A 144,179-nucleotide genomic window follows, 5' to 3' on the forward strand; every position below is an offset into this window, starting at 1 on the left:
ATCCCCTGCACAGAACCCTGTCACCTGAACCCCAACATTTCCTCATTGTGTCTGTCACTGATTGGTTGGGCATGTGGGGTCTCCAAAGTCACTGAAGCTCACTAGGTCTTCCAACTTACCTGACCTGCCTTTCAGAACCAGCTTTGGAACCTGTCCCTAACTGTAGCCCTTTCTTAGAGAGCCACAAAGCAAGTGAGAGCCCTTAGCTCAGAAGAGAATAGGAAAAGCCTCCGAGGAATAAGGAGACTCCAGAGATGAGGGCAACAAATTCCAAAGGGAACTGATCAAACCCCCCAGGACTAGGGGCAACAGGACCTCCCTGGACAAGGATGATAAAGAAAAAAGAGACTCAGAGACTTAGTTCTGGCCCCAGAGACATTAGGGCAGCGAGTGAGACCACGGAGAACTAACCTATCACTGAGAGACTGGTGGTGCTTTAGAATAATTAGGGAACAAGGTCTATATCCCCTGAGGAATATACTCCACTTGGGCTCCCTGGCCTGGCTCCACCAGCCTGGGAGTCCCACTTTATTTCTGTACCCTTTCTCCTTAATAATTTTTTTTTTCTTTCTCTAAGTAATTTTGCCTCTTCTTGCTTACTTGCCTGAGCACCAGTGAAGTTCCTGCTGTGGCTTAATGAAACACATCTAGTGTCTAGTGACAGGGACTCAGCGCTGCCACTGCAGCCTGGGATCCATTCCTGGCTGGGAGACTAGGCCTGAAAACCTGACTTTACAGTACCGCTCACTTCCTCCCTTACTAGTTTCTAGTGGACCTCAGTTCTGGAAGTCAGGGGTGAAGTCAGAAGATGTACCTATGTTGCCCATCACTGTTAACCACTGACTCTGAGATTGTTCCTCTTAAAAATGTTTGTTTACTGGCCAGTCTAGAATCCAGAGAGGTCTGGGACACTTTCCTTTGCATCCCAGTATCTACAAAGTATCCACACCTTCAACCTTCCCCATCTGCGTCTTTCCTGGCTCAGTAGAAGGATTCTCCACTCCAGCTCAATGGTTGTGTTTCCTTCTTAAACTCCTGTGTGATCTCCCATCGATACTGCTTCTTTCAATCATATCTTACATCACTTCCATTTAAGTCCTTCATTCAATAGATAAATATGAACCCTGAGCTTGTCCCAGATATCTGCTGGGTGCTAAGGACTCAGTTGAACACATACAGATGTGGCCTTTGCCCTCCTGGAGTTTCTGCATTACTTTGTTCTCTGAGGCACTTTCCTTTCATCCTATAAAAATGCTCAAGAGTTTCCATTTCTCTCTCCTTCTCCTTATAACCAAGTTTCTCAAACTACATCTGCATCCACTATTTTTGCTTGCTGTCCTTAACCTACTGCCCTTTGACTTACAAAATCTCTCTTGCCAAAGGCATGCGTGGGTTTCTCATTTAGGACAATAGACATTTTTAAATTTCTTTTCTTGACTTCTCTGGAAAGATTGAGACCCCAGACTTTCTTATGTCAATGGTCATATAATTTCCTGCACTGTCCATGCTGACTTCGTTTGCCCTATTAACTGCCAAAATATGTCACTTGGGAAGATTACCTCCTCAGGTGTTTTGTATATTCCACAATTTCCGTGGGAGATTCAGTAGTAATCATGATCTCTAGGAACCTCTATATCATATTATCTATGGCTAGATTGAACATTAAGCCATGTATTGCTAACAAGATAAAACGCAGATGAATTGGAGAGGTAAAATTAATAATCTAAAATTCAAAAGAAGAGGAAAGGGGAAAGGAATGGACTATGCATAAAAATGGAAAACTTTAACTTGTACTAGTAGTTACTTTTCTCCTTCCCAGCTTCCCTCATTCAGGAAATCAGGATCAAGACATGCTGGGAATTGCTACCCAAGGTGGCTGCACACAAGTATGAATGGGGAATCCATTCCCAGGACCCCTGAACTGTGACACTCCCCACTTTGTTTCAATGCATTCTATAACAATATTACACCACACCCATTGGACTCGCTTAAATAGTCTGAAATTCCAACATGGGTGAGAAAATGGACCACCTGCACCCCTTACTCAGTGTTATAAGAGGTATAAACTCATGCAGTTTGGAAAACTATTTTATATATGTAGTTATGCTGAATATATTTACAAGTCATAACTTATCATTTCAAGTAGAAATGTTTATAGATGTGCATCAAAAAGCATACAAGCATATTTATGCACCATTAACTAAAATAACACAAAATTAAAATTAAAATTAAAATTATCTATCATATATAATAGATAGATAATTTATTATATAGTCACATAAGAGAAAGTAATTATAGCTGTAAATATAGGAAAAATACTACTACGTGCTAATATAAATGCTGAGTAAAAGAAGCAAAACCAAAAAAAAAAAGTAGTGATTTTAAATAAAATTCTAAACAACCAAAACTACTGTATAGTAACAGAAATCAGAATAGTTGTTACCTTTGGGAGGTAGCTAAGTCATCATTTAGTGGTTTCCTAAGCAGCTTTAACCCCATGGGGATTACAACTGAGATGAAAAAATGTACAAAATGAAGAATAATGTAAAAAGTGTATTTATAAAATTAAAACAATAAAAATAAAACCTATCCTCTCTTCTCTGTCTCCATTTCCATGGCTTTAATTCAAGTTCTAAGTACATCTCACCAGGATTAATACAATCATGTGCAGCATGATTGTATCTAACTGCAGTCTTGCCCCACTCCATTAAAACCTTCATTATCTGGCTGGGGCAATCTTCCTGAGACACAGATCTAATTATATTTCTCCCCTGCTTAAAATCTTTAAATGTTTCTCCATGACCTTCAAGATAGAATCAGAGGTTCTCAGTATAGAAGGCTAGTTATTTTACAGGCTCTGACTATTTCTCCAGGTTCAGTTCTGACACACTGTACCACTTGCTCTAGCCATTCTGCAGTGGCCGTATGGCAGCTCTGTCTTCCTATGTCATGTTCGTCTGTCAGCCAGCCCTCCACCTTCGCTAGCTGGAAAACTTTTAGAAATCCTTCAGTAAGCATCTCAGGGATCATCTCCTCCCTAGAGACTTCTTGGGAGCCTTCTCTCCCTACTCTCTCTCAGGTTAAGGGAAAGAGTTGGTCATTTTCTGTGAATGTAAATTTGCTTCTGTCCAGGTCTTGTTCATCATTTATCTAACATTCTATCTACTCTGATTTCCCAGCCAAACCATGAGAAATTGAAAGCAAAAGGAGCTCCCTTTACTTCTAGATACCAGTAAATCACACAAAACCAGGAATAAGTAAACAAGTGTTTCATCTTCATTTTCACCCGTGTCCTCGTTTTATATTGCACTGTTCTAAGAAGTTACACCATTTTTTTTTCTGTAAGTATGAAAACTACCTATAGATAAGAGAAAAAAACTAAAATTATTTTCAGAGTTTTAAATTTCTTATTCATAAAAATTTTGTTCATAAAATTTTGGTATTATAAAAACCAATTATGAAACAGAAATTCCAGCTCTCAAATAGGTTTGACCACCCATATCTATGGAAGATAAGACAGGCACTATGGTATCAGATTGTCTCAGTGCCAAATCTCAGCACTACCATTAGCTAATTTGAAACAATGGCCAAGTTATTAACCTCTCTGTGTCTCTGTAAAATGAGATAAGTGTCTCTGTCTCATGCAGTTGTTGGGAGGATTAAATGGGATAATATGTATAATGCGCTAAGTGGGATAATTCAATGATGCCTGGAAAAATTGTGCTTGATATTATCTCAGGTAGTAATAACAGCAACGTCAGTTGTAACAATCTAGACAAATGTTCATTTACAAAATGGAAATGTTCAAAAAATTGCATGACAGAAATTTAAGGCAAGAGAGGAGGAAGGAAAAAGTAACTACATTTGTTTACGCATTACTTCCCGAAATATCTACCCCTAAGCAAACTGTCAGTGTGTTTAAAGAATAACCTAGAAATATATTTGTGAATTATTGTCATAGTAATTGTGCCACACATAAGACACATGTTACAAAAATACTAATTTATGTTTTAAAACAAAGATGAGGCTATATTAACACCATAGGATTTTGGTTGTCGTGTTTTCAAATATTTAAGGCAGTATACTTGCTTTCTCAATTGTATAATATCAAGGTCTTAGAAAATACATAACCCATTATTGATTTAAAATTAAGACAATACTGAAAATACTGCCTTGAGAGTGTAGCCCTTTTTAAAAAATAAAAATCATTATTTTTCTTTAAAAATAAATTTACATGGGACTTGATTAAAAATATCTGCAAATAAAGTAACTTGCTAAATGCGCAATGAAAACATTTTTGCCTTTTCCACTTGTTTTGTGTCTCGATCTCAAATAAAATGTTCAAAGACCAATAACCTTACTACCATTTCTAGAGAAGAGCTGATTTCACTTAAGATTAGTAATGTGTAACAGAAATTGAAAAAAAAAATCTTTGTGATACAATACCTTTTTAATAGTAAATGATCTTCAATTTTCACTCTTGGTCATACAATTTCTGATTGTCACAATATTACCTAGTATGAAGAACACAGTGACCAATGGTTCTGAAGGAATTGTAAAGAGACTATATAATATTCAACAAAAATGACAGTAAAATAAATATGAAGTTAAATTTGAGTTGTTTTTTTTTCCCATTGGGCCTTTGATGACAATACAAAAAATAAAATACAATATATATGTTTAATCGTGAGGTTCTTATGATATCCATGAACTTAAAAACAAATCTTCTGCCTTAAAATCCAAATAACTTTATCACATAAAGCTATCTATAAAATGAGTAATTATTTTGCCAACTATTTTTTGCCTTTTGAGACAGAAATAAGCTTAAATAATAATTTATTTTTAATTATCTTGTAGTATTGAGATAAATAATGTAGAACTATGTCTTATTATTTATTTGCCTTGTTATTGCTTCAATGTAATACCAGAAAAACTCCTTAAAAACCAAACTATTCAATTGACCATTTGTTTTAGCTAAAAATTTTCTGACAGCTATTTCAAATGATTTTGTTACTAAAGTTACTGTTTTGGCATCTATTAAACAAAGTTAAGCTTCATAACAATTCTACCCTCTATTGCCAGAAGCAGAATATATCTTGGAAGTAAATAATTATTAGCCTATGTGTATGCAGTTCTAGTTATAAGAGTCAATAAGGATTCCTTTGAAGTTGCATCTTAAATTTTAAAAATCTCATTTCAATGCATACAAAATTAAACAATAATTTCAGATATTGAAAGGGTAACCATGAAATGAAGGACGCAAGAAGTAATAGTAAATATTATTTAATTTCACCCAAATGGATGTTTAGAATACCAAGACACTTTATTGTTCATGACAGAGCTATCAGATTGCATGCAAAGACAAAACAGAAATATATGTCAAAGAAATATAAAATTCCAAATGATAGATGTTGATAAACAAAATCCTACTTCTTTACATAATACAATCAATCTTTTTAGGTTTATATATGACAGTCTCCTTCTGCAGGGCAGTGAGTTCCAAAGCCGATAGGGCCACTTGGTAAAGTCAAAGAAAAATCTCGATGCTGATTTTTTTTTTGATAGAAAGTCAGCAGAAAAGTCACCATGTCAGGTAAAATTATCAAAATACTCAGATATAAAACTTTATAAGAAGTGGCACAAAGGCAAACAACAAAATTAGAAGTTATTTTTGAAAATTCCCAGAAAAATATCTAAAATAAATAAGTAAATAGATACTTTAAAATGTCAAACTTTTAAATGTCAATTGCTCTCATGTAGATGCTAAAATTAATCATTTGTCCAATTAATCAAAGAAAAAAACTATAAACTCCTTCCTCCTTTCACCACTATCTCCCTCAGTATCTAAATTGTGAAAAAATTTTAACATAAGCATCCAGAAATACATATTTATATTTCTACTCGCTGTTACATATATTTATCTACCAAAGGTTTTTATAATGGTTTTCTATTTTTGAAATACAAATGCAGAAACTGTTCTACTCTGATGGCTAGAATGCTAGCATGGAAAAATATATGCATTATCTTTATGGTTACTTCATTACTTTTGGTGAAATGCATAAATTTGAAATAACCTCATAAATTGCTTATGGCCTGTTTTATGTTGTTTCTAGTTCCTTGTAACTAATTCCAATGACTCATAATATGTGACATGTTCAAGTCACCACTAATGGCCCAAAGAAAATAAAACAAACAAAAACTTCAACAGTTATATTTTTAAAACCAAAACCTTAAAAAAGTATGAAAAAAACCTAACTTAACTGTAAGATTTAAAATTTCTTCTTTCAACTACTACTTAAAGCAATTAAAAAATCTATCAATCTACCAATGTTTAGATTAAAAAATGCTTAACAGAGAAATTAAGAGATGTAAATATTTTTTAATTGACCTTATAACACTCACATTTATTTTCTATCATAATTTATATGAAAATAAGTAAAATTTTCTCTCCAAAATATTTTATTTAGATTTTTTAAAAAGCAATCGAAATTAGAAAAATGCTTAATTTTATAATTTGTTGCTAAAATCCATGAAGTTGAAATTTTAATATCTGACTACCATATCTGATTATTTTGAATATTTTAATTAAAATGATTGACAATTTTATTATTTAGTTTTAAGTTCAAGGAATCCCAATTTTGTTTATTTACATAAATAAGAAACTATTCTTTCTTCCAACATATTGTGATCTGAAATAGAATTTTAATCTATCAAAAACTTCATTTTAATTAGATATAAATCATATAACTCCCAATATTATCCTTCTGCAACATAATTCTGTCCAAGTAAATCTGTAATTTTTTAAATTTATTCAGAATTATTGATCTAGGTAACTCATAACCCTGTGGCAAATCTTGTTGCTATCAGTAGCACATTTCAGGATGGCATGAATCCCAAACTGCATTTAGTGCTCATATTTAGAAACTTGGTGAGCAAGTTACAAGTCATGTCTAATGTGTGAGGAAACTTCTGTCAGAGAAGGATACAGCACTTCAGCTGGGTGAACTGATATTTGGAATAAAGAGATCATTTCAAAACAAAACACTCCATTGCAGAGTATTTTTAGGAAATGGACTGTATGCATTTGGTCTGCATGGTTCAGAAAGAGATTTTGAAATAAAAATCTCTTAATTTTGCTAATTCATTGTTAATTCAGGATTACCAATGTTTTGGCTTCTATGAAAATGCCATTGTCATTTAAATATAAGTGCCTTTGAAAGTCAGAACACTTGCTTTTAAGGGTGCTAACTTCTCTCCCCTGCCTTATCTCTGGGGGAAGGCAGAAACAGAGGTGTCTCTCATCCCTCCAGCTACTGCCATCAGTCGACCACTGGAGGAAGGAAACTACAATAGGCCAAATTATTCTACCAGGTCTACCCATTGTCCACCATAATGAGTCCTGACAACCTCTTGGGACTAATAGTGTCACTTGTCAATGAAATAGATTCTCTCACTACCTTTAGAGCACTACAAAAAAGAAGACCAAGGGATGTGCACACAGTGGGAGATGATTTGTCTTCTTTGATTTACAGACCCAATAAAGAAATTTAGCAGAAGAAAGGAATTATTTAACAGTGAGCTGAGGGGCTTCTTTCACTGGGCAAACTGAATCACGGTGTGTTTACAAGTCTCACCCGACTTTTGCCTAATTATATAACCAAATATTTGCAATTTTGACCCAATCTCATACAGATTCCCTGACACACCTTAACTGGTCACATTCCTGAGCAACTTGGAGATTATTTGCTCAGTATTTGAAACAAACCATATGTTGCAGGGAATTTCTCATACTTTAAAACATCATACTCTTGGCTTCTCTCTCTCAATTGTGAGTTGAGAGAAAATTTCCAACATCACAAACCAACACACTTCACTGTCATTCGAAAGCCTTACTTGATTAAAATAATTGTAAATAATGCAAATAATAATAAAGCACAGTGAATTCCCCTCTCACCTGTTTCTTCTTTGGAGACATAAAACTCTTCTCTCAGATTTGGAGTTGTTCTAAAAAATCAGCCCTTTATCTTCATTCCTTTGCCCTTTCTCCTGTTCAGACCTGAGCAAAAAATTCCTCTGGAAAGCATTTCCTTCTTGAATTGATAGCCCACGCTTTTAATTCTAACATTTCAATACATGGATGAATGGAGATTATGTATGTGTGTTGTGTTTCATGGACTTGGTTGTGATAATTTAGGTCTAGTTTACTGATAATACTGGAGCATTATACAATATATAGTCTGACAGTGGCCGTAAAATGGACATTTGTTATTATATTGTGCTTCGTGTTGTTTAATGGTGTCCACAAATATTTGCAAAACATAAAAAATACTGATATTTTAATGATGCAGTAGGATTACATCAAATAAAACCACTTTAGCTATAGCTGTGTGACAACAAAATTTACTGCGCAAAAATGGCAACAGAATTTAAATGAAAAGTTCTATGAAAAAAAATAGCCTGACTTTTTGAGGTTTATACGTGTGTGTGTTTTTATTGGTGTGCTAAATTGATTCTATACAGTAAATGGCATCATTGCCTTTACATAGCATTTTGATAATTTCCAGATGGTCTGTGTTTTCATTTTACATAGGAAATTATGAACATAGAATTATTTTCCAAAGTTTTAAAATGTAACATGGCTGCAAATCTCAAATCTAGGTAAACACCACAATGATATAAAAACACTTCTGTAGAAGTGTAGCATCTATGGACATATATTAATATTAACTGTACAAAATCACTTTAGCCTTCAGCTAATATTACTTTTGGTGCTAACTATCCTGAAGACTGCCATTAGTAGGTAGATTATTTTATACCCCTCCTGTCCACTTAAAGTTCAAAATTTGTTTCTTCATTCATTGTTCTCTTCCCCTTACCCACAATGGGACTCTTTCTTGGCCTGTAAGGAATTTTTCCATTGCATCGGATTTCCTAGAAGTTCACCTCCACAGTCTATCATTTGATAATAAATCGCAGTGTTTCTTCTGCCCACCCTGCTTGTAGCGATCCCGTTTCAGCTCGGTGCACAGCCTGCAATGCCATCCATTCTCCACACATGTCCTCACCAAAGATCTTGTGTTGCACACAGCTTTGCCACAGGGTAGGCAGCCTGGCTCAGATCCAGGAGCACTTTGTGGGTGATCCTGACTTGCTTTTCAAGTTAAGTACGGCTGGTGGATGATGCTGAAGGAAAAGCTCAAAAAGCCAGATGTCACATCTAGCAAAGGATGTACACTGCATTCATGCCAGAGAATTGGATTTGGTGTGGAGACAGACGCCATCTTAGTTTCTTGAAATCTTCCATTTCACAAAGCTCCCATAGTTATTGTTGTTGATGTCATTATCTCTGCTGAGGAAACTGAATTACTGTATTTCTAATAGCTAACTAATGTCATTTGTTCTATATTTGCATGCTAAGTCCTATAAAATATATATGCTTTCAATGAACTCCAAACATTCATTCAACAAATATTTGTTAAACCCATGCTTTTAACTGGGTCAAAAGAGAGAAAGTAGAAAAGAAAAAGTCTATCGAGTTTACCTCTTATTACTGGATTATATCTGTGATTATTTCCATTTTCAATGAACTGGTTTTGGCAGACAGAATTGGTTCCAGAACAATCGTCAATTATGCCCAATGGAAATGGTAGAGGTTTGGACTAGAGATCCGTTTAATTAAGCCATTTCTTGTCATATACCTAAATATAGTCTTATAAGAGTCAAAAAGAATCACTGAACAAAATATCTTCATTTCTGATGCTGTTTCTACACTATACCCACTTACACGCACATGCACATGTCCACACCTACTCACCTTCTCCTCTCCCAGAAGCAACCTCTGTTGATAACTTGGTATGTTATGCACCTACATGTATGTGTGTTCATATCACAATAATACTTTGTGTTTTTTATAAATGGGATTATAAAATATAACTGTCCCATATATTTTTCACTTAAAAATGTTTTAGAGATCCAAGTCAATATGTGTAAGTCTACCTCTCTTTTCAACAGCTGAATAGTATTCTTTGCTTAAAGAATGGACCAGGTCCCTATTGATACATCATGGCACCATTTCTCAGCTTGAAGGAATAGTGCTCATTGCCAACTTTTTTCTATTTTAAGGAATTTCTGCAGAAAAGCTACACCATACATATGATCTCCATTTTCAACATGCTATTTCTTTTCATTTGTAGTGTTTGAAATGTATCAAAGCTCCAAAAGAGAATTCTGTGTCTAATTCTCTCTGGAGTCTTCTCTGAAGTACTGATGGCTTAAAGGCATAAGTTTCAAGTTATTTATTTGATGGCAACAGTAACCTCAAAATTACTTCACACTTCGCATGTTTTTAAAAACAATTAGTTTATATTACAAGCCTAGCAGTGAAATTTAAAAAACATACTTTGAGCAAAAAGATAAAGTGGTCTTGCAAGGTTTTATTTAGATAGAAGAATACATATCCCTCCAAAAATATGAAACTAGCACAATGCGTTATTCATTTGATTTAATTTTAAAAATCTGTTCCCAATAGAAATGGAAGATAGAGTTGGAATTAATCTGTGTGCTTTGATTATAACCTTTACATAGGCCAAGACATAATTTATCCTTTCAAATTCCTTTTTAGTGATGACAAATAGATAGAGAGAAAGATAGATAAATAGATATGACAATGTGGGCCCAAATAATTCCAAGCAGCAATTTCATCTGCACTGGTTATTGGTTGGCACTTATTATCCCCTACCATACATGATAAGTTGCTCAAAATCAGGTTTTTTGAAAATTTCTTTCAGGTTGTAAGTTTTCTGATATTAAATCAAGACAAAATATGTGCATACACACATCAACAAGAGTGGTAGTTCAGGAAAGGGGAGTATTTCTGTTTTTGTTAGAATTTCTAAATAGAATGCTGTCATTTTTATCATCTTGTGTTTACCTTTAAAAGATCGCCTGGTTAAAATCATGTCTCTCTTACACATTAAAAAATACTGCATAAAGCTATGTTTATATTACATGGTAGAGGGGGTTGGCTTCATAAAGTTTTAGGCTGGGGAATAAACCCCTTATGATCCATGAAGCACACAGCACACATTGGGCATAGTCACTGTTGACTCAGGAGAGTCATCATTTCCCTTAGTCCCTGCTCAGGTCAGTTAGTAGACTGGTTTTGTCCTTTCTACTTTTAAGGACCTAATCCAAATATTATCCCTGCATTCTAAGTAGAAATTGAAGGGGAGATCATGATTTGACAGTGGTAAATATTTTTTCCATTCCCTTTGTTCCTGAGGTGAAAGAGTGAGTCAACCTAGAAAGTGACAATTTATATTTATTAATATAACCTCTAGCAGCACAATGTGAAAAGCAATCATTCAAGTTGTATACACTTTTTCAAGAATATTTGACTGTTGTTCTCAAACTTTCTCAAGTGTTCACAATGTTGATACTAACTCCCTGGTCCCATCTGGTGATGTCTGGGGATCTATTCCTCTTAACAAAATAAAAATATCAATACTTTGGGAAATAATCTTTTATGATAAGATTTAATGTCTTTTCTTCTACAAAGAGTCATTATTTCTTTTCAGCAGTTTTAATTTTATCTTATTTTCATTATCATATTAGAAATTGAATTTCTGTTATTTCTTTATTTCATCTTCCCTTATTTTTGACATAAAATAGAATTTAAAATTTATAGCTTGTTTTTTAATTCAAAAACTGTATGTGAAGTTAATATAAAAATTAAATGACTGAACACAATGAGATACTTATTCACACACACTAGAATAGATAACATAAAAAAGACTAACTATACCAAGTGTTGGCAAAGCTGTGGAGTGATTAGAACTTGTTATCATGTCTGGTGGGAATGAAAATTGGGGGAACCACTTTGGAAAATAGCTTGGCTGTTTTCTACAAAGTTAAATACATGCTTTTCAAATGCACCAACAATCCTCTTATGAGGTAGTTTAGCCAAGACAAATAAAAACATGCCCACATAAAAGTTGCAGGCAAATGTTTAGGTTAGTTTTATTCTTAACACTTCTAAATTAGAATCAATCAATATTCTCAACAATAACCAATTCAGTTCATAAAAAACCGGGGTATATTCATGTACATATGATTTTAATACTCAATAATACTAAACAACAAAGCATTGACACAACAGCATGAGTAAATCTCAAAAATATTATGCAGAAAAAATAAGTCAACCACAAAAAGTACAGTGTATGTGATTTAATTTACATGAAATTCTACAAAAAATATTTTTTTCTTCAAGTATATCAGAGAATTGCATGATACCAGAGTGAGATTGTTAAGGGTACAGGAAACTTTTATGGGAAGATTTAATCGCTTGATTATGGTGGTGGTTATATGGGTATAGAAAATTGCCAAGTTCTTTTGAATTGTGCATGGGTGCAGTTTCTTACATGTAGTTACACCTCAGTAAAACTTATTCTTACAGAAAATTAAATGCCTTATGTTTAAAAGGGAATTTCTGGAGTTGGCAAGAAGATCTAAAAACAAACAAACAGCAATTTACACTGATGGAGAGGGTTATACTGGTAAAATGTAGGGACTTAATCTCCAAAGAAATTTTTATACCTTTGAGCTAGTAATCCTCTACTCAGACTTTAAAAGCAATCAGATGTTGCTGGATCTTCTTTCACAGCTAAAAACATGTTCCTGATGAAGTCTCTGATTATTCAAGGTTGATGTTGACCACACTAATCCTCCTATCAACAAGAACTGGGGTGCAGGAGAGAGGTGCAAGGAAGTGAGAGGATTCACAAGAGACAGAGTGGAGAACAAGAATAGGCAGATCTACTGAAATACACTGCTGAAAGGAGCAGTGGGTGAGACAGGAGAGGTCTGGCCATGTAGGTCACCTCCCTGGCCAGGGATTGGACTCTTGCTACAGTGGCTGGCAATAGATTGATAGTGCTGAGACTTTAATCCCTGCTCCACCAGGGAGGTCCCAGAGTTTCGGGTTTTGTTTTGTTTTGTTTTGTTTTGTTTTTGAGATTGTAGTTTTGGGGTTCTCATTTTCTTGCTGGTTGTCATTTAGGGTCCAGAGTTTCCTTCAGTTACATTGTCATGTGACCCTATCACTAGCCTTCCCACACCACAGTGACTTCAAGTCTGGGGGGAGAATCTGTCTTTTCAGAAATGGTCTGGTACTTCTTTTGAGTTAGTGGGATCCATTGAGGGTAATCTTCCTGGATTAACTCAATCAACTGACATGAATCCAAAGTACATTTGCAAAACCATTTCACCCTAGCCACAATTTTAAAAAATCAGCAGTGATATTCCATCAAATTCACATGTCCTCCCATACTCTAGAAGAGATTAGTATGCGCTCCAGGTGCAGGAATCTTGGGGCTCATTTTAGAATTCTGCTTATCACTGTATTATTTTATTATTTTATTTGTATCACTATAGTATAGTCACACATTACATATATTTACTACAGGAAAAAGGAAGTTCCCACAGAGATTAAATCTAACACTATATGTGTTCTCTGTATTTCCTGGGATTACTAACTAGAAAAAATACCAATAAATAGCAGGAAATGTCCTTGAAAGATTGACTCATCCATAATCAGAGAAGGTGCTCTTCCATATATATAACATAAACAGCCTCCATGGAACTTCTAATTCCCTTCTTCCTAATGCTATGTTCTTGGGATAAGAGGAAGCTAATTCATGCCAACAGAAATTTCTCCAGCCTGCTCTTGCAAAACCACTTCACCCTTCTGCTTCTGGAGATCAGAAGTCTAAAATGGTGTTCTTTCTAAAGATTTCAAGAGAAAATCCACTCCCTGGACTTTTTTTTGACACTTCCTGCATTCGTTGGCTCATGGCCCCTTCCTCATCTTCTCAGAACATCACTCCAAACCTGGCCGTGACAAACACTGCTGGTTATCACTGCATCTTTACAACATGTCAATGTGGCTTCAGAACTCTTCTGAGCAAAGATTTTCAAGATCACAAAACAATAAGTAGGAGTTGACACACAAGGTTAAGCCTACTTGCTATCCCTGGGATAAACTAATATCAGAAGTGCCAATTAAAATCAGACAACAAAATTGAGTACCAGGTATGACAGGACAATTCTAAGTGCTAATAATAATCTACTTCAGTGGAGAAAAAAATCTTATGTAAATTTTGTTTTCATTCAAACTAACATTTATTGAGTTTCTTTAAAAAGTAAATACATACAAATATATTTCCTACCACTTAATGAACTTAACAAAAGAAAATTGACTGGAAAAGAGATGTTATTTTTTTAGCTACTAAAAACATATTTGAGAAGCAGCAACAGGAAGATAGCTTTCTTTTTTTCTTGCAGCTTTACCTGCTTACCACTTCAGAGTTTCCTAAGTGAGTTCATGAGAATGGACTCATTAAATTCTTGAAATATGTCTGCAATATAAGTATCATCATAATCTTCCCTTTAAGTTCATAAAATTAAAGTCATAAAGGTGACCACATCTTTTGCCCAAGATGAGAGTTTTATCAGCAAATGTAAATCCTTTTCTTCATATTAAAGTCATCTTTACGACCTACCAAGAAAGGTGTGAGACAAGACTCAGACATCAGAAAATGCTTTAAAAGAGCCACTGTGTCTGCAAGTAACAGTCAATTCAAACTGGCTTTACATAATAAAGTACTCATGTAGAAGTCCAAGCTATTATTATCAGCTATTACATCAATAATGTCATCAAAGCCTCAGCTTCTTTCTGTCCATCTGTTTTACTCTCCGCTGCCAAGACTGTCCTCCTAAAACTGTTACCCTTTGTGGTCAGAAGATGGCTATCAACTGGAAACAGGGCTGTGTGCCTCCTTGTTTACAAGCAAGAATAAAGTTCTTTTCTCTGAGTACCTTGGCACTAATCTGCAGTTCCACTGGGTCCTTAGAATCATTGTTCATATCTAGGCCAGGAACTGTCATCAGGAATGGCCTAGCAATCAGTAACTACTGGAATTAGTAGACAGGGCCAGTTTCCCCAGGATAATCCCATTAAGAAGAGAATAGAACTAAAATTAATTTTTTGCTCAGGGGGAAGAAGGAAAGAGGGGCAACTGAAGCTGTCTATTTCAGATACAGTTTAAATAGTACCCAAAATTGACTGACCTCCCCACTCCCAAGCTTATGGGACCACCTCTTTACTTGGACCTCCCTAGATATTTTTAGTCCACCAAACACAAGTATGGTGAATAATCATCCTGGAACAGTAGTGGTAGGTAGATTGGGTGAAAGATCAGTATACATGTTACTCTGCCTAGCCTTTCAATAGCAGCAACTCTTGTGAGCTCAGTCTATTGCTGGGACCCTTCTGTGGCTAAGTATTAATTTTCAATTGCTTCTGGAACAAATTACCACTAACCATGTGACTTAAACAACACAAATTTATTAACTTATTGTTCTGGAGATCAGAAGTCTAAAATGGATGTTCCTTCTAGAGGCTTCAGGAGAAAATCCACTCCATTGACTTTTTTGACACGCCCTGCATTCCTTGGATCATGGTCCCTTCTCCATCTTCACACAGCATCACTCCAATCTCTGGTTTAATCTACACATCACCTTACTTGTTTTTCACCCTTCTGCCTCCCTCTTAAAAGAAATTTTGTGGCTATGTTGGGCCCATCTAGCTATTCCAGGGTAATTATCCCATCTCCATACCCTTAATCATATCAGCAAAAAATGGCTCTCAGGCCATGGAAGGCAATAATAGCCACAGGTTTCAGAAATGGAGGTTCCACATAGATAGACACCCTAGTGCATCTCTATTATTCAGCTGCTTCACACTGGCTCCACCAAAACCTAAGTCTGTCCTTGGGCCTGGCAAGGAGTTTCTTTTCTGCTCACAAGGTCTGCACCCCCTTAATTCTTCTGTTGAAAGCTCATATTACAAATTGAAGCAGACTAAATTGCAAAATGAGTCTTCTGAGGATGGATCTCACTCCACCCTTCAGTAACAAAGGGCCCCTCTGATCTCTCAGTGGATTGCAAGCCTAGAATGGGACAGGTTCAAGACTGGTGATGCCACAGATACCCTCATTACCAATATGAGGTCTAGGGTTGTAGACAGGAGATGGTAAATTTACCACCAGTTTTGCCAGGAACTAAGCACAGCTGGTGGGAAACAATTCATCAGATACATTACACCCCATATGTCCAGATAGTTTATTCAAAATTCAAAATACCACACATCACACATAATGTCTTTCATACTAATATGAAACTTACTGTTTTAAAACTTGAAAACTTCATATATTTTCCAAGAAAATATTTATGGATTTAAAGAAAACTCTATGAAGCATTTTGTAATAACAGGAAGGCACAGAGCAGGTTCTCTACGGATACAAGCAGAGAGTAAAGGAGAGCCCTGGAGCCATGAGTGGCTTTTCCAGGTTTCCAGCGATCTTCTTAAAGCATTTGTAGTGAGGCAACGAGGTGCAGGGCAGGCAGGGCTGCTGGGGGGCCAGGAAGCTGCCAGGCTTCCCAGCGCCAGGTGAGTCTTTGCTCTCTGGACTCTGGTGTTCTCTCATGGTCTCTCCACCACACTCTGCCATACGGTCCTCTGTCTCTCAGCTCAGGCATGTCCACTTCGGCATGGCCACACTACCCCCCAGATGGCCACAATCAGGCATGTGTACCCCGAGCCCACACTCAATGGGTGCATTTAAATCCACAGAGGCCAACAGCACAAACACCTGAGCAATCTTCATTGACCCTTACATATTTCAAACATGAAAAATCAGTACTAGAAACCTGAAAATAACTACAAAAGTTAATATAATTAAAAACATTCAATGTCACTCAAGTCTAACTAGATACCATGACCTGAGCATAAGGCCCAAACTTCCTTTTGCAAATTAGGATTAGTAGTGGGTTATGGGCACTGTGAATGCATCTAGCAGCAGGCTGAAATTTTCCCTTTAATATAATCAGAAAAGTGGAAACACTTTCTCAATATGATCTAGTTTTACTTAATACCATGTTGGGGCACAAACAAAGGCCATCTCTCTTGTCACCATGATAAGATCCCGCACTTTGGGAAAAGCTGGACAGAAAGCTGCCGGACCTCTCTAAAGAAACTCAGCGAGGGAAAGGGGTGCTGTATGTTGGAATTTTATGAAGCGGATCACATTCCTGCCACGTAAACAACATAACAGCACTAATAAAAGAACTTGCCTTGGGTTACACAGCTACAAAGCTGCCTAAGGAGGATTTAACCCCAAGAAGTCTGACTCCAGAAACCTGTGTTTGTTTTGTATCTAGAACACTGGAGAAGTTCCAAATGAGGAAATAACTGTTTCAGGGTGGGCCAGAGAGGATGTATTCAAGTAAGTGTGCATACAGTCACTCTCTCTTTCTCTCTCTCTCTCTCTCTCTCTCTCTCTCTCTCTCTCTCTCTCTCTCTCACACACACACACACACTGGGACAGTGTATTCTACACTTTCTGACCTAATAGTGTCAACCATCACTACCCTGAGGTCACCTGGAGTCACCAACATTGATGAGGCCATGGGATGTGTGGAGGGAGCTGCATCTTCTCCATGTTTGGGTAGGTTTTTGCTGGCATTCCATGTTCCTCCATTTTGTACTGAACTGCTAGGCTACGCTGACACCAGAGACCTGAACTAGAGTAGGCGCATTGGACAATGAATGAATGAATGAATGTAAATGATAGTTTGATATTAGAAGTGTTTGTGTTTAGAAATTTGGTGATGGAATATTTAGAAGTATGCCATGGGAACATAAATCTTAGTTACATCAACTAGTCTATGGTAAAATTTATTTCATTATCCTTCATTTTTCGTGAAGTAGCAGTTTCCAAGAATTTCCATGATGTTAGAGGAGGACGTACTGTAACTGTGACATGCACATCTTGGGACTTCTAAGGATTGTCAAAAGCAGCTGATGTAAAAAATCACTGCCTTAGCCTCTAGCTTTGGGGATCAATGGCAAAGAAATAGGTTTGGTGATCAAACACACCTTATTTAAATCCTGGTTGTTGTGCTTAAAGGGAAAATGACCTGAAGCCAGTCCAGGGTCCCCAGGGAACAAATTAGAAGTGTACATTCTCAGGATCCACCTCAGACACACTGAATCAGAAACTTCTGGGGTTAGGAACCAGCAACCTCAGTTTTAAAAGGTCCTCCAGGTGATCTTAATGGACTGATGCTCGAAACACCTAACTTAGGCAATTGTTCTTTCTAAGCCTCAATTTGTTCCTTATAAAATGGAGAACATGCCCACTCTGTCTGTATCACTGTGTCTTAATTCTGCAGAAACAATGTGAAAACACAAAACATAGCTCCTGGAACCCAATAGGTGCTCGATAAATGCTGTTTTCTCTTTTCAGACAGTAAGTTTTGAGGGTACAAACCAAATAAAATGAGTGGCCATGGAACCAACCCCCAGAGGTGATTTTTTAAAAGTATAATTTTCACTTAATAGCTTCAGAAAACGCAAGGGGCAGGTGGAGGAGGGGCAGGAGACAAGATGCCATCAAACACCTTAACAATCCCCTCTCCTCATCTCTGCCTCTTTCCATGGCCTGCCCAGGAACTCCCAGGGTCTGCCCAAACCTCTGGTTGCTTCCCAACTGCTTTGCACACACCTCCAGAAAACTTCCGGTCTCCTTTTGCTACTCTCCACCTTGCACACCTTTTATCCTTATAGAGTTCTCACTCTTTCCACAGAGAACAGGATTTAGTGTTTTCTGCTTCCGCTTAGATGAAGTATTTCAGTGTAAAGAACCTAATACACTGTTTGCTCTGGGCTACTGAGATGAAGGACCTGCTAATACATTTGAATCCTTTGAGCTGATAGAGCCATTACACTGTTCAGGCACCTTCAGAATATAACTTTACCAACACTTAAATACAAGTTTCTAAAAACATGGGCATACATTTTCCTAAGTCTGAATTTTCCTCTTTTATGATTTCCTCAGTCAGACATTGAACATATAATGTACAGTAGTCCTTTACAGGTGGATAGCACAGTCTTCATATGGTATTTTCACATGGAATCACTGAAGTGAGCCTGACTGACATTCTACAGAGCTAAAAAGTGTATATGAGGACCCCAGTTACATACGAGGCATTCTTTTTGGTTACCTGAAATAAATTAACATCCTATTCTAACATTGTATGTTATATAACATTATATGTGTCAAGTGTTCATCAGTGAGAATCAACAATTGTACATGCTACATTAAGTTCACTGATCTGGAGGGCCTCTTATCCTGAATAAAGTTCCAGAATCAAGGAGGGTTCAACTCTTCAGTCCCACCACAGCTTCCCTGCCTCCTGCCTTTCCTATGGATCGTGAGGTCTCAGAACATGTGATCTTACTTGAACTTCAAAGTGCCAACATGATGATTTTACGAAGTAAAATGTTAAGTCTTCTCTGAATGATCAGGAAGATTGAATCTTTTCTAACAGATAAAATAATAAATATCAATTATATAATAGAGACATTTTATGGGGATAGAGTGGGGAATGAAATAAAAAACAGTGGGGGGGGGGAAATGCACTGGACCTTGGTGATGGCACATGGGTGCTTTGGTGATGAGAAGCCCAAGGGGATTACAACTGAGATGGAAAAATGCACAAAATGATGGAAAAATAAACTACTGGGAAAAAATAATAAATATCAAATTTTCCGTATTGGGAGGAATTGGTTTTATTTTTTGAACAGAATTCTGTTTTCAACTATTGAAGGAGAGAAAAACCTTCAAACTAAGGCCAGACGATGCACTTCCGGCTTCCCCTCTGCTTCCCTCCCTGCCTCCTTCCCAGGTCTGCGCAGACCAGCACCTGCACCCTGCTTACCGTGAAGGAAAGGGGCCACATGGTGCCATTTAACAGACGTTCAGTTCCAGCCAGGTCACTTGAGATTTTAATTCAAAACATTGCCTTTTACTTAATACTGATAATCATAGCATGATGCTGCTCTATTTACTGAACTCACGGTGCCCATAGCACGCAAAGACACAGGCTGGACACCTGGCTGAAGCACACCTGAAGGTGTGGTGCAGCACTCAGTGGCTCCCAGCCTGGGTGTTTCATTCCAGTGTGACCCACTCTTTGAAACTGCATCAGCTCTGTTTTGTGGAACCATGTTTCCTGTTAGTACCCCTCCATACTTTGCTGTGGGGAACACGTAAGTAAATAAGGACTAGACTCCTGTGACTGAAAATAAGTGGCCCTTGCATGTGTCTGTCTTTTGTTCCAGCCATTGCATGTGTATTTTGGAGCGCAAATAACAAATCGGGTAACAAAGTTTCTGGCTTTCAAGAAAGAAAGAAAAAAAAAACTCACTCTTCTTGGTACCCGTTTCACCAGGTTATTAATCTATAAATGTTGTTGCCACTTCATGCTCTGTGGGACCCCAAGAAAGCAAGCAGTGTCTGTCCCTCTCCCCCACCCACTCTCACACCTGCAAACAGTGAGTTCCCAAGTGTCATCAGTAGCAAACACAGCCTCTGTTTAAAAGATGATAACTCAGTTATTCCAAGATAGGAGACTCTCCCATACTCTCCACACCTGCATAAAAGTGCCAGGGTTATTTAGAACAAGCGGCTGGTATTTATTTCCAAATACCAACAGTATTACTGCTGCAGCTAGATAAATATCACATGACATGAGCGATAACAAACATTCTGCCTTGGCCTTCCATAGATCCAAGTTTACAGAGATTAAGGCAGACAACACTGAGAAAAGCAGGCAAGCGAAGAATTCAAAATGCAACTTTCTCCCAGTGGTGTAAAATGCAGTGGGATATTTAAAACACACACCCGCAGTCACACAAGCAAATGTGGAAAGCTTTGGAAAGCTTTGTAGAAAACACTAGTATGGCTATTAGTGTTTATATGAAATATTTCTGGGAGTGAGTCTGACCCAGACAATGAAAAGAGGATTTTGAAACTGGGCCACTTCAAACAAATTTAGAAGTACATAAAAATGACAGTAGCAGGTATGAGGCTAGAAAGATTTCAAGGACATCTCTGGCTACAAGGTTCTCCCTTATTAGCTGACAAGTGGAATTCCTCCATCATAGCTATATTTCTGTGACTTACAGTTTGTCTCTCATCAAAAGGCCCATATCCTCAAGGGGAGATTATTTACACTTCAGTGAAAATTGTAAGTTTCCACAGGTTAAGTTTCAATTGGAATATGGAAAGGACCAGGGGAACTTGAAAGTTATTAGTTAAGCAAAAAATATGCCTATTTTTTAATGTTGAGCCCCCCAAATATCCATCAAAGTGTAACTATACGAACCCTTTTCAGCAAAATTTACATTCTTTCTAGATCTAGATTCACCATTTCTGTTGCCGTCAGGAAGATACACCATAATATTGAAATGAATGTAAATACATAATGAAATGAAAATGGTTGAGAACACATTTGCTAGAGTTCTGAGATTGTCAGAGGGTGGTGCCATAAAAAGGATAAATGCAAGATGGGGAGTCAGCCCCCAAGTGCATTTCCAGTTTTGTCTCAAAATGCTCCTAAATGTGATCACAAGTAAGGTTTTTAATATCTTCAGCAGAACCCTTTTTTTTGTTAGAGAAAAAAAGAATCAGCTATCATATCTCCCTCATAGGACTGTGATGAGAGTAAAAATCAATACAAAATCACTAATTTTTAAAGGTTGAGGAACCACACGCAAAATCATTTTTATCAAAGTTCAAGCAGCAGGACTGGACGTAGTCTGCAGTCTGTAACCAGGGGGCGCCCTCCAGCTCCACTTTCCCTGCTGCCCACAGGCCAAGAGGAAGAGCTATTTCCTATGACTTTCTTTTTTTTTTTTTAAAGATTTACTTATGTACACAGAACTGGGTACAGGTCAGATGAGCAGGTGTGGTGAAAGGATTCACAAGAGACAGAGTGGGGAGCAGAACAGGCCGACTGACAAAGTACACTGCTGAGGGGAGTAGAAGGCAGGTCAGGAGCGGTCTGCTGGCCCTGTGGGTGACCTCCAGGGCAGGGATCGAACTCATGCTGAAGTGGCTTTAGCTTCTTAGTGCTGTGCCTTAACCCGCTGTGCCACCAGGGAGGGCCCATCCTGTGACTTTTTAATCTACCTCCATAAAAAATTTGAGACAGATTAACCTTTCCGAGAACATTTAAAGAAGGTTGTCTTTGACTCAAATTCTTGCCATGCTTACTTCACATTTAAAATCTACACAATACATGTGTTTCGTTCTCTGTATGCCAACCATGTGCCTGGCTCCACGCTGGGAATGGGGGATTCAAAGATGGTGTCGGAGGCATTCGAAAAGCATTTGCTACCAATTATTTGAACCAAAATTGGACTGAAATGAAGGTAAGAGAGAATGTGAGTTAGTGAAAATCTTCTTTGGAGACTACTACCAAAAAGGTTCTACTTTTTTCAAAAGATAGTAAATAACCAGGAATGAGCAAACAAATGTTAACAATATTAAGCAGATGTTGCATATAATTAGGGAGTCTACTTTTACATGTACATAATGCTTCTAAAATACTCAAAAAGCATTTTTTCTCAATTGCTTTATACTTCACCACTTTGTTCACATCATTAAACGTTCCTCTCCTGTAATTGACTGAGTAAAAATAATTTTCAACTGTTTCTAGCTAAATAACCAAAATTTCTGTTTACAGAGAGACCAAATTCATTACATTTTATTGGGTTCTATGATTCCTCTAAATTCTACTTTTGATCACACTCACATTTAGAACTTTCTTCTTAGGCATGTTCATAATTAATTTGGAAGCTCAATGGACATAGGAGAAATGAGTAGGAAATCAGTGCATTGATTGGAAGTTTTCCTCACTGTCCAAAATAGAAAATCAAAAGTTTCTCTTAGAAAAATAGGAGTCAGAAAAGATTGAAATAAGCTAATACCATTGGCACTGTTTAAATGCTTTAATCATTATCTTAAGATTTTTTAATTGTATTTTTTAACACCAAAGAAAAACCTGCCCGATAGCATCCTTGTCTGGTTATTAATAAACTCTCATTAATTGGAGCTGTTTTGTATAAAAATAATTGAGACACAACAGGCCACTTGTGATTTTAACAGAGAGTGTTTTGCTGGTGGAAACTTCTATCAGGATAGTACCACAAGGAAACCACAAATGCACTTTTCATTACCAGAGGAAGTAAGACAGATACCATGTTAAGATTTATTTTTGTGGCGAGTCCAAAGAAAAAGATTTCTGTTTTAGCAGTTTGAAAGCAAGGGAAACAGCTTTTCACTTCCCAAAGCATTCTTCTTGCTTAGAACACTATGCAATTCAAATTCACTTTCCAGAATATAAAATCAGATCATTTGGGGGTTGGAGGGAGAGAACAATTCAAGGAAAAAAGACTGAAGGAAGCCATGTGTCATTAATTCAGTTATAAATTATTAGCCGAAAGCAGCCTCTCAGCATTTGTATTTGATGAACAAAAATTGATTGCTTCAAGGGCATTTCAGTCCTTTTGATGTTCCCATCTTTTAGCCCACCACAAATCTGAATCCTTAACAGAATGATTATAGCATTATAGTAATCCTGAGAGCCAATACTAAAGGATTTGCAAGAGCAACGGAGATCAATAGTTTGAAAAAAGAATGTCTTTTTGAATTGACAGCGCTGTCTCGCCTGATCGTGAACCTGAACAAAATAGTGGAGCCTAAGTACACAGGCAATCACACAGGCCCAGCAGAGCTGCTGCGAAGAGCTGGGCTTGGTGCGCTTGAATAGGCCTGAGCGCTGAATATTTCTAAAGGATTAAACCCCAACTAATGGCAACCCAAAGATATTTTGCAAACAATCAGTCTCTCCCCAAAATAGTTAGGATAATACATTGCGGGTCCTGGTTTGGTATTCAAAAGACTGGGTTCAGCTACAGGTTCAACATTTGCTTTTGCATAGAGTTTGAGATTATGGGAAATTGGATTAGAGGTAACGTTGTCTTAATGGCTATCTCCTCTGGGCCACTTTGAAATTGAGAATCCCCTGCAGTATTTCAGGAGGACTGGCGAGAACCATATCCTTAACACAGAACATATTAGAAGACGCAATGGGCCGGAATTGTTTAAAGACACAATTGCCCACATCTATGGGATTTCCAAGTTGTAACATCATTTGATACCTCAAAAGACAGAGAAAGGCAGCTGACTGTTAAAGGCTGCTCGAACAATTCGAGGATTAGCATAAAATTAGACATAAAGGAGGGTAAGTACAGCGGTGGCACTTGCTCACCACAGTAGGCCATTGTTAGGAGATGCAATGGACTCAGCGAAAGTGTGAAGGCATTTTAACATGGTCTGAGGACCTGCATGTTTTAACATTGATGTATATATTTTCCAGTTCTTTGTTTCCTCAACAAGAGGCCAGCTTAGTCCACTGGAGAGAGGCGTCAGGAGACTTCAGATGGCACACATCTGGAGAACATCCCATGGAAATTGTGAATGGCTAAGTAATCTCTTTCAGTACCCAGACAAGGAGTGGTAATTTATGGTTTAACAGACTACAAAACCTGCCATTCATTCTAACATACAAACTTTAAACCAAATGATTTGGAAGTGTGAAATATGCAGCAGCAATTAGCAGAGGGAAAGTGACTATTTTGAATGACACAAGTTTCATACTACCTTCCAAAGATGGAAGTGCCTTCTCGGGCAGAGCAAATGTTTTCTGTCTCTCTGTAGGATTGCCTTGCTTGCAATCCACTGCTCTCATGGCGCTGATCCTCACATTTCTGGCATCTAAAAGAAGGACTCAAATCAAAAGCATGTTAAAGTCACAATCCCTGAGAGTTGTGCTGCAGCAGATTAAACATTTTATTTGGAGACTGTGCATGATAACATGTGATCCTTAAAGTTAATCTTTTTCTCAAGCTGTTTAAAATGTTTTGTAGCTGTTCTTGTCTAAGCGAATCAAAAGAAGGATAAGCAGGAGCTGGCATAAATAATAGCTGCCTTAAAAGGGGCAGCAAAATTGATAGCTCTACAAATGGCAGCCACCTGTACCAGGAAAACTCAAAGAAAGAAAGCATTTGAAGAGAAAGAATAATTGGAGGTGTGACAGCAAAGAATAGAAATCACTCCCCAGAAGGTGTTTAAAAAGCTCTTCTCTCTCCTACTTAATCACTGTTCTTTTAAGCCCATAAATTAAAATGCAATGTGTATGTTATATGCATTATAAATATGAATACTCGTGGAATCAAAAGCATCTTAAATTTGCCCTGCATGCTTTCTACTGCCAGTCAATTCCATCAATGGTATAAGAATAACAAAATCTTGCAGTGAATCATTCTGCAGCACATCTCTTACAATTTTATTAAATTAACGTATTAATGGCCTGTCACTTAAGGTCTGCTTTTAGTGCCTAAACAAAATATTGATTTTCTAAGAGATTTAGCATTCTTTCCTTTTAGCATAGGAATAACAGATACTTCACTAAATTTGAAAGAAATTTGTAAGAGTCAAAGCACTTGCTGGTAATTTTTTCTCAAGAATTATGATGGTGCCTCTGGATGTTTCCAGTTCACTTACAGCTTTGTCACATTAAAATAAATAGTGTAAAAAACAAAGGAGCAGATAAAACTAAACAAAAAAAAATCCCTAGAAATCTGACTGGAATTGAAGTTACCAGAGGGGAAAGGTGGAGGGTGGAGAGCAAAAGGGGGAGGAACCCAATGGACTGTGGTGGAGGACCACAGGCACTTCAGTGGGTGTGTGTGGTGGGGTGACAGGCATCTGAGAAGGAGTGAGACCATTCCCCCTAAATTATCTACAGCATGGTAAATCAATGTTACCTCAATAAAAAGTAGTATCTTTTTTTTTTATGATTTATTTGTTCAAACAGAACTGGAGTACAGGACAGAGGCTCAGGGGTGGCGAGAGGCTTCACCAGAGACAGAGTGAGGAGCAGAAGAGGCAGATCTACGAAGTACACTGCTGAGGGGAGCAGCGGGCGGGTCAGGAGCGGTCTGCCACGCCATGTGGTCACCTCCGGGGCAGGCAGGAATCGAACTCATGCGGAAGTGGCTTTAGCTTCTCAGTGCTGTGCTTTAAGCGGCTGCGCCACCAGGGAGGGCCAGTAGTATCTTTTTTTATATAAAAAAAGGAATAGAAAAATGAAATGACATAACTTCGTATCTTAACACTCAAAAAGATAGAGCCAGGATTCAATTAAACTTAGGTCTGTCTGAGGGGGGAGAAAAGAAATGTTTGGAGTTTTTTGTTTTGTTTTTGTTTTGTTTATATTTTATAACAGTTTATTTTTACATCATTTTGTTTTTTTTTTTTTTTTTTGCCATCTCAATTGTAATCCCCGCGGGTTTCCCATCACCAAGTCACCAGTGTGCCATCACCATAATCCCGTGTACTTCCCTCCCCACCCCCACGCCCCCACCCCCGTTTTTGATGCCATTCCCCACTCCACCCCTGCAAAATGTCTCTGGTATATAGTTGTTCATTATTTTTGTTATTTTCTCGCCTGGTCCAGTATACTCCTGCTATGAGTGAAACCATCCGGTATTTTTCTTTCTCTTACTGGCTTATCTCACTAAGCATGATCTTTTCCAGCTCCATCCAAGTTGCTGCAAAAGACATATGTTTCTCTTTTTTGGTGAGTAATATTCCATTGTATATATGTACCACATCTTTTTTATCCAGTCATCTACTTTTGGGTATTTGGGCTGCTTCCATGTTTTTCCAATTGTAAATAAGCAGCAATAAACATGAGGGTGCAGGTATCTTTTTGAATCAGTGTTGTTGTGTCTTTTGGGTAGATACCTAGGAGTGGGATTGCTGGGTCATAGGGAAGCTCCATGTTTAGCAGTCTGAGGAGCTTCCAAACAGTTTTCCATAGTGGTTGTACTAGTTTGCATTCCCACCAGCAGTGCAGGAGAGTTCCTTTTTCTCCACATCCTCACCAACATTTGTTGTTGCTAGTTGTTTGAAGATGTACTATTCTCACTGGGGTGAGGTGGTATCTCATTGTGGTTTTAATTTGCATCTCCCTTATTACGAGTGATGTTGAATATTTTTTCATATGCTTGTTGGCCATCTGCATTTCCTCTTTGGAGAAGTATCTAGAAAAAAGAAATGTTTTAAAGAAGTTTATTTGGGGGAAAAGAAATGTTTCTTAACTGCTTGAAGACTAAAAGCACATTTAGTTCTAATACTTCAGTAGGTTAATTCTATTCAGCCAATAGGACTGGTACCAACGGCCCTATCATAGAGACCCAAAGATGAATGAGAAACTTCCAGGATTATAATCCAGCTGGAGTGATTTATATGCTCCTAAATGTGCCTCCAGCAGTATATAGAATTTCATTATTGCCAATGTCACCCAAATGCTAGTAATGGTTTTTTAAAATACCTATAATTCCAAAGGGATTTTGGCATCATTCCTAGGTAATTTATACACAAAATTTGCATGTAAGAAATAAGAGAGGCCCTCCCTGGTGGCGCAGCCAGTTAGGATGCAGCCCTGCAAACTAGCAGAGCCGCTCCAGTTGAGTTTGCTCCCCAGTGCTAGAGGAGATCCAAGTGGTGCCGCACACCTCTCCTGACCCACCTGCTGCTCCCCTCAGCAGTGTACTTCATTGATTTACCTGTTCTGCTCCCCACTCTGTCTCTGGTGAATCCTCTCACCGCTGTGCACCTTCAGCAACTCAGTTCTATATGCATAAATAAATAAATCTTTAAAAGAAAATAAGAGAGAAGGGCAACCCAAGTGATATCAGACGACACCAACCTTTCTCAAGCACTTGCTTTAGGACAATAGACCCAGATATTCCAAAGAACTTCTATCCAAATGTAGTCTGATACATGATATTTTCTATAGAAACAAACAACAAAAAAAGATTCCATGATCAATTAGTATACAAGCTACTAGAGTTATATACCAGAGAATCGCATTGTCTATCATTATATGAAGTCTCTGATAAACATTTCAATAAAGACAAAAGGCTTATCTCTTTTTTAAGTATTTCACAGCACAGTTGAATACAGAACCACTGTATCCATGACACTCATTAACATCCGTGAAAACAAGAGTCCTAAGGAACACACTTTGGGAAATTCCTCTTTTCAGGGGCCAGACTTGGTCTGGACTCAAGTCAGGGGTCCTCTGCTCTGAGATTTAACTGCTATCAATCCCAGAAACATTAAAGTTTCTTTCTTAAATATGAGTGAGTGCTACTACAAATATTCTGTACATAATTTGAGTCACCTCTCCAAAACTGGATTAGAAATTAATGAATTTAATGGATCATTATCTCTTTTTAATTTTCAATACAATTACAAAATCGGACTAATTCCAAATTTACATAAATCAAAAGAAATAATTCTGTGTCCCAAGAGTAAAAAGTAAACTGTTTGAAACTTAAGTGAGGATCAAGTGACCAGGCACAAAAAACAAAAGCAATACATGAAATAGGGCCTGTATGACTGGGGTCCGGGAGGTGCATGGAAATGGATTTGTGAACTTGATTTGAAATCATCACCCATCAGCGTTTGCAAGGTACTTAAGTGAAAATGGAGAATTAATTATATAGACAGAGAAAGCTTTCAAATAGTCATAAGACGGAAAGGAAATAATAGAGCTGGAACTGCAAGCCTCCAGAAAGCTGCAAGTCTGTTCTTCTCAAATCTCTCTAGATCGCATTGTGGTGCCTCTCCGCTGCTGCTCCATTATTGTTACTCTCTACAGACAGGACTTTTCTACTTCTCTGAACCCGTGGCCCCCATATGGCAGCCCCAGAGCTCCTGGTTTTAAACCTATAGGACCAGCCACAAGTAGTAACTAGAGACCTTACTCCCAGATCTCAAATTACTGAAAGACAGGATATGATTAGTCCATTTTAGGTCAGATGTCCTAACATTCTTGGCTAAAGACAGAGTGAACAACATCCAAATGTGAATACCAAGGTCCTATTCTGTGCAGTTGAGAGGTCATTCCCACAGAACCACAGAAAACAGGGTTTGAGGAGATTCTTCATAAGGGTTTGCTGCTGGCATTGTGACTGGCATTGTGACTCATTCTCAATATGAGTCTTGAGAAAATAGGTTTTACAACTGCACAGTAGGAGGACACTTGGCAAATGTCATAACTAATGTTAATAATGAACAGTCCTGAGGAGTAAATTAATAGTCTAAGTAGAATTACAGTGGTTTGGAAAATATTATAACCTCACTTCAGATAAGGAGACTCAATGAGAGAGTCCCCCTTCTTGTCTGGCTACATAAATTAATTTTTTTTAATAAGGAAAATGCTTTTAAGATTATCTCTCAGATATAGTCCCACTTAATCATTGCTAACATGTTCTGAGATACTGCTCTAAGTTTTTTTCAATGTAATAACTAGGACTTGCTAAGTTGAGTACTGGTTTCATCCCAACTCTACCAGTTATGAAACTGAGATTCAGAAAATGTTCTACATTCACACAGTAAGTAAATGGCAGAAGTGAGTTTTTAACTAAAGGAGTCACAGTTAGAACACTCAGAATAATCCAGAAGAAAAGTAAAATGATGTTGCATAAAGCTATAGTCATATAGATTTGAGTCAGATACATTCCTCATGACCTAAATTAAATATATTCTAAATTAATAATGAAATTTTAATCAGTGCATTGACAAAAGCTAGGAAAAATACAAAAGAAAATCACTAGCAACACAAGACCTTTAAAAACTACTGCTCCCAAAGACACTCAGGCACACATCCTGTGTACCATATGTAGGAGAGACTCAGTCCACACGCCCTGGGAATTAAATTGTTTCCTTGGTTCATAAGAACTGAGGCAGAATTAAAAGAGTTTGTGTTGGGGGAAAAAGCTTTCCAACCAGGTTTGTTCGCTGGAGTTAAAGGATAGTTAATTTTTAAATATGTGCACTTAAGAACAGCGTTTGATCTGCCAACAAGTAAACCAAGAATTTTCAATAAAATGGAAAAGTTATAAAGTCTGGAAGTGATATAACATTGTCATGAAAAATAAAATGTTTCACTTGTGTGATAGAAGCTTGGTGCCAGGTTTGATCGACACTGTAGGATCCAGAGAGTTCCCAAACCAGGGGCATATGGTGGAGTATACTGTTATGTGTACCAGCCAGGTCTAGTACTACAACAGCCTTTAGGCAGTTAATAGATACTTGAGTATCTGCTTCCATCCAGCTCTATTTGGAGGGAAGTTCAAGCAGTTCCAAAGTGGTACCGGTGACATTCTCAGTGCTGTTCGTAGTCATCGCTACAAATGCTGGACACTGCCAAGTGACTTGGATGACCTCTGATTGCTTTTACATGACACATACACTGTCAATTAATACACTGAATTTCAAAGAGGAGAGTGTGCTCTTAACTTATCACTGCAATCACAAAAGTAACAAAAGTTTCCATAGCTGGGATGGGAAAACAAAGTTAAAAAATTAGGAGAAATTAGAACTGGAAATAAACTTGAGTAGAGTTGCCTACAGCTGAATAAAAATCAGGTGCAAGCAGAAACCTGAATACAATTATCCTGGGCTTTCCTAGTGAAGGGCTTGCCAGGAAGGTGAGGGAGAAGAATGCAGAGTGGGGAGCCCTCAGCAAATGAGCCTGAGCATCATCCCCAGATAACACAACTAAGTACCCTGAAAATCTCCACTTGAAGAGGAAAATGAATAGGAATGAGAGAGCTCAGAGTCCATTGTGTAAAAACTACTCATAGCCTTATTATAAGTGAGGTCCTGGTTAGTGCAATACTCTGGTTACCATATATGCTATACATGAATTACCAGTTCTCAAAGATATGAATGCAAAACATTCTACTGAGTGCATTTCAATGGAATAAACTTATTTTTCCCTTAGTCATGTGGGAGGCCCTTGAGGATCTTGTTCTGCTTCAGGCACGACATCATTTGACACCATTTATCATTCAGCTGAAGAAGTGTGAAATTGCTAGTTAACACAATTCCCTTTGACGCCTGCCAGATTAAAAACTAGCTTCCACTGTTTGCAATATGTGTTCTCTATATAAATTAATATATTATAACTGGCGTCAAAACCACAGCTAATATTGACATTGCCATATCATTAGCAAAGGTCCATTACATGTTCAAGAACTCCGTGCTGCAGCCTCACAGAGACAACATTCACATTGCCTAGCTTCACATTTCTCCCCCCTCCCCACGAGTATGTTCCCAATTCACCCCTTTATAACTTGGTCTGTTTTCCTTATTATGCCTTTCTTATGTCCCCACAGATCATGGTGACTAGCCTCCAAATTTAAATATAACAATCAGTTCACAAAGATTCATTTGATAGAGCTACTACTGGAAAGATCTGGGACTGTAGGGGTGGGGGTGGGGGCTGAGAAGGGAAATAATTCAATGCTTTGCAGAAAGAAAAAAAATTCTCTTCCAGCAGAAAGCATAAACCATTAGCATTCCAAACAGGCTGTTCAAAGATTTCAAATGGCAAGGCTTAGCTGGTCTCGCCCTCTCCCCACGCACACACATCCCAGGGGTGCCTCCGACCCAGAGCCTGCACACACACGGCTGGCACAGCATCTGGGATTTTATCACCATTACAGCGAATGAGTCTGGATGGACCCACTGCTGGTAACTCCAAATTTTTTTCATGACTAAATGGCTTGATATGCATTAACTCACATAGTATTCTTTGTAGTTGATTTTTGCAGATATTGGCTCTTTCGACACATTTGTATTACAAAGAGGACCATATGGCCCCCCAAAAAACTATTTCTATATGTGTAGTTTCCAGAGTTCTTTTTGTTTCTAATTTAGCTTTAAAAATACTTCTTTTTCTTTCTTTCTTTTTTTTTTATATACATTAAAGGTGGTGTCTCTATAAGGACCACATACAGTGCATTTTGTGACATTTGCACATATTCTGTGAAGTAAAATCATCAATTTTACTTTCAAAAAGTCTTAAAAATCATTCAATTTCCATTGAAATAAAGGACATGTCACATTGCCACTTGCCTTTGGGAAAAAAATAAATACAATTCCTTAAGCTCAATGGCATTTGAGTGTGTACATTTTACTTAGAAAACAATTATCTTCAGGATGTTTAACAAGCACTAACGGAAAAGATTGGATGTCTGTGGAACAAAGACATGGCGTCCTATCCTACCTCTTCTCTAACATCTCTCCTTGCTTTCAGCCAACTTGCAGACCTCCTCCCCATCATGAACCCAACCTTGGTCTTTGGGGTCCAGACACTGTTCTCTCTTGTCAGCTGGAGGGCAGAGAGTGACATGGAAGATGGTGAACTAAGGGATATCAAAAGTAATCCTGCCATCCTGCCAAATCAAAAACAGAAAAGCAGGTAGACGTGTGAGGTTTTGTCTCTGCTGATATATATTAGCTTGGCTGTACAAGTGCTTAAATAAGCTCTTATTGTCGGACTAAGTGCTGAGGACTGAGATTTGCAACTATGAAAATTATAGTCACATGTCAGTGATGTCATTGTTTTGTAAATGATTAGAGTAAAATTAAATTGAAGCTCATTTTACCAATGATTTACTCTTAGAATACAAAGATAGTGATTATAACTGCTATGTTTCATAGAACAGTATGGTGAAATGGTTAAATGTATGAGTTATCAGGACAATGTTCCCAGCTTTCAGACCTCATTCTATCACGCATTAGCTTATGGCATTGGCTAGTAAGTGATCTTCTCTCACTTTCAGATTTTGGCATTTAATTCATATTCTACAGATGTTAGCTACCTATATTACTTTGAGTCATTTCTATATTAAGAGAGAGGAATTTACACTGTTTTAGTCCAAGTTTGAGTGGATTTACCACTTAGATATGGGAACTACAGAAAGCTAGCTCTCCTCTCTGAGTACTTTTGTATGTATAAAATAGAGATGATGGACTATGTTGAGTATGCCTCATGAGGGGGAGGGGATCTTAAGATCTAGAGCTGCATGAAAGACTTTGCAAACTACAAATTATTATGTGTATATGAGATGGTCTTGGCTTCATTTTTATTATTAACACTCCTTGTTCCAAAACTGACTTATGATTTTCCTCAACCCAGAAATTAATACTTTACATATATTTTTCCATCACTCAGAAAAATTTTTAAAATCTATTTTTCCTTTCCATTATGGATGATTCTTATGGATAAATTCTAGGTTCATGAAGTATACTAAATGAATGTTTTCTGCATCAAATAAATGAGATGACATTATGGACAATTATTTCTCTACTGGTACAAAAATAACTCAAAGACTAAGTGGTATGAATCTGTTGGGAGGTCTAATTTCACAGGCCCAGCACTTTCACAAAAGTATGAGTTTGCACTTAGATCCTGCCTGAATCGACATGAATATCTATCTTTCTGAACATTTCTCCTCATCCATTTTCCCACATGCTATAATTTTAGTTTTTCTATTTCTATAACACATAAAATTATTCATGGAAAGGGAAACATGAATTAGTTTTCACTAAAGGACAACTGAGTGAGAAGGCAATGTGCCCCCATGGTAACAGACTAACAGGAGTCAACTGCTAATTGGAGTTTCAGTCTCTGCAAGCAGAGGGCAGGCCAGGGCCCTTTCCAGGTCTTTAAATCTTACTGTGTAGGCCTGATGTGTCCTTGCTACTTCACAAACCTCCGCAAAGTGTTAATGTTGCAAAATTATCCCCTATTTCTTTTCTTTACTCACCCTCAACCTCCATCTCACACATACAACATCAGTACTGATTCTCTTGGCCTTAGATTTCCAAACAAATGTTAATGTTAATGTAACTAGTATGCTAGATACATTTTAAAACATGAGTTTTTCAAATTCAAATTAATTTTTCTTTGGTAGAATGTGTTACTGACATTATTTGGCATCATGAATAAACTCTCTCAGTTGATACACTGCTGTAATTCTCCACAGGTTAGAATGTGTCTTTGCAGGTCTAGGGCCTGGGTTCCTCTAACGTGTACTAGGCCATCTGTTCTGGAGTACAGTGCTGTGTTTAAACCTCAGTTCCCTCACTAACTAGCACTTGACACTTTGGACAAACGTTTTTGTGAGTATGTGTGATGGCAAGAATTTATTGGCTTATTTTTTGTCCTTTTTTTTTTTTTTTTTAAGTTGAGGAGATATGCAATACAGTGCTGTATAGGTCTCAGGTACACGACTCACCTCAGTACCTGTGTGTATCACACCATGCACCAATACCTACCACCCCTCTGTTCCTTTCCTCCACCCTTCCCCTGAAGTTATTCATTTAAAATTTTTTTCTTTCTTTTTCCTGTTGGGTAACATTCGTTTACAGCACAGTGTAGGGTCCAGAAACATAGGGTCACATCTCTGCAGATGCCTGTCACCACCCCACACTCATAGCCAGGTAGCCATAGTCTTCCCTCATAGTCCATTGAGCCCTCTCCCCACTTGGCTCCCCATCCTTTAATGTCCAAGTCCTGTGTTCACTCAGTCTGTATGATGGGGAGACAAAGGGGTACCAGTCACAGGGGAACAATAAGGATCGGATGTGATCTCTTCATACAGAAGGTGTAAGAGCTCTGTGTGCACAGTTCTCAGCACAGTAAGTATTCAATACAAGTTAATCATTATTATTCTACAGGTAGAGGGTTAGGCTAGGAAAAACAAACAAACAAAAATCCAAGATTCCTTTCTGCACTAGGATTTTTGGTAAAACTAGGGTGATGCACCAATATCGTTTCCCAATAAATCAGTAATTGATTTCAAACATTTGCACCTAGAACATGTGATGTGAATACCTTTCTCCCACTCTCCTGAGGACCTGCAGTTTCTTTCTAAGCACAACAATTCACTGACTCTGCTGGGTGCTAAACAAGACAAGGTGACTTGTCCCTGATTCTCTAGCATCATGTAAAATTAGAAAAGGGTAACAAAGTTAAGGGGACTGCCTGTGTTTCCATAACATATAAAATTGATCAATGGGAAGGAAAACATGAAATACTACTCACTAAGGGGCAAATGAGTGACACAGCAGTGATTCCGCATAGTGACATGTAATCTCCTGCCTCCTTTCATCCCTCCAAAACAGCTCTCTGTGCCCGCCCCTCCGCAAGTAACTGCATGCTTCTACCTCAGACTTACCCCACATTCAGCTTCTTGGCCAGTGCAGGGAGCTGCTGCCCCCTCAAGCAGAAGCAAATTTGAAGCTACAGACAAGCCCCCAAGAGGATGTACTTTCCCATTCACAGGAGGGGGATAGATAGATCACAGATGGACAGCAAGAGAGGAGATTCAACTGTCCTTGGTCCCTTTTGCTTTTCTTAGTGGCGTTTGCCAGCCAAAGGGTAAAAGCTTATTCCTTTTTCTGTACATTGAAGAGTATTAATGTTTATGGAGAAGAAATGGATTGGTCTTTTTGAAGTGCTTTCTTTGTAATTATCACTCAAAGAAAAAAATCAGTTCCACATTTAGCGGAGACTCTCATGGTAGACTGGGAAGGCAGAGGCATGTCATGTTCCCGCATGCTGAACTTAAGACACACAGCTAAGGCAAAGTCATGGGATAGCTAAGGTCTGCTTAGAGACACTTGCAAATTAGTAGCTGTAATTGGATCAGAGCTACCCAGCTGTTGTTCATTGCTAAAAGGATGCAGCGAGGAGAAGTTCCTCTTGTCCCCGGTGGGATAAATGTCTCACTCCGACTGCAGATTAGACAAAAGTGAGACGATCTCTCGGGCTTCAGAGAGTCTGAAGCTCTTACAAAAACTTTCCAAATGGTTGTGTAATGAGAAAACTTGGAAGCCACTTCAAAGCTGTACCAGATCATTCAGAGTGAATGAGAAGAGTGCAGCCTCTCATTGGTCTTCTCGCTGTGCCTGAACATCGTACACTCTCCTTGCTGTGCAGAGTAAGTCCCATGATGTGACACTACCTTTCCCAGTCCTCTCTAACACCCCCAGTCTCTCCCTCAAAAACCCACCACACACCCCGGGTGCAAATGCCTCCTAATAACTTGTAGTTAACACTTGCTCCTGGGCTCCCAGTTGCTGTGGCCTCTAGGCTTTCCCAGTGCACTCAAGGGGCTGAGGCCCACCACCCTGAGCAGCCACCCTTAGCCAAATTACGGTATCTCATCATTATTGCAAAATGCAAAGTCTGGCATGTAACCTAAATGACCACGGGTAAGTCATTTAAACATCTCTGAGCCTCAGGGTTTGCATTTGCCAAACAAGGATACGTTTTGGGGGAAGCACAAACATGAAAATCTACCTTGTGTCCAGGGTTGATGTGGACCCTCTTTCTTCCCTTTGTCTGTGGTCAGGAAAGGATTCTCTTAATGCTCTGAGCACAGTGGAATTCTTTGGGCGTGCCAGGAGGTGCTTAGAACCAATTCAGTACACCCCACCAAACTGCATCTGCTCAGATGCATTTCTTATGCATTTCTTATTTTATTGTTCATAATTTGAGCAATAAAGGAATAAATAACAAGAAGATGGAAAAATGGGTGGAAGACATTACCTCAAGCTTCACATCCTCAAAAAGATTTTATTCATGGATGATATCTCAAGCAAAGAACAATAGGGTCTGTGGAGCACTCAAGGGAAAGAGGAAGAAACAATGGTCTGAGCCCACCCCATTCCCCACTTTCCTTCAGGCTGGGGTGAGGTAGGAGGTTGCCTCTGGGAGCCCACGCCAAATCCTATCAGTTGAGTTAAAAAACAGTGAATCTCTGTTTCTACTCTAGGCTTTAGGACAGCATATTTTATAGGGGGCTACAGATGCTAAATTATTTGAATCTTAGTTCAGATGTTCCTAATTTACATTGTCTGTGGCAAATAAAAAGATAAGTACAATCCATATTGCAAATGCATTCACACTATGATAAATCTGTAGCCTTCTTTCTCTGAGTCTGCTCCACCTCGTGGAATTTATATTGCAGTCATAATAATGTCAGACCTACACTATGAATATCTTCCTGCTAATTATGCCTAGTTTTTAAAACAGTGCCCATTTATGAAGACAGTATTATGGTATTCTTGATTATCCCCTAAATAATTCTGTAAACATAAAACATGCTGAGTAATATTGGGATTCCACTAAAGAACTGCAATAAAAATAAAACTATCACATCCTTTTCAACATTTTTTGCTTTTTACAAAGAATTCTTTTGATGAGACGCAACATCCTTTAACAATCTCCTGAACTAAAAATATCTATAAATATTAATTCTGTCTTTAGCTTAATTCTAGAAACAGAAAGGACAGAATTTAGCTCGAAGAACAGTGTTGAAATAATAGTGATTGCAATAATCGCAGTACTAATTAAAACAAATATTTATTGCATACTGAGCCAATGGTATCCTAGATCCTACGCTTCCATGCTTTGAAGCATTATGTTTTTCAGTAGGGACTCTTCTTTTTCCCATTTTATGGCTGAGGATACTGAGACTTAGAGATGAAATACTTTGCTCAAGGTCACATTGCTGGTGTGATACAATGTGGAACAGCAAGCCACTTTGGCTTTGGCGTCACATTTAAGCTACTTGGTTTTATGAGTTCTGAGATTCCAAAAAAGTCAAAAACATAAAATTTCTCCAGCAAAGGGTCTGACCTATCCCATCAGTTCTTTTATTTCTGCGTGCTGTTGCAAGCATGTAGAAAAGCTATAACGTCCTCGTGAGCAAACTTACACTGATGAGTCTTGTAGCCTAGCCTGAGTAGATTTAGTAATCACAGCATGGAAATGTCAAGCGTGAGACTCTCTCTAATTCAAGGTGAAATGTTTTGCTAGACAGGATGTGTTGGATGATACAACTCTTCATTGGTTGTTTTCTTTCGAATGCCCTTGACCACCCAAACTTGCCTTACTTTACTCCTTGTCACTACTGGAAGTTTCTTAAAATGTTGATAGCAACAATAAGGTCCCCCTTTTAAAGTATGGTCTTACAAGCTGAGACAAGTGACAAGGCAGTGTGGCATTGCAAACTGTTCTGAATTAAGCAGTTTCCAAAGCTTAATTCATATCCACTCTAGCCAAGTCTATGGTTCTGAAAAGCATCTGATAGATTCTGGGTGTGGGGTGGGTGCTGTTACTCCTGGGTCCATGACAGTCACCTGCACCTGTGGCGGCATGTGACTCTGGGAGAGTCCTGTGTGTTCATGGAGAAATGGAGGGTAGGGTTCAGAGTACATGAAATAAAAGTATTCAATTTCATTCAATCAAATGAACAGTCTTAAACTTAGTGAAGAAAATTAGTAATTAAAATATACCATATGTGCTAGGGAATACTGCAATGGGGTTTACTTGCTTTGATGTACAAAATACAAATCAAATTTCCCTATCATTTAAAATTTAAAATCTAATACCATGAACAACTTACAGACTAATAACTTCATTAAAAATTGTTTTTCCCCTACAAAATTGTTCTTGAATCTTAGTGTAATTAAGTGATCAGGCAACTTCTATATAAAGCAGTTTGAAATTGTATGAATAGCCTCTGTTTCCCCACACCCCAGGATATCACTACAAAAAATATCTCACACTTAACAAAAAGAAAATGACTCCATATGCCTTGGAGAAAATTGAAAGTGTTAGCAGAGATCTGTGCAAATGAATTTTTCTGATCAATTATAATTTATTAAGTAGACATAGTCTGAAATGAATATTGCAAGGTTTTTTTTTTAAGGTTTATATTTTTCACATCCTTCATAGATTCTTTTTTTCCAGGAATAAATGAAAAAGAAAATCCAGTTCAATTCATTTCCCCCAACATAGCACACTAGGACTTACTCATTTAAACCACAGACAATGTCCCCTCTAGTCTCCTCCTCCCCTGAGCCTGAATGGAGAGAGACTCTCTCAATGTATGCTCAGCCACCAGCTACCACAAGTCACTTAAGTAAACACAGAGGCACCTTGGTGAAAGCAATTGCATGGTCTGAATACCATCAACTGACACTTCTATTCAGTGACCCTCTCAGGTCTCAGAAATGGTCTTTTCAAATTCCGGGTCTTGAGGTATTGATTTCAATCAGCAGCTTTTCCTAAGAGCATCATTTCAAAAATAGCCCTGTCACAATTTCTACTTTCTCATCTTAGTTTCATCTGGGCTTTGTATTCCTATTTGAAACCATTCAGCGAGATGACACCAGAGGGTTTTACAGAGGCATCGATTCAACTTCATGCATAGGCAATAGAATTTATTCTCCCATATATGAGAAAACATTAATATTTAAGTTTGGTAGAGGGAGGTTTTAGGTTTAAACAGCCCAGTTACATTTATTTTCACTTCACTTCCTGTAGAAATAAAAATTCCAGTTTAGGCTATTCTATAATACAATTTCCAAACTTACTGCTAAACTAGTGACTTAACAAGTCAGCATCAATTCTGTCCTTTCAGAACATATTAGAGGAAAGTTTTAAAATTTTTGTTAAATGTGTAGCACAAGTGTACACATGTAGTTAAAGTGGAAAACATGAAATAGTGAATTATCATTTCAGTGTAAATGTCTTACTGATTAGCTCCTGACTTTTAGCAGATAGGTTCTTAAGTTATAGTTATAAGCTGCCTAACAAATATTTATTTGATGACAGTGATCAAAAGACTCTGATATCTATCACTTCACTTTACAGTGAGCCTATAGAGGTTCAGAATCAAACATAATCTTACCTGTTAAAATAAAGTCTTGGTTTACCTTGATCACTCTATACCATGACAGATAAATTCAGTTATTTTTTTATTTCAAAAGGAAAAGGAAGAGATTAATTTCATTAGTTTTTATGTTGTGAACACTAAAGCAGCTATTTACACACATTCTTTCATTTAATCTTCACATATCCCCTTTGAGGAGATATGATCACATTTTACAAATGAAGAAACAAACTGATATTAATTGATTTGCTATTATTTGTAAAAAGCACAACTGGGATTTGAATCCAAGTCTTTAGCACACAAATGCAGGTGTGGTTTTAGCATCTGTGTCCCGGGTGTCACATGGGGTGAGGGGTATTCACAGTATTTGATGCCTGCCCTCAGAGTACATATTCCAACAGGATAATACATAAGGGAAGATTGACAACAGAAAATATAGAAAAAAAGATCGAATGTTAAACATTAGCACACTAAATACAGAAGCATATTCAAAGAGTAATTTGACCAAGCAGGGTAGGACCAAGAATGCAGTAATAGTTCAACAGTAAGAAAGAATGTTTCAAATTATGAAATTTGAAAGTGTACTATCATCTCAATGCTATAGTGGCCTTTGATCAAGTTAAAGACCTATTACTGATTTTTAAAAGTAATAACAAAATAAAAAAAAGAAATCCCTATAACTATTACTGCCTATTTAGAAAATCCAAAGGAATTAACTAAAAAGTATTAGAAACAATAGGTGCAATATAGAAGATAACCACTAGTAAGTAAACATACAAAATTAAGCACTTAAGCACTTTCCCAAAATCTATCAGTTCTAAATTAGGAAGGAGGGGGAGGGGAGAGAGAAAGCTTATAGAAAAGGATCCATGTGTAAATAGTTCACAAAATTATTGAACCTAAGAATAAAGTTAATAAAAACACAAAACATGCATGAAACAAGATGTGAAATTTTGTTAGAGAGCAAGAATACAGTTTCCTATGCTACAGGGTGGAGAGTCTTTGGAGAGCAATTTGGTAGTATTTCTCAAAATTGAAGATATCCTTAGGTCTAATAACTTACCTCAAGAAATATACTCTACTGAAATTCAGATATAGATGCAAAAATACCTATTTTCAAAGATGATATTATCTATATATGTGTATACATATATGTAAATATATATGTGACACAAATAATAAAAATTGAAAAGTAGCTGTTAATCAAAAGGAATGGGTAAAATCATTCTATAAAATGTCAGATATCCACTACAGAAAGTAAAATAAATGTATAGAAACTGGCATAGGATATCCATGATACATTGTTGAATGAAAAAAGTTTGCAAAATTGTAAAAATTCTCTACTACTGTACAGATTTCTCTGATACCAATTTCTTAACTAGCCTATTGTTTTTTATAAGTTAAAAAATAGTACAACCAGGCCCTCCCTGGTAGTACAATGGGTTAAAGCACAGCACAATGAAGCAATCCACAGCCACTGCAGCACAAGTTTGGTCACTGGCACTAGAGCTGACCCACATGGCACAACGGGCCTCTCCTGTCTCGCCCGCTGCTCCCCTCAACAGTGTACTTCAGTACACTTGCCTGTTCTGTTCCCCACTCTGTTTCTGGTGAATCCTCTCACCTTGCACCTCTGGCCTATATCCCAGTTCTAATATGCATAAATAAATAAATCTTAAAAAAAAACACATTACAACCAAATAATATGATAACAAAAAAAATTACAACCAAAAAATATGATAATGAATATTGAAAGCAAGAATTGTGAAATCCCAGAAGGAAGTCTAAAACTTTCCCAGAGGGAGACAGTCTTCAAGCATCATGCTAGAACTCTGCCTTGAAGAGTGAAGAGGGATTCTCTCAATTTCAAAATGGCACATTCCAAAGAGAACACAGTCTGTGCCGAGGTCTGGGCTAGTAAGATGTATGGCATGTTGAGGAAGAGTTTAAAACACAGAGCCTCAGAAACTGAGTCTGTCTTTGTGGACAGATGGAGAAAAGACCAAGGACATAATTCAGGGCTAAGTTGTGAAACACCTAATGTGACAAGCTAAGGGATTTATATTGCAGCCACAATAGGGATAGGAAAGGGCTTTGTGCATGGCATACATTCTTAGAAGAAACTATCAGCAATGTGGGAGGAGGAAACCTGAGAGGAAGAGAAGCATTTTGGAAAAAAAATTAAGGAAATCAAATTTGTGGTGGAACCTCACAATGATAGGGTAAGATTTTAGAAAAGCATTTTAAAAATTGGATCTATGTCATGTAATACAAGTTAGACATTTGAAATATGCATCAGAAATGTAAGACAGTTGGGGGAAAATTCGGGAGAAGGTAGATATAAGAAGGGAAGACAGGTTGAACACAAAACCACTCATTCAGGACAAGCAGGAGACTACTGCAAGGCATCACATATGTATTGTCTCCTTTACTGTACAAATAATAATGCAAATCATTAACATGGATGAAACTATTCAGATTTCAGAATGTTAACTTGCAAACGCAAGCCCTCAAACCCAAAATACAGAAAACATGAAACAACTATAATGTTTCTGGGATCCAGAATGTTGGTTGGGACAGCACAAACCACCATTTTATAATAATGCCTGTAAACCAAAATGACTCACCTGAAGGGCATTCTCATTTGTTAATTCACTCAATCAACACATATTTTCGTGTCCTTTGTCACCAAGCACAGTTCTGGGGACTGTGACTGGAGGTCACAGAGGACAGGGGCCAAACAGTCGGACAGGAGCCCTACGAGCACACTGGAAAACGTGAGGGAGCAACTGCCAAGTTGGCCAAGAATATTAACATCCAGACTGCAGAAAAAAAGTGAGTCCCCTGGCAGAGAAGGGCCCGTGCAGAAGCAACCAGAGAGGCAGGATTCAGAGGAGGGACAGCATGGGGGAAGTGAAAGGGAGGTGGAAGGGCATCTGGGGATTCCGCCTCACCACATACCCAACTGTGTCCCCCCTGGGGGCTGGGGAGCTCACGTGGCTTTGTCTGTATGGACAGCGGCTACTGAACGTTGGCACCTCTGTTAGTGCTAGTTGAACACTGACTGGTGATAAATGTGGGGCAAGTAGAAAGCTGCCTGGTCCTATTGTCAGAAGCTAATAACATTAAATGCCAACAACTACTGAGCGATTGCTTATGCAGAGAGCCCCTCCGCGTTGATTCGCTGACTGCTCACAACAGCTTTTTGTAATATGAGTCATTAGCATCCGTATTTGCCAGAGGAGAGTCACCTGCTTTGTGAGGTAAGCAGACAGAAAAGGGCAAAGACATATATTTTGGGATATCATAATGTTTCAGGAAAACAAAAGACTATAACTTGGTCAAGGGCTCAGTCTGCTCTCAGGATTTAAAATAGCAGCTGTGGGTCCTCCCTGGTGGTGCAAGTGGTTAAAGCACAGCACTACGAAGCTAGCCACAGCCACTGCAGCACAAGCTCAATCCCTGGACAGGGGGCTGACCCACAAGGAGCAGCAGACCTCTCCTGTCTTGCCCACTGCTCCCCTCCACAGTGTATTTCAATCTGCATGTTTTGCTCCCCATTGTCTCTGATGAATAATCCTCTCACATTCATGAAGCTCTGGATGGTACCCCAGTTCTTGTATGCATAAATAAATAATTTTTTTTTAAATAGCAGCTATGAGGATTGTGTCCTCAGCAATTAAATCATAATGAGGCCTGATGAAGTGAATCTGGGCTCACCTGAGAACATGTGTGCACGTGTGTGTGTGCGCGCACGTGAGTACAGAAGTATGTGTCAGAGGAACACAAGTATGCTTAAAATCCTAGGGAGAAGCTGAGGGGAGTCAAAAAAGTAGGAAAGGAATAACAAGGTTAAGTAGATGAAGAGAATCGTGGAATGGTTGAACTCTGGGAATGTCCAAAGTGAGGCGTTAGAAGACAAAATTCATGCCTGAACTCAATCTTCTCTTTTAAAAAGTGCCGCCTATGGTCCTCCCTGGTGGCGCAGCAGGTTAAAGCACAGCACTGAGAAGTTAAAGCCACTTCCGCATGAGTTCGATCCCCGCCTGCCTCAGAGGTGACCCACATGGCACAGCAGACCTCTCCTGACCCGCCCGCTGCTCCCCTCAGCAGTGTACTTCGTAGATCTGCCTCTTCTGCTCCCCACTCTGTCTCTGGTTATCCTCTCACCGCCCCTGCTCCTCTGGCCTGTACCCCAGCTCTGTATGCAAATAAATAAATCTTTAAAAAAAAATTAGCAAAAAAAAAAAGTGCCGCATATATATGGGTAAGCCTTATCATTTAGGGTGGTCACTAAATTAAAATGACATGAAGTCTACAGGTGGAGGGAGCCTGAGAAAAAAGTAAAATGGAGCAATATAGGACATAAAATCTCTACAGAAAGAGACCTGGCCATAATCCAATCAACAGCAGGTCATGAAAAGAAAAATGAATTCCAAACATAGGACTTTCTATGCCTATATTAAAAGACATTGATTTGTTTTCATTTCATGCAGAAAAAACCAACGTTAGTGATAGAGCAGATCTGGGGAGTTAAGCTGGGTGCAAGGAGCCAGAAAGATGTTATGAAGTAGTACAAAACCTACCTTTCCCACTTCTGCTCTCCACCCTGTGAAGTCTTTATTGATAATGTTTAATTATACAAGAGTTGCAAATGTTTATTAAACATGTGTTTCAAATAAAAAAATTGATTTAGCATGGCAAAGCCTGTCTAGCCTAACTAATGGGTCATGTGACTATGCAAGCACTGAAACTCGACATTAAAAATGTTGAAATGCACTGAATAGTGAACCTTAGCTATTATTTGAATTCTTCTCACATTAGATCCCTATTCCTTTCCCATCGAACTCTGGAGACCTCACCATTGAAAGACTCTTCAGGTTCAATTGGTATATATATATATATATATATATATATATATATATATATAAACCAACAAAGCTATCAGAAAATCCTCACCAGAAACTGAGAATGATTTCCTTATGGCTTGGGAGATACTGCCAAGGTTCCCTTGAAGGTTTACTTAGATGGCACTCAGTAAGATTCCCATATGGAATTACTCCCCACACAGGAGCCTGACCTGGGGGAAGCTGAACAAAGCAGAGATTATTTACAAACTCCCAAAGCAGGAGCTGTTTTACATTTCTCCCACCCTGGATCTAATTCCATCGGCAACTACAGCACATATTAAGTTATAAAACATAATTATGAAAAGGCCACAAAGTGCTGCAGAGAATTGACCCTCCTGACACCGTGAGGCAGAGGTTAGGAGCCATACCTGGCAAGATGGGCTGCTTGGCACCTGGGAGTTGCCACCTTCACCTGGCCGCCAGGGATGGAATGACCCCAGCTGTTCAGGCCTGGCTTCAAGACATTTTGTAGGAATCACCCTTACATCAGACAACATTCATTAAGTTTCCTTTCAACAGGAAAAACACATTCATGTGGCAGTGGCAACATCCCTGACCTACCTGCACAGTCTGTTAGAAACCAGATCCTGAAACGAGGTGAGCAGCACTGACCATTGTGGCTCTTGGTTGAGTGGGCTTTGATTTATCCTTATCCAAAAAGGAAGGAAGTTTATCATGGCAACAGCTATAGTACTTAATGCCTACCAAGAAGTAGTAATACTTTTCTTGAGCTCATATCTGGAAAATGTTGGGTGAAAAAGGAATATCATTTTTAATGATAATTTATTAAGCCCTTATCATGTATCAATTGAGAAATCCTCAAAAATTATTCAAATATGTGCCCTCCCTGGTGGCACAACTGGTTAAAGAGCAGCACTTTGAAACTAGCCACAGCAGCACAAGTTTGATCTCCAGCCAAGGAGGGGACCCACAGGGCACGGCAGACCTCTCCTGTCCCGCTCGCTGCTCCCCTCAGCAGTGTATTTCAGTCATTCTGCCTGTCTGTTCCCTGCTCTGTCTCTGGTAAATCCTCTCATTCCCCACACCTCTAGCCTGCATCCCAGTTATTGTATGCATAAATAAGTCAATCTTCCAAAAAATGATTCAAATATTATGTAGATCCCATAGGATAATGTGTCAGCTCCAAGACCAGAAACAGGATCGTGGGACCTGTTTTACGCATACATCACTTGGAAAATTTCTTAATACTTAATTCTCTTGTAACATAAAGGATGCAGAGTGCAGTAAGGTAAAGTCTGGGGTCAAGTTTGGGATCAAATTTCATCTTCACCAACTTGTCTCAGTGAATTACTGCGCCCCTGTAAGTTTCCCTTCCTCCTAGTGAGATAAAGCATGTTGCCATTTATCTATGTGATACACTCTTCTCAGATCTCACTGATCGGCTGAGCTTTCTTCAATGCCTGGCACATAATGGTTCAATAAAGGCTTGTCATTTTTATGATTAGCTAAAGAATTTACACTTTCAAAGCACAAAGGGAAAATCAAAGACTCTCTGTATGTGCTTTCTTATAACATCCTGCAATGACAGAGACCCATTTTGGGCACACAACAGGTATTCCATTAATTTTGTGGTTAAATTGGGGGTGAAGCTATTTTGAAAATATAACGTAGGTGACAATAATTTTATTATCAGAAACAAACACATTATAACAAGTATTTTAAAGAATTAAGTTGGAGAATATCTGTTAAATGCTTTAATATGAATCACAATACTATTTAATGCAGTTTTGTTAAAACACTCTTTATGAAGTTACAAGCATTTCCAATTAATTAAAAATATATTTGCTGAATTGGCTAATATTTGACAATTTCTAGGCTATATCAAGATTTCTCCAGAAAGCCCAGGTGAAAAAAAAAAAAAACATGTTGGGCACTACAAAAATATTTGATAGAACTTCCTGGAAATCTTTTGTTTGACCTTAGTTTCAATTTCTGAATTTTAAAAAGTACTTTACATTCCAAAATAAAAATTACTCAAGATGTGTATTCAACATGCCTTTGAATGGCAGAAAACTAAGTAATCTCAATATTATTAGTTTTCTTTTCTCTTGGCCATTTAAAATGTAACCTGTGCTTTCAAATTTCTCACATTATTTTAGCAAAACAGAGATGAAATATATCCTGCTTAAGATGTTCTACTGAAACAATGAGAAATGGAGAATGAGAAACCATTCTCCATTATCTAAAGGACCATTATGTAATAGTTACTACATACTGTAAGCTTCCATCCATTCTGTCTATCTCTCCAACAAAATCCAGAGCTAAAACAGTCCCTTTTTCCTTATAGTTCTAGCCCATAGTTGACACTCTGTTTTATACTATAAAGATTTTTCTTTCAATGAATAACTCAGACTCAAACTGCATATTGGTAACTATATTTTAAAACAAAAAAATTCTCACATAATAAATACATTTTATGCACATTAACTTCGAATTTACTTCAGAAAGCTATTTACAATATAAATAATTATAAATGGGAACACTTTGCAAGATAGCATTGACATAGCTAGTATTTTCTACTTTACATTCCAAAGAAAAAGTCCAAATTACAGATTTATACTACGGTGTCACTAGAAACTATACATTGTAAGATGGTATTTGAAATATTGGCTGCTTCTTTCACAAATATAATCCTTTTTATAGCATATCAGTCAAAAAAACAAAAAATATTTCTTTTTTTTTTGAAGTGCCTACTCATATGTTTTATTTTCTGAAATATTTTCCTTTGAAAAAAAAAAACAGAAAAACATTACAGTACTTTTAAAAATTTTCCACACTGATTTCCTTTCCTTTGTAATGTAAACACACCAGGGTTGTTGGGTGTAAATTCAAATGTGATTAAATGTGTTCCAGATCAGCAAATTAGAACAAACTCTCTACTATATAGGTTGATGAAAGCAAAGTCCCATGCAGCAATATTGCAATAAATAAAACTATAAGTGTTTAGCTTAAAATTATTAATTAGGATTTCTTATGTGAATCATCATTTTTAAAAGAGCACAGCAAAATAGAATCTTGCTACCTTCTTTACAATTGCATCTGTGTGTGTACATATATGCATATATATAATTTATACACACACATTCAGCCTTGCTGTATACAGTCCTAGAGAAGGAACGCTGACCAAACCCCAATTTGGATATGAGCACAATATCACGTTTTGAGTTAAGCACTACCCGTACAAATCTTGTGCACAAGAAATGAGCACCATACAGAAATTTCCCCCAAGAATATTTTATATGAAGATACCCTTTGCACATGTCCAGTTATTCAGTCATTCATTTAAAATTTAGAATAATTGATATTATCCACAATGCATTTCCCAGAAAGAACTAGCCAGTAGATCTTGCTGTCAAATTTCTATTCACAAAAACTGACATTTACATGAAAGTTGAACTGTAATTTGGAGAACCACAGAATTTACATTCATAATTAATTCATTTAGAAAATTGGATGTATATATGTGATTTGCATGAACTGGAAATCAAATCTGTGTATTCAAACTTTTTAAATCAAAGGAAGTATAAAGTATAAGTTATTTCACCGGGCAAAGGTTAGGGACCCCCAAATGACAAAATCCTCGGTTTTCCAAATATCAGCATTTACTATATTACAGTCAAGTACTACTAGTAGAATAGAATTGCACTGAGTATTATTAACACCCTCCTAAAGAAAGAGAACCATAAAATACTATGCCCATATTCAGAATGTCTCTTTATAGTGTATTTGATCTAACTTATTTGGTCTTGGTCTTGAAGAGGGAAAGCCTATTATTTTATTAAATATCTGTTCAGATTTTCCAAATGATCTTTTATTGAGTCAATCCCCATTGCCCATTAAGAAAGAAAAAGAGCACCACATTATGAAGCTCTCCGAAGCCACTGCAGCATAAGTTCAATCCCCGGCCAGGGAGCTGACCCACCTGGTGTGGCAGACCTATCCTGACCCGCCCACTGCTCCCCTCAGCAGTGTACCTTATCAATCTGCCTGTTGTGCTCCCCACTCTGTCTCTGGTGAACCCTCTCATCCACCACACCTCTGGCCTGTACCCCAGTTCTGTATGTATGAATAAATCTTCTTTAAAATGCAAAAAGAAAGAAAAAGAAGCGTGTTATCCTGGTCCAGAGGATATCATTAAAGCCTATGTCAAGTGGAATTATCTGGCCAGGGGCAGCCTGTGGCAACAGAGTACAGGGAGAATTAAGACTAGTAGAAATACGCTAGACCTATATAGTCCAGAAATGACAAATATTTTTTCTATATAAACATAGAAGGGAAATCATTTATTGCATCCTGTGTCATTTTGAATTTCACAATCAGCACTGTGTCATAGATTCCTATATCAGGCAACTGCAGTTTAGAAAAAGATAGCTCATATAGTCAGGCAGGAGAGTACGTCAAAAGACTTCTGGAGCTGAATGAAGTATGCCTAAATATCAGAACTGCCATTATCATAACAACAATCTTCATTTTCTCAATAATTTTAACAAAATTTCCCAAGGAAGATTGGGGAAATATTCACTAACTTCTTTGGTCATCCAAAATTTTAGGTTAGGGATGGCAGGCAGGTAAGATGAGCAATAATATTATGTTTGCTATTACTAGAAAGTATGAAATTTGTGTTATCTAACAAACTGCTACATAGTGTACTGATAATTAGATATAGCACATTTTGGTGACTCTCCAAGCTGATTTAAAAAAAAAAATCTTTCTTTCTCTATTTCATGATTCTCCATATTTGTCCAAGTTATGGAAATCAAAGATTAAAACTAAAACCAAATTAAGTTTAATTTTAACTTATTAAATTTGGGGGAACATATATATCTTACATCCCATATTTTAAAGACACAGATGACATCATTATGAGGAAATATGACCTTGTACAGAGCAAAATAATATAGATTATAAATACCTTTTAACACATTGATGTATTTAAACCACGTTGTCATAAAACTGTCTCAGGGCCCTCCCTGGTGGCGCAGCGGGTTAAAAGCACAGCACAAAGAAGCTTAAGCCACTTCCGCATGAGTTCGATCATCGCCTGCCCCGGAGGAGATCCCCAAGGCGAGGCAGACCTTTCCTGATCAGCCCGCTGCTCCCCTCAGCAGTGTACTTCGTCAGTCTGCCTGTTCTGCCCCCCACTCTGTCTCTGGTGAATCCTCTCACCCTCTGCATCTCTGGCCTGTACCCCAGTTCTATATAAATAAATAAATCTTAAAAAAAAAAAACTGTCTCAACTTGTTTTGGGTCATTTTGTAATAAACATGTGATGTTGTAAGAAAGAAAGATATATATATATATATATGTATATATTATATATATATATATACACATATATATATATATATATATATATATACTGTGTACTGTGGGCCTATAAGGCATTACAAGTAATGTAATAAATCTGTTACTATAAAATTATTGATATACAGTAAATTAAATGGCTGTGTATTTAAAGCTCAGTCAATTCACTGAAATTTTTAATTAAGATGTAATTTGGTTAATTCTATCTTCACTTGAAAATATTGGCTATACCATCTGAAAGCTCATGTTTCCTTTTGATTATCCCCTAGTAAAGCTCATAATTACTTTCTTTCATTTGTTAACTATCTTCCATATGAACATTCCACTGACAGTCTTTTCTTTCATATCCCGTTTGTTTTTTGTGATCCTTAAGATTCTATTTCTTTTAAGCATCTCTCCCTGACATTTTAGAAGGTATACCATTATATAGAAGGTATATTTTTAGAAGGTATATCCATATGTATAGATTTTCTTTCTAATTACACCATATTTTTCAGTTATTTTGTTTTTGAACCATTTATGCATCTATAGAATTCTGCAAAAACTTTAGCATTCTTAAAACTTCATATTGCAAATTGATTAAGGTCCATTTTAAATATTCTAGGAGGTTCTCATAAATGTCTTTCTCAAAATTACTAAATACTTTTTATATAGCTCAAATTTTAGCCTTATTGTACTTTGAACTTTTTGAAAGTATATATAACCACTAACTTTCTCACTTGCATTTTTTCCCATTTACAGAACAAACGTTGTTCTGCCACACCCATGAAATGTTTATTTAATTTTACATAGCCTCTTTTCTCATGTACAAACATCTAGTACTTATCTCTTGGATTATCATCATTCAGATTGTCACCTACCTATGGACTGCCAAATAACTGTATTACATAGTGGAAACAGTACTAATCCCTGAGTGTTCAATGTCTCACAATGTCTTCAAAATTATAAATCAAGTTCTTCAATATATTCCCCTCCTTGAATACGGCAAAAGTCTAGGCATGGGCCTCCTAGTAAATGTTACCTATGAAAATTCACTCATTATCTATGTCACTGTGTATGTCACTGTGCATACAGTGTGCATAGAAAATAACGCACTAGGTATATCTTACTTTCTTCTCCCTCCTTCTCTACCATTTACATTTTGACTGAACCTAGACAGATGACTGTAACTACACAGGCCTAAGGGAACCCATTCACCTGCTCAAACAAAGTACCCAGGCCACTGTATGAATGCAGAAAGAGTGATCCATCTTGACAACTCACACAGAGAGTTAACTGGTTAACAAGTTTAGTTTTGCCACAACAGTGAACCCCAGGGCCATGGGGTATTAGCACTGTCACTGAGATGAAGACAGTGGGGCCCAGGCATGGCAACTGATACATCTCTGTTCCCAAAATAAGTTAAAAGCAGGGTCTGGAACTCACATATCTAACCTGCTGGTCTTTCTACTTTTTCACATGAACTTAAGACCAAGTTTGTTGTTTACAAGCAATAAAGAAAACAAACATATTACCTGTCCCTTCAGTCAGAGCACTGTTCTTGCTTTCCTAAGCACTTGCTTAGACTCTCTCCCAAGGTTTTCCACATGCTGTCACATTTGCACATCTGTGCTTTGAAATATCTTGAGCATATTGCTGTCATGTAGCACATCACCAGTTTTCCTTAGCTATTTTTTGCACTATCAGCATTTTTTTCCTGGTGAGTTGGTCTGAATTTTTTATTTGGTTAGCCTAGATATGTTGAGTACATATTCTGAGCCATAAATTGTTTGAGATTACTTCATTTGTACTCTGCTTTTGGCCTTCCCATTGCCATGAAACTATTTCCAACTGAGTACACCAGGTTTTCTGATGTGTATCCTGACATCTATCTCAGTGCTTTTACTTAGGAAAACCCTCACTGCTATGCCAATGTGATTCTGTTCCTTGTCTGACTCAAAAATAAGGTAAAAAATCACCACTTCCTGATTGCTGATAATGGATGCCAGGTGAAAAACTCATTCTTGCACTAAATCCAGGACTGTTTCCCTAACTTATACCTGAACTAAATGAACTTATTACTTGAAACCACAAAGAAACCAGTTTACTATTTCTCTTTCTTAATTATTTTGGAAATGGAAATTTCTTTCAGAAGCTCAGTGTGCTAGGGTTACAGAAAGTTATTCATTTGGGGTACATTTATGGTGTGTGTAGTCTCTATTTCTGCATTAAAGTATATACAGAAGTTTGTGGCTAGCAATCTATGTGTATGAGGTTCACTGAATCATAATTTGACATCATCCATAAGTCCTTTTGTGTGGTATGTATGCTCACCTAATCTACATGGGTAATTTTTCAATTCAAATTTTATCTATTCTTGTTCTCATACATATTGAGGGGCATATTGTGCTCACTTTAGCTCCATTATCTGTGTATAACCCTGAATGTTAGTGTGATTTTCTCTGATTTCACAGGAAAACATGTCGAATACCCAGCAACTTAAATTATCCTCTCTAACAATCTGTGGCATAGTAAACACTGGTAATTGGGCATTAAACTATAAATATGCTTCAGAGATTCTTAAAGAACAAAATATTTTAGAAAAACATCAGCTTCCATTGGTTATTATGACAGATGTCCCCTTGTGTCCTTGTGCTGGGTCTGGCTGCATCCTTAGGTGGGAAGTTACATCAAAGTGGGAGCCATTGCAGCCCAAGGAATAGTTTCTAATGGTTTCGCTGTCATATAAGTGCTCCAGAGCATATCCAGTTAATGTGTAAGCATGCTTATCAAAATACTGCCGATGAGAGCCAAAGCAGTTTGGGGAGACAATGGGATGGTCTCCTGCTGTCTGATGTGGAGACACATCCGAATGTAGATAGTCTTTGGCTAGGATCAAACTGGATTTTGAAATACGATCTGAATTGGGACTACTTATCCGAGACAATGCAGTAGGGCTGTTGTCATAGTCATTTTCATGGGGGCTCAGCATCTTTCCCTCTCTCTGCTGGATGTGGTCACATGGGGAAGTACTGGTGAGAGCGGGACCATGGCAGACTTCACCTGTTGGTGGGGGCTGTTGGTAGTTTGCAAAACAGAGGGAGTGTTTTTTCCCAGCTCCATTAATGGAAGCCAATTGATCTGGCGGGACTTTCCTTAGCTGCAATCTGTTCTCTTCTTCTTTAATCATTTGCTGGGTGGCTCTTATCAGAGTTTCAATTTTGCTAGGTTCATGTGGGCTACTTTGATACTGCTCAGTGCGGTACCGGTCACCTGATTCACTGGCAGACCCCGGATCTGGAGAACTGACCACACTATCTTCATCCCAATGACCTCGCCCTAGAAATGAGAGAAAGCGAAAGTGAGTGGCCTTAAAATTCACCCCCCCAAAAGGAAATATATTTCTCTTTCTTATTAACAGAAACTTTATATCTTAATTTTTTAATACGTGCACCAATATTTGAAACAGACATAGGTTCACATGTTGACATGTTGTACTGGAATTCAAAGCTCTCAGTGGCTTTCAAGTGCAAATGACATTTATAATAAGCTTTTAGAAGGTAGACCTTCATGGTCTACCTTGAAGTAGTTGGAAAGTACATTTATATTTTTCCGTATGCACATCATTGGACCTCTCTGGCTGTAAATAATAAAAGGAAAATACTTAGCATTTGGTTTACATTATCTCCTAGAGACATGTTATGTTAAATTGTTGCTCAGAAAATGCTTTGAGGTTTGATGAAGGTGATGATGATGATGATATAGGCTAAACTATTTTCTCCTTTCCAAGTAATCTTCTAAAATATTGACATTGCTAAATACATTTTTAGTCATTACCAAACAAAGCTCAAGTGCTATGTTTTAAAAGCACATATGTGTTGTCTTGTCTCACTCAAAGATATATTGTCTTTTCAAATCTACTGGTAAAAATCTGATTCACACAAAACCACATAGTAACTCAGGGATCTTAGATTGGTTCTGAAATAAAGTGAAGAATAAATATTTAAATTGTTGACAACAACCTGCTTTATACCAAGTAAAGTGATCTCATACAGAGGAAATATATTCCAAATACATTCTATAAACGACTCAAAATAGCCTTAAGTTAATATAGAAAAGTAAAACAGGAAGGACACGTGGAAGCTTTAAATGCTTAATGTAGCAGAGAAGCTCTAGATCACACTATTCATTGTTTTCCTACTCCCTTTTCTTCTTATTTTATTTCTAATATTTTCTTCCAGACCTTGTAGGTTAAACCAGGATTTTGTCTTCATTCCATTCTTTGGAAAGCAATTGCCCTTTGCCCTGGATTTCCACTGCCAGTCTACCAAACAGGGAGAAACTCAACATAAAGGTAGAAAAACAGAAAGCAAAATGGCTTTGGAGACAAAATCATTCACAGAAGCCAGTCGATGCCTGGGTAGTATCTGGCAGGAGAATGCAAGGGTCAGTACAACATGGTCTAGCAACACTTCTCATATAAAAGACATAGCAAGAATAGTAGCAGAGCCATCAGATCGATCTTAATGTCACTGACTTTAATAAATAGGGGATTTCAGCGACCTCATGGGCAGAATGGGTGCTCAAAATGAACAAAGAACATTACCAATACCAAAAGCTTCCACTGCGGTGCCAATTTCTGTGTGTCTGGAAAGCCATGTAATCCCAAGGTGAAAATCTCACCGGGTTCTATATATCACTCCACCCTTTACTTACCGGGGATAATGTGGGCTGTCATAATAATGGTATAATAATGTTGGCACCGAGACAATAATTGATATTTAAAACCCAGATAGTCAGAGAAGTTAAACATCTTATGATTTAAGTGACAGGCCATAACAAAAATTGGTTTTCCCCAACATGCCACCAGCACCCTCAAAGAGAAAGAGCATTGAATGAGCGCCCCAGAATGGCTTAGTCATATTTGAAGCATGACAGAGAAAAATAATAAGCAGGAAATGTAAATGTGTGCATACCACAATATTATTCGATTTATTCAACAATTCACTTTAATTTTTGTGTTTCTTTTGAAGTGTAAAATAGGAATCCTTTTTACTCACTGTCAACAATAAATAAATTTGGCAAACATTAGCAACATTAATACACTTTAAAAGAATGTCTAGGTTTTGTTTGTTTGTTTGTTCTTTTAGATTAAAGGCTCCCCCCCCCCCGCTAGGATTTTTAAAAATCCCATTGGTGAGAGTTTAAATCCCAATGAAATGGCATTCTGACGTGTTATTTCAAACAGTACTCAGATGTCATACCCAGAATATCATAAACCTGTCTCATGCTGTGAACTCAGGAATTGAGGCTCTTACTTACCATGGATCCTGTGGACTGAAGTGATGTGAGGCGTGCTGTTTTCATAGGCTTCTCTGCTCTCTGGGGAGGCCTTGGTCAGGGGCAAGGCTGCTCGAGAGCCCCACCAGGGCTCCCTCCCGGCCTGCGGGGTTCCCAGGAAGTACCTGCCTGCCTCGCACCGGCCCCCCTCACAGGCCTGGGTGTGGAAGTGCCTCTCCTCCACCAGCCTGGAGTGGTCCAGCGCAAAGCCATAGCAGAGAGAGCCCCGGTCGGAGAATTGCCTGTAGGCACAGGAGGCATCGTGCTGAGAGCCGGGCCTGTCGCTAGGGTCCAGGAGCTGTGGTGAGGCTGTGTCCGTCAGGGGGCTTCCGCCCCACTGGCTGTCGTGATCTGATTCAGATCTTTCCGTGTGAAATCCAGAATACTGAAATCGAGAGGGTGAGAAACTTCACACACTTCAAACAGAGCAAACAAAACAAAGGCTTTTGAACTCTGCAAGCACCTGGAAAAGTCATGTGGGGCTTAAGGCACCAAATTAAGACTCACTCTAGCAACACACTGGCCACCTCTGAGTCAGAATCAGTCAGTCATGGTGCCTCAAAGAAAGATCCTTCTGGCAGCTGGAAGGAGGGCATAAAAATAATAACAAATGTGGGCTGAGCTAAGTATCAAGCACTGCTAGAAATGCTTCTGGAAAATTATCCACTTGTTCTTACAGTTACCCATTAATGGCGATATTAGAAACCCATCAGATAGAAAGGGATGGTGAAGTCCGGGAGGAAGAGATTTGTCCAAGGCCACAGGGTCCCCATTTTCCAGGTTCAAACCCAAGTTCTCCATAATGACCCAAAATGGCATTGTCAAGAAGAGAGTCAAGAAAGTTCTTTTAATTTCTACTAGCTTTCCACATTTTTTCTAAGTTAAAAATCAAAACAAAAGCTATACAATATGGCACTGGGCCCTCTCTGGTGGTACATCTGTTAAAGCACAGCACAATGAAGCTGTATCGCAGCCACTACAGCACAAATTCTATCCCTGGCCCCGGAGGTGACCCACATGGTGTGGCAGACTTCTCCTGACCCGCCCACTGCTCCCCTCTGCAGTAAACTTTGCCCATATACCTGTTCTACTCTCCACTCTGTCTCGGGTAAAGCCTCTCACACACACCCTGCACCTCTGGCCTGTACTCCAGTTCTGTATGCATAAATAAATAAATCTTAAAAAAAAAAAATAACTACTATAGAAGGTACAGTATACCACACACTAGATCACCTACTCCCTGTGGGTCTTGCCAGATGCTTCCCAGCATAGATGATAAACACTTACCTAGTTTAGTTCAGTTACATTGTAACTTTTTTTTTTTTAAATTTATTTATTTGTACATACAGAACTGGGGTACAGGCCAGAGGCTCAGGGGCGGTGAGAGGCTTCACCAGAGGCAGAGTGGGGAGCAGAACAGGCAGATCGACGAAGTACACTGCTGAGGGGAGCAGCGGGCGGGTCAGGAGAGGTCTGGCTCGCCATGTGGTCTCCTCCGGGGCAGGCGGGAATCGAACTCATGCGGAACCAGCTTTAGATTCTCAGTGCAGTGCTTTAACCGGCTGCGCCACCAGGGAGGTCCTACATTGTAACTTTTAAAGTCTTTCCCCTATTACCCGGGCCTATTCACTACAATGTGTTTTTTATTCTCTAAACTGAAATATTTGGTCTGGTTTTGAAAGAAAACCTAAAATGCTCCACAGACCTCATTAACGAGGATGTTCAGTTTGAGGTACTCATAACTACTAAAATTAGTAATATAATGATTTCTACCAGTTTTTGGTTTTGTAATGCCAAGCACTAGTCTAAGTACTATATAAATAGTGCCCACTATGCTAATAACAGATGCCATTTATTAAAAACTTATGAAGTACCTGGCCAAGTATACCTCATATACACCTCATATTTATATGTATATGTATACACACACACACACACAAAGCACACATAGATAATAATACATATACATATTTTATAATAAATCCTCATGTATAAATCATCTGTAGAGAAACATAACTCCATTTTATAGATGAGGAACTGCATCAGAGAGTTTTATTGAGATGATATGACCACCTCATGGTCTATCTGGTCTCAAAGCCTATACTCCAAACCATGAGAGAAAACACTAGGAAGGAAGACAAAGAAAAAAATAGTCAATGTTAGAGAGATTTTCGGAAAAGTGGCAAAACTGTTTCACAGACTCAGGAACCAAAATACTATACAAATCCAGTTTACATTTTCATTCTTGCCCCAAAAGAAAGTGGGATGAGTGATGTTGTTTCTCCTCCAGAAAGAGGAGAAACTCCACGTTTTTCACTTGTCACATGCTGGTTGAGCAAATGTTTATCCAAGATGAGACCTTTACAAGACAAAACAAGCTCTCCCCCCTCACACTAGGCCCCCTCTGTGCAGCAGGAAGAATTCTAACTTCCCAATTCACTGCAGTCAAGGATCTCTGCCTAGAGTCTCCTGGAACCAAAAGACGTACAAAGTTTCCTCTGGGAGCTCCAAAGTATGCTAATAAATACAGCATGTTTAAGACAGAGTTCTATGCAAATTCCAGGTTCAAGATTTTTCCACTAGCATTTCTAAAGTATTTCTTTAGTGATTTTCCAAAGTTAAAAATGAACTATCAGCATATGCCATCAAAAGTAAAAAGAAGAAAATCCAACTTGTCTCCCTCAGGGATGGTGAATAGGCATTCTGAACTCTCTTTCTCTACATCACACCTCTACCTGTCATGAGACTTTTCTCCTCATGAACACCAGCCACTCACGTCACAAGATGCCACCTTCACTTTCACCAAGCAATGAGTGACAGCCTCTCTCCCTCCCCCCGTGCGAGTGGGAATCAGGGAGCTCGACATTTGTCTTTTGGTAGCACCATTCATGGGCTCAGAAAAACTCAGATCATCAGTGCTATTCCAAGCTAGGAATTGCCAGACTCTGCTTGTTTTTATAAAAGTATAAACCAGGCCTATTTCTGAAGTACTCCAGTCAAGACTTTTGAGCCCTGTTGAGAGCTTTCCCTGAGTGTATAAGGGAAAGTGCTATTGGCGCAGCGGAGAACATGCTGTCCTTGGCTCACAAGGCAAATTCAACATAAAGCGACCAAGGCATACATGAGGCACACATTTCAAGAGCACCCAAAAGAGAATTTGAAGGATAAGCCTCTTGTCAATAGTGAGGAAACCACAATAGCAAGTACACTGCTCTTCAAGCAGACAGGATGTGGTGGTTCAGTTAGACCAAGAACTTAGAGTGCTGTCGAGGAACAGAGGGAAAGCCTAGCTATAAAATTTTGAATTTTTTAAGAATACCTATCACATGGCATATGGGTGACTCGGTGATGGGAAACCCATGGGGATTACAATTGAGATGAAAAAAAAATGTACAAAATGATGTAAAAAGAAACTTTAAAAAAAGAATACCTATCACTTGCACTGTGGACACCATGGAAATTTTTTTTTTTTAAAGATTTATTTATTCATACAGAACTGGGGTACAGGCCAGAGGCTCAGGGACGGTGAGAGGCTTCACCAGAGACAGAGTGGGGAGCAGAACAGGCAGATTGACGAAGTACACTGCTGAGGGGAGCAGCGGGCGGGTCAGGAGAGGTCTGGCTCGCCATGTGGTCTCCTCCCGGGCAGGCGGCAGGCGGGAATCGAACTCATGCGGAAGTGGCTTCAGATTCTCAGTGCTGTGCTTTAACCCGCTGCGCCACCAGGGAGGGCCCACCATGGAAATTTTAATCCACATTTATCCCTTTAAGATGTACCATACTAGATGCAAATTCTGTTAAGATACTAAAACTCCACCACTTGATATTAAAATTTGAACTATTTCAGGTGTTCATTAAGCATTTGAGAAAAGAAAGAGGGCAGCAAGGGAAACAGATGGCCAATCTGGGCAGCACAGTGAGTGCACGGGACTGCATGAGAAGGCTCCTGGCCTTCTCCAACCGGCTTCTGCTACTTACTGCATGCGAGATCTTGGGCATGTGATTTAATTCCCTTTGTCTCAACAGGAAAAGGACCATGATGTTACTTAACTCACCAAACGCTGAACCGGAATTGGAGCCGTGTAGTGGGAGGGGCCTTAGGAAGAGGGCGACTGAGATTTTGGTTTCAGGTCTTTCCCTTCTAGTAATTCCTAAGGTTACCTTAGGCAAATGACTATCTTTCTTAGTCTCATCTGTAAACACTCTGGGCTAATTAGACTTCCATAATTTTTCTTTCAGCTTTCTGTTCTATAAATACAATCATTATTTACTATTCTTTCTAGTATTGAAATATGTGATCCCTATGTCAGCTGCTATATTTCACTTATTTAATGAAGGTAATTATTTAATGAAGATAATTAGTTCAGCTAAAATTTAAGTCTATGAATTTTTACTATCATGGTTAAGAGAAAATGTAATATGTAAGTTATAATTTTTACTATGTCATTTTCACCCATTTTATATGGATGATATGTTGCCTTTTGATTGATAAATTATTCCATTCCAGAGGTTTCTGTGTATGAAGGATTATGGCAGTTATATGAACTTGCATCTCTCTGCACATCCTCCTCTCAAAACCCCTGAGCTTATCAAGAAAAAGCTAAATCACATGTTATCTGTGCTATTGGCAGTACTCAGGGGCAGAGAATATTCCAAAGTACAAATTATTTATAAGTGAGAAAAATCAAAGTCCACCAAGAGTTGCTACAAGCTTGTATGAAACACCATGAAAGAAAGAGAAGTATTTAGGATACTGGCAAAGGTAACACAATCATTTTCAGAAAGACAAAGTATAATAATACAAATAAGTGCCAAATTATTAACACAAGTCAGTACTTGGAGTTTACAGCACTGGTCATAGGAAACAGAATCAAAAATCAAACAAAATAAAAAGTGACTGTCTCAGATAAGTGTCATCTCCATACAGAAGAATGTAACATTGAGAATGCTTGTGTTCTTAGAAATATAGCAAGGAAAACACAGGGGGGAAAAAAAAGGGAAAATTAAGAACCCAGTAGACACAAAAGAAAAGGGTAAGTTAAGCCTATCATTCTTCCTGCCCCCTCCACCACGGTCATCATTAACTTATCAAACTGTATTTCATAAAACTGGTAGGGTGGGCAGGGCATTCTTTCATTAAGCAGTAACCCAGCCTATGAAATGACAAGGACTAGAGGAAACTAAACTCTTATAGAGAAAAACAAAACTATAAAAGTTGAAATACAAACACCTTAGTTGCTAAAAAAAAATTCTCACCAAATAAAGAATAGGAAATTATAAAACAGTATTCAAAGCAACCCTTAACAAGCATTTGGTGATACACACAAGATATATAAATGTGAATATACACACTCTTGGAAACAGAAATATTTTAACTAAAAAATGGACCTCTAGGGGAAAAAAAAAACTAACAGGAGAAATGCAATGCAATAGAAATTGACCAAACTCAAAGCAATTCAATAAATGAAGAATAAACTAACGGTTGTGAATAGAATAGATTTTAGTGAAAATTTGAATAAGGAAAAATAAATAAAATAAAAGGTTGGGAAACATGTAAGGAAACAAGAGAAAATAAAAGGATCAGAGGAAGTTGTTGAAGAAAAGCAGAAAATGTTCAATATATACTTCACCCTATAGATGGCAAAGGAACTGGAATTGCTTAAAAAAATCAGAAAAAAAAATAAAGAAACTGTTTAGTCAGCATCTAGATTTAACATGCAGCTACAGTAACATAATCGTGTGCTTCTGAAGTAAAAGTAGATGCACAGGTCAGTCAACCAGAGTAAGAACCCACACAGGGGATCTCTCTAGTGGCACAGGAGTTAAAGCACCACATGATGAAGCTCTCCAAAGCCACAACAGCATGAATTCGATACCCTGCCAAGGAGGTGACCCACATGGTGTGGCAGACCTCTCCTGTCTCGTCCACAAAGTACACTGCTCCCCTCAGCAGTGTACTTTGTCGATCTGCCTGTTCTGCTCCCTCCTGTGTGAATGGTGGGTCCTCTCACCCCTCCCCCATACCTTTGACCAGTACCTAAGTTCTATATGCATAAATAAATAAATATTTTTAAAAGAGAGAGAGAGAGAGAGAACAAGGCATAAAAGAAAGTTTTAATGAATTTAATTTAATTGAAATTTTAAGTTTTTACTCTGTAAAAGACCCTATCAAGAATACAGGCTACAGATAGGGAGACAACATTTGCACATAACATCCAACAAAGGACTAGTATCTAGACTATATAAAGAATTCTCAAAACTCTAAAGTAAATCCAAAATGGGCAAAAGACCAGAAGAGACATTTCATCAAATAGCACAATCATGTAAAAAGATGAATATCATTAGCAATTTGGGAGATGCAATTGAAGCCACAATAAAATATCCCTGGCTAAAATAGAGATAACATCCCATGCTGGCAAAGATACAGGAAACTGAAAGCTTTCGTATTCTGCTGTTGGCAACAAAATGGTTCTACCACTCTGGAAAACAGTTCGGCAGTTTCTTTAAAAAAAAGCAAGATGTGCAACTATCATTGCAAACCTGAACATTTTGTTCAGATAAATGAAAGTTATATTCATATAACCTCAAAATGAATTTCTGTGTTTTTTCTACCTTCAGATCCCCTTTAGTTTGTTCCTTTAAAAAAAATTTTTTTTCTTAATTGTGGTAATACACACAAAAGACTTTCTAACTCATTTTAAATGTATAATTTAATGGCATTAAGCACAATTTCCCACTTCTAAGGAATCATTAGCCAGGCAATACCCTCTGTGATACTAATAAACACTTTATATATGGAACCTACTCTAAATAACAGAAAAAATAAGTAACAAGGAAGTTGGAAGAGAAACAGAGAAAATGATACAGCAAATGTTGCAAAAAAGGTCTTCCAAAAACTCTTTCAAATCTAAAATATATCTGGTGCTAATAGCACTTAACCTTAAAATTTCATAAAAGTCCAGAGATTTTTAAGAGTACAGAGATAAAAATCATGATCAATTACAGAACACAAACTCTGTAAATGGTTGTCCTAGTGATTGCTACCTCTATTATTTTCAGGTAAAACAAAATCATGTAGGAGAGCTATTGAATAACTCCTTTTCTTTCTTTAGAAAGGTAAAAACACTTCCTCCCATATTTAAAGCTAAGAAAATGAATAATTTAATTCCCTAGGTTAATTAGTTACATCAGTTAATTAAATTCACTGAAAATTAATTTTTGGTTGATTTTGTTGAAGTTTCTGTTTTTCTTACTCAGAAAATATTGTTACTTCGAATACTCTTCACTCTAATTTACCTCTATTTCTTATTAAAAATGTAATTTTTAAAACAGTTGTTCATGTTGGCATATTATGAGTCAGATGAAGAAGGATGCCCTTGTTCTCATGAAACTAAAAGCCACCCACCAAAAGTGAGCTAAAGCTGGCTGGCAAAGAGCTTAAATGAAAGTCAGCAATGGTGTCAGGACACACCCCTGCCCCTCAGATCCCATTTAGGGTTCATCTTATGAAATGAAATGAAAGAATCATCCCTTCTAAAAGAGATGATGATTTCATCTGGTGAACAGTCAGCGTGGTCAGCTTCATATGCATCCAATGGAAACTGTGAATTATTATTCTTCCTATAATTTAAATATTCATTGAGTGCCTTCTGTTTGCAAATCAGTGCAGTAGTTGATATGAAAAATACAGGCCCCCTTTCAAGGTGTTCACATTAGAAAGGGGGTAATTAACACATAGAACATACTTTAATACAAGTTAGAATACAGCAAGGTCCTGCAGAGAGAGAAAACCAATAAAGTTTAAGAGTTCAAACAAGGGAGTCATTACTCTCTTAGGTTTCTAGTTGTTTAAGAAGGGGAAACAAATTGTGATGGATTAAGAGGCAACTGGCTGGATGGTCTGACTGTGCTAAGAGACACCCATAATAACAACAGAGCTATCATTATCAAACACCATGTGCTAGTCACTATGCTGAGATCCACAGACATTATCTTCTTAAATGCTAACATCTTAAAAGTATTATTAATCCTAGGCCTTCACTGGTGGCGCAGCGGCTTAAAGCACAGCACGAAGAAGTTAAAGCCACTGCAGCATGAGTTCGATCCCCAGCCCAGAGGTGACCCACATGGCACGGCAGACCTCTCCTGACCCGCCTGCTGTTCCCCTCAGCAGTGTACTTCGTCAGTCAGCCTGTTCTGCTCCCCAGTCTGTCTCTGGTGCAGCCTCTCACTGTCCCAGCCTCTGGCCTGTATGCATAAATAAATCTTTCAAAAAAAAAAAGTATTATTAATCCTTTTACAGCTGCAGCAAGTGAGACTCAAAACAATTTACCCATAGTCACAAGAATGCAAAGTTTAAGAGAAGAGCTGCAGCTCCCAGACTTTAGCCAGACTCAAATAGATTTATTTAGATAACAAAGAAACAGGGGACTGTGCTCGAGCAGCCCCCCAAGCACTGTTTCACAAAGGAGGGCTTCTCCAACCTCTATGCTCCACTATACATATCCACACCCTCCGGTGCTGTCCTTTCTGAGGCCTCCTCCTACTGCAGCTGCTCCCAGAGATACCCTTCTGTGATGACCATCGTGAGAGTCATCCCTACTCAACAGCGTGTTCCCTCCAGGTGCTCTGCGTGTGTCTCGATGTGGCAGCATCAACCTAACTCAGGAAAAATGCCAGATGTTCCAACAACAGGGGTTACAGTTATCTACTTTGATTCTGGCAGCTCATTGTGGTTTTTATCATTTTTAGCTGTAAAATAAAGAGAGAGACCCTCTTATGGCAAAGTCCTGTTTTCCATGAAAAACTTTCACTCTATCAGGCACGAGCAGCTTCCTCTTGATTTGTGTCTGAACCATGAGAAAAAACATCACAGATGCAGACTGCATTGTACTAAGAACATATGCATGCTTTTAAATCACTTTTATCTTACTTTTTACTAATGTAACCCTGAAACATAAAATATGTTTTTTTTTTTTCATTCACTGTTATGGGAAGAACAGATGGCAAAAAGGGTTAGATTAAAGTAATACAGCATGTCCATTAAAATAACCTCCACTGCTGGGGATGCTTCCCTCAAACAGGAGTCATGTTTACTGTAAAGGACGTCTGTGGCTTACACACATTGGAAATTGCTGGGGGTTTTCTCAAGGATAAACAGAGGGTAAGACAAAAACTAATGTCAAGATCAAATACATTTTAAAATGACAATTATGCAAGTTATTTTGCTAATCTGAGCGGCTGAATGAAAACACTTGGTGGTGATAATGGACATGAACAGCAGACCCATCTAGAGTGCCTTTATATGCCAAAATTTTTTAGTACTTAGAAAACAGACCTAAGAAAACATACTGCAACTGCAAAGAGGGTATCAAGTAGAAATTATTTTCTACATTCCACACTCCTGCTAATGGTAAATAGAGTGTTTTTACTGCCACTTCACTTCTAATTTATTATCTTCCTAACAAACAGCAAAAATAATTCTGTGTAGACCATGCATTCAGAAAGGCTAAACATGTGATTTCTACACAAGTTTCATAAACATTTAGCATCATAAAAGGCCACTTGTGGAATTTTTTTATGAATCTTTTTAATTATAGATAGCTCCAAAAGTTAAGTTTTATAAGAACTTCATAAAAAATTAGAGAATGCATTTTAAAAGGAAAAAGGAAAAATACCAATCTCAAGTCATATTCCAGAGAATGAATTCACTTTTCATGACTGTGCCACAATTATTTCCATTTTTACTCTAAATAATTAGAATGCAAGTGCTGAACCAAAATTCATTTGTTAGCAACTTTGAATAATTTTTCCACTTCTTCATATTTTAAGAAAATTATGTAATTTATCAGCTTCCCAAAATCAATTTTAAAAAATGTGTTCGCAAGATTTTTACTCACTGCTTTTATGATTGGATCCACTTATACTAAAAGCTATTATTTATCATGACACTGTTTTTAACTTTAAATCCGTATATATTTTTATTCAAAAAGTACTCTGATAAGAAATCCTTCATACCTGTAAGTTCCCCAGTATATTTCATTAAATGTGGTTTGAAATGTCATAGACCTTCTCTTAACTCACCCCCCACAGCTACAAAAATGTTCCTGGGATTTGGTTCTCTCATTGTTCTCACAGAAAAATAGCCAAGCCAGAGTCTCATTAGCTGTCAAGGGTGATGTGCAGCTGGGAGGGACCCAGCACTCCGGACCAGAGCCCGGGTTTCCTCCAATGTAATTCTATAAGGAATTTCCTATAGGGTTCCATATGGAGAGAGCTGTTCCCAAACCATGAAATCCACGATCTACATTTTTTGATAAACCCAAAGGTGATGTCCTAGAAGCTTGCAAGTGTTTTCATTGCACTGAAGATTTTAAATAGGAAATAAGCACAAAATAAACAACTAATTAAGTAAGGCAGCGATGGCACGGCATACACAGCTGTAAATGATCAAGAACATCCCAACTGACATGGCTAATACAGAAATAGTTCTAGCCCGCTGGGTAAGTCCTGGGTTTCCAGGACCAGTAGCACCAGTTTTAATGCTAATCTGCTTCCATGATGGGCTTTGGGCATGAGCCAGAGCCACTCCATCCTTTTACTGAAGCCCTGGCTCACTCTCTGATTTTTCACATATTAAGTGGTAGATTAGATGGACTTGAATTAGATGGGTACAGGTGGTGCCACCTGCTCCAGCCCCTTACTGCAGCTTTATTTGGTCTTCTATTTGGTTATTCTCGGTCTGGACAAAGGACAGGCTGTCCAAGCTACTCTTGGCAGTGGCCTAAAACTAGGCAGCTAGGTTAACAGGCAAATTACTGACTTTCTGCATGCAGAAGAGATCTATTAAGATTTATAATTCTGTGAAAAAATAATTGAAGTTCAAAGGCCATTCACTGAGTTTAGTTCAAACTAGTATCTGTAAATGAAAGGAAGGAACTATTTTTTCTTTTTTAGAGGTCAAGAACAGTAAAATAATGATTACAAGCCAAAATAACATCTAATAAATAATATACATCAGAACCTTGACCTTCCAGAAAAAAACCCAATTCAATTAATACTAATGCACTAACAGTATCTCCTAAAAATCTGTGAGAAAAAGAAGGCTTAAAAAAATCTAGATTTTTCAGCCCTCCCTGGTGGCGCAGTGGGTTAAAGCGCAGCATTAAGAAGCTAAAGCCACTTCTGCATGAGTTCGATTCCCTCCTGCCCTGGAGGTGACCACATGGCATGGCAGACCTCTCCTGACCCGCCCGCTGCTCCCCTCAGCAGTGTACTTCGTAGATCTGCCTGTTCTGCTCCCCACTCTATCTCTGGTGAAGCCTCTCGCCCCCCCTGAGCCTCTGGCCTATACCCCAGTTCTGTATGTATAAATCTTTTTTTAAAAAAAATCTAGATTTTGGGCCTCACTGGTGGCTCAACGGGTTAAGTCTCAGCACTATGAAGCTGTATTGCAGCCACTGCAGCACAAGTTTGCTCCCCAGCCAGGGTGGTGACCCACATGGCGTGGCAGACCTTTCCTGTCTTCCCTGCTGCTCCCCTCAGCAGTATATTTCAGTACATATGCCTGCTCTGCTTCCAGCTCTGCCTCTTGTGAGTCCTCTCATTCATCCCTCTCCCCACACTTCTGGCCTGTACCCCATCTCTTTTATGCATAAATAAATATATATATATATATATATATATATATATTTTTTTTTTTTATCTGGATTTTTTAAAAGACATCCAAATTCAACTTTGTTAACTATAGAAGTTTCCTATTATGAGTGACCCAAATCACACAGTGAACTGTCAAATGAGGGCTGTTGCTCTTTAATTTCACAATTTAGTTGTAATAAAATTTAATGTTATAGATTTTGTGAAAACAAATTTCCCTGGGTACACATCAGTGGTGGATCCAGCTCTCTCCTCTTCTCTGTTCCATTCTCTGTTTAGCTAGGAACCAAATCATAAATTTTAGCTCCCACTTCCATGAAACCAGAAGCAGAGCATTTCTTTCAGATGTAGTGCAGCTGCTTCACCCTCAGCCCAATTTCTTTTTTTGATACTAAATCACCCCCAGATTCAAGTCATCCTGTGTTATAGAATAGAGATGAATTTACCATGAATTATGCCTCACCGCCAGGAATCTGTGGAGATGAGAAGTGGAGCTGTGGGTGTGCTGTGTTGGGAGGGCAGGATTTGGAAGGCTGAACAGGCAAGTCTTCCTCAGTAAAGGAACACAGTAGAATCCAGCTAGAATAGAGACCTGACAGAGGGCAGGGGTGAGGCAGATAGAGGCAGAGGCCTATGTCAAGTTGTGAAGACCAAACTTCATACTGTAACCAACAGGGAAGAAGTTCCCTGTAGATTTTTACAATAGGAAATGCTAGGGGTATGGGGAGGAGGTAAATGATGAAAATGATACTTCAGGAAACTTCTGGCAAGAATGTTCAGAGACCAAAAGAACAATAAAGAGGCAAATAAAGTATTTTCAATTTAATGTTGGAGAACCTAGATGCAGACAGACAATGGAGGTAAGGTAGACAAGTGATCAAAGGTCAAGCACATCCTGAAGGAAAATGACTTTTCAAAAGGTCTTTTGTATCCAAAAGATCAAAATCCAAACAAACAAAAAAAGTATTTTAAGTAACTTCCCTCTATCTGTAGAAAAATTCAATCCCTCACAGAGCATAATGCTGCTAAAAATATAGTACAAAAATGCATATACATTTTTAAAATAAGAGGGCAATCTTGAAATAATCTAATCATGGTAACCAATCATGGAGCTGAGATACAGCTCATAAACAAAATGGATAAGTAAGATGGAAGAAAAGAGTAAATGGCATTGCTTACACAGATACCCAAATTTACTGCAATTATTTCATAATCAAAAACACTCAAAGCAAATAACCACTGCCACATATTTTCATCGTGAATGGAGCTGACAGTGGGGACTAGAAAGCTCATTTTAGTACAGCAGAACAAATTGTGGAGGGGTCTCTGGCAGCATGAAGAGCCAGAAATGCTTATTGAAAGTTTTGCTCTTCAAAGAGCCTGTCGATTCCACCACAACCAATTCCCCTCAGCACCCAAGCATAGTTTATACTGCACCATCTCATGTTTGTGAAGCAGTTCCCAGACTGTTTTGCATGCTTACCCTATGACTCTTTAGAAGTTAATCTTGTAACTTCCTGAATGACAAAACACTTTTCCCTCCTTGGGGTTTTTATAGCAATTTAAAAAGTATTCCCACACTTTATAATGTATCCATTTATGCCTTCATTCCATTAAAACTTGGCGACACCCTCTTAAATGCTTGGGTGGATGGGAGGGAATTATGACCAGACAAAGTTACTACCTTCAGAGATCTTACAGTCCAAGAGAGGCGATACAACATATCCAAAAGTGGTAGACCATAGATTATTCTCAGCATGGGTTCAATGGAGAACTCCGTGAAAGATTCCATGAAAAGATCATTTAATTTTTTTTCTTAAAAGAGAGGCAGAATTTTGAAATATAGAGTGGATGCAGGCAGAAACAAAATGCATGAGCACAAGTGTGGAGGTAAGAAAGGACAAGGCATTCTGCATATAGGAGCACTGCTCCAGTTCTATCACAAGATTCAGGTAATTTAGAACCCAATTACAGGTGACCTTGAATGACAGGTAGGGCTGTAGCACGTCTCTAAGAACTGACATCATCAGTGGTCTTTTAAGATCAACCTGTAAGACAAGGCAGATTGGAGAGGAAAACTTCTCAAAGCAGGAAAATTAAGGTGTCGCTGCAATTCTCCAGAGTGAGGGGGCTATAAGGGGATAGAAAAGCACAGCTGGAAGTCAGAGCAAGCGTGAGTCTGGTCTCTGATGGAGCACCCTTGTGTGCTTGACTTTTAGTGTCATCCTGATTTGCAAGCCTTGCAAATCAGTAAATGTGTACCCACTAATAACCCCCTAGGGTATGCAAAGTCTGTAAACCTGGAAGCAAACCATTTCTCATTGTTCACCCCCAACTCCCACCCCCACACTACTGATGGAAAGGCAGATCAGCCCCTAATATATTATCATGATGACCACTGCCACCAGCCCCACCACATGCCTTCATCACCTAGCATGCACTGTTTAAATTACCAGCTCACATTTTTATCTCCCTCACTGAATCTGCATGCTCTCTAAGACAAGGTATATATCCGCAAACTTACACATCTCATCATTCCCATTTCTTACTTCCCAATTGCCTTCCTGGCCTCATCTGTCTATCTATGCACTCATGCACTTATTCAATATCTACAAAGGACTTTTCAGCACCTGAGGCAATTTGGTTCTCAAGGGCAACACCTGTGCTCATGAACCTTTTAGAACCTATTTATTGCCCCTAAATTTTCTTCCTTCCATAGTAATTTTTTTACATCTCATTCTACTTTCCTCATTTATGCCAACTTTTCTCATTTTTTCCTTCTCATTCATCATTCTTGTCTTATTGTCTTTCTTACAAATCTAATATGATGTAAACTAGCCATCTGTTTTTGTGAACTTTGTTATCACTGGGTTCTCACTACTGGGGATACACTTTATGTGAAATATGTTGCTATATGTTATAATGTCATAAGATAGTTAACAACAATGAAGCAGTTTATTAGGATAGTTGCCTATTTGAATAAACTAGCAAAAACATGCATGGTCTTATTTCAAATTGAATCTACCTAATTTATCTAGCATCAATACCTTCACCAGTAGCTTTACTACTGTGTTCTGAAACAAGGTGAAGAACAAAGAAGGTCTCTATAATGTCATAGATAGGCTACTCCAGAAACAGTATTCCATTGTACTCTTTCATTTCACCACCATTCTATCCATCCTGTCTCCAAACACATTTTTCTCCAGACACTATTATCAGACCATTCTCATAACATACACATTCCCTGGCAAGTCAGTAAGCTCTGTCTAGCAGACTTCACTAACCTATTTCAGAGAAGACTCACTGTTTCCTTCTGAAGCCCTGAGTGAAGATAAGAAGTATGGTAGCAAACAAACAAACATGAAAGGGAAGCAGGGTAGTGACAGGTAAAGTTTGGGTGTAAGGAAGCTGATTGATGAAGTGTGTGTGGCCAGGGAGTGATCCCATTAAATGTGATGAGGGAAGTTAGTGATCTGTCAACAGCACCTGGACATCACTGTCTGCCCCTCTTCCAACAATGTGCCTCAGGAATGAAAAGGGAGGAATAGTGACCTCGAGTTTAAAAACTGACATCTTACAGTTCCTCTCTAAAATATTGGTCTTGTATTCCCAACAAGACCATAGACATGACTGACAGACCCACCTTTAGCATGTTAGTACACTTAATAGGTATTTAAATACAAGATTTAGTAAAAACCAAAGTACAAACCTATAACAGACTTCTCTCCTGACTGAGAATTATTTCTAAGTAATTTTCTAAAGCAATACTGAGATTCGCTTAAAAACACAATATAAAAAGCTACAAGGGCTTACTCTAATAATCTGTTATTTTTATAGGATAGATTAATCTCAAATTTATGCATAGCTAGAAAACGTATACAAGCCTTGACAGTCTATAAAATTCTAGATTAAAAGACATCACCAAAGCAGCATCATGTGACAGTCACCAAAATGGATGGTTACAACCGGTGTGACTGAGGAGGCACGAAACCAGAGACCACAATGGTCTTGACAAAACGCAACAGTCTCCTACACCACAGGAAGCTCCATGTCAAGGAGTCCAGAGAACCACCCACACACCTGCCCTACAAGAGGTTCCTGAACGGCTCTGCCTTGGTACCCGACTCACAGCTGCACCTGGGGATTAGAGCAGCCTGGTCTGCTGCGGTCTAGGAGCCCAGGTCTCTGCCCAGGAAAAGCACATGTTTCTAAGGAAAAGACAATATCCCTATGTCTATCATCATCCATTCATGTCTTGCAGCAGGGAAGCAGTGGGAGTAATGGAAGCAAGGGAGAGAGACAGGGGTGCTGGGTGGTGGTACATGGTGGATTGTGGGAGGGCTGCAACTAAGGGGAGCAATAACTATAGGAAGATGACCCACGACGTAAGACAATAAATATGTTTTTTAAAATTCTGAAAGAATAACCTGATTTTATTTATTTATATATTTTTTTACATCATCGTTCATTTTAAAACAATGCTTTTTTAAAAAAGATTTATTTATTTGTGCCTACAAGAACTGAGGTAGAGACCAGAATTGTGGGGGGTGAAAGGATTCACCAGAGACAGAGTGGGGAGCAGAACAGGCAGATCCACTGAAACACAATGCTTAGAGGAGCGGTGGGCGAGACAGGAGAGGTCTGTTGCGCCATGTGGGTCAACTCCCCAGCTGGGAATATGAACTCATGCTACAGCGGCTGTGGATCACTTCATAGAGCTTTGCTTAATCCATTGTACCACCAGGGAGGGCCCAATGTTTGCTTTCTTTGCTAAGGTGTATATCCCATAGAATTTCTACTACCAATTCACCTGTGTAACATCACCACAGTCCTCTGTACTCCTTCCTCCCTTTTTGTGACCTCTCTCCCTTCCCTGCAGGATGTCTCTGAATAACCTGATTCTTTAAAATAAGATGCATTAAAGTTATTTTGTTGTAAGTGATCAAGGGTTACATGTTTTATGTCACATATGTAATGCAAGATGAAGGATAGCTATCTGGACATGATGAAAATGCTATGTATAAAGCACAACTATGCTCAAGAAATTCTTTTATATTTTTCTGTAACTTTTCAGCACTGGGCCCTTCCTGGTGGCACAGTGAGAAAGGATGCAGCACTGCAAGCTAGTAGGAGCCTCTTCAGTGAGAGTTCTATTCCTGCCCCATAGGTGATCCACATGGTATGGCAAACTTCCCCTGACCTGCCGGCTGTTCCCCTCAGCAGTGTACCTTGTCAATCTGCCTGTTCTGTTCCCCACTCTGTCTCTGGTGAATCGTCTCACTGCCCCTGCACCTCTGGCTTGTACCCCATTTCTGTATGCATAAATAAATAAATAAATAAATCTTTAAAAAAAAAAAAAAAAACATGAAAAGGCAACACAATAGTCTGGTGTATTGTCAAGGCCAGAAAAAACTTTCAGAAAAAGACTGTCTACCTTCACCAAAATGAGACCAGATTGCTGGCAATGAAAATTAAGAGGGTTCTGTGGGATTATTTAAAATAACAGATGTGAAGTAAACCCACAAGTGTTGTATTTTGTCTGTAGAAAGTGATTAAATACTTTCAGATTTCAGGAGCGTACACAATATCATGCACTGCACTGTTATTACAGAATTATATAGTGCATTGATTATTACTGACTTGGGAAAAAGCAAGAGGAGGGCAGGATAATGCAATAAAACAGGAGGGAGTACACTGTCTGTAATAAATGTTACCACTATAAATATGCCAACATGGAAAGTGTAAAAGGAAACTGGAATCAGGAGACCATTCATGACTGACATGATGAAACCACAACAAGATAACTTCCAACTGTTTTAGAATAGCTGCTTTGGGTTTCACAAATATAAGTGGAAAATGTAGCAATTGCTGCTAACAATTGCTAGAGATAAGGTCTGAAAAATAAATTCCATAAACTCTATTTCTAATTCCACAGAATTATGGGAAAAAAGTTTCTATTTTCATGCATATAAACCCAATAATAATAAAATATAATTATTATAATGGTAAAATTACTACTATACAGCAGGATAGGAGCTAACCTCTGGAAATTTACTAAACTATTTCTTTTTTTTATATTTTTGTTGTTTTATTTTTAGTATTTTTTAAGTGAATGTTTGTGCATATGTATTTATGCTGATATGCATGAATAAGTGACAAATAATCTATATGGTATATATTCATCCTCTTTATTCTATGTTTTTTTTATCATGACCATGTCCATAATATTCATGCTGCATTCTTATTCTTAAGTCTGCATAATATCTGCAGAATGACTCTCCATTCTAAGATGGACATATTTCAATATTCTCTACTGTTGAACAATCAAATAGCTATGTCTATATATTTTTGTGTTTAATATTAAAATTCTGCTCATTGTGCATAATAATTTAGATATTTCAGGAAAATTTCATTGGTTACATTCCTAGAAGTAGAATGGATTGGTTACAGAGAATATATATTTTTACCATGAGAAGAATTTGGTTTTAAAGAAAATGCACATAATAGCTATGAAGTATTCTACACCGATAGAATTCTAGTATGCTATTATCCTGTAAGAGTATGAAGACAACATCAAGTATTTAATTGTTACAAATACTCAAAACCCCTCATCACATGTCTAATTATGAATATTCTAGCTTGAAGACATTAACATCCTGAGAACTAAAATGGGTAGGTATCATACCAAAAAAAAAAAAAAAAGATTTAAAGATTTATGCTGGTGGTGCAGATTTAACATAGGCATACATTGCTCAATATCATTGTAAATGGTTAGACTAGAACCACACTTTTATATAATTAACTCATTCAACTGAAATGAGCTTCCCCTGTAGACCATACATCTGTTGGAGAGAATTTGATCCTGTATAGAAGGATGAGCTAAATGCTCCTTTCCTACATCAAGTCTTGCAACTCTATTATAAAGACATACATTTCTTTTTTTCTGTGTTATGGACAAATGCATTTTGAATTTTCCTGAATACATATTTGTAAACTTTTTTTTCTTAAAATCCTTTTTATTTAACAAAAAAATTAAGGATAAGATATAGAATGAATCTGCATTTTACTGTAGACTTGTCTCATATTTTTTTTAAATTTTATAACAGTTTTACTATACTATTTCTAATGATAAATTTTATGAAACCATTCAGAGCAATTCTGTTTTCTTGTCTAGAGTAATAAAACTAGGTATAAAGGTAATGAAGTCATTCCTTATGTGACTATAATATAATCAAGTCTAAAATTATTCCCAAGGTCATCTCATACTAGGACAGGACGTTATGGTTCATCTATTGCAGACAAACTGGGTTGTGGCAGTAAATTACAAGTTTTGCATGTCTTGCATGTTCAAATAAGAGCCTCTAAAAAATTCAAAAAGCAGTGCTGCTCTTTGCTTTCCATCACATATCTCTCAGAAAAATCTAGATATACCAAATATATAAAAGAGCCTAATAAATAATATCAGTAAAACCAATAAATCATCACTTACATAAGTAGATGTTGTTTCAGAATTAATGAAAAACTGAAAACTGCCCCTTGAAAACTCTGATGATGAGAACTTACATGCTCAAAATATATAAACATAGAGATAACAGAAAAAAATGTTCTCATTATTTTGAATAGGGCAGAAGTGCTTAAAATTAAGTATAATTTAAATCTTGTTCATTCAGTAACTTAAAAGGTATCTATCATTCCTTTATCAATTATATGAAGAGAAACTCATTACAAGTGTGTTATAACCTACAGTAGTTAAGTTTTAGAAGTATAAATTCACTATCAGTCTATAATGATTTAAATAGATCATTAAGAGTGAGAAGAGGTCCACGCGGCAAGGCATAAAAACGAAGCCTCTCCACTCTCCTTCACACTGCCTTTAAGTCAGTAGAGAACTTAGTTTAGACCTTCAGAGATCACACCAAGACTATTCAAATGAATCTCCTAACTAATCTACCTAGCTCCAAATACATGAATACTCTCATTTCCTGTTCAAATTTTTTATTGGTTCTGCACAAAACAAACTGTAAACTCCTTGTCCCAGCAGATCTCTGATACCTATCCATGTTTCCAAACTATCACCCAAGTCTCCTCCCACCGGAATCTTTACTTCCCAATGTCTCCCCAAGACCACGAGCAATGTGGTCCTGTGTGTCTTCATTATCTTGTTCTTGAGGGTGCCACTCCTTTTCCTCTTGTCCCTATTCCTGAGTTCTACCCACAAAGCCACTCTTCCCTACTCATCTAGGCTACAGTTCCTGTAGCTAATAACACTCATAAAGCCCCCTCTATACACCGCCCCTATACACTATTTATTCTAGCACATAACATTATTCCAACTGTACTGCAAAACTGAAAGACATTTCTCATGCCACTGCCTCATATTCTAGCACTGCTGCCTCCATCCCCACCCCCACCCCCATTTACTACACTAGGCAGCACAGCATTGTTCTGACTCAGGCATGGAACATCTACTGAGTCAAAGACACAGAATAACAATGACTCATGGAAAATCATGTACTATCTCTTAATAATGTAAGGACAACTTGTACTATCTATGACTTTTGAGAAGCATTTTTATAAGTCTTCTGAGTACTTAGACTCCAAGATTATGGCATTAAATTGTTTTCAACCAGCAGAGAGTTATCATTTTGTTATGAATATCATGTTTTTCCAGTGTGTCCACAGAGAGACCTCTGTTCACCCTATGACAATTGACAGCAAATGCCTATTCCTCTTGACACCAGCAGCTCTTCAAAGCAAAGACAGGGTGCTCCCTTTCTGATCTCTACGTATTACTAGTTCATGTAGTGGGAACTTATTCAAAGATTGATCTAATACCATGATTACCTAAAGTAAACACAATTAAAGAATAACCTTTGCTAGGCACATAAATGTTAAGTAAACTTAATTCATGACTGCAATTTCAAGTGAGACATATGACCAAAATTCTGAGAACTACATTTATGTAAGTATTAACACAAAAATGAATACAACTGAGCAGGAAAGTTCTATATAGAAAAACGTGTAAGCAGGTGCATGATTTCTATGCATCCTAGAACATTTCTGGAAGAAACACAACTTTAGAAAAGGAGTATGAGAGGATAGAGAGGGGTTTTCTATTTCTACTCTTTGGTTTTTCTTCTTGTTTAAAAAATCCTGTAATTTTCTAATTAAGTACTGTACTGCTGCTGCTACCTCTACTACCCTTCCTCATAAAAACACACACATGCGGGCCTTCCCTGGTGGCACAGCCGGTTAAAGCACAGCACAATGAAGCTATCATAGCCACTGCAGCAAGAGTTCGATCCCTGGTCAGGGGGGTGACCCACATGGCGTGGCAGAGCTCTCCTGACCCACCCGCCACTCAGTAGTGTATTTCATTGGATATGCTTGTTCTGCTTCCCACTCTGTCTCTGGTGAATCCCCTCACCCCCAGACCTGCTGGCCTGTACCCTGGTTCTGTATGTATAAATAATAAATCTTTTTTAAAAAATTCTTTCATCTATGTGTCTATTTCTATATATTTAAGGATAGAACAACCCAAAGGAGTAATTCATCCTTCCAAGTTAAAAAAACAAAAACAGAAATACAAAGTAGAGGACAGTAATAAGAAAAACTTTTCATTAGATGTCTAATAAAGAGAAGCAGCTCTTCAAAGTGACTGTAACTAAAATACACTTTAGAAGTAAAGCACTCAGACCACGTAACAGAAAGTATGCACAGAAAAATGTTTAGATATCATATATCTACTCCTTACCCTTTCATCAGGGTAAAGAAATCTGATCTCCTTTGGAAGATTTCAAGCCATTTGCTATCTTGGGGGCCATGATCTTCTCATCTTCGCATAAGAAGCTGCTAAAATAATCTTCCAAACTATAGCTCCTTAGTGACCATTAACTTGATAAAAAGTAATTCCTCAAACAGCATATACTTGAAATCAACAGGATAAGATAGCTACAATAATTAAAGAAATAATAATTTCTATATACACTAGGTTTCCATTACTACTTTAAAAATACATTAAAGACATAAATGATAAAGGCCACCTTGCAATAACTCCCAATCCTGTTTGGTTTTATATTGGCCCAGAATCATTTCCTGAGCTTCTCTAATATATTTCAGGAAGTTTGGCATACTACCCTTAAAGAAAAGTGTGGAGGTAAGGGATCACAAGATGTTAAGAATGGAACCCCAGCTCCGTCCTAATCTCTCCAGCTAAGTGGTGTTTACACGCAGTCAAATTTCTGTATCTCAATGACTAATCAGAAGAATGCTTTCCTTCCAAGACTCTGGATTCATCTTTGTACTTTGCAATGTTTCTGGAATACTCCCTACGTCTCATCAGCTCACCACCTCACAAAGATGAGAAGAGAGTTGCTTTTCCTAGAACTCCTGTCAGCTAGAAAACCCTCTCTGTTTCATTCTTTCTCATAAATTGTCCAACTGTGCTCAAATCTCATGGTGAAGTATATCCTTCATCATTTCCTCCACCTCTTAATTTCCTTCTGCTTCAGACCTGGTCCTAAGATCAAACAATCTTTTATTTTAGAGATTTACTTATTTATGCATACAGAACTGGGGTACAGGTTAGAGGTGCGGAGGCAGTGAGAGGATTCACCAGAAACAGAGTGGGGAAGAACAGGCAGGTCTACTGAAACAGCTATAGCAGCAGGCAAGACTGGAGGGGGTCTGCCATGCCATGTGGGTCAGCTCCCTGGCCAAGGATGAAACATATGCTGAAGTGGCTGCTGATAGCTTCACCGTGCTGTGCTTTAACCTACTGCATCACCAGGGAGGGCCCATAAGACTGAAATTTTCTGCCTCAACCTCTTGTTTTCCATATTTTGCTATGCCAGCTACATCTTTCTGGTTAATCATTGGGGGGGAGGGGAATTTAGGGTCAAGTTCCTTGAAATAACAAAGTTATGGTTCTGAGATTCAGTTATGAAACAAACTCTCATAACCTTCATAGTAAAACAGCAAACTATAAGGTCATTTCAGACTTTTATTAGCAGTTATTTTAGAAAAGGGGAAAAGAGAAGAAGTGTCAGAAAGCTTTCCATATTCATAAATTTTCAAATTTTTAAAACCAAATAACAATTCCAAACAGTTTCAACCCTCCCTCACGGCAAGATCAAATCAGGTCATAAGAAAAGTAAGTTGTGAAACAGCAATGCATATACCTGCGGGTAGGGGGAAGTCCTGGATTTTGACTTTGAGCTGGAGAGCCTGGCTTTGGCCCCCTTCCTGCTGTCAGTCATGGTAGGAGTAGAGCTGCTGGTGTAGGAGAAGGCTGGTTTGGAGGATGAGATCTGATCCAGGGAGAGCTGCAGTCCTTTGTATTCTGTGTCCCTGCAGGTAGGGAGGACAGGCCCTTAATCAACCATCACCAGAAATGATTTAATGTGCTCACTCACCCAGAATGAGAGTAATCAGTATTTTAAAAGGAAGCAAGCAGAAATTAGCCATGTCACTGGTTTCCACAAACCTCTCAATTATTTGAGGAAAGCATACATTTAATGTATGTATCAACTAGCACATTAATGTATGCATGTAATTGATATATATGCCAAATTATCTAAACTCATGAAAATGTCTTGATCAAAAATTTATTTATTTATTTATCTGTGGTAAACACACACACACACATATATAGCTCATTTTCTCATACATGTGGAATATAAATAACAAACCCAACAACTCATAAAATATAAAAAAAACAAATCAATGACTGAGAAATATTTAGTGTTTATCAGAGATGGGGAAGAGGAGAAGTGAGAAGGGAGGGTAGAGGGAGTCAATATGATAGTGGAACGGACATTCAAACTTTGGGGGTGAATGACATGAGGTCAAGATGCATCACCCAAAATGTATATTGTTTGTTAAATGTAAACATTTTTATTAACTAAAAAACAATTTCAAAAGCATTTTAATTACTATGAGAAGTAGAAAGTAAACCCAAAATTCAACTTCTCTGAGTTGTATCCTCCTTGGTGACAAATGGATTGTAAAACCTAGTCAAAGATTCCCTGGTGGGGTAACTCAACAGAAAATGGATCTTTCCGTTTCTCTCTGTGTTCTTCTACAGAGATTAGACAAAAGCAAAAGTCAATTCAGGCAAGAAGTTCTTAAGTGACTAGGAATAGAAACCTGCTGAACCAGTAATATCACTCTCACAAACACAGTGTAATAATATATACCAGCAAATGACAATGGCTTCCAATCAAAAGGTTCATCAACTCAATGCAATTGTAAGAAATGATCCTACTTGAGCAACAGAAATTTAGGAGGGTCTTCTAGGCTTAGGAAGTCTGACCTTGTTACTACTGTAATCAACTCTGAAGGACAATACACATCACATACCCTCCACAATGTGAATCCTACCTATTTTTGACAATATTTCAACATTTTCCTTCATCAGCCCCTCACTTCATTCAAAATAGCTCTCCCCAAACTGAACTTATGCTTCCTTAACTCTCTCCCTACTCTAACACATATAAGCCAGCTCTTAGAAAGAACTCGCCTCCATAAAACCCATACTTACTGTGGAATCTATTCATTTCTTCAATACTTGTTTACTGAATGGCCTCTGTTTAAAGGACAAGAGTTGAGAGATATTTTGCAGTATTCTTATGGCTACGTGCGCAATATTTACATAGATGGAAAAGAAAAAAAAATGAAGATGCAGCTACAAAAGGTTTGTTTTCAGACAACTATAAACCAGAGACAGTCTGTAGAGTAGGGAAGAGGAGTAGGATCAAAAGAAGGGTGGAAAGAGCATATGGGACTATGGTGACGGTGCACAGTGACTTGGTGGTGGCAATGCCATGGAGACTACAACTGAGATGAAAAAGCATACATTGTAGAAAATGAAGAATGGTGTAAAAAAATATATATGTATATATATATATTTTTTTTTAATTTGCTACTGATGAGCAAATATGCCACTTTCTCTGAGTCTATGAATTCAATAAAGATGGAATTTTAAAAAAAAATTGTTGTTCCCCCATCACTACTAATAAAATCAACCCAAAGGCCTTTCTCTGAGGGAAGGTCCCCCTGAGCCACCTGCCCTAAGATTGCCTGTGCATGAGAGCGAGACAAGCAAGCAAGGTTCTCACAGGAGGCACAGCAACCACCCTGGATTGCTCATCCATATCAAACGGACGTTGCCCACTGGGCCACAGACAGGCCTTGCCTGATAGGCCCTAGCATGGCAGCAAAAGTCATGCACCCCTAGAAACATGGCCAAATAATTTCTAAAAACTCATTCATAATGCAACATTTCAGCATAGGGACTTCATGCCTACAAGCTGAGAGTAAACAAGGATTCATTTTTCTCTTCGATTTTTTCAGACACTGAAAGTATGTATCTCAATTGAGACGTTCCCATGCAACATGATATAAATACTCCAAATAGGCTTAAATAAAAATTTAAAATCAATAAATATTTTAATTACCACATGAAATGCTAATATACAAAATTATGCAAATATCCTTGATATATCAATAAAAATATTAATTTTAAAAATCCACCAAATTTTAACAGATCAGAAAGCTGATGGGTTGAGACTTGCTGTATAACAACCAGTCTAGACTTAAATTTCGTCTATAATTCATAAGAATATGATGAGATGCAGATGCAATCCATGAAAAACTTAGTACCTAGGCCATAGTAAATACTCATGAAATAATAATAATTGTTTCTTACTTCTCATGCTCTGTGACAATGCTTGGACTCTGATTTCCCCTGAACAGTAGTTTCACTTTCACAACTGTAATGCATTTCATTACAAGCACCACCTTGTACTATAATTCATTGCTTTATACTACATTTTAATTTGCTTTTTTAATTTTTATCATCTAAACTCAATTAAAGTAAAAATACTTATTAAGGTATATTGTTAAGGTGAGTTCTAAGTCAGCAAATCAGAACATTAAAGAAGTTTGATCTTTCTGCTCCTCTGTTCAAAATTTATCAACACAAAAGATGTTCCAGGATGAAAAGCACAATTAAAAAAAAAAAAACACTTAAATACATCTCAACTGTGGTTGATAAGCTGTGAAGTGTAACCCTGAGTGGTGGACCAAGCATTTGTTCTACTATTAGAATTCTATTGAGTTTTCATTTGTATAGATTAAAGGTTAGATGCTGATGGGAATCACATGCCCAGACCCTATTCCCTCCTCCAAATTCAGACAAGAGTGTGGTTCTATCTCCCTCCTCCTTCTCAAGGGAGCCATATTCTGGTATCACACAGATCTTCAAAGTTAGGTGTGTGCTTTGTAATGCCAGTCAGTGCTTCTTCGTGGAGCACTACAAAAGAAAACACTTGGATCCAAAAGTTAGGATCTAATGTGAGTGTAGCTGAAAAAAAAAAAAAAAAAACAAACTTGACTCACCTAACTTTAATGAAGGAAAGACATAGCCCTGCTCCACTTCCAAGCTTTCTTGAAAAATACAGCATTAGACGCTGTCAGGACTCCCAGAGCGACTGTCCAGGGCAGCAGAGGCTGTTCTTCCAGACATGCTCAGCTTATCAAGAAGAGCTATGTCTATGCTATATAACAGATTTTCAAAAGGACTGTTGGCACTAATTTACATTTAGTTGTTTTCTTCCCTTTAATGACTTCTATCTGAGATGCAGACCTCCCAGTTACCACAGCTCTTCAGGCAATGTGAAATGGGTGATTTTCATTCGCCAATACTTGCCACTTGCCAATCTCACCCGTATTTGCACAGACCAAACTAATCCTCTAATTTCATTATAGACAGTCAAAAATCATTCAATTTGCAGAGTTAACCAACTGAATCTACTCTAAACTTTATGACAATTGTGTACATATTTGGGATGGCTCAAATTCCAATAGAATAAAGGGGGCCTTTTTTGCTTTACAGGCCTTCCCGGCCTTCCCTTAAGCAAAACACCCTGCCTGCTGATGAGGTAAATGCCAACTTGCCTCATGGGAAGCTTAGTGGGACACTCTTACCAGCAAATACAAGATGTCTTCACTCCTGAAATGTACTGTCAACTTCAGATTAATGCATTAATATCAGTAATGCCATTTAATAACAGAGTCGACCCAGGAAAAGGGGAGGTACTGGGTTCCCTGCCTCACCCAGAAGGATGGTAGAGCTGAGAAGAGAAGAGAGGAATCTGGAGAGGGGGCTGAAGAGGAAGGAAACAGGATGGAGAGCAAGAAGGTGAGGGAGCCACATGGAGCAGAGAGACCTGTGAAGAAAGTGCATTTGCTTCTTGGTCCTGGACTGGTTGAGGCAGTTGTGCATAAGACACCTGTGGGAAGGTTCACTATGGCAGCATTTAGCTTGATTTTGATTTTGCTCTTTTCCTTCAGACTTGTCTGGCCATTTCTGACCTTTTTCCACAGGTCCCAACCAGAAGGTACTTTAGGCTTGTTGTAGGCTTTCGGACCTTATTTTGGGCCAATCCCTTTGGGGTGGACTTTTACCCACGAAGGGAAGGGTAACTTCAGGTGTTTGATTTAGAAACTATATTCTTTGTCTTTTCTGTATTGCACACTGATTGTGGTAAAGTTCCTTTCCATTAAAGGTCTTATATGTTTTGTCTTGATGCGGCGGATGGCAGAACCTACTTAGAATAGGCAGGTCTGGGGGTTTGGTGGTGCCCTCTCTCCATGCACTGTAATAATTTCAACTGCAAAACAAGCTACCATAATGCCAATAGAGAGGCTAACATTTTGACACCTTCAATTGAGCTGGAATGGTATCAGAAAAGCAGTCAAGAATATTTTATCAGTTCCCGCTAAGACTGCAAGAATCTTTCTTCTCAACTCTGCTGCATCCTATTCCATTTCCATTTTGGACAACTTAAGTTTTATTTCTATCTTTCAACTTTAGGGATGGTGTTCTGGGCTTCTTTGTTGGCTTTACATAATGTGGCAATTCTTAAAAGATGTTGCCAGATTTCCCAGTTGAGCTATTTTTTTAAAAAACAGCTGAAGGTGATCAAATTACGGAGGTGAACATGGAAACAGAGACATACAATTGATTTGGCTCCAAAAGCACTGACTGAAATAAGCAGAGGATTGCATTAAACCGTGATCGGATTAAGTAGGAATGACTGTGCCTTATTCTAAACTTTTTAATTGGATTCTGGAGTCACTGTTACACAAAGTGCATGACCTCCTTTATATTCTGGCAGAGTTACTGCCCAGCCACTGCATAACCTCCACAGCAGAGAGACCTACTTTATGTTTTATTTTCAGGCTCCCATGGAGCCCAGCAGAGAGAGATGATAAAGAGGATCCCATACTGTGAGGGACTCACAGACTAAGACAATGTGTTGGGAAATTAGGCTAAGACACCCTTGGAAATGTAATAGTTTCATACTAATAAGTGGATTTGTGTTTGTGCCTTGTGGTTTTTCTCCATTTGATTTGTCATTTTAGTAGTTCCCCAAAGTCTCTGGGTTTACATAAACATTGTCTCTGCTTTTGGAGGTTTCATCCAACATGATATAGAGTGGATGGGACCACCAGGGTAAGACATAGCTAGGCACAAATTTACCATCACATTGTGATTTCAATAAGGGACATGGGTATAAATAAAAGACAAACAATCAAGAGGTAAGTCAAAAGCTGTAATGTTTCAATAAGAGGTGGCAAAGTCAACCATCCTCACAACAGGAACTATATAATACCTTAGGATCAACCAATGACACAAGTTGAAACAGCTGAATCAGCCCTGTATCACACTACATCCTGATTCCATCCCTTACCTCCAGAGATCACAATGGTTTCCCCCTGCTCCCTCCTCAGAGGTGCTGAGCCACTCACTGCCTCCCACTCATCTGGCATTTACAGTTCTGTCTTACTGCCTGCTAAATGACGTATCTTGATAATGCCCTCCCAAATTCCCTCCTTTATAAGTCTTGATTTACTGTCTTAATATGACATCTTACATAGAGCAGATGCTCACTTGCAAGTGATCAACAAAGCAATTCTCATTTCAATACACTTTCATTTCAAATCCAAAAGGGGAAAAAAAAGGTGGTGGGGAGGATGGGGGGGGAGAAAAGGAAAACCCTGGGAAACTGTTCTATAAGAAAGAGAAAGACATTTGCTGAGCAAGCAAGTTTATATGACAGCTATCTTAACCTCCATATTATAATTGATAATGATCATTCTGAAATTCTGTACTACTGTAAATCAAAGAAAAAACGTGTCTTTTCTTGGTGTTAAATATATTAATAAATTATACTTTTGACATTTCAAGCACAGCAAATGTGATACCTAGGCAAATTAGGACACTAGATTAATTTTATCTCAGCTACTTACTAGAACTCTACACCTACATCAAAGGAGTGTTATCCCCAGAGAAACAACTACAAATCAATAATGAAATGTCTGCATGATATGTCTAGATAATTAAAAACAAAATAATGTAAACAATGCACAAATTGCTGAGAAGAGAATTGTTTAATATTTAGCATCACTAGTACTACTAATAGTACTGTCATTTTTGCCTTTCAAATTGACAGTTTTTTTTAAATGATAATAAATACCAGTGGAGATAAGTTGAATTAAATGAGCATTCACATATAGTTCTGATAAGAGTAAACTGGCAATGTTTATGAAGAATCTTGATAATGTTCAAATCTTAATCTAATAATTCCACTTTTAGGACCATATCTTTTGAGAATAATCAGAGATAAGTGTTAAAATTCTATATTCAAAGGTGCTTATCAGCATAATTTCTAATACTTAATTGTAAATAATCAGATAATAATAACTAATAATAGAAACATTATTTACCAGTATTCTTAAGTGGTAAAACATTATGCAAGCATCAATGTTTTTATCCTAATCATGTGAAAAATACTACTTGTAAAATGAAAAATTATCTTTTTAAATAAACATTATAGTATATATTCATATATAACATGTATCATGTCTGCATATACATAATAAGAGATAAAAAATGTTAACAATGGCTATCTAGAAAACAGATTAAAGATATTCTATATCTTTTCTGAATTACCTTAATTTTTCTCTACAGGAAACACATATAACTTTTACAAGCTGAAAATATTTCTTTGAAAAACACTAATTTAAGCAAATTTAAGTTACTTCCAATTCATATTTAAATAGCTTCCTCATTTCTTTATATTTCCAGGTTCCTTCTTTGTGAGTGATATTAAATTACAGAAGAGAAAGCACCATTAAGCTTCTTTTCCCATAGGTTCCACTTCAGGCACACCATCTGTAATTTTTCAATGTCCAGATCTCCTTATGCTCTCTCAGCTTGTACACTTCACATACTCTCTGATCTATTTTCTACCCTTTCTACTTTACAGATATCTGTGCCTGAAGACTTCCATGTGAACTGAGTGACTTTATACTACTACTTTGGAGAATATAACTTCAATTATCATATATAATTGAAAAAAAGGAAGTCTTGCCATATAGTTTCTTAAAACAACTTACTTTCATGTGAATTATTTAATGGAGTAAACACTACTCTGTGGACAATGTTTCTTGTTCTAAGAAACTTTTTATGCTCAGAAACTCAATTCTATTGTTATTACAGTTTCAGGCATACTTATGAGTTCTTCAGGTACAAGCTCCAAATTTTATGGATATTATAGATTTTCTGTTTCTTACCTTCTTGAGACTATGGTACAGGAGCACAATGACATTCTTTAAAAAATTAAATGCACAGGGCCCTCCCTGGTGGCGCAGCAGGTTAAAGCACTGCACTGAGAGGCTTAAGCCACTTCTGCATGAGGTTCGATCACTGCCAGCCTCGGAGGAGATCCACATGGCAAGGCAGACCTCTCCTGACCCGCCCGCTGCTCCCCTCAGCAGTGTACTTCGTAGATCTGCCTGTTCTGTCCCCCACTCTGTCTCTGGTGAAGCCTCTCGTCCCCCCTGAGTCTCTGGCCTGTACCCCAGTTCTGTATGTACAAATAAATCGTGCCAGTATATTTATATTCTCTGTACACAGAGGCATTGGTATTTCTGCAGATAATAGAAAAGCAGAATCTCAGGCACTGAACTCCCTAGAAAAATGTGCAGCGAAACAGTGGCTTGAAATAACATCATCAACTGTATTTGATTGACTTCAACATTTTAAATATGTCTTATGGCATTTATCTTATGAAAGTGCTTCCAGCTAGTTCATCATTGAAGTTTTTTTTTTAACAGTTGCTGTGCAAACAGTTCATTCATACCTATGACATATGGAATCTCACAGACATGTTCTTTAATTGGATTAATTTATTTCTAATCTCCTTAAACCCTTATTACTGTAATGCTTGACTAAATATACATTAAGCGCTATTATTTAAATGGCTAAGAAAAATTTGAGATGTATTTGTTGAAAAAAATTCACAATCCAACAAATGTTCTACCATTATTGCTTCAGTTGTTATAAATCTCAATATCCAGACATGATTGAAAACTGCCTGGTAGATAAGCTGTATTTAACAAAGTTCTGAATTGTTAGAGATTTTGAATTGTCCACTAACGTGCCAGTATATTTATATTCTCTGTACTTGAAGTCAAAGAGATTGTGCTACTATATAGAATGTTCAGTTACCAATAGAGCCCATTACAAGGACAGAACAGGCAGCTGCCTACTTTTACGATTTGTAGGACTTAAAAGGCTTCTTATCCCCCAAGAAGATGTCTCAGTAATGATCTACTGATTGATGCTTAAAATCTACCACTAGATTTTAGCTTTAGCAGGTGGTTCAGAATGGGAGTAGTACAGTAAGCCTCATCTGTTACTTTTCATTAATTCAGTTTATCAACTCTTCCCTAGAGCAGAGGTTCTCAAACTTCAACATGTGTCAAACATCTGAAGAATTTTTAAACACCTTGCTGGGCTCCATGCCCTTAAATTTTCTCATCTATAGATCTAGATTAGAACCTAATTTAATTTTTTTTTTTCAATAAGCTCACAGTTGGTGCTGATGATGTCAATCAAGGAGCCAAACTTGAGAACTAGATCAGTTGTTACCTGAGATGAGAAAAACTAAAGGAATCAGATGAAAGGGGGTGGGGGTGTTAGGGTAGCCCAGAGTGGACTGGACTGCCTGTCTGTGGGGCCTCAACCACACGCTCACAATTCAGTTATACTGCAGGTACACACAAAAGGGTCAGTAACGGATTTATTTACAAAAGGGGAAAAGAATAGGAAACAACCCAGGGAAAGAGAGTGGGATACAAAGTAACTGGAATACGTTATGGCTAGGCTGACTGAACACACAGAGTCAGGAGAGCTGCTTCCCAAACGAGAGATGCAATTGTGCCCTATTTATCCCCCAAATGTCCCAGAATTCCTGCTAGCTCCACCCTTGGGTCCTCGCAGTTCTCCCCCCTGGTACTGCTGGGAGTTGTAGTTTCCAATCACTGGAGCAGGGGATAGTGTCCAGAAAGCTGGAGTAGGGGGTGGAGTCCATAAGACGCAGCAGAGTTCCCCTTCCTCTTAACAGGGGGACCACAGAGGAAGACAGAAAGCCACTGAAAATTCAGTGAGTGAACATTCAAAGGACAAAGTTCACACTTTCCCTAGGAAATGACTTCATAACATGTCTTTTACCAAATAACCCCCTTGCACATACCCAATTTCTTACTCAGCTGCCTTTTGGGCAGCTGTTCCCAATAGACCTCATGATGCTGAAGAGCCTCAGGTGTTGGTCTTTAGATTTCCTTTCTATTAACATCCCCTCTGTAATGAGTTCATCCACTCTACTGGTTTTAAATTCTTTATGTTGATGACTCCCAACCTCCATCCCAGACCTGTCCACTCCATGACACCCAGGTATAACCACTCTGATGAATGCAGCCCTCTCCAACTTAACACACAAAACACGTCCCTTAATATCTGCCCCTATCTACAGATCTGTTCCTATCCCCCACTCATCTAAGTTTCTCAGACTATTCTTGACACCTTGTTTTTTCACAGCTCATATCCAAGCTATCTGCAAATCTCACTGGTCCACCTTCAAAACACATCCTGAATCTGACCCTTTACTACCTTCCTCTTTCAAGTCATCAACTTCCCTCACATAGATGGTTGCCATCTTTTCCCAGCTGGCTTCCTTTACTCCCCCCAAAGCCCATTCTCCGCACCAGAATAATCTCATGTTAAGTTAGCCCACATCAACTGGCCAAACTGGTTTATATGTATATCAGGGCCTTTTCATGTACTTCCCACCACCTGTAATGTTCTCTCTGACAGTCTCAGCAGGGCTGGCTCCCTCCTTACCTTCAGTTTTCAAAGACACCTTCCCTGATGATGCTATCCTGCTTAATTATTCTCCTTTCATTTTCTGATACTATATTTACTTGTTTATAAGAACCATCCCTTTCTTCCCACTAAGATTTATGCTTCATGAGGGTGTGACCTTAACTCTGTCTGTCTTGGTCACAACATAGCCTTACCACAAAGCCTGGCACACAGTAGGCACTGGGAAAACACTCGCTGAGCAAATGCATGACCCATCCTCAGTTTTCTAAAGAGAAGTCTATTCTTTACAACATTTCTTACTTCCTCTTCATTATAGCAATAGAAATTAAACTGATTCTAACGACAGAAATTTGTGGATAATGAAGGTCCTATTGAGTCAATTGAGAAGAGAGATTATCATGTAAAATGCCAAGTTGTGTCGTTCAATATTTTCGCCTGGTTTTCAATTAGCCCTCACAATAAAATGCTACCCTGCTCTTTGCTAGTTCTTTAACTGCTCTAATTGAAGGAATGAAATTGACACCCACTCTGCCCTCCTCTTTATGGCTTCATCCTTCCAGCATTCCTGAGCTGTAACTCTGTGGGGGTCCATTACCCAAATCCAGCATGAGAAAGACTTCACTTGGCCAGGACTAGAGTAAAATTTCAAGAGCTAATAGAAATGCTGTGATTTCCAACATTATTGGTCTCTTAACGGCTTATACAAATTAAAATCAAAAACCATGTGCTGCATTTGGTTAGTTCTGAAATAAAGCTGCTCTTTTCCTGTTGCACAGGACAGGAATATCAACAGCAATATTAACTAATGGGAGTGTTGAAAGAAGTAAATCATCTCATGAGTTCTTACCTTCAGCCACCAAAACATATTATAGTCATCACAAACACAGACAATCTAATGGAGGAGCAGGGGCAGCAGTGAGCCACTTCCCTCCCCTTCCCCCTCCCCCACAACCCCAGATGCTCAGAACCATGGATTCTATTTTTGTAATGGTTTTCAGTGGGAGGAGGTGAAAGCACATTCTCAGACTGCACTACTAGAGAATGTTGCTATTCTCAGAGAGATGTAAAATGTGGCAAGGGACTTGGGTTTAAAAGTACAAACACAGAGAGAATCCCACCTTAATGGGTACCATTATAACATCCAGTTCAGTATAATGAGGCTATTTCCACAATCTGGCCAGCAGCCCATATTAACATGGCTTTGCTGATGTGGATACAACAAATTCTGTTTGAACAAGAAATCCCCAGGAAAAAAAAAAAAAGATCCTTTCACAGGCTCTATCCATTTAGCAATCAATCACAGGAAAAAATACTCTTCTAATAAAGACAGCAGCTCCCATTTGAATCCTGGTGAAATATTAGACCTTCTAAATAAAATACTGTTCCACAGGTGACATGTATTGATTGCTGTTTTGTGAATATGTCATAACTGTTGATGATTAAACTTCTGACAGGAAGATGGGGTCAAGCTGGGGAGTGAGCATATTTCATGTCAGCCTACTAGGTTTTGGTTACACCCCAAAGTCTGAAAATAGACATTTTGTGGAGACACCATAAAGAACAAGAGTATAAATTATACATACACTTGTCAAAAGTCTTTGTAAAAAATCTTTTCCTCAACAGTTGGTAGACTCATGGAATTGCCAGTATTAACTGTTTTAATGTATAGAAGTGGCAATTTCACATGGGCGATCCTAGTACCTTATGAGCTTAAGGAGCGCATACCAAGGAGAATATGAAGTGAGCCCTGGTGTCCTGGACCTGAGTTGGTATGTCCACTCATTAGCTGTGCTATATTGCCCAAGCTACTTGGCCTCTCTGGTCTATGGAGCCAAGTAACTACCCTCATATGTGAATTATGCTTCATGAGGGTACTGACCTTAACTCTGTCTGTCTTGGTTACAACATAGCCTTTCTAACCATGGCAATGAATAGAACATCTCCCCAACCTTCCTTCAGCTTGGATCTGACAAAAATCTTTCCATCTCTCCAGGAGAGAGGTAATGCCTGGTAATTACCCCTTGAAGAAGAAAAAAACAATTTTACAAAGACCTAAAATGATTAATAATATCACTGACTGTAATACACCTGCAAAGGCTATTTTGAATCAAATGTGATTCTTTCGTTTCAAAAATCATTGAGACCAATAATTCTATTAGCAGTCAACCCCTGGTGGCCTGGTGGGTTAAAGCGCAGCACTGCCAAGCTGGCTGCAGGCACTTCAGTGCGAGTTCGATCCCCCACCTGGAAGGTGACCCACATGGCGCAGCAGAACTCTGCTGTCTGGCCCACTGCTCCGCTTAGCAGTGTTCTTCATCAATCTGCCTCTTCTGCTCCCCACTCTAACTAAGGTGAATCCTCTCTTTGCCCCCATTCCTCTAACCTGTACCCCAGCTCTGTATGCATAAATAAATCTTTTTTAAAAAGTCAGCCCCCAAAACACTCTAAAGTTCTATTCGAAGCAGAACAAAATTCAGCTCAACATCATTCCAACAGGACACAAATCAACTCAGACACAACTGCTTTCTAGCTAAGGTAATGAGACATACAGAACCCATATTGGGCAACATCCTGTGAGAATTAAAGTAGGGCCAGTTATTTTCTGCAAATCAGAAGTTCCACCAGCACACACACAGAGCAAGTACAGCACTCACCAGGGGCCCAGCACATCCAACTGCCTCCATTTCCTTCTTACCATGTAAACAGAGCGGAGTGTGCCCATACTTGAAGTTGAAGAAGTACCCTAGAGTGACCCAGGCACTTCCGGTGCTCTTTTAGTTGAGTGGAAGTACTGCCCTCTGTGAAGCAATCTTAGGCATTAGCATGCCCATGGAGAAATCAAACTAGGATACAACTTATTCTTGAGTTTATTTCTTTTTTCTACAGAACTTGGCATTGCACCTGACACATAATAAGTGCTCAATAAATCATTTATGAATGTTTGAAAATCTACTTGTTCCAACCAGCAAAAGGAAGATCTATTAATCCTTTCCATATGTATCAGAATGATTGGTGATTTCCCATTCTTCGGCAACACTTCCCCTTCCTAAGACTAAAGTTTTCCCTCCTTTAGCCCAAAGACATTTATATTGTAGTTATTGGTAGGCTTAAGCTATGTAATTCAATTTCACTAAGATATTCATCTTCATCATACACATTTATTCCAAGTCATTTTGTGTCAGGCACAGGGACAATAATCTCAAACATTATCTCATTTAGGTTCACAAGTAATCTATGAGGTGGATTCTATTATTACCCACATTTTATAGGTTAATGGAGGGGAGCAAAAGGGGAAAAGGAAAGAAAGAGGGTAAGAGAGAGAAATTAAGCAAATTGCCCACTGTCCCAGAGCTAGTTAGTAGCACCAGCAATTGAATAGGCAATAGAGCCAGCAGAGTCCAAGTTCTTAACTATCATGCTTTGTTGAGTATTAAAATGTAGCAGTATCTCATTTCATAACAAGTTTTCAAATACCATGTAATGTATTACTATTTATCGTGGTTTGAACCATCTAAGGAGTCTAGGGGTTAAAGTGCATCATTTTTGAATAACCGTAGAATTACGATATCAAATCCACCACTGGAGAGACTTTCTGGTTCTGCAAATCTGCAACCAGTCATGTAAGTACTTTGTAGCCCCCTCTCCTCCAATCTGTTGGTGATCATCATCCTGATATATAACTCACATTTGCTTTCTACAAAATAATTTTTTAAATACAACCTTGCATGTGTGTTATTACTGTACTAATTCAGTAAGATTTTATATTCAATTAGGAATACTAACATTCCTTAAAACTTTAAAAATTATACCCTATGCTTAGATGCTAGTAAGACATATTCATTCCTAAAGGTAGGTGACCCATTAGAAGATATACCAGCACTAATTTGGGAAAGGCAAGAGCCTTTCCAGTCTTGATGAAACACAGTCAGTTCCAAGTTAAAAAGCTCAAAATAAAGGAAGGGGGTGGGGGGAACTGTTTAGACTAGACCAGGGACAAGCACTGCTAAATCTAATTGCAGGATGATATTGTGTTCCAATGAATACTTAAAGAAAAAGGACAATGTGACAAATGTATATCAGTGCTGGCATCCTAAAAAGAACCTGCCTCTGGCTCCAGCCCTTCCTTCTCTTTCCCTGATCACTCCAACCTCACTTTAGGATCCTATGAGTTCTGTGCCCTCAGCAAACAGTTCCTGTACTGTATTCATTTCAAATTGTTAATCAGAGTTCTTAAATATTTAAATAGAACTCTTCTATTTTGCAAACTAAATTGTAAACTGCCCAAGAGATTCCAAGCCTTTTGTTTCATGTATTCACACACCAGGTCATGGCAATCAGCCAGTCTGTGAAACATCAGTGGAATTCAGGGTCTGCAGAATAAAACTCCACCGATCACCACAAGAAATGTCGGTATTACGTGTTTTATGCATTTTTGTGCACTTATGACATTAGTAAAGTTAACGATATACTTGTTCCAACTAAAGTAAACTTAGAAATATGATAAAAGTCTAGTTTCTTAAAACCTTCATTTTAAAAAAAAAATCAGAGGAATGCAAAGTACAACCACAAAGAGAAAAAAAAAAAAAAAAAAAAACAACCTTCATTTTCCCTAGGAAGGTAGCCCACATAAGCACTTTCCACCTTGCTCGGCACAACAAAGGCAGGTGGGAAGTGCTGGTTTTCTTCTCTCAAAGCAGAAATCTCAACTCCCCGCAGCTTATACTAGGATGGCAATGAAAAACAGAGTGAGCCTAACTAAATCTTAGAAATCCCCACATACAAGGAGCACGGTGCTGGGATAGTGAGGGGTAGGGGGATTGTGGGGATTAAGAGACAGGGAAGAAAGAGGAAAAAACACTTAAGTTTGTGGATTCAGAAATTCAAAGTAAAGAGGTGAGTATTCATCGTCTTTCAAAGTATTTCAGTTGACACCATATGATTGGCAAGAGCATATAACCATTATGACATTGTTAGCTGCTTTGTGCCAGGAACTGTGCTACATGTATATCATTTAATTGTCTTGAATCTTTAAAAGGTACGTCAAATGTCCCATTTCACAGGTTGTAAAATGAAGGTTCTTGCCTCAAGTCCCACAGCAGGGCCATGATCCAAACCCACATGACCCTGACACCAAAGTCACACCTTTCCCTCACAGGTTGCTTCAAATGATACTGTGGATTTTTACAAAACAAAACCAACATCCTCCTACAATATAACATCCTGAAGCAAAGTCACAGGTGGTAAACAGATGGTCCACATTCAGTCAGACCACAAATGCTGTCAACACCTAACAAAAGTAAGTTCGCAGTCCACTCCCTCTTAGCCCCACCTTCCCAGGCATTGACTAGCTCTCTTCTCTGCTAGCCTGCTGGACCTTGGGAGGCCTGAGGCACAGGCAGAATGCAAAATTCCTCCACTAATAGATCAGTAGGTATTTCCACGTTTCACCTAAACTCCCACCAATCCTTTTGCACACTGGCTTAAGCAAGACACTAGCAATCAAGCCAAGTGAATTTTTCTGTCACCTGTTCATCTGGGAAGATGTCAAAGTCAATGAGAACAGAGACTTGAGGAGGAAACAGTGGATAAGGAGAAAGAAGTAGCAGCCTTTATCAAGACGCATAACCACTCCTCACACACACTCACATACACACATCTTGTCCCAAACAAAGCAGTGTTCCCCACATGAACAGTTAAGTCAAAAGATGAAAACACACTCCCGTGCAGTTCAAGTAAAGGTCTTGTTTGAATCTGTCCATTCATTCAGAATAGCCTGTGTACATCTCTGACTTCAAATAAAGGTAGTGACACATATTTTTCTGTGATGTGACTCAAAACTCAGAACCTTTCTCCCTTAGAAGCTGGGCTGGCTGAGAGCTAGAGGAGTGGTCAGCTTGGTCACTGAGCACACACCAAGAGCCTGGTGACCTCTAGGTCAGGGCTACAACAGAGAAGGCCAGGGAAGCCTTGGGAGGGTGAAGCATTGCCATAGGGCCAGAAAGTGAAACCCTATCTGAGAGGAAGCTCTCCCTCCCCAGCTGATGAACAAAGTTCTCACGTGACTATCACTCTTGACATTCTCCTTCAGAAGCCTACAATGCCCCACCCCCATGCATGGACACATCATCTATGCCATACATCACACCCTATTGCCATACATCTGTGCCTCACCTGCTAAAAAGGGAGACATGGCTCACCAATCCATTGAGTTTGGTTTAATGCTTTTGTTTAACATGAATTTGAAATATTAAATTTGGTTGCAGAAATGAAATAATTAGTAGTGACAGTATTTTATCTATGTAATCTAAAGCAAGTAACTGGGGTGGGGGAAGAAATGTTTTTAAGAAAATCACTTTCTTCTTACAAAGTGAAAATGTCCATAATGAGACTTATTGGGGTGATATAATCTAATCGAATGTCATTGAGAAGATAGCACTTCTAAATTTAAACCACTAAATTGTTAATATCCATATACACTTGTGAAGTAGCAATGTAGAGGAAGATTTTATATCTTCCATCATGAGATCCACTGACCCTAAAGTTGGGTGGGCTGAACACCACAGCTCTGTCTCATTTATTCTATGCCTCTCTCTCAGACATTTCACACACACACATAACCCTACTCCCTGACTCCCACTCCCACAGGACATCAAAATACAGTAGTAAGAGTGGACACTCCAGTTTTTAACCCTTCATCATTTTCTCAGTATATCTGACCTCCAGCTTTTCACCTAGAAAAATGCGGACTATTCTCCCCATCCCAAACATCATAGACCGCTGTAAAGAAGAAAGCTGGGCACGGGATGTGATAGCACTTTAAAGAATATACCTAGACCCTGGTGACAAAATACAAAGGTTGAGCATAAATGGTGAATTCAAAACTAAAACATAGGTCATTTTGATTAAAAAAAGTGTAAAGATATATGAATAAGATTATATGAGTACTATTTACAACAAAGCATCATATAGTTTAAGACAGACTAAATCTTCCAGCTCTTTATTTTAACAAGGTATTTTATGGTTATAAAATTAATATTAATCTCTATTATTCATTTTGGTTGTTAAAAATTACTACTAATAAAATGTATCTTCGGGCCCTCCCTGGTGGCGCAGCGGGTTAAGGCGCTGCACTAAGAAGCTTAAGCCACTTTCGCATGAGTTCGATCCCCGCCTGCCCCGGAGGTGACCACATGGCGTGGCAGACCTCTCCTGACCCGCCCACTGCTCCCCTCAGCAGTGTACTTCGTTGATCTGCCTGTTCTGCTCCCCACTCTGTCTCTGGTGAATCCTCTCACCCTCCACATCTCTGGCCTGTACCCCAGTTCTGTATGAATAAATAAATAAATCTTAAAAAAAAAAAAAGTATCTTCAATTTATTTCTGTAATTGTTCAGTTACATAGATGAGCATCGGCAAAGAACAACTGTGTCTTTGATGTTCAACATATCATAATAATATTAAACACAAATAAAGACCAAATCTAAATTATGGGTATATATTAGTAAATGAGTATACTGAATGATCAAAACAATTAAATCTAAGTTCTCCTCCAGAGAGCTGAGGTATATAAGGACAGTTTAAAAAATATTTGCAATAGTCTGCATAAGTCAAAAGGTGCTTCATTCAAGTTTTAATATAAAGGAGTGGTTTTGCAAACCAGGAAAATAAAATTAACATCTATAACTGTAGCTATTACTGGCCAAGTTTTTAAAAGCCATTTTCTAATATTGACAAGTAATAACAATATCACTAGGTCTGTAAGTTAATTTTCAAAATTTCACTTGATGTCCAAGTTAACTGGGTACCATTAGTATACTTAAAGAGCAACCTAATGTGAGCATATTTTAATGTTTGCTGTTTTTTGGTGAGGATACATAATTTATATCCACAGAATATGTTAATATTTTTCAAACCCATTTAATTATGAGAATTATAATAATTTTATGCAAAGAATTACAAAAAATCATGGATCTAGAATAAAACATAAAGAACCATTTTATATGAAGGAAGTATGTCTTCTTTGGTATTTGTAACTTTTCTGCAAGTTCAAAAGTGTGGTTTCGTGGATACCAAGTGTTATGTAGAAAACTAGTGTGAATTATCTCTGCTTGTTCTGTTTTTTGTAAAACTAAGGTAAAAATTAACACAGAAAATTACTTCCTTCTCAGTTTCCATTGACTGTAAAGGTATGTGAGGTTTCCACTAAAACAGTCATCTTGGCACCAACAACTAAGCAAGTAAACAAGCAGAGAAGCCTTTTCCAACAAAAAAATGGCTGAACGTACTAAGTCCCTGATTCCGAAATTTCTCAACTAGCTTTCCAAATCTTTACTCTCTTTTACAGTCCAGGCAAAATATTAGAATTGCATTAGCTTACAATTTTCATTAGATGGCTCTTTAAAAATGCACTAACATTGCAAGTGTATTCTACACAAGTCCCTCACAAAATATCTTCTGTCATTCAGACTAGTCATATATCAGTGGGCACTTGATGAATTTCAGGGGCAGATTGTTTTTGATGGCATCTGTAAACTAGATTGCATGTATATTTCTGTAACCTTCTACACACGCTAATGTGAATACTCTAAATTGAACACACTAAATGTGTCATCATGAATGGCACAATGGCTATCTTTAAGTGGCTATATTATTTAAAGATGGAGTATCAAGATGTCTGTGCCTTACTTTGAAATGACTCAGCAGAGGGGAAACAATGCACATACAAATAGACAAACATATAAGCAGGAAGAGGCATAAGGGAAATAGGGTTTATATTATAGATGATGTGTCTTGAAATACGCGTTATATTATTCTTCCAATTTGTTTTTTAATTGAGGTAAAACTGCCTTACAGTACTCTATGTGACTTAGAAGAATAGGTTCAAAACTGTTATACCCCCCTCCACCACCAAAACACACTTTGCCCTTCACCATAGCCCACTGGGAGCCCCTCTCTTTGTCCCTTACCTCATATCCCCTTGTTTTTGTGTATTTGAAAAAACTTGTTTTAAACTGTTTTAAGATTATACATCATTACATCCTTAAAAGAAGGTAAAATGTTTTAATTTGAAAACATAAAGAGAAACAAGACTTCATTTTCTCTAGAAATTACTTTTCACTATCTATTGGGTATTCCACATTTTCAATTTTCTTCACATTAAGCCATCTGAACTGGCTATGAATAGTTAACACTACTAATTAAACAAACTCAAGAAATATGAATTCAAGAAAATCAGTTTGCTTTCCTTGTACTTTCCTGGATTCACCCCAGTATTCACTGTTACTAGACACTAGCGCCAGTCACCTAGCTTCTTAATAATAAGCAGGGAGCAGGAGTTGTCAAACATAACACTCATTTCAAAGCCTGTGGGCACTTAATATTTCTAAGATATGTTTATTTTTAAATGTAGAATATAAAGCTAACAGGATATGCATATCATAGAAAATCATGAACTGTATGATTTGGGGTGTGTTTTAGTTTGGGGCATTATTGTTTGATTTTTTCTTTAGTGTGAAAATTTAGGGGGGAGTTTTAATTAAGAGTTACAGAAACTGGGCCTTCTCTGGTGACGCAGCGGGTTAAAGCGCAGCACTAAGAATGGAAAGCCACTTCAGCTTGAGTTCGATACCGGCCTGCCACAGAGGTGATCCACATGGTACAGCAGACCTCTCCTGACCCCACTGCTCTCCTCAGTAGTGTACTTCATCAATCTGCCTGTTCTGCTCCCCACTATATCTCTGGTGAATCCTCTCACCGCCCCTGAATCTCTGGACTGTACCCCAGTTCTGTATGCCCAAATAAATATATATATATATATATTAAAAAAAAGAGTTACAGAAACTTCAGGAAACCAGAAGGAGCAGAGACAAACTAAAAGATGATATGAGTTTAAATATTCACATCGTCTCTTCTCAGTCTCCAAAACATCAAAATTGTACATGGAGATCATGCAAAAATCAGTAAAGGCACCTGGGTATACACCACCTCCCTCTAAAATCCCTATATTCACTAGGGGCATCTGCTTATTTAAAAAAAAGATACTTGTGGTATCTTTAGTTAGATAATAATGACTAAATTTTCTAGGCACATTAATTTTTATTGAGGTAAGAAGCCATATTTTAACTTCAATAAAATACTATCAGGAAATGAGAAAAATGAATGTCGTTTCCACCAAAATGTCACACCTTCATAAGATGAAAAAGCTTACTTAAAATTCTCTCTACCTTCACAATATGAAGATCCCTTCAAAATGTATTCTATTAAAATCTCTAAAATTTGGAAAACATCTGGCCTATGAAATTATGGAGGGGAGAGGTTTGTGGTTTGAAGTATATTGTTTGAGGTAATGTATATGGAAAGAATTCACTTATCATTCTCAGGCTTCATAGAGAACTAACCCTGAAAACAAATGTATGTGGTAGTTCACTGCTACCATAGAGAATCAATAGCCATCTATTTAATTTGCTAAGACAATGTAAATTAGTAACTTCCAGCCAAATGTGTGATATACATATCAAACAAACCTGCAACCTGTTCATTATCAAAATCCTGTCAACACACACACTGAGTCACTTAATGACATTTCATATAAGACAGTTTTCACATTTGCAGCTATAAAAAATTGTCCTAATTATTTTTATCCAAAGAATTGGAGTGAAGACTCATAAAAGGGTAGTCAATTTCAGCTTTTCATCATGTGTGCTTCTGCATGTTTATTTCAATTTCCATTCAGAGACATAAAACATTGACAAAAGTGTGAACCATGTTGATTTTCCTTTAGTAAATCATTTATCCTCATTACATCTTTTTAAGTTGATATAGAGTTCATACTCTAATCCTACAACTCTGAAGAGGTATGTAACATGGAGACTGATAGTCAACAGAAGAAAGCAAGTGCACTTATTCAGTGCAAAGCGAAACAGAATATTTCCAAATGACGACAAACATAAATTAAGTTTACCCTTTGGGAGGTCTTACTTGCATTCTGATTATTTATATGGGTCTGTGTGACTATATACCCTGCTGTTTGATAAAGAAAAAAAAAAAAGAAATGATTTCTAGCCACAGGCACCCACCAGAGATCAGAGTGTACATCTAATTCTCAGGATATCTCAGACATACAAAGCACCTTCTTAAAGATTGTCCATTTTCTTTTCATGGAAAGCAGACATCATTTTTTCACTCTTTAATACTTCTGCTTCGCAGAGTGGCTTATTTTAAGAATTATGCTTTGCCATCTTTCCTAATGTTTATTTTAGTAATATGAAAAATTATATCCATAAAAATGGTTTTGATTCATGATATCCAAAATTTGATATGCAACATTTCTACTGTGCATTAAAATCCACAGCTTTCTTACTGTTACCAAAAAATTAACAGTATTTATTTTAACATTGTTAAATTAGAAAAAGAAAACTTAATCACCAGCTATTCTTTAATACTCAATCCTCAGCTAAGCCATACTGTCAAAGTCTGCCGCATTAAATTTTCTTATCAAACAGGGCATAAAGTAAATAGTCTTATTAGCAAACATATTTCCAACTACTACATTTTTAATTTAGTAATTTAACAGGACGTGAAATGAATTTAGTCCCCATCACCTATAGTATAATCTGATTGCAACTAGCACCCATTAACCAACTACCTAATATCAAAATAGAATTTCTACTAAATGCTTCGTGTGCCAGGGCTTCCAAAGTACCTAACCCCCGAGGTCCCCTAAAATCACAAGCATTTCAACCTCTGCTAAAAATAAGTCCACTGCCACACAAAAGGGTTCTTCATAAAGGCTTCAACCTTTAGCAACTCGATTTGCCCAAACAGTATACAGAACGTGCTTTCTCCATCAGCCTCACACCAGGCCACGTGATCAGTCCGTAGGGCCACACAGGCAACCAGAAAGAATTATTATTTCTAGAAAGAACAAGGCTCACTCGCGGTCTCCCAGCCCACTCCGCCCGCAGGTGACACCGCGAAGCCGCTCCTCACCCCGGGGCGCGGTCATACACCGCGCGGGGTCTGGGCTTTAGCTCCGGTCATTTTGCTTTCTGGAAGTTAAAGTCAGACCCTCCTGGTCACTTAACCCCCACTCCCACCCCACCCCCGCCTTGTGGTTCAGGGAAAGAATCACTCTCAGAACTCTTAACTTTGATTGGAGACTCTGGTTAAAATTAAGAACTTCAAACCCAGATCTGAAAAAGTGAAACAGATGTCCTGTTTGTTAACCATAAATGGCTCCGTACGTCGGACCCTTTCCTCTCTCTTTTTTTTTCTTTCTGGCGCATTAAGTTTTATTTAATGCAGAGTTCGCTTAAAAGGTTAAAAGAGAGAAAATAGAAAGCAAATATGGACTGTAGATGGAAAAACTCCTAAATCTTTTTCTAGAATATAACGAAGGAAGCCTCTTCGTAAAGATGAAAGTGCTCGAGCTGCCGGCTCCCAGTGCAGCCAGCACTGGGGGAAGGGGGAGCCAACCCGCGTCCCCAATGGACCCCAGACGCTCCTAACTCGGCCGTGCCCATCACCTGCAGCCCCGTAAACAGCGGTGTCGCCAGGCGTGGGCGACAGGGTCCCAGCCTTGCACTCACGTGAGGACATAGTTGACGCTGACGATACAGTGTGGCCTGGAGGAGCGGCTGTTGTGCACGATGGTCGCATAGCTCTGCACCCACACCCAGCCTCCGTGCTTCGCCAGGAACCTGTAGTACTTGGTGGTCACCTGCCCCTTTACCAGCACTGATGGAGAGACAGAAAGCAGCTAGAGGGGAACGAGTCTGCTCCGGATCCGCCCCAAATACAACCCCTGGGGATGGGAATGCGGGTCCCCCGCGGGCCATAATTGCTGCGCGGAGGCTGGAGGGGGAGCGGCCCTGCCCATTCCCAAACGAATTGATTGTTCTGTTAATTTGCATTGAGTCCTTACTTCCCTCCATTAGCGAGGAGGGGAGGAGACGCGGCAAGTTGGGGTGGTCCCTTTTCCATTCCTCTTTCTCGAAATAGGGAAGGTAGGGTTTGGGCAGCTGAATACCAAAGCTAGTGTTCCCTGCCTGGGGAGAAAAAGCTCAAAGCAAAGCTCTATCGAAAGCCCGCGAAAGTCAAGGGACAGAACCGAATGGGGCTGACTTGGTTTTTGTTCCCATCTTCAGCGAGGTTTGGATGGAGCGAAAAATATCAATGGGAGAATAAGACCTCTCCCGGGGGTACTTTGCCCAGAAATTCCACCTCCACTCGTGTGAGCGTCTGTGAATGTTAGGGAAACAAGGTGTGCCCAGAGTTTAAGCAGCCAGCAGCAGCCGCAACCGCAGCAGCAGCGAGCAGGATCTCACATCCAGTCACCACTTCTCCACAGCGGCTCCCGCAGGTCTTACGCTTCACTCAAACCACACCCTGCGCTTCCTCCCCACCCGACACCTGTCGCCCTGCAGAGTCTTACGCAGGTGGTGGGCGCAGCGCAGATGGAAGGTGTCGCAGCCGTGCACGTGGTGGTACAAGGTCTTCTCGATCAGGTCCTGAGGTTCATACCCCGTCAGCTCCGCCACTCTGCAGAGAGCAACCCCCACGGGATGAGCATAAGGATCGCCCTCTTCCAGACAACCATCTCAGACCCCGGTTCCCACCGTGACTTTCGCAGGGTCCTAGCAGTTTCCTTATCTGCAAAACGGGCCCAAGAGGTTGGCTAGGAGCTCTCAATCAGACTGAGTCAGACTGCCCTCCCCTACAGGCAGTACTGTCTTGCCCTAGCCACCCACCTGGAGTCCAGGAAGATGAGCTTCATGTCCAGGCTGGCCCTGAACATGAACATGTTGCTGTGCAGTTTGATCTCCGTGACTGCGCTGGGAGGCAGTGAATGGCCCACTGCCACCAGGCCCACATTCTGGTAGCAGCCATCGAAGGGGGACATGTCCAGACTGTACTGGCGGATCTTTAGGTAACCGCTGCAGTGAATGACCTGTGGAGGCAGGGCAAAAAGTGAGACTCAGTGGTAGAAAACATACAAAGGATGGGAAGGGGATTGAAACATTTGGAAACTCTTGCAGAAACACCATGTGCTCAGGCTCCTGCACCCAGTTGTCTAAAGTTATCTGAACTCCAAAGGAGGTTTCTCAAGGCTGTGTCTGTACTGCTACCCTGGGCTCAGAGGGGTGGGAGGGGGCTGCAAACACTTCAGAGATTTAGGTCCTACCAACCCTATAATATCCAAATTGCATAGGGCCCTGGATCTGCCATCCAATCAAGTTTAATCTCAAACAAGAAAAGTATCCCAGCTAAAACTCAGGTTCTTAAAGGGGGGGGAGAGAAGGAAAGAACCTACACAATGTCAGAATCTGAATTTATAACTACTTGATGAATCCATTCAAAATACTGATCATTTCAGATGCTTAACAGTTTACTAAGACCCAGCTATGCACTCAGGTGGGTCGGGCAGTATCCAGAAGCAAAACCGGTCTTTTAATGAGTTCCAGGTGTTGAGGGGACTCTGGTTCCTCCAAGTCCAAGGAGCTTTGACAGAGGCCGTCTGAGCCACAGGGAAAACCCTCTCACACCTCTAACGCCTGGTGCCCTGTCTCCTCCTCATAAACGCTAAGTGGCTGCTGGTACCAGAAGCATCAATGTCTAGTCAACCACTCACTCACCTTGTAGCCACCGCAGGTGAGACCCGCGTTCCTCTTGGCTAACACACACTTCATTCTCAGGAAGAAGGAACGCTCAATCTCGTACTCTGGGAGAGAGGAGCAGAAGGAGGCATAGGACATGAGGATAACTGGGGAAAAGCCACAGGCAGATGCTAAGTGCACCCCAGAATCGCAGCCCACTGCCTTACCCTGGACAAAGTGAGAGTGGTAGGGCTGGTGGGCTGTGAGGACTGCGGTCATCTCGTCATGGTCAGCGGGGTGGATGTATTCATAAATGCTGTTCCCGGTCAGTTCTACCTGTAAAGAGGAGGGTATGGCCATCTCTGCCGAAGTGGTGGGCAGCTCTGTGGAGAGGCTGCAGGATTGGATAGGGGGGATCTACAGGACTGTGAAGTCAGGAATCAGACTCTAGCACCCAACGAGAGTTCTGATTCCAGTTTGCTGCCTGCTAATTCTTTCAGCTTGTCTAAGCCTCAGTTTCTTTACCTATGAAAGGAAGTAGCAGTAGTAGCAGCAGCAGAAACAGCTCCTGGCCATGTTCTGGTGATGACACGGTGACAGCTATATAACCTTCTATCATGGTGCTTGACTAAGTTAGAGATTCAAAATGGTAGCCACTGTTTGGATCTGGGGGAAAAGCTGAAGGATAGGGGGAAATAGAAGACAGATCCTGACCTCCTACCAGCTGAGATATTTCCAATTCCAAAAATGCACATATAAAAGCTTTGAGGAAACTCTACCTTACCTCTACCTCTACCTCCTGCCTCTGGTTCTAGCTATCAACTTTGAAGGCTGGAGGTATGGGCCACTCACCTACCTGAGAAAGACCCAGGTGGACTGAAGCTGTCTCAGAGATGTACATGATCTTCCCATCTGGGGCCACCACGAAAATGAAACCATCCAGGGTCTGGGGAAATAGAAACAAAGTTGGAGAGTCCACTAGGTCAATGGAAAAATTGGGTGGTTGGGGAGGTGGGAGAAGAGAAATTAGGATATTCAATCTTGAACATCAAAGCAATGTGGTAGAGACAGGCTAGAAGAAAATCAGACATAGAAACCAGACACAAGAGCCCTATCTTCTATTCATTACAAATTCATAAGCATATAGGATATGGACTGAGAGATATCCAGAACAAGTATGAATGAGGCTACTGCCCTTTAAACATAAGATCCATTGAACTGCATAAAGCAAATACATGTATAATCCACGCACACGACAGACATACATCTACCAGGGGAGCCTGTGACTGAGATAGGTTAGTTTCCTGGGATGATGGTCAAAGAAAGGTAACTTTCTACATCAGTCTCGGAGGAATCCATAGTGGTAATGTCCAATAATGGAAAGAATATTGGCCAGTTTTAAAAAATAATGGAAGGATGATGTAGAAAGACTGGCACTCTGAGTAGTTCATCCTCTGATGGGAACTGGCCAGTGGATCTGTGAAGTCCAGGAGAGGGAGATTTAGGAGATGAGAGGCTTTCCAGGCAGCAAGTCTACAGAGCAGTGCTATCATGTATATGTGTGTTTACACTGATGCTTTAAACTGACAGACCCTCCATAAGGGAAAGTCATAGGCGTTCTCTGTTCCTTTATTTCTGTGAATGAGGCTCAGTCCAGACTGTGGAGACAGAAAGCCCTCAAGTTGCTGGAAGTCTATCAGGGGCATTGGCCTGAAGACAGACATGACTGACTACACAGCTGACCAGATTGTGTTGTGGGGGCATGAAGACTACGGAGCCAAAGGTTTGAGGGGGAATCAGAGAGGCCTTAGAGTAGCAACTTGAAGAAACAGTTTGAACTGGAGAGAAGAAGGTATTCTAGGCAGAAGGAATGATGTGATAAAGGTAGGGACTGAGAGGAGGGATTTTCTGGGTGTTTTCAGGTGTGATGAGATTGGTAGTCCAGAAATGGATGTGAGGAAGTATTCTGGTGCAGATTTTCTGGAGCATTTGAGATGTCAACCTGAGGAACTTGGAGTTGTTTCTATAGGCATCAGGGTTCCAACAGAAGCTACTAAGCAGGAAATGGCATGCTTAGATGTGCTTTTTTTTTTTTTCTGGCAGAATGTGAACAGTGACCTATGGGAGGAGAGAGTGGGGGAAGAAAAGATCAGAGATGATCAAATATCGGTTTATGTGATCACAAAGGGGATTGGGAGGAGGTAAGTTTAATTCAAAGATGGTTCTGGCTATAGAATTTAACTTAGGGTGGTAGAAAGGAAAATTGAGACTGATTTTGAGGTTTAAAAATTAGGAAAGCATAATGAGTTTTTTTTTTTTTTAGTGGAAGTCTGGAAAAGGGAAATGAATTCTTGTATTAGAGATATTAAACTGGAGGGACATGTAGATTTCCATCTGCATGTGACCAGTTGGCAATAGGAAATAATAATCTGACTGGAAAAAATAGCTGGAGTACTGTAAATGTGGGGGAGGGGTTGAAGCAGAGGTTTTGCCATTGGATGTGATCACCTGAGATCATTTGGATGTTTTCAAGCTGTGAGAGGAGAAACAGAACCTTGGGGGAAATGCCAGCATTTACATCTAGCTAGAAGGAAAACTAGAGGAACAAGCCAAGAGAGAGGAAAATTTAGAGAATTGTGTTACTTTAGAAACCAAGAGAGGAAAGGATGTCAATATGTAATGCCACCTCCATCAGGTTTTTTCCCAAATATCAACTGATGGAGTTTCTTTGTGCAGGTGCCCATTTGAAATGTTACCAATGAAACACAGCCCTCCTCCTTCCCCTTCTTCTTCTTTTTTTTTTCCTGTAGCATCCATTCTACCTTTTAATCTATGAAGTGCACCCATGTTAATTTGTGACATTGAACTGCTTAGAATGTAAACTCCATGAGGGCAGGGCTTTCTATCTAGCACACATTTGGCCCTACCATAATTGTGGAATGAATAAAGCCAGGTAGAGTAAGATGAATATCTATGCTGAGTAGTGGAGCTTGTGTGGAGCAAGTACAATGATAAGAAAAATGGCAGGCTGTGGAGTGTGAGAGTATCAGGACAAGGTGATTGATGGAAACTGAAAGTATAAATAAATGCTTTGAGAAGTTTGGGGTAAAGAAGAAAAAAATTGGGCAAGAGCTAGAAGGGACAAGGGATTATTTGGGGTTGTTTATGTATATGAGAGAAATTAGCTAGGAAGATGGAAAAAAAGGCGTTGGGGGATAGAGATCAGTTGTTGAAAGATAACTGAGAAAGATACAGCATCTTTCTAATAAATTTGAGTGTTGTGGAGGCCAGCCCTGTGAGGAAATGTGCCAGCAAGGCCTTTCATTGCTCTATGAAAATGAAATCTCTTATTAGAATGAAGTCCAGGACAAGGTAGTAGTGGGCCTGGAAAGACCAACTCAGTTCTGCAAGGGATGCTGTTCTTCCTGGCCAAGAAGGGAGAAGTGGCCCAGAGTCCCCCGCTGCTGCTGATGGTTTGAGGCTCCTGTATGAACAGCTGAGGTAGACTTTAAAGATTTGCTAGTCACTTAAGCAGGCAATGGGCAATTTAAAATGGCACAACTGCAAACAACAAGGCAGTGTGTACCTCGTGTGCTTAAACTCATCTGGGGAGGTGTAAATGTGTACCCCAGAGTATGTACATGGCCTGGCCTGGGCTGAGCAAGGGTGGAGAGAGGAGAAACCCAGGAACTACAGGAAGGAGATGAAAGGAGTTGCAGATGCAGATGCAGCTGGAAGGTATGGGTTTAAAGCACTGGCAGGCATTTCTACCAGATTCCCGTGATTTCCTGTGTAAATCCCTCATTTCGACAGTTTGCAGCCGGTTTGGGCAGCTTGGCTGGGAGAGCTCTGGTTCCCTGGGCCTGTTGATGTCAAATGGCTCGTTCTCCCAGGTTCCTCAGCCTTCTGAATTGGGGAGTTTTCAACCCAATAAGTAAATGTTCACCTTGCCCCTTTCTCTGCTTCCAGTGGTGCAATCAGGCACCGACTGAGGTTAAAAGCTACACGTGTAAAGTTTGGAAAGGCTCGGAGAGAACCACATTCGGACCTGATTCTATTTTTCTGGGAATCCAGAAGTCCTGCGCGGAAGCCAGACACCCAGACACTGGGAGCGCGTTGCGCGATGACGCCGCGCACGTACCTGGAGCAGATGCGAGCCCAATTCTCTACCAACGTTGTCCAGCGGACTGGTCCGACTAGAGTGGCCCCACGCCTCGCCCAGCCCTGTGAAGACACGGAGCGACCCTTTAGTGATGGGCCCTCGCCCAGTAAGCAATATGCTAGTAGTCTCCAGGTTATGTCGCACTGAAAGGGCACATAGGGCCGGATAACATCTCTGCTCGCCACCCACCCACACCAGGAAGCCTGGGAGCCGGTTAATTCCAGCCCAGACTCTCAGCTTCTGCGGAGGTTAGACTCCCTGCAGGAAAGTCCCTGGTCAGACTTTCTTGAGGTCTTGGCTGCCCCTGGCAGGACTTGAAGTGGCCGGGTTTGGCAGTAGCTTCTGATCTGAAGAGGAACCTCGACACCACACTCCAGGGATGACTTTTATGAAGGTTCATCAGTGTGCTGGGGGAGTGGGGGTAGGTAAGAGTGGGTGAAAATCCAAAGTTTTCACCATAAGAGGCCGTGGATTTCCAGCCGTCCAAGAAACAGCAGACGACCTGGAGTGGCCTGAGGCGGTGGGTCGGACCTGTGGGTCCCTGGTGTGCTTTCTGATTGGCTCGCGAGTCTCCAGACATTTTCCTCTCTTCCGCCTCAGACTTTAATCTCTTTCAGAAAAATCTGTTTGCAACAGCCCTTTGCAATTCTTCTACTTCTGTCATTCCTCCCACCCCCACCAACCTTACGCATCCTCAATTCACGCCTCCCCTAACTCACACAAGCTTTTTTAAAAAATCAGTTACTTTCAAGTGTTATTGCTGTCTTAACTAGTTTTGTTCGCTTCTACTTTCCAGGTATCCTGTATCAGCAAATACAACCCCTTTCTTTCGTTGATGTCATCTCTGTAAGATCTTTCTAGACTTTGCCAAAAGTCATTTCTACGGTGATTCTAAAGCAAAACAAAACCTCTCATGATATCGCTGGCTGATTGCTAAAATTTAATATGGATTCTGCTTTAGTACCTGTTTGTAGAAAGAAAATGAAAAATAAAGCAGAAAAAAATCTTGCCTAGGTCACGGTTAAACTTATTTGTGTGTAATATATTTTAACAGTAATGCTACTGAAATTATTTTTAACTTAGTACTTACACACTTGTATGTTTACACCACTAAACAAGGTTTAACATCCCCCCAAAAGGTGATTTACTGATTGCTTCGTCATGGAGCAAATCACTTTAAGTATACAATGACAAACACACTCTCATTGTGATATGAGCATGGGGGCGGATCTTTCCGAATAAAACATGGAGTTGGACTCTTAAAATGGGATGGCCAGGAACTGCTTCCTAAGCAAGCGATCAAAACCCTGGTAACGAGGAATCGTGAGCGCCCCTTAAGCTCAAATGGGGTCTTTCCGGGTGTTTGCACATCTAAATAAATCTAACGATTTCCCCACTACTCTGCAAACACTGACGCTTCCCGCCCGCACCCTCACTCCTCTCCCTCCCAAGCGTCCAGGCAACCCTTTCTGCTTCTTCAGCCTGTTGCGGTTTTCCTCCCCAGAGTAGCTCCTGCTCATCTCCGGTCATCCTGCACCGTTCTGGACGATTGCGCCCCTGTAACCTATACACACCCTTCTTGTTGTCACCTCTTTGCATCTCCATTCCAGCCAAGCAACCCTTCTCTGTTTCTGGCACTGGCGAAACCATTTCTTCATCCCGGTTTACACTTACCCAAGCAGAAGTGGCGGGAGTGGTTACCTTGAGGAGGCCTGGGCGGGGGTGGGGGTGGGGAGTGGTGTGAAAAGCTCCTGAGGGTGGAGCCGACCAGTGGACGCCTAGGGTCTAAGATGAAAAACAGTGCTTCGCAGGGTGCTAGTGACCCCGCGCCCCGGCTCACCGGAAGCTGACCGAGGCGGTGATGTGTCTGAAATCAGTGTTCCCCGGCACCCCCATGGGTGCGATGTCTGTGCTTGGAGCCAACGAATGTCTTTATTCTAAAATTACATAGGCTTCCCAAAGCGGCTGGAAGACTGCCGAGAGAAGCCTTCTGACCCGGAGCATCTGAGAATCCCCGGAGCTGGGCTCCGGGTTAAGTACGGGTTCCGAACCCGCGATGCCAACCGTGGCTATTTGTTGCCTCGGGTTGCGGCCTCATTAGAATGCGCCTACGAGGGAAAAATAAGACTTCCCTGTAGGTTAATAAATAGCCCATCCTGTTGCAGGTTAACAAGGGCCTCCCTCGCCCTCCTCTGCTCCTCCCCTCCACCTTTAAAGGAACCTTTTGCTTTCACGGAGCATTGCCTTCCCGTCAGTTCCCGGTCGAAATCTCCGTCGCATGATTATGTCTAGGTTAATGTTTTATAAGGGGCTGGCTATTCTCATGTACCTGCCAGGCTTACCTGACCTAATACAGGGGCTAAACTCGCCCTTCAGCATGTCGAGGACACCTCCCGAAGCTTCAGCCATGGGCCTGACTCCCGAAAACCCTGGACCAGAGACCCCTCTCTTTGGACCCCCTCACCTCTTGCTTGCGGTGACGCCCTCCCGCACCCAGTTTCAGTTGGCGAGGGGGGTAAGCTGAGATTTCGTTTCTGCACTTGACCTACCGCAGAAAATTCTCAAATCCTTTGATTGTTGTTTAAAATGAGGAGGAAACCAGCTCCCTTTGCAGCAGGATTACAGTGGGAACAAGATCTAAAGATTCTCTTGTAATTCGGTGAGGCCAAGGGAACAAGGTTTTGCAGAAGAGAAAAGGAGCTCTGTGAGGGAGGCGATAACTAAATCGGGTTTTAGACAAAAGGATTTTCCCTAGCTAAAGTGGTTGAAGACAAAGGAAAACATAATCTATTTTGGAAGATTTCCAAGATATGCCACATTAACCTTACCAGATAAATGTTGCGTCTTCCCACCCCTCCTTCCCTTAAAGTCTGGTTTATCATATTTACATAAGTAGTATTAGAAGGGATGTATCTATTATGGATCTAAAGGGCTAGCTCACATTTCATGTGAAAACCCGGGAGAAGTTTCACTGTTGCTTTACCCTCAGTGTGGTTGAGCCATTTCCATTTAAATACCCCCTGACCCAAGGATTACCTCAATGGACTGACTGCATGGGTTTTGTAATTTCCTGAAAATGAGATTTCGATTTATAAAACAAGAAACCAATTAGTAACCAAATGAGGCGAAGTAGATCCACTAAAATTGACCTAATCCCACAGGCACAATTTAGGCCCGTTCTTGGCGAATGAATGATGAGCCCCAGTCTAGTGTGAGCTCAAAGCATCATCCAGCTGTGTTATTGCAAGCAGCAAAAATAAATTGATCGAGCTTTTCCTTCAGAATGAATTTCATACCCTTGACAAAATATAGATTGCAGACCCAGCATCAAAGCCTCCCTCAGACAGGGAGAGGAAGAAAAGGGCTTGTTTTGTTGTTCTATTATTATGATAATTATTATTTAATAAATAAACAGTATTTCCAGAGAAGTGTGTTCTAGTAGTCGGTCCAGGGAGCTTTCATCTTTCCAATGGGTCCTATGTGCCTTTTAGGGAATGTGGGGCTGGGAGTTGGGGAGAGGCTGAGACAGCTCTTCCAGAACCTGAACAGAATTTGGTGACTGTGATAGGAAAAGCCCTCTTTGACTGTGCCCTAAACTAGGGTCCGTGAGGGCCCCGTCACACGTGAGTTTTCTGCTGAGCTTGCAGCTTCGGGCTGCGTGCATAGTCCAAAGCCCTTTCCCAGTCTAGCAACCAAGTGACCTTCCTTTCAGGACTCAGGAAGTCTCCACGGTTGGTTTCTCAGGGGAACAGAGATACCGGGATTGAGCGACCTTGCCGAGAAAGATCGGACATTGAGTAGGAGGTTGCTTCAGTCACCCAAATACTCGCCTCCAGGGTTTGGGTCCTGCCCTTGCTCCAAACCCACTTCCTACACTAGTCGGGTGTGGTCGACCTCCCAAAGGCATCGGTGGTCGCAGGGGGGCCAGATTTGATCCCATACAGCTGTTTGGTCTCTACACTGTGTGTCTGTTGTCCACAGCGGCAATGTGTGCCTTGCCCTCCCCTAACAGCCACAGTGACCCTCCCCCCCCCCCCCCCCCCCCCGCCACGACCGGAGAATCACTAATGTTAGTGCAAATCTAGGGTGGAGACTGAGAGTCGCAGCGCTGAGTCTATGCCCTGTGCTCTGCCTTTCAAGCTAGGGCTTTCCGGTCGGGACCCAGCCTACTGGTCAAGCCGCCTGGTAAGCACCTAGGCCCGCCACCGGAGAAGTGTAGGGCGTAACTGAAGAGGTGCATTCAGGTTTCAGATAAAAAGTGGGACAAAAGTAAAGGCTGGGTTCATACAAATGCCACTCATGGCAACCAGAGCTCGTAAGCAGTGTCGACCCAAGACTCCTGACCTTATGCTGTGGTCCCGGCGGTGCTGTTGCCACCGGAAAGGCGGGAGAGGGCCCCGCCGAGGGGGCTGCCCCAATCGGCAGGCTGATTCAGGTTCAGTTCTCCTTGGACATGGGACCCAGCGACCGCACCGTGCTAGCCCTTCTGCGAACCACCCGCTCAGGTGGGGTCTTGGATTAAGGTTTAGAAAACATCACCTTCTTGTAGGCAGTGAAGGGCAGTACCAGGGGCAGCGGGCCCACACTGACACTCCTCTGTTCACGCGGGGGAACCCTGGGCCGGGTAAAGACTCGGTTGGGCAGAAAGTGAGGAGACACCATGCGGAGGCCGCCAGCTGGTGCACTCTTGCTCGGCTGCGGCACCCAGAGCGTTGCGTGAGGGGTCCAGGGCGGCCGCAGTGGGAACTGAACCTGAGGGGCACAGTGGACCTGGCCGATTTCTTGTTGATACACATCTCTGCAGAGTGCTTCCTCGGTTCTGTAGGAGCTTCGACAGGGTTTCTTGTCCCGGTTCTAATCAGAGTCACAGAGGTCGAGCGACTCCGCACACGAACCGCCCGTGGGATGCGGGTATCAGCGGAAAGTTTCTCCGCAATTCAATTCGCAGACGCCGTATTTTACATTATGGGATGAGTAGGCCCTTTGCGAAATAACTGCTCCCCCCCCCCCGCCCTCTCTACCATTTATCAGAAACTGGCTATGGTTAAAACCATCAGGTGTTAGCTGGGTCTCAATCTCATTTTCTTGAGAAATGCCCACTTAACAGATCTAGAAATTCAGCTAGAATCTCGAAACTGCCGAGATTTTATTGGAAAACAATTCCTCTAGAAACCAGGTTTCCTCTGAAAATTTACCCCCATTTTGGCTTAAAGTGGTGATTGTTCCCTGCTTTACAAGCATAGCTCGTGATGCCCTGCTCTGTGTTGTTCTTGTTGTTGTTTCTACTCGTGATCCCTCCTTTTAAAGAAAAAAGTAAACTTTTCATTGATCTGATCTACAATTTCTAGCACATAAATCTGCCCTGCAAATGCTCTGCATGGACTTTAGTTCTGCACTTTACATTTTAAATCAACATCAAAACTGGAATTAAACAGAGAGAAACAGCGTGGAGCATAAACTGCTCTTAAAGGCTTTTAAATGAGAAAAACTTCTGTAAGAAAATAAACATGGAAACCTAATGCTCAATCATTTCCCCCAGCAGCAAGAAAAACAGCCTTAAATCACCCATCCACGTGGGAAATAGGGGCCAGTTTTTTCTTTCAGTTCTCAGCGTAAAAAAAAAAAAAGTGATTAAGGATTTCAATCTTGAACTGAGTATTATAGAGAGGGTCTGTGGAGGTTTGTTTAATCATCCTTGCCCTTCCAGCCTTTGTACACTCTTTCCTGTAAAACTGCTAATTTCAACTCTGTGATTATTTTTATTTCCCCAAGATATCTTGACAATGGTAGTGTGATGTTACCAAGATTCTGAATATATAGATTTGAAAACATGTCTGATAATTTCAGAGGTTATTACTGCAAGCCAGTAGATTCCCTACCAAAACTGTACTATATCTGGCTAACAAATAATATTATTTCTTAGTATTTTGGTCTATTTTGCCTACATATAATGTCTTTTTTTTTTTTTTTGGTACTGCCTTTCTGGCTTTGATAAAGGCAAAGATATATATTTACATGCCTCCATTTTTCCTTTGCAAGGCTATTTTAGAATAGAAATGTTACCAAATGAAAGATAGGTAGTTATAATGATCCCATAGTAATCTTCCCTGAGTTATTCTTTATTATTAAACATCTAATCTAAAGCTTTATTCTTAATTATCCCAAACACCCATAGTCTATTCCTGTTTGTGTTCTTTCTCACTGCAACAGCTCAATTTTACCTGCTAAGATAAATACACACTGCAGTTTTCCTGTGGAGAACATTGTATGGGACAGTTGGGGAGGGATAGGTATGAGTTATAGTTTAAGTAATTTAAAAATTAATATAAATATTGGAATCTTTTTGCTGATATAACCTTTTGGGCATTATAGTGAAATGTCTAATGGCCAAAGATCAGTGGGGTTTCAAAGTCATTGTTAAAGTCATTGTTTGAAGTCATTGTTATGAAGTCAAAATCATGTTGCATATAACAGATTGCTTTACCATGAACTAGTTCTCTATCCCATCCTAAAAACACAATTTTATTGAAGATCTACTAACCACTAGGATGGCTTCAAGATACATATATTTAAATGAACTTCATCTTCAAACAAATTCTTTTCACTTCTCATCACTAAAAAAGATTCCCCCTTTTATAAAGTGTCTAGCTTTCCCACTGTCATAGACCCCAATCTTGTTCGCCTTCTCTAGATTTCCTTAAGAATTGAACCCAAATTTGGCACCCTCTGCAGGTTGTGCCCGGTTGTGACTTGTGATATCACTTCACTGAAAGCTTTCACTGAGAGCTGGTGGTTTTTTATTTTATTTTATTGTTTTGTTTTGCTTAATATTCTAAAGGGTTGTACTTGTATTTTTAAATCTAATCTGCCCTAAAAATTAAAACCTCATTCCTATGAACCAGATGCCCTGATGACCCTGTCTAGCTCGCCAGGTGGAGGCTCTGGGTGAATTATGAGTGCAACAGTAGCTAGAGAAATAAATGATGTGCCCAGAGTTCACACATCGTCCATCCCCTCTTCCCAATAAACTCACACTCACCGACTGAAGAAGGGAGGGGAAGGAGGGGCTCAGCCCCGATCTCTGGAGGAAGGGGGAGGGGGTGGGTGGGCTGTAGGAATCACCACCTCAGTTAAAGCTGGCAAAGGGGACCGCCTGGCCACCAAGGGGACTCCAGCCTAAGTCTTCACCAGTGCTGTTTTAAAACAAAAATTTGCCTGAGAGCGATTTTTGTTGTTACATTATCACGAAATTTATAATTTGGGCGTTAGCTCTTAAACAGAAAAGCTTGTTCGCTTGAAAACAAAAACGAAGCACAAAAACCAGCCGGATCCCTTCCAGGCCAAGCCTGCCCGGGGTCTGCCCTGATAGTCGTGGCCCTGGCCCAGCGACTCCCTGGGCGCTCCTGTCCCTCTCTGCGCCCTCCCCAGAACGCAGACCCGCTATTCTTTTCCTCCCGCGATTACTCAAAGCCCCACAAGCAGCACCATATGCTTCTTCTGATCAAACAGCGAGCGACATCGGCACCGATAATTGACGAGACCAGCTAGAAATCACGCAGAAAGGGAGCCCACTGAGACCGCCGGGGCTGACAAATCACTGCTAATAATCCTGTTAGGAACAGCGCGGCCAGCGGAGTTCGCAATAGCTTTATTTTTATAAAGTAGGCGCTGACAGTATAAAAGACAATGAGATCTCTTTTTTAAACAGAAGGCAGTATAGCATAATAGCGTTTCCCCCACCAGCAACTCTCACCACAGTCTGAATGGGGATAATAGTTTTAATATGTTTCCCCTCCTTTTTTTTTCGTTTTAACTTTTCAGGTACTTGAGGCTTTGATTCCTCTCTCCTGTGGTTTCCAGGGTAGATGAGATTGTTCAAGAAACTGTTTTAAGACACAATGACTATAATAGCACTAGTAGTGTTGGGGTAAATTTGAACTGTAATTTGAAAGTTTTCGTTTGTGCCCCAGACCAACTTGGAGAATATTTCCCAAGCTTTTGATTCAGAAACTAACTTTTAGTTAAGATAAAACAAAGTGAAACTCCAACCCTAGTAAGTACTATTCCCTGCCCCATATCTTTAAAGAAACAACAAACTACAAGCATTCAAAAATCAACAGCAATAAAAATCCCTATGGGTGAAATACAAAGTTCAGGTTTGTAAATAATGGGATTCTTTTTGGACTTTTTCTTTGTTTAATATTCTCTCCTATCCATATCCAAAATCTGCCACCACAGCAAAAACATATCTAATTTTTCAAAAATCTGTTCATATTATTGAATGTGGGTAGAGAAAAGGATAGAAAAATGGAACAGAAAAATTTACTCTTCCTAGTGAGTTTAAATAGTTTTATACAGGAAACAATGTTCCATGAAGGTTTCACTGTCTCCACACAGTGAATCTTGATCATCTGAACACAAGTTTTAAATCATGTCAACAGCTCAGCTATTCTAACTTGTAGGCCTTATATGATAATTTTCCCAGGATCTGTTTGCCAACCTGCCACCCAGAAGATATTTTCTAAGCCTGCTAGTCATCTAAATTCAATCTTATGTATTTGGGGACTAGCCTATTATCTCAGAGAGAATATCAAGCCCAGAATTGCAAATCACCAAGCCTTAGGGTTAGTTAAAGAATCTGTGAATGTCTCCTGAAATACTGAGAATAAATTTGCCATAAGCAGCTGAGAGACTTGGGCTAATTCAGGACATGCTTATTCCTGAATGTGCCTACTCTTCATTTGCAGAATTATAGACACATTGGGAAATTATTTCCTTGCTTTAGGTAGTGCCGTGTTCATAGGTCTCTATACATAGCAAAAATACAAGAATTTGGCAGTGCTCCTGCTTTCCAGTAGATACAATTCTAACAATAATAAAAAAGGAAAGTCATGTTTGGATTAGTAGTACTTTCAATTGGGCCCAGTATCTGAAGTGTTGACAAAAGCACTGTTGGGCTGCTTCCCAACCAAACATATCTTGATGGAGTGAAGAGAAAGTAATAATGGGGAAAGTCAAAAGAGTTACAAAAAGGCAACAGGAATTCTAAGTTCAGGGAGGTCCTTCATCAAGCAGCCACTGTAAATGCCCCTTTGCAGAAAGTATGTGGGTAATTATGAAGGCTAGATGTCCCTTTGCATAGAGTGTGTGGGTATGAACGCACTTTTCTGCCCTGAGGTGCAGGTTCACTCACTGGCAAATCCCATACCCCTTTTGCCTTTGAAATTCCATCTGGGCCAGGCCACTTACCTTCTGGGAATACTACTCTCATTTTGAGGTAGCTGGTCGTGAGTCTGATTATGGATGCTTTGTCCAGTTGTGAGGTGATAGCCGAAGGCAAAGGCAACAATTTAGCCAGTTCATAAAATTCACTGTTTTCCTTCTCCCTCCTAGTCCGGGCAGCATTTTTGGACTTCTCTTTCATTGTGTCTCGTTCCCCCTTTCCTCTTACAATATAAACTCCACAGATTCATCCAAAATAAAAAATAAGCTTTCAACTAGAGATCACATTTGGCAAAATATAAAGCATATTTTGACGAAGAGACGGAAGTCTTTACTTCTCTGTGTTGATGGTAATGAAAGACCAATAAGGCAAACAGAAAATATTTTCTTTAAAATGTGAGATGCTAATATAGGGAAGTTGCTGATCCACGGCGACTTGGGCAATCCTAGGAGTCTCTGGGTATTAAATGCTGGTGTCACCCTGAAGAAATCAGCCTTTTCTTCTATTCCTCGCTGCGAACCCGGGTCCTCGGAAAATCGACATAATGATCCCCGACGTTTGCTCTTCAGTGTGGGGGCTTTTGAGGCAGCTCCAAGCCTCTTTGGAAGAACAGGAATGCTGGATGCCTCTTTCAGGCCACTGTAAAGACAACAGCATCAGAGCTTAAAAGATCTGCAGGTCCACAATCGCTCACACATCACCCGAATTCCGAAAAAGCTCCCGAAAGGGCCTCAGCACGCCCCAGCTTTTCTCGACAGGCTCGATACTTTGGTTTGTTTGTAATATAGAAAATGGAGAAATCAGCAGCGAGACCGAGTCCCATACAAATAATGCTCCCATTCCCTCACCCTTGCCAGCCACATTCTGCAGCCCCCTGGGAAGTTGCCCAAACAACCAACCGCATATTTTTGAAGGCCCTTATTAGGAGACTCTCAGCCGCAGGTTCCAGTGCCCGCGTCAAGCCTGGCGCAAGTCCCGGGAAAGCAGGTTTGGGCAAACCAGAACTCCTCCACAGTACTCCCGGCGCCTTTCGGTCCCCCCATTTTGGCAGATCTGGAACTTGGCTACCACTCTAACTTGGGCCTCCAGTCTCAGGGATTCCTCAAAAAGTGGCACTTACACATCAAGTCCCTTGGGACTCCCGAGCGCTCTCCTGCTCAGCAGGGGCGGCAACACGCGGGGCAAGGCCGCGCCAGGTTAACAGGTGGCATATTCACGACAGCCCCCCACAGGCACGGGGCGGGGGTGGGGCGTGGGGCAGTGTCCCTGCCTCTCCCCCTCGGCAGCCCAGCTGCGGGTACTATTGGGTGGGCGCAGGTTGTCTTCCGCTTCACCTACCTTCGGTCCCCGCTGGCGGCCCAGGGTGCGGAGGAGCCCACCTCTTAATTGTACTCATGCCTACTGTCCAACTAAGCCACTCTGCCGGGCCCTCGGCTTCCCACCAGCAGAGAAGAGCCCAACGCGCTCTGGCTCCGTTTTCTTTTCTGGGTCATGAATTGGGGGAGGGGTGCGTGGGAGAAGGGGGATGCAGGCTTTGGGACGGGTGAGGTGGCTTTAGAATCCTCCTCCTTCTCCTCCCCAGTAGTAGCTACGAAGCCAGTATTATTCCTAATTGGAAGCCGAAAACGCCCCCCTGTAACTTCTTTATAGCTTACGGGGTTTAGCTTCAACTTCACTCCCGGGTTCCCTTTCTCCCGCCCTGCCTTAATGCCACTCACAAACCTCCTTGTCTCTGGTTGGCCCGGCGAGCCCGGGGCGCATCGCTCATTGGCTGACAGGGCTGAGCGACGCGAGCACGCCCCCCACCGCCTCCCGCGCGCCCCTGCTCGCTGCTCGTGGTTCCGTTCCCCGCGTGGCTGCAGCGCTCCTAACCAGCCCGGTGCACTGGTGTCCCAGCCACTCGGCAGCAACAACCGTTCCCGGCCTCCGGGGCCTCGCTGGCGAAGGGCAGGACCAGAGCTGCCCAACGACCCCGAGGTCCTGCGATCCCGAAGGCGGCCGGCTGCAGCCCCGAACCTCACAGGGCGGGCCAGCGGCTATGCCTCCCAGCAGGCGATGCCGGAGACTCGAGGCGGGGGGTAGGATTCGCCCCCAGAACCAGCGAGCGCTGCGCCTTTCCCGTGGGCGAGTCTCGGGTCCATGCAGGCCGGTGTTGGCCTTTGTATTCTCTTTCACGTTGTTGTGAAACCACAGCGCACCGAATTATCGCCCGAGGAGATAAGCAATCCCAAAAAGGAGAGTCTTTTTCGAAATGTGTGGAGTTGGGGGCTAATGTGTGAACAGCACAGTTTTGTGGGGTGTTTTCCAGTGGGGAACAGAGGGGGGACCTAAGGAGAAAGAGGTTATATTTCAGGCCAAAATTGAGTTCTTTAGGATGGTTGGTCGTACATAGATATCTCACAACCATCTGTTATCATAAAGGTGAGCAATGAGTTTTTGTGTCAGGACACACAATTTCGACGTAAATAGTCCTTAGAAAAAGTCCGCATGAATGAATGTATTACATTCACAATTTCCTCACAATTTATTCGTTTAAATAAAACTTTGTGTTTTTGCTGAAAAATGATGTGGCAGAGACCCTCTAATATGAACCGCCTTCTTTCTTATCTGAGACAAGACTACAGCCAGCGAGGAAAAGTTGGCTTACCCTCTCCTCCCCAAGACAATTATTGCTAATCACTCCCTTGTTTTGGTGCTGCTGGTGACAACGATTCTACTCCTGGAGATGCGCTTGGAGGTAGTTGTTTCATCGGCCATAAAAGACAGTGAGAGCACCACTAATGTTGCTCTTCTCTCCATAAAAGACAATGAGAACACCAGCTAATGTTACATGGCTCCTCTTGTTTGTGGCACTAATTGCCGCTGAGAAAACATATACTCTGAAGAGGGGTGTGTGCCATGCTGCTGGTATTTGGAACAACTTTAAGAGTGTTTGTTCAAAAATACAGGCATCTGCCACTTCCTTGCCGCCCGATGGCAGTAAGCTTGCTGCAGAAGGACAAGCAGCTTTCTGGGGCTATTTATACATCTGGGAAACACCCGGCAGGAGAAGGTGAAAGTTCTAGATAGAAAGAATAAGAAAAAAGAATGAAACATGGCGATGTTGTAGGTGTATCAAAACTGGGATTCAGCTAGTGGTCTGTAATGTAGAGAAAGGTAATTTCCCCAGAGGCCACAGTCACTTAAAGACTTGGCTGGACAGGATCCCAAATCACAAGTAATACAGTTTAACAGACAAATGGTAGAAAGACAGAGGAAGATGTTGTGGCTCCCATGTACACAAGATTCCAGAAAAACAAAACAGATGTCAAGTTAACTTCTACATGTACAGAGATGGATGAAAGAATATCTATCCTTTTCTTTTTCCCCTCTCTCCACTTCCAATCAGGGGTAAAATAAAGCCGTTCTGCTGAAGCCATGACCCTTTAGGGTTAGGAAGCAATTTTTCTGTTACGGAAAGGAGTTTAGTTCCTGCGGTTTCTATAAATCCTGTCTCTACTTCAAACATGCAGGTGTGTTGGTGCTTTTCTGGGGTCTGAAACCCATTGCCCACAGCAGGGGTTTGGGGGAGTCTGGTAGAACCAGGTTCCCCTATACAGGGCGCACTTCTTGCAGAAGAAACGCAGTGTTGTTGTTGTTGTTGTTTTTCCCAAGCAAGACAGAAAAAAATGTGCGTGGAAGTCTTCATAGCAAAGATGTTGTCCTAGGGGTCCGACCGAGCTGCTCTAGCTTCCTACTGTAGCTCAGTTATCGGTGAACAGAATGAATGTTTAATAAACAAAGTGAATGCATGGCCACGTGGTGACGGCTCGCTAAATCCTCCGCACACAACTGTCTGAGCCGCGTTTACTGAGAGAATGAATTAGCATGGCGACGTAACACCTGTTTTTCTAATCTTTGAACCTAGGCTGGAGTTGGAATGCATCTCTTCACTCCCCCGCCCCGGCGCAGAGACCCGGCCTTGCACCCTCCGGCGACCCCACCCGCCGGCCCCACACTCACGCCCTGCCAGCCTGTGCGTGAACTGACACCTTAGGTGCCTCCCTTGTGTTCCGAAAATTTGTGTTCGCCGCTAGCACGACCAATTTAAAATACATTTCTTGAGGCTAAGAGGCTCATTTTATCCAATTCTTTTCCAACGTGAGGGGGAAAGTTCTATAAAGGAAAAAAAGACAGGTACACAGGTACCACCACCAACAAACACGAATGCTATGTGGGTCTTGGCCGCCTCCTGCTTCCGCAGGTGTCTTAAAATGTAGTCCTCTGAACTCGGTTCTGTCTGCTGGGCCCCAGATTTCGAAGCTAATGATGGAAGAAAGCAAAGCCGATCTATAAACAAACATCTTCCTCTACCCATCCAGGAATAAAAACAGCCCTGCGTGACCACTACACTGGGCTTTCGGGAGCTTCTCTCACCGGGGCTAGGGGTGGGAGGGGCGATGCTGCCCTCAGGGAACCCACATTCAACCCGTCTGAAAGCTAAGCGACGCAATGGCCCAAGCGCCAAGTCCCCTGCGGAAAGGCGCGTCCGCCGTCGCGAATTGCAGACCCGACGCGCCTGTGCGTGCGGAGTCCCGCGCGCTGCGCGCTCCCTGAACGTAGAGGAGGGGGCCTTCGAAGGACTGCCGGGTCCCATCCAACATCATTCAAAGTCTGCACTAGAGAGCAGAACCCGTGGGCTGTAAAAGAACGAGTGCAGAATTGCGGCACAAATCGCTGCACCGACTTCTGCGCGGCTGCCCGACCCCGGCGCGTTGTGGGTCGGACCCCTGGTTGGTTACAGATCTCTATATTGCCTTTGACAACTCTTCTCTGCACCCTGCTGCTTGAGTATCCTATCAAAACTAGACAGGGTTGTCCTTCCCCCTTTCTCGCCCCCTAAATACATCTTTTTTGTTTGTTTGTTTGGTTTTGTTTTTACAGACTGCTAGGTACGTGCAACGCAAAATTTTACACGTTTGTACATCACATACACGTAATTGTACGAAGCATTCAGGAACATATTCCACTTAATGGCCAAGGTCAAGATGAAGATTGTATTTATAATTAAGATGCAAAAAATTGAAGACGGTCACTTAAGCGTCTCTGTGTTATAACCAGATGTTCACTCCCCGCTACTGCAAATTCATCTAGGGAAATTCTAATTTTTTTTCCTTCCATGTATGGAAGTGTCTCCTGCTCTAGTCCCACTTTATTACTCCATTAGACATTGTGATGTTGAGGCAGAAAAAGGAGTCAGTCCCCTACAACTGTGACTTGGTGGGGAGAGTCACTGAAAGCAAAGGATATATGACCCTAAAAAAGAGAGCCATATGCAATTCTTTTAAATTTTAAATCTTAAACAAACTTCTTAAACTATTTAAATATTGTTTGTTTGATGAGGACATTTACAAAGTATAGAATATTGTAAGGTGTTTTATCCAAACAAGACCAAAAACAAACAAACCCTCTGCTTCCCAGTCACAAGCCTAAATTGACCATTGAAATGTAAAATAATAATAGTAATAGCATTTGTAAATGGGGGGGGGGGAGAGGTGACGAAGAAAGTACAACAACGTGGAAAATGAGTGAAGAGTGCAAGTGAGGACTTTATATAGTTTCTCTAAATATATTATTTTCCAGTCAGATTTTTCGTGTAAAATAGTCTAAAAAGTCAACCTTGAATTGGTGGCTGAGAAACAAATACTTAAACTATACATCATTTAAAAAAAGCCAAACTTATTCCTACACTTAACAGCAGCTGGAAAACTGATGCTGCCCCTCCTGCGGACCGGAGAAGGGTGGGTGTCTACCGCTCTCGTAGATAGGGGGGTGTCTACCACTCTCGTACCGCACGTTTCACACTTCCCCTTTCCAGAAATCGAGTTTCGGTGATGTGTGAATGTAATTCAGCAAACCTGGGCACAAGAATACATCTAAAATGTTCAAGAGCTGAGGATGATCCTTAGTTCGCGACTTCGGATGAAAAGACACTTTGATTTATGAATCGGTTTCGGAATTTCAAGTCAAACCACTCTTTGGGGGACTTCAAGACCGCACACTAAGGCCTGGTTTTGCAAAGCCCTGTTGGGTGACCAAGACGCGCCCCGGTTGGCGGGCTGGCCGGGAGGGGGCAGAGTGAGGTCGGTGACCTTGAAAAAGGTGAAGAACGTCTGAATGGGCTTGTGCTTCATCTCTCTCCACTTTGGAGACTTTAGATTAGGGTTCCGTAGTCTCCTCTTCTCTGATCCTCGACTTCTCCTCTAACCCCTAGCGGAGCAAGAGCCGGAAAAGTGCCCTCTAGCTCTGTACTCTTTAGGCGGAGTGGTGAAGGGATTCTTCTTGTGAGGCGGATCTTTTTCACCCATAAGTAGATGACCGCTTTCAGACCCATGGAGATAAGAATCACCTGGGGGTGGAAGTGGCTGAGCAACTTTTATTTATGGCCGCTTAAGCCCCACCCTGATTTGGGCATCAGAAGTCGCGGTTGGACTGGTGAGTTCTTACTCGGTAAATTGTGCGAGTGGAAGAGACGTCTGGTGCAGCCCGCAGCTCGGGAAGCCGCAGGAGACCGGAGAGGGCTAGCTCAGAGGAGGGGCGGGGAGGGGCGCCGCCAGGACTTCTAGTGCGAGCGACAGAAACCATCCCAGAGACCTGGAGGCTTGACTCCCGTGGGGCGCCGCCTAGCAAGTCGCGGCTCCTCCAGGCCCAGAACCTGCCCCCGGGCTAACCTCTGGATCCCTTGCAAGTACCTCTGTGTCTTGGGGCGCATTAACGGGTTCTACCTTCTTTTGGACTCATCACCTCTGGACCCTGGGACTTAAGAATCTGCCTTTGAAAATCTGGGTATAATTGCTCTTACCTCTGTAGTTTGGGAATTTGAGCTTGCATGGGAATTGCCTGAAAGACCTGTTAGAAGACAGATTGCTGAGGATGTCCACCTAGAGTTTATGATTCTGTAGATCTAGGGTAGGTCCCAATATTTTGTCTTGCTAATAAACTCCCAGACCACACCAATGCTGCCTGTCAGAAAGCCACACTTTGCTTTCGTTTGCTTTTTCCCAACTTTGGCTTTGGAGCAGACTATCTGAAGGGAAAATATTTTAAGTGACTGGCTTACTATTGTGGGAACTTGGACATATGGCATAAAGTGACATGTTTGTCTGGTCCAGGACTGAGTCTCTAAAGGTGGGTCAATTCATCCTCCTTAGGAAAGATGGTGGGCTTAGGATGAGGAAGCAGAGGCAGGGACTCCACCAGACCATCCTTTATTGGAGAATTTGGCTAGAAGGGCAAGGAAATATCCAGTTCTGTTCCTATTCCCACCAAGTTTCCAGAATTCTTACTAGGCTCCAGGGGAGAAGTCTGGAGGTTTTAAATCAATAGACCAGGGGGGAGACCTACTGGAAAAACAGCAGATTCTCACTGCTCCTCCTTTTGCCCCTGAAATTGTTGTCTAGTAATAGGGTATAATAAGCCCAGTATGAGTGTGGTATTGGTGCAGGCAACTGACCTGAGCAAAAGACTTTCTGCCTGGGTCCATTGGGCCCTTAAATTCTTAGCCTTCTCTCAGGTGGCCAGTATTCCCTTTTCCTTAGGGCCGAGTCAATACTTAAGACTTTGTCAGCCCTTCCTCATATATTTATGGGCCTCTTCCACCATAAAATATATAAAAACTAGATTTTACAACTGTGTTGGCATCAAGATTCATGTTATTCAGGCTGGATTTATGATCATATATTCATTATTTTTATTTGTATACTTCTCTTCTGATGAATTTATTTAATTCATCATAAACCTATGATGGGCCCACAGGTGGGCACACCTGGGAGTTGGGTATGCTAAATAAGCTTTTCCCAGCCATGACTCCTATTGAACAGCCTTAGGAAACCTGGGGAAAGAGGCATTGGCACAAGTTGTGACCCTTGAGTCACAACTCTATTCCCCAGAGCAGGGTCTCCAGCCTGCTTTAGTTATGTTAGAGGTATGAGCCTAACACTGGGTTAAAAAATCCAAACAAGGTTAGAGTATCTATCCTTTATCTTAACTTCTGATCTGCTTTATTTATCAGGTATTTTCCTTACCTGAAAATACGATTTTTAAGTGAAATGCAATTTTAAAATGCTGTGCAAACCAAGCAGCTGTCGTTTTGGTCAGCCAGTTTGTGCCTGCTGCTATACGGCTATTTCATTTCTTATTATTTTTCTAGAGTTGCTTATACATATTCAAGAAACACTGGGTAATATTTTATCTGCTGTCCTGTATCCTGATTTTTTCACTTCCCATAACAGCTTTCTCATCCTTGCTTTCCTAACCATCTTATTTTCCTTATCATCCTAACCAGCTTTCTAGTTCAAGAATATACCACGACAGCTTTCTTATTCTTTCTTTCCTAGACATCTGTATAGCTTTCTATTTCAAAAATACACTACTCCCATTAACCTGTCACTGCAAGGGTATTGCAGTGGCAATAGGAGACACTGCAACCCATTATCGCAGTGGCAAAGCATGCAGAAGTGAGTTACATTGTACACATGTCATTTACCTGTGACTATAGGAAAGAGTCCTAAAAGGAGTTGCTAAATCAGGGTTTACAGACATTTATATTGCTACTGGGTTTTGCCAAATTGCCCTCCACACAATTGACATTCCCACTACCAAATTATAAGGGTGCCTGTTTCCCCAGAGCCTTGCAAGGAAGCACATTATAACTTTTTGTTGTTTAGCCAGTTTAATACTTGGAAACAAAATTCTTTAATTGTGGTGATTATTGAACATCTTTTCATGTGCCCTAAGGCCCTTTGAATTTATTTTCTGTGAAATGTCATTTCCAAAATATTTGAAAGTGGGATTCTTTTGACTTTGAAGTGGGTAAATGTCCCTGGGTGAAAGGGAGGGCCCAGGGACCTGACTTTTAATGGAAATGAGGGTTCTGGAGCCCCTGAGGAAGAGCTCACTAGTCAACACCAGGAGGTGGTGACAATCAGAAATACTAGGTCAAGGTCCTAGAGCCTACTACAAACACTTCTCCCCGTTCATATAACACATTTAAAACTCTCTAATGCAAAAACACAAAATAAGATACATTTACAAATATAATTTTAATGTGCCTTAGTCCAACAGATCTCCTGACTAATTATAGTCAATTACAGTGTACATTTGTTAAAATAGTGATTAATTTATGCATTCTACATGTGTTGAAATTCAGTTGTCCCAAGTTGATATTTAATCAATCTGTTTTTGTATTTTACCTATAAACACATGGGGACTTCACTACAAAACAATTCAAGCATGAACATATGCCAGCCAATCACTTCTCATGATTTAAACAAATAACCTGGAGGAAGCAAGGGGGGATAGAGTCTCATCCTGGCAACATTTTCACAGGAGGAAAAGCTGTAAAGGTCTGGTGAAGAATCTAAATAAAAATGATACATAGGAGAAAATAGGTGTACTGCAAATGTGCAGCCTATCGTAGTTTAGATCTGCTTTGGTATTTATTTTCACTCCGGGAGATCCGATAACTTGTTTGTAAAGATAAATGTCATACAATAAGCCATGTGGGTGCTCCCAGAATAATCAGAAGTCACAGAAAAGAACCAATGATGACAATGTAATTGTTTTACTTCAAACCAGACAGCAATATAAATGTGTATTAAAGTTGATATGTATGATAAAGCTCTACTGTAAAAATTTAATTTCTTATTCATTTTAGGACCTGAGGGCATTGGAATTATAACATAGTTCTCTAGCAAATACTCTTTTTCTCTCTCTTTCACTCCTGCTCTCTCTCTCCCCTCCCCATAAGAAAGAAATGATAATGAGAAACTATTCCAGCAGGAGGAGCTGGTTTAGAAGCAAATGGATTCCATGGCAACACCTGACTCCACATGACTTCTAATAACCAGCGTTTCAGTTGGAAATTGTCTGTGTGATATTCTGTCCAGCTCTGGTGCTTTATATGGGGTTTTCCCTAGTTTACATCTCGGAAACGGAGTCTTAACCTCCAGTTTCATGAATAAGCAGCAGCAATATGTCACCACCTGTAACCATGAGGTGGCCAGTGATTTGTCAAGTGTTTCTGGTTCCAATTTTCAGACTAGCTGACAGAGATGAACACTGAATGAGAAATGTCCAGAGTTGGTATCACATAGTGGAGAAAATCTGGGAGGTGAGTTCCACTGCAAATTGACACAGGGAGTCAAATGTTCTCATTCAACTCCAGAGAATGTGTGCATCAGGCCCCCAGCAGTGGGTTATAAATTTGGGGCTCTGAGTCACAGACCACTGTACTGGAAGAGGAAAGCTAAAGAAGGACAAAAATAGCCAGTATTCCTCCTTCCTTATGATAGGGAACCACACCTAGTGCTGAGCGGCCTGCTCATCCCCCAATGAGTATCGGCACTGGTGTCATAGTGACAAAAACGAAACTTGTAACAGGATGGCTTTGTAGAAACTCATGTCTGCATATTTTATAATTTTTACTGTGACCCAGAGAAAAATTGTGTCTCAAAAAGGTCAAGTGATTGCTCTTAGAAGTACTGAAAGTCAATGATGGAGTCAGTGCAAAGGTAAGGAAGTGCTGAACTTGTGTCCCCAAACACCTGAGCTTCTGGGTCCACTAGGGGAAAGCTGTGACCCCCTACCAGTGGGTGGGCAACAGGGTAACTTGGCTGTGGCCAGGTTGTATCCTACTTAAAGAGGCTGCCTTTTTTTATTTTTAAAGATTTGTTTACTTATGCATACAGAACATGCCAGAGGTGCAGGTGCAGTGAGAGGATTCACCAGAGACAGAGTGGGGAACAGAACAGGCTGACTGATGAAGCAGGCAGGTCAGGAGAGGTCTGCTGCGCCATGTGGGTCACCTCCCTAGCCAGGGATCAAACTCATGCTGAAGTTGCTGCAATAGCTTCATAGTGCTGTGCTTTAACCTGTTGTGCCGCCAGGAAGGGCCTAAAGCAACTTTTTAAAAATTCACACTTGCTTTGATTATTTGAACATCCGAGGAAGGGTATAAACTTTCTGTAGACCCATAACATTTAATAACATTTAATAACTCCCTACCAATAATCCAATGGTGGGCAATGCTGTAGGTTATACAGGACCTTCACATCTCTCTAGAATGAGCTGAAACATGACCAGTGAGACATGATTATTGGAAACACTTTTGCAATGACCAGATGTGGTGGACATTTACGGAGGGGAGTTTTGACAGGATCCCCAGTTACTCTACGATTTCAGGAGGAAGACTTCTTTGGGGTTTCTGTGAATTTATAATCCTCAATATTCCTGTGAGGAGGAAGACAGATGACACTTCTCCAAGTTTCCAAAAGGAAGGTAAAAGAACAGAGCTAAATAGCTTCCCCAGAATCACAAAGTAATGCTGTTCACCTGATTTAAGTATTTCCAGACTTTTTTTAAATGTGATTGTGTAACTGGATGGTCCCTAGGAAAAGGGGAAGTTCCAGGTTCTCTGCCCCACTCAGAGGTAGGGTGGAGCTGAGAAGAGAAAAATAAAAAAGAGAAGGAATTTGAGGAAGAAGGAAGCAGGCTGGAGAACCAGAAGGAGACCTGAGGAAGCCCCATGGAGCAGCAAGCATGTGAGGAAGAAACTGTGCTTGTTTCTTGGTCCTGCCTAGACTGGTTGAAAGAGATGTGGATGAGAGACCCATGAGGAGGTTGACTATGGCAGTGTTTATATTGATTTTGATTTTGCTCTTTTCCCAGACTTGTCTGGCCATTTCTGACCCTTTTCCATGGGTCCCGGCCAGAAGGTGCTTTAGTCTTGTGGCGGGCTTTCAGGCCTTGCTTTGGACCAATCCCTTTTGGGTGGACTTTTGCCCACGAGGTTATGGGTAACTTCAGGTGTTTGAATTAGAAATTATATTCTTTGTCTTCCGTATTGTATAATCACTGCATTAAAGTTCCTTTTCATTAAAGTCTTACATGTTTTGTCTTGATGCGGTGGATGGCGGAAATTGTTTAGAGCAGGCAGGTTTGGGGGTTCAGTGGTGCCTCTCTCTCCCTGCCCTGTAACAATTGGAACTTACAGAAAATAACCAAGTAAAATTAGGTTATATGTATTAGAAAAAGAGTTACCCAAAGGAAAATATTCCAATTGAAAACAAGGAAGCAGAAGCATCTTTGGGCAGAAAGAAGAGAAACTTACAGGACATACTGTAAAAGGGTAGTCCCCAGGAAAAGGGGAAGTTCCAGTTTCCCTGCCCCACTCAGAAGGAGGGTGGAGCTGAGCAGAGACCAGAAGACAAGAGAAGGAATCTGAAGAGGAAGGAAGCAGGATGGAGAGCTGGAAGGAGACCTGAAGAAGCCACATGGAGCAAAGGGAGACATGTGAAGAAACTGTGTTTATTTCTTAGCCCTGGAATGGTTGAAAGAGATGTGGGTGAGAGACCCGTGGGGAGGTTCACTATGGCAGGGTTATAATGATTTTGATTTTGTTCTTTTCCTCCCAGTCTTGTCTGGCCATTCTGACCCTTTTGTATGTGTCCAGGCCAGAAGGTGATTTAGACTTGTGGCAGCTTTCAGGCCTTGCTTTGGACCAATCCCTTTTGGGTGGACTTTTGCCTACAAGGGGATGGGTAACCTCAGGTGTTTTATTTAGAAATTATATTATTTGTCTTCTGTATTGTATACTCACTGTATTAAAGTTCCTTTTCATTAAAGTCTTATGTTTTGTCTTGATGTGGTGGATGGCAGAACCTATTTAGAGCAGGCAAGTTTGGGGGCTCACTGGTGGCCTTCTCTTCTCTCCCTGTAACAATAGTAGGTAACTCTTGAAACTTTTCTTAAATGTTCATTTTGAAATAAATGGTTTACAGGAAATTTATAGGCAGTTACCAAACAAACAAACAAACAAACATAAAACTGTACAGGGAAATCCAGTATCCTTATACAGCCTGTCACAATGTTAGTGTCTTTTATAACTATGGTATGCATTAATTTCAGGGAGCTAATATTGGTATAATCCACAGAGCTATTTAGGTTTCTCCAGCTATCCGTGCATTTATCTTTCTTCACTTTTATGCAGTTCTGTCCCTATTTTACCCATCATAATTAATATGTAGAGCTGTAACATTAACACAAGTCCTACTTGTGTTCTATTTTCTCCTGTCCTATCTCTAAACTCTGGCAACCACTATTTTTTTTTTATATTTTTGTGATCTTATTTCAAGAATGCTATGTAAAAGAAATCATATAAACTGTAACATTTGAGGTTAGTGCTTTTACTTCACCTCACTCCTTTGCAGTTCATCTGACTGGTTACATGAATCAATACTTCATCTTTTTATTGCTGAATAATATTCCATGGTGTTGAGCTACTACAGCTTGTTTAATTATAAACCAATTGAAGTGCATTTGTGCAACTTCTAGTTTTGGATTATTATGGATAAAGACACTATAAATATTTATACACAAATCTTGTTTAAACATGCATACATTGCTTTGGGTTGGATGCTATGTATGTATGGGAAATCCATTTTTAGTTTGAAGAGAAATTGTCATTCTATTTTCTTGTGTAACTACCATTTTACTTCGTTACCAGCAATATGAGTGACCTAGTTCTCCTCATCCTTACTAGCACCTTGGTGTTAAAATTATCTTTTTATTTCAGCCATTATACCTATTATCATTATGCTATTAATTTGTATCTCCCTAGTGGGTAATGATATTGAACATCTTTCATGTCCTTATTTGCCATCTCTGCATCCCCTTTAATGAAACATTGTTCATGTTCTTTGTACAATTTTTAATTGGATTCTTTGTGTTTTTACTGCTCTACTTTAAGGAGTTCTTTATATATTCAAGTTGGATGTGTGATTTGTAAATATTTCCTCCAGTTTGTAGTTTGTCTTTTCATCCCCTTTACAGTATCTTTCATATAGCAGAAGTTTAAAGTTTTGATAATGTCTAATGTCTAATTTTCCTTTTTAAAACTTGCTTTTACAAAGCTTTAGAACACAAAAGCAAACCTCAGTGTCAAAATCACAGTGATATGAATTGCTTTGCGATTACAACATGGGGGGAGGAATGGGAATTCCAATTCAATAACTATTAACAATCAACTGCATACCAGGAACTATTCTGAGTGACTTGACATTTTCCAGTGAACAGTATAGCAACAATCCCACCCAAGCAGCACTTACATTCAGAAAGGAAGAACCAGGCAATGAAGATAATAAAAGTTAATTATAGAATAAGTAAGAGGGTGGTAAGTACTGAAGAAAAAACAAAGGAGCAAAGCGTGCACTGTGCCCCTGGGGGATGTTGCAGTGTCAGCTAACATCAGGTGGCTTTGTTGAAAGTTGCAACTTGAGCACACTTGAAGGAGGTGGAGGAGTTAGTCAAGCAGATATCTGGCTGGAGGGGGCTGTTGGTGCAAAGACCCTAAGGCGGGGGTGTGCCAGGAGTGTTCTGGGAGCAGCAAGGTCAGTGGAGCAGAAAAGAGGTGGGGGAGGGTGAAGATAACAGAAGAAGAGGCCAAATTTAGGGACCTAAGGGGACCTGGAGGCCATCAGGAGGACTAGTCTTCAGATGAAGTGAGCAATTACAGGGGGTTGAGCAGAGCATGCGACGATATGCCTCCGTTCTAACAGAGTTGCCCTGGCTGCTACATGAAGAAGAGACTGAAGGAGGCCAGAACAGAAGCAGGGAGATGTGCAGGAAGGAGTATAGGGACCCAGGAGAGAGGTGGAGTTGACTTCTACAAGGTGAGAGCAGTGGAAGTGCTGAGAAGGGGTTGAACCTAGAACAAATTTGAAGGTAAACCCAGCAAGGCTTTGTGATGAATTGGATGTGGGACAAAGAGGGAGAAGGAAGGTTTCAGGATTAAAAGTAAAATATGGCTGGCCCTCCCAGGTGGCCCAGCGGGTTAAAGCACTGCACTGAGAAACTAAAGCCACTTCCGCATGAGTTCGAACCCGCCTGCCATGGAGGTGACCACATGGTGAGGCAGACCTCTCCTGACCCGCCCGCTGCTCCCCTCAGCAGTGTACTTCCTCCATCTGCCTGTTCTGCTCCCCACTCTGTCTCTGGTGAATCCTCTCACCCTCCGCATCTCTGGCCTGTACCCCAGTTCTGTATGAATAAATAAATAAATCTTTTTTTAAAAAAAAAAAGTAAAACATGGCATAAAAGCGACCCAGATGAGAACAGGAGGTTAATTAAAGAGAAAGAAGGGAGAAAGATGGAAACAGTCACCAAAAAAGTTGAGCCTTTGTACGGGACAATTCAATAATATTAAAAATTAAAATATATATACTTTGTTCCAACAGTTTTCCTTTATAGTTTTTAACTTTCCAGCTATACTTCTACATATGCAGTTACATGTAAAGGAATTTCACTCATAAAAGTAAAAGGCAGAAACAACTTCAGTGCTCACCAGCAAGAGAATGGCTTATATATCATGGTATCCAAGCTCTAAATCACCGTGCATCTAAAACTGACTGACAGCTAGCTACGTAAAGAGCTCCAAACTACATTATTAAACAAAGCAAGTGGCAGAATGAAATATGAAGAAAACTCTTTATATACACATTCGCATGTCCACATGCATGTGAACAACATAGGAATGAGTCTGCTATTAGGAAATTCTTTAAAGACACAGGGAGTGGGTTTACTGTCTGTATTTTTAAACATTTAGTGACTTTCTAATTAAGCACATTTTAAAATAATGAATTATCGCTGAATATTTTTAAAAGTAGTGTGGGAGAATTTTTCTTCTTAATAAATTAGAATCTTTACTACCTTCCTGGGGGGTGGAGGGCGATCCAGACCCATTCTGAGAAATTCCCTAGCCCAGCCCCATGCTTAGGGGTGAGTCCTAAAGAGGGAAGGGTGTAGGCAGCTGAGACCATTATTCAGAAGACCCTGGAGGAATGGACTGTGAATGATAAACCCCAACAGAACTAGTCCTACCTACAATTCCTGGATAACCTAGTCACATCCTGCCTTATGTTGGATAGCACCGAATGGCAGGTGGAGGCAGAACTTGTAATCCAAGAGCAACTCCTTGCCCCTGTAGTGTTTCTGAGCTACTGCTGCTGCATTTGTGAAATCATGGACAACAGAGATGGTCAAATGTGAGCTGTGGCCTGAGATGCTTTGCATGTGGAAGATCATTGGGCTGTCAAAACTCTCAAGGCAGGGATGAGTGTCTTTTGTTGCAGGGACTCTGGAAATATGTTTAAAATAAATGCATCTGGTATAATTATATGAAGTGTTCGAGCAGATGAATTGGACTATGTATTTTGTGAAATTCTGTATGTGGTTTTTATAAGTGTGTGTGTGAATGTTATTACTAGGTCCATTTAGGCTTTTTTGCATTCACCCGTTAAATTTCACTTTTAGCTCCATCCCCAGTGACTGTTTTGCAAGGGTTCTCAGGGACAGAATGCCAGCAGTGTAAGTTTGCCACCTATAGGTGGATATTTTCATTACAAGTGATTTCCCAGGACCTATTGATTAATAGTGAAAGAACAAAACCAAAAATCTGACATGCACAAAACACCATGACTCATTCTGTACATATTTGCTTTCACTACTCTTATGAATATTGGTATTGATTAAAATAGTCAAAAATAATTTTAAGACAATAAATCAGCGTAACTTTTGCTTTCTGAAAATTTTTCATTTTTTATTTTTCATTTGAGTGAGGTTGTTTCGATTTTGTATATAAATGTTGTATTTTTTCAGAAAAAAAAAAGTAAAATAACAGGTCTAATTCGCTCTGTCTCCCTGTTTGCAATACTAGTGAAAGCATGGCTTTGCACAGGTATAAACCACCATGCACACACTTGCGTATAGTGGGGCTGGAGGGGAACATTGGCTTTGTGTTATGATAGTTTAGCTGTACCTGATGATGGTCTTATCTCTGAACATTCATTTCTCATCGATAAATGAAATGATTGGGTTAGACTTTTTCCTGAAGCTTGCTGCAGAACTCAATGTATTAAAATTAACAACATCTAACATTTATTAAGACCTTTACTACTTGTCAGGGTTAAATGCTATCTTTTTTGGCTTCTATGATAGACAACTGTTATAAAAAAGAAGTCTGAGAGAGAAAGATTAAGTAACTTGCCCTACATCATAAGACAGTAAGAGCTAGGGCCAGAATTTAAACACAGACTATCTGAGGCCCAAGCCCTGCTGTAATACATATTCAGGTAAGTGCTGTACCTTTTCATACCGTCCCTTTCGAACTCTACCTAGATAGTCCCACAATGCACTGCTCTTTTTGGAGTGCTGATGTAGGAATAACAAATTAGTCAAAACCGTTGGACTAATTTGAATCTATTCAAAGCTGACCTTACTGATATTTGGTGACCTACAAATTATGACTACATAACTATTTTACTCTAATTACATCCAACATATATGGAACCAAGGAGAACAAAACAGGCCACCCCAAAATATGCATCTTTTGAATAAAAACTATTTTAGTCTGGTTATTTTTAAGAAACAGCAAAAGAAAGCAGAGAAGAAGTTGCCCTTTTGTAAGAGATATTTATATTTACAAAGAAATTTCCATTTATAAGGGTCTCTCTCTTCTTGTACCAAGTGGGAGATGATCCAGTCTTTGGAAGCTCTTATCAATGTTTCTATTTGAATCTGCCTAGTTACAAAAGGTGTTTTGGAAAGAGAGATCTGGTGGTGGCTTGTAGGGTAGATAGCAGGGATCAGATCCATCCAGAAAGGTGTGGATGAGGGACTGAGCTGGAGGAGCCAGTGAAGGAAGGGTAGAAGGGAATTGCTGCTTGGTGTGCCTGCCTCTGGTACTGACAACATTATGGAGATGACTTATGTATTCACAACTTGCACTGAAAGCCAAATGTCACTTTCAGGTGACTGAGAAGTTGAAAGGTAAATCTGAGGAAAACATTTAATGGGCAAGCATAGTGCCAATGAAGTGGGACTCCCTTTTGGTCTAGTCTCTCCCTGCCTTGGGTCCAGCTGCAGTTGCTGCTGTGTTTAAGTGGGATTAGGAGAAGTCTTTGTTTTATTTCTAATTTAATAAAAAATGCATCTTCCACAGTCTTACTACATTTCACAAATACCCTGTGGTGTGCAATCTAGGACCTATGGAAGCCAAGTTGGGTGTCTGGGTTGGAACACCAGCTGGGAGAGACGTGGATGAGAGTAAAGGACAATGAGTTCTGAGTTGTGGCAGAGCCCATGTCTGTGAAAGTGACAGGGAGACCCAGCTTTGAAGTGAGTGGCATGAGGGAAGGGGAAGGAAGCTATAAGAGGAAGCTAGTAGGGTGGGCCCTCACACTTATCATGAGGTCACAGTACCCAAAGGAACAAAGGCAAGACTGGTTTCCTTACCCAGGATGCTCCATGGCTCTTATAATTCTTGCTCTGCAGAGGGGGACACTAAATGTTATGTTGGTAAATAAAGAACACCATCCATGCTGTTAACTTGACCAATGGATTATTTCCAAAGAGAGTTGCTGGAGTATTTTATAGAACCCAAACTGCAATATGGTTATGAGTTTTATCTCATCTCTTTCAGGAACTGTTAAGGATGATTGACAGTACACACTTACTCTTTGGGAAGGGCCGCGGAAGGGGTCATCCTTGAGTTTCTAAAGAGCCTAGACAATAGTGGATCCTCACAAAATATTTATGGAATGGCTTGGTTCCAGCAGGTTGGAGAATGAGAATGTTAATGCTTAGAACTGTGTACATCTGGGGCCCTTCCTGGTGGTGCAATGGGTTGAAGTACAGCACTATGAATCGATCCACAGCAATACAAGTTCAATTCCCAGCCAGGGAGGTGACCCACATGGCACAACAAACCTCTCGTGTCTCACCTTTTGCTTGCCTCAGCAGTGTACTTCTACAGAACTGCCTGTTCAGCATCCTACTCTATCTCTAGTGAACCCTCTCACCTCTGGCTTGTCTCCCAGTTCTTGTATGCACAAATAAATAAATCTTAAAAAAAAAAGTATCGTGCACATCTGAGCAAAATGACACAACAGTCAGCCTTTCCATCATGAATCTGAGGTTTACTTTCAATGCAACTTTCCTAACTGAAGCATCCTTTGCATTCTCTTTTCTTTCTCTGGCTTAATTTACTTTCGTCCTCACCTCGTTTTCAGCAACAGAGGCAGAATTTGGGATGAAAAATATGCAGCCACGGGAGGAGCCCCAGATCAGGCCTCTTCAATTTGCCCCCAGGGGTTTCCTCCCTTGTCTTTTCCCCTGACTCTCACCCACTGCATTTCTGGACTCGGAAATGCATTGTAAAGACTGTCCTAATCGATTCCTGGATTAGAAAGCCTGGTCTGAAAATGCCGTGATAATCGCAAGAAGAGAAGGAGACCTTACTCCAAGTAAATTCTTTCCTTTTTGTTTTCATGTTTTGATCTTATGAGCCTTGATTAGGCTCAATTGAAAACAATGGCAACATCTTCAAAGGGGGACTCTCAAGCCCTCTGAATGGGCTAATTCTACTCCATGTTCCCACCATAGATCTGCCCTTGACAAACTCCAGTAGAAGTCAACAGGTGGTTGTCCAAATATAAACGAAAAGGCTTAACTCTAAAACATCGCTGTCTGAGGGGATTTTTAGAAGACTTTACTCTGTGGTTTTGGCAATGACTGTGTGTTTCTTTGCCAGTGTAATCCGAACTGTGTCACTCAAGAGTTAGAGATTTTCATCACTACTGTCTCCACATAAGATCTACTCACCTCAAAACCAGTAAACTCAAAAGTAAAAATGAAGAGAAAGAGAGCTGTGGAGATAGAGGTAGAGAGCCTGAGGGAATAAAGGGGTGGGGATGATTCAGAAATATTTGGTGAGTGTGTATTTACTCTCATTAAAGTCACAATTATATATGTCAATAACTGCGGATAGTTTGATATATGGGCAGAATGGAAGCAAAGATGTTTTACAGCAGATTTTTCTCAATAAAGTTGCTCCATGCTGACAGTACTTTGACAGTCTATTTGAATTTCCTATACAAGCAACACATATTTAAGTCTGCCAACTTCTGAAGTGAGGACTGAGAAATTAAGCGTTAGGGATGCTGAGGAGGGGAGAGGAAGCCTCCTAGCGTGGCCTGAATTTTCTTCAGGGCTTTCTCACCTTTAAATTTCTTGGGCAACCAATCCTCAGAGTCAGATCATGTGATCTTATGGGAAAATCTTGCCTCCAGGCAAGACTCACTTTCTAAAGCATATTCTATAGGTTTCAAAATTGCAGTCAATTGCATACAGAAATATTATTGAGAATTTGGGATTCAATTCAGAATCTAATTTTATATTTTTTATCTTCCCTAGAAAATAGTTCATTTGATACTACTTTAGAAAAATAATCTTTCCATTTTAGTGAGCCATCCTGGTGTGGTATGGCAAGCCACACCATTCCAACACCACTGAAAAGGAATAAATGGGACACGTTTTTGAAATCAAAAGCAAAAAGCTTTGATTCTATAAGTGAAAAGTTTATGCATCTGAGTTTGAGTTCAACTTACTTATATACCATTAATAACTAAGTTATAGGAATCAAATACAAAAGTCTGAGGTGAACATCAGTCATAAAGGTAAACACTCACATCAAGAGTAGACCGATCCCTCTTGTCCAGGATGAAAACACCTTGACCTCCAATCCCAAAATAGCACGTTGGATCACTGGGAACAACACCTGCCTTCAGGAGCTATTGTCTGAAAAGCTCATTGTGGAGAGGTTCCTGTGCCTCTTAACTCTGGAGTTTTCCAAGATTCCCAAAGCTTCTTCTCTGAGCATCCTCCTCTGAAATGGCCAAGGGAACACACTCTGTTTTAGCCTGATGCCAGTTTTGGATGGAATCCTGACAGCTGACCTTTGTAGGGCAGGCACCCCTGGTAGCCGGGGCGACTCCACTGTGTTCCCAAACACCAGGATCCCATCTCAGCCTGCTGTGGCTGGAACCTCAGCATCAGTGCTGCAGGGGAGAGCCCCAGTGCTTTCTTCTCTTTTGGATAGAAGGGGCAGCCATGGACCATGAGGAGATGCACAGATGCTGCAAGTGAGTCCAGAGAGAGCATCATTTAGAAATGACTTTATCCTTGTTCTTCCCATATGTACCCACTTTGATCTTTCCCCAGAATAAAGAGCAGTTGCCATGGGAACGGAGCCAAAAGCATTTGGAAACGCTGTGGGTAATGAAAGATTTTGTATTTCAGCCCTGGCTATGGGATGGCAGCGATTAGCACTTGATAACCTTGATGGCCGTGAACTTTTGAAGTAAGTGAGTGTCTCCTAATGAGTTTCTAAGTTAGGGAGGAGAGGAGGCTCCAGCTACCCTCCACATGCCATTGGCATGGGCCACCACGAAGCTATAACTTAGCACTAATTGTAACAGCTAATGGAAGCCAGAAAATGTTGTTAAGTAAGTAAGAAGCCTATAGAACAAATCCACAGTGGCCTCTCTACTAGCTAATTAGTTCTGTGGGTTTTCAGAGAACTACTTTACTGTAACAGAAGTAAAAAAAAAAAAAGTCAGAATCCAGGTGAAGGGGGAGAGAGTATCATCAAGTTGTGAACGTCTAAATAGAAGTTTCTGAAAAGCATTAGCAATAACTGAATACCAAAATGTAGGATCAAAAAGGAAGACACTAGCTTTTCACACATTGGAGGAACACCTTCGGTCCTGGGAAAGCTGACATCTATTGGAACAGCTATTGCATGGTACACATATTCAAATTTCTCTTTGGGAACTATTTTAAAAATCAATTTCTCCAGAATCCCAATTTTATCTTGTTTTTGACCAAAGTTATTATTTTTTTTTTAACTTTTTTTCTTTTTTTTTATTTGTGCATACAGAACTGGGATACAGACCAGAGATGCAGAGGGTGAGAGAATTCACCAGAGACAGAGTGGAGTGCAGAACAGGCAGATCAACGAGGTACACTGCTGAGGGGAGCAGCGGGCGGGTCAGGGGAGGTCTGCCGCGCCATGTGGTCACCTCCGGGGCAGGCGGGAATCGAACTCATGAGGAAGCGGCTTTAGATTCTCAGTGCTGTGCTTTAACCCGCTGCGCCACCAGGGAGGGCCCGACCAAAGTTATTTTTAACTTAGACTGTTGTTAATTTTGGTCATTTCCAGGGATCAAGATCTTCTCTCGGAGAATAAATGTATGCCATCACTGAAAAGAAATGTATCACAGGTTATGAAAGAAATTCCCTAAGGGATTTTAGAACTTGTGGAAAACTGCACGGTTGAAATAAGCAGTGTGAAGCAAATAATATTCAGGTGTTACTCTGAAGATGTGTTAAAAGTCAGATTGCTTTATAATCATGCCTTGTAAATTTGAGTATTTATATAACCAAATTTGTGAAAGGTATTTTTAACCAAAGAAAGAATATCGTGCAGTTACTTTTAAGATATTAGAGGAAAAGATAGTCTTTTCTAATAAAAACATACTGGCATCTTAAGGACTCTGCCTTTAGGTTCTCAGTGTTTATAAAAAAGATCTTAGGTCATTTGCCATGTCTATAAGTATTGGCTAAGAATTCCCTCCTCCAATAATTTTCTTTATTTCCATCACTATCATTCCCAACTTACCATAATCTTTGATATTTAATTCACTTAATTTTATCAAGAAATTCCTTTACAGATAATTCTCAAGCAGTCAGGAAACTGGGACCCATTTAGGACAAATAAACATAAAAAAATCATAAAAGGAATCAAGGAAAGTCTGAATTCTTAGGAGAGCCTATTAATTTTATTGTCAAGATTTCTTGGGATAAGATTTCCCAAATACTGATTAATTGTAATAATGAGAGCATATTTGACCTGAGCATGAAATCATTCTTCCCTCATTCCCTACTCTGAAAAGTCACATTCACATTGACGGCTCTGAAATCTTTGGAAATTTTTCAAAGCCCCAAAGTTTTCCAAAGTGCTGACTTAGGAAGCTGGCTGCTTGGTGCACATTTACAGAACTTTTCCACAGGTTTCCTATTCACGTGGCAAAGTGATCAATATGGATGAAGCAAAAGAATAAAGCGCTAATCTTTGCCTCATTAGGAAACCACCACCTCAGCCACACACAGATTAAGCACTCTTGGTTACTTTGCAGAGGAGGTAGTATAGGACAGAATGGGAGGGAAGATGGTAGCTTCTTGGAAATAAACAGCAATCACCTCTCAAGATCTTTATATTATTTCTTTAGAAGCCACTGGAGCAGAAAGGCAAGCAAGGGAATCCTGTCATGAGCACAGGGTTGGAGACAGGGAGGAGACCCAGGGCCACCTTGCCTACCCCAGCCTCTACTCCACACTTAATTTTTTTTATTATAATAGTTTATTTTTACATCATTTTGTGCCTTTTCCCATCTCAGTTGTAACCCCTGTGGACTTTCCATCACCAATTCACACATGTGCCATCACCATAGTCCCGTGCACTCCCCAACTCCCTTTTGATTCCATTCTCCACTGCACCCCAGTAAAATGTCTCTGGTATGTAGTTGCTCATTATTATTATTATCTTTCCCGCCCTGGTCCTTTATGCTCCTGCTATGAGTGAAACCATCCAGTATTTTTCTTTTTCTTTTCATTTCACTAAACACAATCCTTTTCAGTTCCATCCATGTTGCTGCAAAAGGCAGTGTTTATCTTTTTTGATCATTAGTAATATTCCATTTTGTATATGTACCACATCTTTTTAATCCAGTCATCTACTTTTGGGCATTTGGGCAGATTCCATGTCTTTCCTCTTGTAAGTAAAATAGTAATAACGTGGGGTGTTGGGGACCGAGGCCGGCATCTGGCGTCTGTCAGCAGCCATAAAAAGGTGAAATGGAGTCCGGATAGAGAAAAACATCCGGGTTGCAAAAGGCATGTGGGAAGAACCCCCTTGCCCCCACCTTTTCCTTTTCCTCTTTCTTTTCTCGCCCATTTTCGCCCCTTGCGAGACCAACTGCCACCAAAACATGTTGCATTTCTATTGGCCTTCTCCCTTCCTGGCATCCCTCTCCTCCTGTATAAAGCTGAGATAAAAACCTAATAAAAGCTCTTTCTTTGTTCTGCTACACGTGTGTGACTGCTTCTTTTGTTCGCCGGACCTGGGGCCCCGAATCTCGGGCCTTGCTGGTCAAGGTCCCCCGCAATGGGGCTGCAGGTGCTTTTTTGAATCAGTGTTTTTGTGTCTTTTTGGTAGATACCTAGGAGTGGGATTACTGGGTCATATGGAAGCTCTATTTTTAGCAGTTTGAGAAAACTCCAAACAGTTTTCCATAGTGGTTGTACTAGTTTGCACTCCCACTAGTGGTGTAAGAGAGTTATTGTTTTCTCCACATCCTTGCCAACATTTGTTGTTGCTAGTTTTAAGAGGTGCCATTCTCACTGGTGTCCACACTTAACTTTTTGATCCCCGGGGCAGACAACATGGACAGCCTCTGTGCTTAGTAGCCACATTTTTCAGGGTCCATGCTCTATGTCTGTGTGAAACAATCAATCTTCATGGTTAGGATGCTTGAGTGGACAGTGCAGCCCAATGGGATGCTTAGATCAGAAATCCAAACCTTGGGCTCACCATATATTGGTTGCATGTCCTTCAGAAACTTACTTAGTTTCTTTGGGTACAAAGTGAAGAGTAGCACTAGCCTCATCGATTTGCTGACAGGATTCAGAAGAGAAGGGAAATAACATGAACAAGAAGTTGTTCTATACAAACATACTACTTTCATGTTGAACCCCTACATCAAAGATGTCAGCATGCCGGGAACATGACTCAGTTCAACCACACAGGCAGTAAGTAAAGCTTGTCTGATTCTGATTCAAGTCCTGTGATTTTTTTGAGACCCCACAGTACTCAGTAAATGATCATTTCTCTTTAACAAGATTCCTTAAAGCTAGAGAGAATGGCATGGCAGTGGGGAGCAGGAAGCTCAAGGATGGAGACATACTCAATGACTGGTAGAAGGCACTAGGGCTTTGTGGGGACGTGCTGGCAAAGGAAAGATGTGTTTTCAAACCCATGTCCTTAATACCAGCCAAGGTCAACCCGAGAACAATTTGTAGTGGAAAATTACACCAGGCAAATTCTACAGCCTGATCCTAATTAGGAACTAACCTTTCCTTTTAGGCAAACTTTTTCTTTATTCATTCACTGTGGGGAAGGGACTTTAATTTGTTAATAAAATAGCATGTTAAAATATGTCATCTTATAATTTGTGGATGATCAAGAGAAAATATTCCTTCATTAAAATAATGGGGCTTTTAATTCCCACTTTTCTTTTTTAATTCCTTCAAAATCATTAGGCATTTAAGCAAGTTCTTTTGGTCTTATAACAAAAGAGTAGGGAAATGAGACCACCTACTCTTCAAGCGCTTTCTTTCACATCTATCCTTTGTTCAGTCCTGTGGTTTTGTGGTTTCTATTCAGTCAACGTGTGTTTAGTTCCCAGAGGACACTGAATGACACTCTCCGAAGTGGAGATTATAGCAACAAAGAAACTTAGGACCAAATGCAATCAAGGCAGAGGCACATGTAGACAAGTGAGGGATAATGGGAATAAAAATACCATAGATAGCACAGATTTATAACCTAGGCCTGATGCCACTCTGAGGGCTCTGTTGCGCTGGGCTCTTTTATCTCACAGGACCTCAGATTGAGGATGAGTTATGGATACAGAAGTGCTAGAAACAGGCCACATGCCCTCATCTTTCCTCATCACAGTGTCTTCCCTTTCTAGGCCACCATGAGTATGCTTAGATTTTGGGCATTATCTCTTACTTTGGAGGAGAATGTAAATGGTGTGTCTTTTTTGACAGTGTTCTGCCAGCCCTGGGAAGAGGGCAGGTGAACTCAGGAACAACTCATGGACTGCCTGTATCAGGCACTGTGTGTGATAGGCTGAGGAGTAAAACATGGAGGTGCGGTACAGGCCCACCGATAGACCCTGTAAGCTTTGTGAGTGACATAGCAATCTAGTGAGGGGCCCACAAGGGGAGAGCAGTGAATGGGTAGTTTTCCTGCTCAAGGAAATGCTCGTGGCCCACTTGAGAATGAATGACTGGTCTTACCTATAGCACAAGGGGAGCTAAGGTCTTCTAAGTGCAGTGGTCAACTGAATCCAGGCCTGGAGGTGTGGGCAGACAAAGAATAAAAGTGAGGAGAGGTGTTGGATTTGACACAAATGGTCCTAGCACTGAGGCCTGGCAGGAGTGCTAAGGGTCTGTAACCCCAGGTGATACAAGGAAGATGTGTACTAGGGCTGCCATAATCAATTCCTAAATCCGGGGTCACTTAGAACAACAGGAACTATTGTCTCACAGTTCTGTTGTCTAGAAGTCTGAATCTAGGTGTTAACAGGAACAGACTCCATCAGAAGTACTCCTCCTTCCCAGCTTCTGGTGTCTGACCTGCTTCTTGACTTGAGGTGGTAACTCTGGCCTCTGCCTCCACCTGAAATCCTTCGTATCTTTACATCATCTTCCCTCCATATCTGTCTGTCTCTGTGTTCATATTTTTGTTTGAGGATCTGAATAGTAGTGGATTAAGGCTCACTCTGAGGACCTAACTTTACCTTATCTCTTGTTTCCATATTTAATCATATTCTGAGATATTGGGGTTAGGGCTTCAACAGATCCTTTCAAGGGAACACAATTCAACCCACAAGAGCAGTGAAAAGAGAAAAGACCTTGAGATTTTTTTGAAGTATAAAAGAAGCAAATAGAAAACCCAGAAAAATCTCAAGTTTTTCTCCAGAAATACAAGATGCAGTCTGCTTATGCTTTAATTGTGCTTTATTAAATAATCACCTCTAAGTTTGTGGGGTTTCATAGACAATTTGAGGGCTTTGGGAACTGGCTGTGCCATTTCTATGAACTGCAAAGGCTGGCAAACCTGAGGAGGGTCCCTTTACCCCCAAGTGAGTGAGAAATCCCACATTTGTTGGGCTACAGCTTTTTCTTGAACACTCCATGGAACTCCTGTCTCCTGAGAACCACCTGATAAGGAAATACCAAGTACAATCTTTTGGTCTTGTTTTGTTGGAAGGATGTGTTGTAATCTTAAGAGTTAAAAAAATTATCAAACATTTTAAGCAAGAATTTTCCATAATAATATTGTATAAACACAAGGCAAAAAAAAAAATCAAAGTGCAAAACATTAAACACTGTGTCTCCCTCTAGTCCCCTCCTCAAAAGCTATCACTCATAAATTTTTCATACAGCCTTCCAGAATTATTCTATGGAGAGCCTTGAACTCTTTAGACAATGCACATTTAGTCGGGATGTGTTGTTAAATGAATAGCAGTCTCGGGTGGAGGCTATAAAATATTCTCCAGCAGTGTCTGGTAGACGTCAGGGACTTTTACCACCAAACCGGCTGCCTGAAAAATATCTTTAATTTGCTACATTCTGTTCTTACTTTACTCTCTTCTAATTATCAGCCCACCACAAGAAGGCGTTTGTCTGACTAATGACCTGTAAGCAGGAAGGATCCTCTGTTAACCTCACTTTGTTCCTCTGACCTTTGCTGGAGATGCTTCACTCACCCTTTAGGAGAAGGTAGGACACTGAGCAAACTGGTGTTCAAGAAAACGTTACCAAGTTTATGTTCCTCTGTTAGCTTGATTATTTTAATTTTTTAAACCCCTCATTTTAAATTTGCATCTATTCTTCAAAATTTCTCAAGTGTCTCCCTGGTACAGGCAGTATTATGCAGATGAAGGTGGGGTGAAGATTTGCTTTACAAAGGCTGACAGGGGGGGGGGCGCCCCTCCTTAGTTTGCAAGCGTGGGCTCTCAGAGGAGGCAGCATTTAAGGATTGTGGAAGGGCCGCAGGGCCAGGAGGGGGAAGAAGCCAGGGAGATGTCCCTGCTTATGGTTGTTGACTCTTCTGTTCTGAACTTAGAATATATTTCCTGCTGCACAGGATCTAAAACATATATATTCCTAGAGGTACAGTTACTTCAAAAATGATTCAAATATGGAAGGAATTGTAGTGCTATTTTTTTTGTTTGAAGAAATACTAAGTTGCAGTACACTGGTGATTCCCATTCTTTAAAAAAACCTGACATCCTTTAAATAGACGACCCATTCGTGTGCCTGATCACAGCCATTCAGGGTGTGTCACAACCCAGTGTTACTATATTTGCATCACTGGCTTTTCCTTATTTGACACTTTTGTGCTTCAGGGCTATAACTGTAGCTAGAATTGGGAGTTAATAGTCTG

At 40.0% G+C, this 144,179-nt stretch overlaps 1 protein-coding gene across 1 annotated transcript; it reads right to left on the reverse strand.

Annotated features, from left to right (window-relative positions):
- Nucleotides 1-52,408: 52,408 nt before the first annotated feature.
- SIM1 (single-minded family bHLH transcription factor 1) lies at nt 52,409-116,209 on the reverse strand. The gene is made up of 11 exons (XM_004673726.1): nt 116,035-116,209; nt 106,765-106,847; nt 103,480-103,569; nt 102,851-102,959; nt 102,663-102,748; nt 101,778-101,977; nt 101,462-101,568; nt 100,617-100,764; nt 77,976-78,144; nt 55,123-55,525; nt 52,409-53,139 (listed from the first exon to the last, which is right to left on the reverse strand). Exons 1-11 carry the CDS (start codon nt 116,207-116,209, stop codon nt 52,409-52,411), a joined length of 2,301 nt encoding a protein of 766 aa, XP_004673783.1.
- Nucleotides 116,210-144,179: the final 27,970 nt, after the last annotated feature.

This window comes from Condylura cristata, unplaced genomic scaffold (assembly GCF_000260355.1).
Source record: "Condylura cristata isolate star-nosed mole 26May11 unplaced genomic scaffold, ConCri1.0 scaffold00001, whole genome shotgun sequence".
Lineage (NCBI taxonomy): Eukaryota > Metazoa > Chordata > Mammalia > Eulipotyphla > Talpidae > Condylura > Condylura cristata.

Excerpts from the sequence above, each read along its gene's own strand:
- SIM1 (XM_004673726.1), bottom strand. The coding sequence starts at position 116,209 with ATGAAAGAGAAGTCCAAAAATGCTGCCCGGACTAGGAGGGAGAAGGAA. Across the intron at positions 106,848-116,034 it reads GAGAGTAGTATTCCCAGAAG|GGCTGGGCGAGGCGTGGGGC; the intron begins GTAAGTGGCCTG and ends GTGTCTTCACAG. Across the intron at positions 53,140-55,122 it reads TTCAGTCCACAGGATCCATG|GGCGAGGTCATTGGGATGAA; the intron begins GTAAGTAAGAGC and ends TCTCATTTCTAG.